Raw genomic sequence first — 140,679 nt, 5'->3', positions numbered from 1 at the left:
GTGCGCTCTGGCCCGACACAGCCGCGCTGTGGCTCAACGTGGCATGGCTGCTCAGACTAGTGGTGACGCGCGGCTTTGTTCCCTCCACACGGCGGCCATGCTCTATTGCCGGTCGGCCACTGAAGACCGAATGGGTTGCCCATCAGAGCCCCGAACCGCGCCTGACGACGCGATTTGAAGCAATTAAATCTCCTAATCCGTAGCTTGTTAGTGCAACAACCTAAATAGAACTCGTAGCCCTAAGTACCAGCTTCGAGTTCTATTTAGAACCCATGCCCTAATTCTCAACCAAACTCGAGTTATTTCCTCCCAAAGTCGAACTTGTCAAACTGTCAGTGCAGCTTACTTAGAAAAATTTTGCTAAGTGTTGAAAACAGTGGATTGATGACTTTTGAGGGCCTAATTCAAGTATGTTAGGAGCTAAACCGGTCTATGACCCAAACATAAAAGTTGTTCCCCTTATCAAATACTACAACTTTGCTTTAGTGACCACCTACATGCAAAGTCTCTATCATGTGGTTCAAACTTGGTCAAACCTCTTACATTCAAATAGTGACTTATACAGGAACTATGACTTAGTGACTCATTTAGCCCTAGCCACGAATACCAAAGTTGTTCATAATGATACTCTAAACATGTTTAAGCTAATTGCAAGGTCACACAATCATTTCATGCATTGGTCACACATAGGGCTATCTAGGTCAACACATGTAACATCACTTAAGTGCTTGATCATGAAAGGTGACCTTCATGAACAAGGTTCCATTTGCTAACCTAAGTGTTGCTAATATGTTTTTGTGACTCATATCAACCAATTAAATGTATACACTCATGATCATATGCATGTACACATGGAAACATGAAATAACAAGCAACGTTGCATATGTTTCAATCAAATATTTCAATTGTAAATGTTTATATATAAATGCTTGATGCTCATGCTCATGCTATGCAAGTCAAATTGTGCAAGGCTAACACCTAGGGTGTTACAGAGATGAGTGGGAGGGCTTTGGCTAAGCTCACAAGGTTGCTATGTCAATGCAAATGGCCAAGAGAGTGAGCTTGAGCCGGCCATGGGGCTTAAATAGAAGCCCCCATGAAATAGAGCCATTGTACCCCTTCACTGGGTACTGCTCGGGGTGACTAGACGCTCTGGTCATATCGACCGGACGCACCCTGCCAGCGTCCAATCAATGGATGGTTGCCACGTCATGCCTCTCTTCAAATACTGAGCGTCCGATCCCAACGGTCAAGTGATGACTGGACGCGCTGCTCGAAGTGACCGGACGCACCAACACCAGTGTCCGGTCATTTCCAGTAAGGTTCTAGAGGTGACCGGACGCGTCCGGTCATGCCCGACCGGTCTCACCCAGCATCCGGCCACACACCCTCTCCTCTGTGCGTTGTCACGTCAGCGGGACCGGACGCACCCATCCAGCATCCAGTCATGAAGTGACCCAGCATCTGGTCGAAGACCAATGCCAACATCTTCACTGCTTCCACTGATCGGACGCTCTGGTCCAGTTGAGGCCAGCGTTCGGTGCACTCTGTGAAATCCTATCTTTTCTGTACAGGGCGCTGGTGGCACCGTCGGACTGTCCGCACTCTACGGGCGGACACTCCACTGGTGAAGTTTCTTATCCTTGCTCAAATGTGTCAACCACCAAGTGTATCACTTTGTGCACATGTGTGTTAGCATATTTTCACAAACATTTTCAAGGGTGTTAACACTCCACTAGATCCTAAATGCATATGCAATGAGTTAGAGCATCTAGTGGCACTTTGATAACTGCATTTCGATACGAGTTTCACCCCTCTTAATAGTACGGTTATCGATCCTAAATGGGATCACACTCTCCAAGTGTCTCGATTACTAAAACAAAATGACTCCTACCACTTATACCTTTGCCTTGACCCTTTTGTTTTTCTCTTTCTTCTTTTCAAGTCCAAGCACTTGATCATTACCATGGCATCACCATCATCATGTCATGATCTTCATTTGCTTCACCACTTGGAATGTGCTACATATCTCATGATCACTTTGATAAACTAGGTTAGCACTTAGGGTTTCATTAATTTACCAAAACCAAACTAGAGCTTTCAATCTCTCCCTTTTTGGTAATTGATGACAACCCTTACATGAAGATATAAATTGAAATTCAATTGAATCCATGTTGCTTGCCCAAGTATATTTACCATGTGAAAAAGGATATAGATAAGTTTCATGAACCCCATATGGTAGCAATTGCTCCCCCTACATATGTGCTAAGAGTTTAGATTGTAGCTTGCACATATGCTTAGATAGAAAATATAGGAGACAATGTCTACTAAATGATGCTAAGTTATAAAAGATGGACCTTTGAAGCGTGATACCAATTGGAGTGCACCAATATACCATCCTTAGCACCATTAGTAACTAGTCATACACAAAACTATAATACCCAGTGAGATCAACATTAGAAGTAAGGGTCTAGTTTTCATAATATGAGCATGAGTCTAGTTACTTAACCTATACATGCTAGTTTTTCATTTCATCATTCAAACCTACAACTAGCATACACCACACAAGCATGGATATTAAAATTTAAAACTTGTGCCATGCAAGCAAACATATGAAATGCACATTCAAATGCACCATACAAGTTCATGAGCTTGCTCCCCCTACTTGTGTGCTCAAAATTTTAATTGATTCCTTTCCTTTGTCATATCTCTCCCCCTATGTCAAATACTCCCCCTATTACTTATATCTTTGTTTCTCTCCCCCTTTGTCATCAATGACTACAAAGACTTAAATTATAGATAGGTTAGGATTATCAATGTTAATCAATGGAGTGAGGATCATTTTCCCAAATTTGGTTCAATCTAGAATACTTGCCAAAGATATTTAACTCGGTTTGATCCAAGTACAAGCTTCTTCACACCTCCAAATAAGGGTTATCTTGTACCATGTTGAGTTAAACATTTAGAGCTCATTTTCTAGATCAAACACTAGGTTTACAAGCCCACAAACATGTCATATGCTACCACTAGACCAAATCAAGCATAGAAGCTAGTGGTACCATATAATCATCAAATTCATTTGATTTTCATGAATGAGCCTATTAAATGTGAAAGATGTCTAGATGCACTAAACATGTCCTTAGCAAGGATGTATGCCATGCCAATCAACTTTTACCTTGGATTGCTCGAAGGAGAGGCATGTCATATAAGTGGGGAGGTGCATCAACACATATTTGAGAAATCCACTATATTCAACTCATTCCTTAGCTTGCAAAACCTTTTCTCATCCAATGGCTTGGTGAATATATCGGGAAGTTGATCTTCGGTGCCTACACTCTCAATGCAAATGTCCCTTTTTTGTTGGTGATCTCTTATGAAATGGTGGCGGACATCAATGTGCTTTGTTCTTGCATGTTGAACCAGATTGTTGGTCAACTTGATTGCACTCTCATTGTCACATAGCAATGGCACTCTCTTGAACTTGATTCCAAAGTCACTCAAAGTGGCCTTCATCCAAAGTATTTGTGCACAACAACTAACGGTGGATATGTATTCGGCTTCGGCGGTTGATAATGCAACACTATTTTGCTTCTTTGACGACCATGAAATAAGTGATCTTCCCAACAATTGGCATGTGCCCGATGTGCTCTTTCTTTCAACCTTGCATCCCGCATAATCCGAGTCGGAGTAACCAACTAGCTCAAACTTTGCTCCTTTGGGATACCACAAATCAATATTTTGTGTATGCTTCAAGTACCTCAATATTCTCTTTGTAGCCTTCAAATGACTTTCTCTTGGTGATGCTTGAAATCTTGCACGCATGCATACACTAAATATGACATCCGGCCTTGATACGGTCACATAGAGTAGGCTTCCAATCATAGACCGATATAATTTTTGATCCACCATATTGCCACTTGTATCACTATCCAAGTTGTTATTTGTTCCTATTGGTGTACTAATGGCTTTGCTATCACTCATGCCAAACTTCTTGATCATGTCCTTGATATAATTGCCTTAACTCACAAATGTACCATTCTTCAATTGCTTAATTTAAAGATCAAGGAAGTAACTTAACTCTCCAATCATGGGCATCTCAAACTCATTATCCATCATCTTTCCAAACTCTTCACGAAAGTCTTGATTGGTTGATCCAAATATGATGTCATCAACGTAGATTTGCAACACACCAAACTAGAGCTTTCAGCTTCTTTGCATGGGAGCATGCAGAGAGGTGGTGGAGTCTTTGAGGTGGTCAACCGACCAACGGGGGCGGGGGGGGGGGGGGGGGGGGGGGGGCTTAATGCCATGTGGGGCCATACCTTCAGGTGTGGGCCCTCTTGGCTTGATCCTTGGTGGGTATATGGAAGTGGGACCTTGTGTTCACGTCGGTTTCTTGAGTTGTGGGCCATCCAATCCATGGGGATGATCTTGAGCCATTGAGAGAAAACACACCTTGGATCCAATGGTTGATATTGTTTGGGGGGGGGTGTTTCATGGATCGTAGAGGCTTGTGGAAGGATTGAGGGGTTGTGGGGCCACAATAGGGTGGTTAGCCGACCCCCTATGTGGGCCCACAACCTTGTGTTTTCTCCATTTTGTCCCTATAAGTAAATACATGACGTGTACAAGTGGAACCATGTTATTTGTACAAAATTCATTACTAGTTTGCTTATTTCCTTTCAAAAGAGATGTTTTGTTGATGGTTCTGATTATGTCAAACCATGACGAAATTACCGTCAACAATAATGCAGAATTAAATTCGCTTAAATTGTCGACTTTGTTGTGTTTGGAAGAGATTTCATCCTTTTTGCTGCTTTGGTCGGGGCCTTCCCGAGCGTCTGGGGTTTCCCGATTTTCCGTGATCTTTAGTCATAGCCAAATTCTCCCAGGACGATCCCAAGCGGCATTTCAAGCATAGGTGTCCACTGGCGCGGATGGTCAGGTTACTACAACCTTTCAGGAGGGGCCTAGTTGGAGTTGAAGGAAGGGGCGCGTGGAGGGATCAAGTGTTTGCTTTGAGGGGTTTGAATGGAAACGGTTAATTAGAACCCCGCAAGCGGCTAAGTGTGTAAGCTTCTGGTGACTTTGATCGGTTTGCGCTGGGCGAAGAGACCCACAAATTGTAGGAGCCCCCGAGCGCTCCATTGTGCTTTGATTGGTCGAGCGTAATGGAGAGCTTAGAGGAAAAGGCGCTCAAAAGGTATGACAAACAGTTTGCGACAACTTAACTTTTATTGAATCGAAAGCCAAAACAGTACAAAACAGGCTTGAAAAGGAGGTTAAGCGAGATAGCTTGCTTAGCATTCCGACGCCGCAGCTTATACCATCGACCGGGCTGCATGACCTACAGGGACCTGAGCGCTACACCCGTTGCTATTCTGCGTGGGCCTTCTCATGTGGGGGCAGCTGGTGCTAGTCTTCGTCGGGTTCTATCCTTCTGCAGATCCTGACGCTGGGGCAGAGAGCTTGGTCGAGCACGCGTTGCTTGAGGTGGTGCCTGGGGTTTGGCTGGAGCTTGCTTGGGCAGGCGACGCCTTCGTCTTGGTTCTATTCGCGTCTGGGGCCGTGCCATCTGCATCCGAGCAACATTTGCGTCATCGGCGGAGTCGATGATCGTTGCCATGAGGGCTACACACGGCTCGCTGGAAGCTTGCACCGACGGTTATGACTCTGTTCGGGTCGGGCATCTTAGTTTGAGGTAGGTATAGTTGGGGGCTGCCCATGAACTTCGCATAGCATGGCAATCGGAGTAAAGCACTGTCTGTTCTAGAGAAGAATACCTGATTGATGTGCCACCAGACTTGAACATATATAATATACGGGTCATATAATGTGTATACTTTCTCCTCTTGTAAAGCCATACGTTTTTCTTATACAAGCCTATGTGATTTTTCTAAGACATATTAATCATATCAAATCATATATTTTTGTACAAAATTAAATGAAGATAATTTTTATACAAACATTGTAGATATTGTCGAGATCTATAATTTTTTAGTTTTTAGTTTTTCCATTTGAGTTCACTAAGATGCCCAAAAAATATTAATTGCATATTCAGACCTGAGGGTATTTTTGACTTTTCACACCCGCGGTTTGACGTTGTTAGAGCCAAATTTAACGGAAGTGGCGTGAAGGCAAAAGAGTTCAAAGGAGTGGCACCTGTAAGAACTCAACTTTTTTAATGGCGTTGTGTAATTACTAACTTTTATAATGGCACACGGGTAAAAGCCTCTACTTTCATTGTCATTTAGAGATCACGGAAGTCTCTTCTCACTGTTAGAGCAAAGCATCTTCTTTATTTTGAAGAACCATATTATTTCATTACCTTGTTAACTTTTCACAAATCCATTTTTTTCCACCGGACTAGTGTGGTTCACTTTTTTATTATTTGTTTGTGAAAGCAAAATAGTGGTTTTAGTGAAATCGAGAAAAATAAATCTTACACTTTATAAATACTCCTATGAGATGTTTGATATTGAGGAATAGATGAAATTGTTGTAGACTACTACTTTATATGCTAGTTTTCTTCTTTATTTAAAAAATCTTTTGTCATATTTACTTCTTTTATTTATATATAACAATCTCGTGAAATTCAGGCTTCTGATCCTTTGAAAAAAATATCTTACAGCATACACATGAACGAAACCTCGATACAGGTCAGGTCGTTCACTTGTCTACAGGTTTTAAACACCTTGTGACCCTTGTTTACTCACTCACTGCTTTCAAAAACCGGCGTCCAAAATAATATAGCTTATATGACATCTATGCATTAACACCTTTGATTAAATATATAATAACCATGCTATTGCAGGTTTATTATTTTCTTCGGTCAATTTTGTCGTGCACTCACAATTTTATAACCCCTCGTCCATAGAATAATATCTATCCAAATAATACTACCACTGAAAGGAAATGATCTGATGGCTAGAGGGGGTAAATAGCCTATAAAATTTTCTTCCACAAAACCATAAACACTAGAACAAAGAGATTAGTACAAAATAAAGACCTAAAAGCTTCTACTTTCTCTGGCTCTAATTCACCCAAGTAAGCCTCCTACACAAGTCTACTAGTTTGGTTTTCTAGTCTATGTCACACAAGCTACAACTAGCAAGAGCAACTAACAAAAGTATGGGTCCAAAGATTCTTTCCCAAAACAATCCATCTTTTTCTAGTTTAACGGTTTTATAATGAAAAGTGAAGGGCCTGGTGACTTCGCCAACAACTTTCCCATTAGATAGGAATTTTTTAGCCTAAGCCTTTATTTGTTGAGAGGAAATTGAGTCCATTTTGAAGTTGTTTATTTTATAGGCGCTATTGCGTTCTTGCCTCCACTTCGACGTTCCGCTGTGATTTTACCCCTGCTTTTGTTGTCGTTGTGATTTTACCCCTGTTTCTTGAGAACGAAGCTTAAGTTTACCCCTATTCCGTGAACAGCAGGTAACGGTGTCAAATGGGTTCGTTAAAGACAAGTTTGCCCATGCGAAATTGGCCCACTTATCTGAATACATTGTGATTTTACCCCTGTTTAAAAAAATGGACCTGGGCCCGCAGCCCAACCGGACTTGGATCTAGGCCTCGCGTCGCCGGATCCGCCGCCACCGCTGGATCTATGCCGCCGCCACCACCGGGGGAGCAAGCCCTGCTCCGCGCGCCGCCGCAGCCGGGAGTGCTCGATCCGCCACCGCCTAGATGCTCGTCGTCGGTTGGAGATGCTCGCCGCCTCCTAGAGGACCTCCACAGCGCTGTCTCCATTGCTACTCGTCGGATCTACGACCGCCACCACCGCGGGTCGCCGGATCCACGCCCGCCGCCACCGGCTGCTCAGAGGTTGGGGGAACGGCCGATGCGGACACCGCAACTGGATCTGACAGCCTGCGAGAGAGAGAGGGTGAGAGATGTAGTGAGAGAAGTGAGAGAGAGGGTGAGAGACATACCGCCAACTCTCAGATCCATGCACGGCCGGCCTCCTACTGGCCGGATCCGGGCGCGGCGGCCGGCCTCCTCACCGGATCTGGTAGCCTGGAGAGGGAGCGGTGGTGAGCGCCGCCGGGAGGGGGGGGGGGGACCGCGCCGCCGGGAAGGGAGGGGAGGGGGCGCGCCGCCGGGAGGGGAGGGTCGTCGAGTTGCCCGGCACGAGGGATAGGGTGGGGCGCCGCCCTGCCTACGCGTCGCGCGCCACGCACTCGGGAGAGGAGGGGGCTGCGCGCGCTCAGGAGAGGAGGGGGCCGACCGCGCGCCGCGCCGTTCGCGAGAGGATAAGGGTATTGTCGTCCCTGCATGTTACTGTGAAGGGGTTTGTTGTTTTTTAATTTTTTTTATTCAAAATACAACTAACAGAGTTAAAAGTAAGGGTAAACTGAGCCTTAGTAGTTACAAAGCAGGGGTAAAATCACAATGATGACAAAAACGAGGGTAAAATCATAATTGGACATCAAAGTAGGAGCAAAAACACAATATTCCCTATTTTATATTGGTCAATCATAAAATAGAAATAAGAAAAAAAATTTATTCCGATCAAACATCCTCCCTGTTAACCACAACTAGTTACAACTAACACTACCACTACTCTAGGCTAGTCGTGCAACTAGCGCACAAACAAGAGTAACTCTGTTGCTACTGCGCTGGTTGAATGGACTTTACGGTTTTGGTTGGTAGCTCTGACTGACTTGCTTTAAAAAAAATTGGTTTGATCTAAATAAAGCCCGTACAAAATATAAAATAAAATAAAATGCAAAAAACACGCAGGGTCCATTTGGCAGCAATCCAGGACAAAATTGTACTCTATTTGTTCCAAATTACAAGACGCTTTGTGGCTTTTCTAAATTTATTGATTTTAAGGTATATCTAGACATAGTGAGTAAGTATCAACGTTCTCATGACTGATTGTATATAGCACTGCGCATCAGCGTAGTTGCAGTGACATACACCAGGCACCAGCAGCAGAGTCTATGTCATCCGCAGTCACATCATAAGATGAGCTCAAGTTTGTGATGCTTTCTCAGAGACGATCACGAGGCGATCGGATCGGCCATTGATCGTAGAAATAAAACACGAGCTGTCCCGGCCTTCATTTTCAGGACGGTCAACAGCCCTTAAAAGTCGACAATAATTTTTTCCGTCGTCGACAAAGATTGTCGTGGAAAAAAAAAGAAAAGATGAGTCCCAAATCCATGAAGGCCGGTGTCTTTTTCATTGTTAGTTACTTGCGCAACTAGTGAACCACATGCTACTCAGTGAGGCCTCCTTCGTTTCCTTCGGAATGGGCCGTTCCACGCTGGAATAGTTCAGGCGTTAATGGTCCCGGTTGGGAACGGTTCATAAGGAACCGAACGGGGTCTCAATCAGAAAGAAAAACATGTCTTTCTAGATTTGAGGAAACGTAAGGGCAGCTCCGACGATTGGCTTTTAAATTAGTTCTATCTATTTTTTCATATTTTAATAGAAGAGAGAGGAAAAATAGCTCTTAATCAAGAGCTAAGTTCTTGCACACATTTAAAGATGGTGTGAGAATGTCATGTGGGATTATCCATGTTAAAAGCTATGTGCTAAAAGTTAGGACTGTCGGACAAGTTGGCTTAGAGCTAGTAACTAGCTCTAACCATTACGGGTACCCTAAGGGAAGTGCCAGTGTGACCAAATTTTGCCATGCCAAAGATTTGGCAAAAAAAAATTACTATAGTTTTGGCAAACCAAATATGAGAGGTTGACAAATTTTGGTAGCAAACCAAATACTAGCTAAAATTATGGCTTGGTAAAATTTTAGAAGTGAACCAAGTAGGCCATTCATGTATCTCCTATTTACTGCTCCATCTGTTCTAAATTATATAGATACATTATTTTAATTGTATACATATTTATATATAGTGTATATCTAAGTGGACATAAAACATAAGATATCTTATAATTTAGAATAGAGGAGTGCTAGATTAGCATCTAGTCAAAGACAAAACCAGCCACCGAAACAGGAAGAAACTTGTTATCTGAAATCACTTCTGCAGTGTATTAGTACCACCCAACGTCCATTAGTGGAAAGTTCTGAAATCCTCTCACCGGAGATTCACGGATAGCACGATTAAGAAAGTCCAAGATCCCGTTCAGAGCACGGGAATAGTCGTATCCGTCGGGGATTCAACATTTTGGCATACGGTTTCGTTGAAGTCAATGATGATTTCTACCGTCGAAAATGATGTCTTTGAAAAAAAAAAAGACTGAGTCCTCAATCAATCAAAGTGCCGTTTCCAGTGTGTTACTTCCGCAGCTAGTGAACCACGCTACGTACATGCTCAGTCAGAAAGAAAAACACATGTTTCTGAATTTGAGGAAACACGGGAGAAGTGTCAAGTTTGGTGCTCACAAACTAACTCAACGTATCTCCCATCTAGTACTACTAGATTACTCCATACTCCGTGAAAGGAAAAGATAATAGCCTGATCCGTGAAAGTCTGATGGCCACACAAACAGGAAGAAACGTGTCCTCTGAAGTTACTCCTGCATCGCCGACCGCAGAGTACCTGTTCGCTTGTCTTTTCGATCGTACTTTTTCAACGAAATAATAGTGTTTTTCTTTCATAATAAATCAGCGAAAGATTATATTGACCTTTCCAAGTATGTGACAGGGCAGACTTATGACAAAAGCATCAACAGGTTGAACATAACATTGATCCCTATTTTCTAGGCAATAACAACCATATATATACTGGAACATATGCCTTGTTTCTCCGTCCTGGTTGAGTTGGGAATAGGGACTTACCAATATGGTAAAAGGGAAACTGTCAGGGGCGTTTCAGCTTGCGTGGACCAAATGACGCAGCTCCTTTAGGACACATTCCAACTCTTCCAGGGGGCAATCAGGAGGGTGAAGCCAGTAATCAAGCCAGGGAAGAGGCATAGATATATTAGGAGCTCATACAGTCATATACTACGTAGTTGAGCCTGTTCTGCTTTCCTACATAAGTTTGTGGGTAAGGATCAGGATCACCTCCTAGCATTACCCCCCCCCCCCCCCCAAAAAAAAAAAAAATCAACATACCGGATCATATGCCCTTGCCAAAATAAATCTTATTATATAAAAAGTAGAAAAATTTGAATGCCCCAGGAACTCACCCAATAACACTAGAACAGATTTTGGTGCTGATATCGTTGACCTTTAGCTTCATCCAGAAAAACGGCTGTCATTGGTGTCGCTGAATGCGCCAGAACCTCCACCATTGTTGTCCCATGTGAAAGTGTGCCTCAAACATCCAAGCCAAGATACCATCATATCTATCTATCATCATCATCACATAACATCATCTCATCACTGTTAGCGAGCACAAGCACGTTCCTTGGCTCCCCTTGTTTGTAGCTATTCTAGTTAGCCCTATGACTGTGTCAATGTTGTACATGTACTCCTCGATCCTGAACTTCCGCTGCCCACGTTCCACCACTCGGTGCCGCCATGAGCTCCTCTTCGTCCTCCTCCTCGGGCTCCGACAGCAACTCCGACGCTGAGTCCTTCCTCCCTCACACCCTCCGCGTCCAAACCGAGCCCGCTGCACCGTCCGTCGTCCACGGCATCAACATCCTCAACCGCGTGCCGATCGTCCTCGACTTCAATGAAGCCAACTACGTCGCCTGGGCTCGCTCCTTCTCCGCCATCTTCGGCCAGTACGGGCTAAGCGATCATGTCGACGGCACCAAGGCCAAAGGCGACAACGACTGGGTGCAGAACGACTGCGCCATTGTCTCGTGGTTCTACAACCGCATTTCTCCCGAGCTCCTCTCCATGGTCTCGGAGGACACCGACACCGCGTACTCCCTCTGGCGCGGCGTCCGCAACCTCTTCCGCGACAACAAGGATACTCGCGCTGTTTATCTCGGCGCCGAGTTCCGGAATTTCTACCAAGGTGATCTCCCTGTTCTCGAGTATTGCTCTCTAATGAAAGTCATGGCAGATCGTCTCGCCGGCCTTGGTGCTCCGGTGAACGACAAGGACCTCATCTACAACATCGTCCGCGGCCTCAACCCTCGACTTCATCATGCGATCCCCCACATCACTCTTCGTCGCCGCCTGCCTTCGTTCCTCAAGACCCGATCCATGCTGCAACTCGAGGAGCATCGAATCGCCGAATCCGAGAAGATGCAAGCTGCGGCGGCCCTCGTCAGCCAGGCCGCGGCCACCGGCACCACACCGTTAGCCTCTTCTTCGACTATGTCCTCGGCTGCCAACCTCCAGGCCGCGGCCGCCCTTGTCGCCCACACCGCTCACGGCGCGTCACTGACCCAGGGCGCCCCCAGGAAACTTTTGGCCACGACGCCTTCTCCTCCAGCACCCAACAACGGCCGCCAGTCTACCTCCTCCTCCTTCAACAAGAAGAAGAAGAAGAAGAAGAAGAAGCAGGAGACACCATCCAACCAGGCGCCTCCTCCAGGCTACTGGCCCACGACCAATCCCTGGGCGGGCATGGTTCAGGCCTGGCCATTCCAGGGGCCACCGCGCGCTCTAGCACCCGGCGTCCTCGGCGCTCGGCCGTCCGCCCCGGCGCCGTAGGCACACGTCGCTGGCGCCTCCAATCAGCTGGATCCCCACCTGCTCGCCACCCTCAACAACATCTCCCTGCACCAACCCCAGTCCACTGGCGAGTGGTTCTTTGATACCGGCGCCTCGTCACATATGTCCCAAGGCTCTGGTAACATGTCCTCTCTCACGCCCAATTCATCTTCTACTAAAATCATTGTTGGTAATGGCACCTCTCTCCCCATTACTCACACTGGTTCCTCCTCCATTAAAACCTCTTCTACTCCACTTACTCTAAATAACGTTTTGGTCTCCCCATCCTTAATGAAGAACCTTGTTTCAGTTCGCACTCTTACTCGTGAAAATCCAATTACCGTTGAATTTGACGATTGTGGTTTCTCTATCAAGGATCGACACACCCGGGAGGTGATACTCCGCAGTGACAGCACGGGCGATCTCTATCCACTACACCCGACGGCCACTATATCCTCACACTGCCTCACCGTCGTCTCTGTAGATCTTTGGCACCAACGACTTGGTCACCCCGGCCATGAGTCTTTCCGTCGTCTTCTTCAGTCATTTTCTTTCACTTGTAATAAAGAGCTTTCACATACATGTCATGCCTGCCGAACAGGCAAACACATTTGTTTTCCTTTTGCTTCTTCTCAAAATAAAACCACTGCTCCCTTTGCATTGGTTCATTGTGATGTTTGGACGTCACCTATTGCAAGCTTCACAGGATTTCAATATTATCTTGTGCTTTTAGATGACTACACACACTTTGTCTGGACATTCCCTCTCCGTCACAAGTCTGATGTTGCCAAACACATAATGTCTTTCCATGCCTACGCCACGACGCAGTTCAGCAGTCCAATTCGCGCATTTCAAACTGATAATGGATGCGAGTTCGACAACTCCGTCCTCCGCAAATTTTACTCTGAACATGGCATCGTGCTTCGTCTTTCATGTCCTTACACCTCCCAACAGAATGGGAAGGCTGAACGTGTTCTGCGCACCTTGAACGAAGGAGTCCGTGCCCTCCTTCTTCATGCCGCTCTTCCACCAATATTCTAGGTCGAAGCCTTGCAAACATCGACTTATCTTCACAATCGAAAACCTTGCAAGCCACGTTCCCTGGCCACCCCCTATTCCCTCCTCTACCACACCGATCCAGACTACAAATCCCTGCGAGTTTTTGGTTGCTTATGCTACCCCAATACCGAGTCCACCAGCCCTAACAAACTGTCACCCAGGTCTGTGGCTTGTATTTTCATTGGATATTCGCAGGATCATCGTGGCTATCGGTGCTACAGCTTGTCGACGCGGAAAGTGATTATTTCGCGACATGTTCACTTCGACGAAGTTGTCTTCCCCTACCGATCCGGACCAGCACCAACCTCGCCAACAAGCTGCGCCTACAACCCCTGGTGCCCGGATCTCAGCGACAACGACTTGGCACCTCCGCCCCCGCCATCGCCGCGCGCATCAAACGTGCCGCGCGATCTAGGCGTGACCATCTCTACGACCGCATCACCACGAACTCCACCAGCTTCAGCAACAAATCAGGACTCGATCGCGGGCTCATCTCGTCCGCCAAACTCGGTCGCCACTCCAGCGCCCCACCCCATGATCACCAGGGCACGTGTGGGCACGTTCAAGCCCAACCCCCGGTATGCCGGCGCTGCGACCACGGCGGACATCTCGCCCATCCCGCGCATCGTCAATCAAGCACTCAAAGATGAGAACTGGCGCAAAGCGATGCAGTCGGAATTCGACGCCTTGCTTGCCAACGACACGTGGGAACTCGTTCCTCGCCCCCACGGCGCCCACGTCGTCAGCGGCAAATGGATCTTTCGTCACAAATTCAAAGAAGATGGAAGCTTCGATCGCTACAAGGCCCGGTGGGTCGTCCGTGGATTCACACAGCGAGCGGGAGTCGACTATGGCGAAACGTACTGCCCGGTTGTCAAACCGGCGACAGTGCGCACGGTGCTCAGTCTCGCCGCCCAACGCCAGTGGCCGGTTCATCAGCTTGACGTCAACAACGCATTCCTCCACGGCATCCTCGACGAACAAGTCTACGCTCGACAACCTGCCGGCTTCACCGACAGTGCCAACCTCGTGTGCCGCCTCTCCAAGAGCCTCTACGGCCTGAAGCAGGCGCCCAGGGCGTGGTACATGCGCCTGGCCACCTTCCTTGGCTCGATGGGATTCCGGCCCACCCGCTCCGACAGTTCCCTCTTCATCCTACGGCAAGGAAAAGAAACTGTGTATCTCCTACTTTACGTCGATGACATCGTGCTCACTGCCTCCTCTAGCGAGCTCCTTCGCTGGGTTGTGAACACTATCAACGCCGAGTTCAAGCTCAAAGACATGGGACCCGTGCACTACTTCCTTGGCATTCAAGTTCAGCGCAACGATCGGGGCTTCTTCCTCCAACAGCAGCAGTACGCCCTCGACTTGCTGGACCGTGCCGGCATGAGCGACTGCCATCCCTGCGACACACCCATCGACACCGCCGGCAAGCTATCCAGTGAAGCTGGTTCTCCTCTGAACACCTCCGATGCCTCGGACTACCGGAGTCTCGTCGGCGCGCTCCAATACTTGACGATGACTCGCCCTGACCTGCAGTATGCCGTTCAGCAAGCATGCTTGCACATGCACGCGCCCACAACGGCACACCAGGCACTCGTCAAGCGAATTCTCCGGTACATCCGCGGCACATCGACGCTCGGCCTTCATCTTCGGCGTAGCAACAACTCGGACATCGTCGCCTATTCGGACGCCGACTGGGCGGGATGCCCAGACACCCGACGCTCAACCTCAGGGTTCTGCGTGTTCATGGGGGACGCTCTTCTCTCGTGGTCGTCGAAGCGACAGACCACCGTCTCTCGTTCAAGCGCCGAAGCCGAATACCGCGGCGTTGCAAACGCTGTGGCCGAGTGCACCTGGATTCGCCAGCTTCTAGGTGAGCTTGACTGCCCAATGTCCAAGGCTACGATCGTCTTCTGCGACAACGTTTCCGCATGCTACATGAGCTCCAACCCCGTGCACCACAAACACACCAAACACATTTAGCTCGATGTGCATTTCGTCCGAGAAAAGGTTGCTGTTGGCCAATGCCAGATTATACAGGTACCAACGACACAACAGCTCGCCGATGTGATGACCAAAGGGCTTCCCACGGCAAGCTTCAAGGAGTTCCGAGACAGTCTATGCGTCGCCGGCAACGACGCTCATACTGCGGGGGGTGTTAGCGAGCACAAGCACGTTCCTTGGCTCTCCTTGTTTGTAGCTATTCTAGTTAGCCCTATGACTATGTCAATGTTGTACATGTATAAAGGCATAAGCCTGAGATCAATACAAGTGAGTTGTTCTTCTCATTCTGTTGTCCCATTACAATCACATCACATCACACTATAAAGAAGCGAGTTTTTTGAGGGGGCACCGTTCGATCTAGACGTCGTGTTATTTGAGCTATCCGTCATCCGAGATCTTACATGTAAGACGTAAGATTTCTCCTAACCATTCGATCTAAGCGTCGTGTTATATGAGCCATCCATTGTCCGAGATCTTAAAGGCGGCGACCATCGTCGACTTCGCCGGAGAACGGGTGGGATCATTGGGTGCACGTGTGCCCGGCTGCCCGCGGATCACAGCGTTCACAACGATCTGATCCAACCACCACCGATGGTAATTAAGCTACTGCAGTTGTCATGGCCATATTGTAGAGATCGCGTCTGCCCCATACACGTGCATGCATGCTTGATGTAATTCCAATAATTATCAGCATGTAGCAACATGCATATATATACGGTCCATATATAAACATGTTCGTGCTTTTGAAAATACTCTAATAACTATATTTTGTCTGCACTAGATTATTCATTCAGAAAAAGGTTGGATGCAATGAGAAATTGACCAGATTCTCAAAGTAAGATTGGTGCATGAGAACGTCTCAACATTTAATTTGTAACCATGAAACACAGGTGTTAATTCTCAAAGTGATTTTTTTTGGAATGCACTGTGTTAATGCATTAACAGAATTGCAGTTGCAAACTATGTTTGTAATGAGATAATTCTCTCCATAGTTGAATACTTAAATTTACCTACTTACATAACGGCTGCCTTAGGTAGCATAATATATAGCTAAGCGACCTTTATTAATGCTACTATTTTTTATTGATTTAAATGACTTACGATTCTATGTATGTTTTAAACAGTTTAAGATTAGGGATAGACCTATAAGATAAATAATACATTTTTTAGAAAATATACTTGTAGTGCGTTGGGTAAACTATGAAATGTCTTTACTTAGGATATATTTTTAATATGGTATATGGAATTAACATGTCAATAATGTCATTAATATGCTCCATTGTATATACAAAATAGGTTTTATAAATACGTGCGTGTTTGCTAGTAGCAAATAAAGGGAAACAAGCCAGAACTTCGTAAAAAAACTAGTGTCACTAGGACCATAGACCTTGCCAAGGAATCCTCATGATCGCATTTACCGTAACGCTGGAGTAAAGCTATTTATGCCTCGTTTGGCAGGGCTTTACTTTACTAGTGAAGCCATTCTTTTTTGCTTCAGCTCTACGAATAGTTTCACCGGTGAAGCTGAAGCGGTTTTGGTAAACCGTTTGGCAAAATAGCTTTTCTGTGAGAGCATATTTTTAGGGGCCTGGAGGAGGAGCCGGGAGAAGCCACTTTTTTTTGGCTCCACCCCACCCCAAATCACTGTGAGAGCATGTTTTTAGGGGCTTCACAAGTGAAGCTATTTTACTTTACCCCGTTTGGTAGAAAACGGATCTAAACGGCTCCTGAAGCCGGTGGAGAAGCCCTGCCAAACAGGGCCTTAGTATTCATCTAGGCCAACACACATGCATTTTATAGTTTTCAAGATGCTATTTTAACGAAGTAAAATATATCTGACACGATTTCCTCTCTATTATATTTTACCAAACACCAGAGTAAACCACAGTGAGCGGCCATCCTTGACTTTCCAAATAGCCAATTAGCTACGCCGTCCAATCAGTTTCAAGTGAAATTTTCTGAACTAGTAGCTGTAAAACTGATCGCATTTTACATACCACGAAACTGTGGCCACAGGAGCAGGTGATTGCTGAACAACCTCCAAACTACGGTGGAAGCCATGGCGCCCCAAAGTTTGCAGAGGATGAAAAGAACAACTCACCATGCCGATTCATTTTTTTAGAAACGACATTCAGCCTGTTCGGTTCGCTGGTTCGTGAAGAAGTACTGCTGGTTTGTTTGTGTGAGAGAAAAATATTATTCCGGCTGAAAATTTACGATCGTTTACGACAAGCCACAGCCAAACGAACAGGCTGATTGTAAGATAGCAATAATACCCCGGCTTTCTATGACAATTCATCAAATTAGACGGTCATAAGCAGTATATCAGCACTCGATCAACTAAGGGTATCCTAATCGTTCAGGTTGAAACGAATCACCACCAGTGTCTCGGCAAATTAGATGGTCACGAGCACTATCAGCAACTGGGTGAGACCTCAGCGTGAGAACTGCTGCAATGGCTTTCCCGCTTCAACGCTTCGGGAGGCGTGGGGCCGTGGGCGGTGAGCGCGCTGGTTCGCTGGAGACGGAATAGGAACCGTGGTGGGCCGGCGGTGTCCTGCCCCGCAACGGAATCAACGGCGCGCGTGAGAGGAGGAAGGAGCGGATCGGAGTCGGAACTCGGAAGGCAGAGTCCGGTGCCGAGAAGGAAAACACCCGATAGCGTCTAGGGTTGCGGGGGTTATATATTGCAGCCCCCACTCCGTCCCTGTACCAACACAGACCGTAGCCAAGGCGAGATCGGCGTCACCAAGGCTGAGCTGGCGAACAAGAAGGCGGCCGGGACTGGCATGGTGAAGGCGGCCTCCTGGAGCGACTTGGGGACCTGCGGTACCAAGCCTGCGGCGGGGAACAAGACGGCACCTGGGAGCGAGCCGGAGCCAAAGGAGGAGCGCAAGGCCGAGCCGGCGGTGGCTATGATCACGAAGGAGACGGTGCCCGACTCCTTCATCGACAGGATCAAGACGCGTCCCTCGCGGAAGCTGCGTCCTCTCTCCCAAGAGCAAATGGACTTCTACAACGAATTCTCCCCCCGCGAGTTCCTAGCATCCGAGCTAGAGAACATCGCCCGTTGGAACTGCTTCGTCGACCTGGAGCAGGACTGCCTGAGGCAGCACGCGGAGAAGGGGTACGCAGAGGTGGGCGTGTTTGGATCGAGCCCTCGCAGGCAGATGCCTGCCAGGCAGCTCATCCTGTCCCCAGGCGTGGGAAATCGGACGCCTGGGACTGACGCACGCTCCAGGCAAGTCTGGCCAGTCTGAAACCAAACAGACCCTAAGTGGGCATCGTGAGGAAAGTGAGTGCATCCTACGAAAGTGAGTGCAGGTTTCGTGTCGGTGGAGCAAGGTTGTCTAATTGTTTTTAGGCGGTGTTGGATCCGGTGAGTAAAAATTAGAAGGTGTTTAGAGGTGTCATGTAAGGGTATCGCATGGGATGTTTAGATACTAATAAAAAAATAAATTACAAAATTTGTCAGGACTCTACGAGATGAATTTATCAAGCCTAATTAATCTGTCATTTAGCATATGTAATGTAGCACTACATTGTCAAATCATGTATTAATTAGGCTTAAAAGATTCGTCTCGTAAATTAGTCGTAAGCTGTGTAATTAGTTTCGTAATTAGTCTATATTTAATACTTCATGCATGTGTCTAAACATCCGATGGCATAGCGACTTCAAACATCCGATGGGACAGCGACTAAAGAGCCTAGGAGGCCAAACACCCGCCTCAGTCTAATTATTTATCATCTTTAGTAATGTGCCGTCGATCTTTAGTATTGTGTTGTTGTCTTTGTTTATCAATATGTGAAGATGTTGGTTGTTAGGCTGTGTTTAGTTCCTAAAAAGTTTCCAAAAAAATGCTACAGTAGTCATCACATCGAATCTTGCGATATGTGCATGGAGCATTAAATGTAGATGAAAAAAAACTAATTGCACAGTTTGGTTGGAAATCGCGAGACGAACGTTTTGAGCCTAATTAGTTCATGATTGAACACTAATTGCCAAATAAAAACGAAAGTACTACAGTGGCCAAATTTCTAAATTTCGCGAACTAACACAGCCTCAATATGTGATGATGTTGGCTACTCGTATATCAGTATGTGATGTTCGTACTATATCTATATCATGGTGTTGAGCTGAACTTGATTAGATATATTGGGCCTGCATTATTGATGGTGATATGATATATTGGGCCTGCCTATCCCTTTTTTTTTTTTGAACATTGCATTCGATTTGCACTGCTGATTTTAGTGTAGAAATTCTATAGAGCAAGCACAGCATAAGATGATTTTAGTGCTAGAAATTCTAGTGAGCAAGCACAGAAATCCAGTTCATCTGTGAAATGTTTGATAGTCGCGAAATTCTACAAAGCAAGCACAACGTAAGATGGTTTTAGTGCTAGAAATTCTAGAGCAAGCACAGAATTCCAGTTCATCTGTGAAATGTTTGTTTAGTAACAGGGCAGATCGAGCGCGATGGGACGCATATGCCGACCAGTGAAATGAGATTCCATAGCTTCGGATCTATGCCGCCTTCGATCTTCCAGGAATGTAGTAACTTTTTGAAATTGAAACAGAATGATAATATGACATTCAAGGATAGATAAAACATGTCCATAGAAATGAGAGATGTATTGTTGTTCAGTGTTGACAACGATTACATAGCAAGGTTCAAACAATCTATTATGAATATTTAACCACCATATGGAACTGGGCTAACTAAGCAAAATCTCTGGAGTTCTGATTCGCAAAGAAATCAGTCTACGCAAAAGCTTAATGTTCTAACAAGACACGCCTTCCCAGGAGCACCCTTAAACAAGGACTATGACACCAAGCAGCTACACAAAGGCCAAAAGAACCCCCAAGCAGCTGCACAAAGGCCAAAAGATGAACCACCAAGCAGCTGCACACAAAGGCCAAAAGATGAACCAGTATTATAAAATAAGATAGACCAGTTATAAACCAAGCCCATAAACCGAAAGGGCATACTCCGTATATTGGAATTACATCAAACAGTACAAAATTATTCAAGATCAGTTCTTCACATGTGAAGCATATGATGCTTAAACAGGGACACAAATAAATGAGTAACTGGAAAACCTTTTCACCTTAGCATTGACACCATCAGGTGTGACCGTGTGAGTGCGATTCTACCCTCGCTCTTGTACTTGAGAGGGTGAACTTGGTGAAGCCACTGAAAAAACAAGGCAATGAACCAAACAAGTTAGACTCAGACCCTACATCAATGCTGTGACATGGGTTCAACATCAAAGCATCTTCATTCCCACATACCACTTTTCTGCTCCGAATGATGTTTTGGCAGCCAGGGAACTTGAACTTGGCACGGCGAAGGGCTTCTTCAGCGTTATTAGCATTGCTTTCCTTGCAGCGCACAGAAAGTAGGACCTGACCAGTGTCCACATGAGCACAGGTACCCTGGGGCTTGCCAACCCCTCATTCCAGTCTGCAGCCGATCAGCTCCGGCACATGGAAGCATCTTGTTGATATGAAGGACATGGAACGGATGACCCTGACCATCAGGAGGAAGGCATCCTTTCTAGCACTCTTGGTCATATACTTGTTGCAAGCAATGTGGGTAGCCTTAAGAGTCTCACTAGAAACATTCTCCCTCTCCCAACTTACCAGGTGACACAGAAGGGGAACTCATCCAATCCATTCTTCATCCCAACATCATAGATCCTGATCTTGGGATCAGGGACACCACGACAGTACCTAGACTTTGGGTATGGCTTGCTCTTGATCTGGCAATAGCTTCTTGCTGGTCTTGGTCAGAGAAATAACAAGGGACCTGGTTATAACCAATGTGCAGAAAATGACATTGAAGCATAGCATATCATTAGAAACACAAGTGCAGACAAGGAAAATAAAGCACACACAGACACCTTACCATCTACATCATTATTTCATTATATAAGTGCAAACTCCACACAAATCATAACCAGAACTTCAACCTCGAAAACCATTTTTTAATGATTCAGTGCAACTAACACATAGTCCTTCCAATTCTATCAAAACAAATCCTGTGGACCATGATACAGATACTCAATCAAGTGGCATCATTGCTCAGGTTTAGGGAGATACAAATTAGTCCATAATTCATACAAGATGGTCACAGATGGGCCGATTCACTGTAAACAGAACCCACACATCACACAAAATGAAAGCCAAGCCAATAAGATATAAATAGACTATTCAGTGCTCTTAACATAATAAAGTTATAGTATTAAACACGTTCTACTCCTTGCTAGATGTCCACAGGGAATTATTTTGCTTGTAATAACAAAGGCATCCACTCAAACAGAATGGAAACAGACCATACGAATCAGAGATCAAGCATTCAATGTTTTAGACAAGAAGATGTAGCTCCGAATCAGCGACCCTACTACAGACAAACAGGCCGCACTAAATCACAGAGCTTTGCAAAATCGGGTACATATTTGTACTAGGATGGCAAGGAAATTGACTCAACCCTGGAGATAGGACAAGATAATATGAAATTCCGCCAACTACAAATACCTCGTATGTCAATAGAAACTAAGATAAACAATACAAGGGGTCACTGCCATTCTTCAAACTCCTGGTGATGAGACTAATTTTAGTACATAATACCAGCCAACAGTTTACTGCAGCAGTAGCAAAATGTGATAAAGGAAGCTGAGGCACAACTCTCTCCTTTCATAGGAGTCGGCTTGATAGGTTCCTACACGTTGAGTCCAGGTTCATCAGGTGTAACTTGAGCGTGAATTGGCTCTCGAACAAGACCTATCGACGATGACTTGTTTTCTAGCTCTTCTGCAGATGAAACAGATGTTGCAATGTCAACTTTCGTTGTTTGCTCTGAAGGCAATTTAGGGAGAGATTTCCGTTGGGGCTTCTTTACTGCATTTGCAGCGGGTACTTTCTTAACACCATTTTGGGAGACCCTTTCATCGAGATTCAGTTGAGCTGAACAAGCTGGAGGATTTGAATTTCCTTTTGTCCCTCCTGAGGATGTGTTCTTGGAGCGACCAAGCTTTGGTGATCTAGCTCTTGTTGTAGGGATCTAAGATCAACAGAAAATAATATTGGGAGCCATAACCTTTATACCTAGTGGCAAGCTGGGTAAGAAAATTTTAAGTGTGACATAGCTGTTATTGGAAATTCAAAAGCAACAATCCAATGAAAACAAGACCAAACTAGGTGTCGGATACCGTGAGAAGGGGTATCCTAAGAAAGAACCAAAAAGCGACTACTTAGACTTCGTAAAGATCGAAACCAGCTAACAACCGCTGGCCTCGGCCGATTCTCCGACTCGCCCGAGGCCCCCTCATCGCTGGCCTCGGGCGACCTCTCGTCACGGGCCTCGGCCGGGTCGCCGACCCTCCGCCTCACGCGAGGCGGGCTCGGCAACACTCCGTTGCCTCTTCCTACACCTGTCCCTCTGACAAAACGTCACGTCGCATTAACTCAGCCAACTGCTGCCACTGACATCGGCCGCATGCTCGGCACAGTACAGCGGAATGGCCGACGGGACAGGAGGCAGGACTAGGCAGGGGTTACCCGCCACTGTGCCCACCGCTATGCACATGGTTGACGCCCATGCCTCACTGTGCTGCCAACTCCTGCTCCGAGAACAACACGGCGTGGGGAGCCACGTCCGGGATACTGTGGCCTCGGAATCAGTACCCAGGACCAATAATTCCCTCCAAAGCCTTGGCAGTTTGCTTCAGGGGCTTGGCAGCCTGAGGATCCATGTCCACCGAGCCCCCCATGATGGCTCGGCCTCGGCATCTGTAGAGCCTCGGCTCCCTACGACATCATCGCACGATGACCGGCACGTCACCCGCCATGTCCTGCCTCAAGCTGTACTGGAGCCCCACGATGCACAAAATCAAGTATGACCAGCGCGTCACTTCTGCACGACAAGGACGGGGCCACTCCATCGACCATGCCACGGCAATGGCCAGCTGCAGGGCTCGGACACGCCATCCCCATTTATAGAACGCTATGTAGCAACATATGTACGTTCCTGGTTCTCCCTTAGAGTATAAAAGGGAGGGACCGGGGCCATTTCTAGGGAGGGAAAACGATGAGCAGAAAGAGGAACTCACCAATAGAACCACACACTTCTACGCTGCTTGAGAACAACGCCTCAAGCAGCCCGCACCACCCCCACCGAGACCTAGGGCTAGCTCCCTCTCTCACCTAGCTTGTAACCCCCTACTACGAGCACTCTGGTGCAAGGAATACAAGATCGAACTCTTAGACTAGATGTAGGGCATTGATTGCCTGAACCAGTATAAACCTTGTGTCTCTTTGCATCACCATCAGGGATTAGGGGCACGCAGCACAAATTCACTCGTTGGTTAAGGACCCCCCCGGTCCGAAACGCCGACAGTTGGCGCGCCAGGTAGGGGCTCGCTGCGTGTTAGCTTCATCGTCCCAGCAAGTTCCGGATGGCAGACCCCGTACGACCGTTGCGTCTCGGCACGGTGGTATGGTTCGGGAGCCTAGAGTTCATGTCTCTAGGATGGGGATACGATATGGTACTCCTCACACCCCGAGCTCCACTGCCCGACGATGTTACCACAGACCCGCAGCCCAGGCGTAGGCAGCGTCTGGGCCGCGGCTCCCGTAGCACTCGCCAGGCGCGACGCGAGCGGGACCGCCCCGACACCACGCAAGCTCGGGGCAACGCGCCACGCTCCGCCGGTATCCCTTGCCCGGCTGATGGTACAGAGTCCCTGGTCGGGGACTTATCCAACCTGAGCTTGGGCAAGGAAAAGATTCCAGCGACGCACGGCGACGCCTCGTCATCGAGTTCTGTCCCGCCACCTCCTGAGGGGCCAGCCCCGGCGGAGCGGCGCCCGGCAATGGCACCATCCTCGTACCCCTTCGGGTTGATAAACACCGCCGCCTCCTTTGCTTCCGCCTACGCTTCCAAGCACGCAGAGCCCTCAGGACTCCACCAACATTTCGCCCTCGACTTCTCCCCCGCAACATCGGCGCACGCCCATGCTGACTCCTCGGAAGAAGACGAGGCATGGGCCGGAGCAGACTTCTCCAGTCTTTGTGACCCCGAAGCCATGCACCGCTTCATGACTGCAAGCGACTACTGCTTCGGCTACTCCGACTCTGATGACGAAGGGACTTACGATCCGTCTCGTGAGTGCTTCCACGTCGGGCTCGGGATGCCAAGGGCGGGCAAAGAGGACGAGAGGACAGGCAACCATTCCCCGCCTCGGGCAAGGGCGGGCGATGCCACACCTCCGCGTCTCGAAGCCCCGGCAGCACGGAATGAGAATCCCATCCGCGGGGAGCATTGATGCCCAGACCTGGAGTAGCTCCGCGAGCTTCAAGCCAAGGTCGAACAAGACCGACTCCTTCTGCAACAGCTTCGGGACACTCTCGAGCAGGAGCAGCAAGGGCGCGGTGAGGGCGGAGGAGCCCGACGGAGGGCCCGCGATGTCCATCACCGCATCAATGACAACGAGGGGGGTGAGCCACCCCCAATCTTTAATCCCGCTAGCCAGAATGTTCCAGCGGCTGCGATGCTGGTCCGAGCAATGCCCGAGCCCTCCACCACCGAGGGGCGACGGGTCCGCGGAGAGCTCCGCGACCTCCTCGAGACCGCTGCGGTGCAGCAGGCCGAAAGTTCCGCCTCCCGCCGGCGCGGAGGCACTTCGGAGCAACCCACGGCGCAACCTCGCTGGGGCCAGGATGCCTCGGTCCGTCCCGAGCCCGCTCGCGCGCCGACGGCCAATAGGGCCCCCTCGGTGCGCGATCGACCTAGAGACCAACGCGAGGCACAAGGCGACCACGAAGTAGTTGGTAGGCGACGGCGCCACGACGACGGAGCCGCCCGGGGCTACCACCCACACCGAGGCGGCCGCTACGATAGTGAAGAGGACCGTAGTCCTTCTCCCGAGCCACCCGGCCCTTGGGTCTTTAGTAGAGCCATCCGCGACGCTCACTTCCCAGCCCAGTTCCGGCAACCTGCCAACCTCACAAAGTATAGCGGCGAGACGAACCCTGAGCTATGGCTAGCCGATTATCGCCTGGCTTGTCAGCTAGGTGGTGCGGACGATGACCTGCTCATCATCCGCAACCTCCCTTTGTTCTTGTCAGACTCAGCGCGAGCCTGGCTCGAACACCTTCCCCTCGCACAGATCCACGACTGGCACGACTTGGTGAGAGTCTTTGTCGGGAATTTCTAGGGCACCTACGTGCGCCCCGGGAACTCCTGGGACCTCAAAGGTTGCCGCTAGAAGCCGGACGAATCTCTTCGAGATTTCATCCGGCGCTTCTCCAAGAAATGCACCGAGTTGCCCCGCGTCGGTGACTCGGAAATCGTCCAAGCATTCCTCTCTGGCACCTCCTGCCGAGACCTGGTCCGAGAATTGGGCCGGAACGTACCAACCACAGCGGCCGCACTCCTCGACATCGCCACCAACTTCGCCTCGGGCGAAGAGGCGGTTGGGGCCATCTTCCCCAACAACGACGCCAAGGGGAAGCAGAAGGACGAGGCCCCCGAGGCCTCGCCCACCCGCGTCCCCAAGAGAAAGAAGAAGGGTCACCCAGGGAAGCAGGAGGTCCTCGAGGTCGGCCATGTCGCCACAGCAGATCGCAGGAATCCCCGAGGCCCCCGGGGCCCCAGGCTATTTGACGACATGCTTAAGAAGCCCTGTCCTTACCATCAAGGTCCGGTGAAGCATGCCCTCGAGGAGTGCACCATGCTCTGGCGTTACTATGCCAGGCTTGGGCTCCCTGACGATGATGACGCCAGGAAAAGGGGCGTCGGCGAGAGGGACGGCGATAAAGATGATGGGTTCCCCGAGGTACGCAACGCCTTCATGATCTTTGGCGGACCCTCGGCATGCCTCACGGCACTCCAGCGAAAGAGGGAACGCCGGGAGGTCTTCTCGGTCAAGGTGGCCACCCCCCGGTACCTCGATTGGTCTCGGGAGGCAATCACCTTTGATTGGGATGACCACCCCGATTATGTTCCGAACCCCGGGCAGTACCCGCTCATCGTCGACCCGATCATCGGCAACACCCGGCTTACCAAAGTGCTCATGGACGGAGGCAGCGGCCTCAACATCCTCTACGTCAACACTCCTGGAGCTCCTGGAGCTCGACCAGTCATGGCTCCGAGGCGGTTCCACGCCCTTCCACGGCGTCGTGCCAGGAAAGCACACACGGCCCCTCGGGCGCATCGACTTACCCATCTGCTTTGGCACTCCCTCCAAGTACCGCAAGGAGGTCCTCACCTTCGAGGTGGTTGGGTTCAAGGGGGCTTACCACGCCATCTTGGGGCACCCATGCTACGCCAAGTTCATGGCGGTCCCCAACTACACCTACCTCAAGCTCAAGATGCCAGGCCCCAACGGCATCATCACCGTCAAGTCCACATACGAACATGCATACGACTGCGACGTCGAGTGCATCGAGTACGCCGAGGCCATTGTGGAGGCCGAGACCCTCATCGCCAATCTCGACCAGCTTGGTAGCGAGGTTCCCGACGCCAAGCGGCACGTCGGGACCTTCGAGCCCGCGAAGGCCGTCAAGCTCATCCCTGTCGATCCCACTGTCCCCAACGGCCGTGGACCGAAGATCAGCGCCACCCTCGACAGCAAATAGGAGGCTATGCTCGTCGACTTTCTCTGTGCGAACGTCGATATGTTCGCATGGAGTCCCTCGGACATGCCGGGCATACCAAGGGAGGTCGCCGAGCACGCCTTAGATATCCGGGCGGGCTCCAGGCCAGCGAAGCAGCGCCTGTGCCGGTTCGACGAGGAGAAGCGCAGGGCCATCGGCGAAGAAGTGCAGAAGCTCATGGCAGCCAGGTTCATCAAGGAAGTATTCCATCCAAAGTGGTTGGCTAACCCTGTATTAGTCAGGAAGAAAAGTGGCACGTGGAGGATGTGCGTGGACTACACTGGTCTAAATAAAGCGTGCCCGAAGGTCCCATTCCCACTACCACGAATTGACCAAATCGTCGACTCCACTGTAGGATGCGAAACCCTCTCCTTCCTTGATGCGTATTCCGGTTACCACCAAATCAAGATGAAAGAGTCCGATCAGCTCGCGACCTCTTTCATCACTCCATTCGGCATGTACTGCTACGTAACCATGCCGTTCAGCCTCAGAAACGCTGGGGCTACTTACCAGCGGTGCATGATCCAAGTCTTTGGCGAACACATCGGGCGAACCATTGAGGCCTACGTGGATGACATTGTAGTCAAGTCCAGGAAGGCCGGTGATCTCGTCGGCGACTTGGAGGTTGCCTTCACATGTCTCAGAGAGAAGGGCATCAAGCTCAACCCCGAGAAGTGTGTCTTCGGGGTTTCCCGAGGCATGCTCTTGGGATTCATAGTCTCGGAACGTGGTATCGAGGCCAACCCGGAGAAGGTCTCGGCCGTGACCAACATGGGCCCGATCCGAGACCTCAAAGGGGTGCAGAGGGTCATGGGATGCCTTGTGGCCCTAAGCCGCTTCATCTCGCGCCTCGGCGAAAAAGGCCTGCCCCTGTACCGCCTCTTGAGAAAGTCCGAGCGCTTTTCTTGGACCACCGAGGCCGAGGAAGCCCTCGCTAGGCTCAAAGCACTGCTCACCAACCCCCCCGTCCTGGTTCCGCCCACCGAGGGCGAGCACCTCTTACTCTATGTCACCGCGACGACCCAAGTGGTCAGCGCGGCCGTAGTAGTCGAGAGGCAGGAGAAGGGACATGCTCTACCCGTCCAACGACCTGTCTACTTCATCAGTGAAGTGCTCTTCGAGACTAAGACGCGTTACCCCCACATCCAGAAGCTGGTTTACGCCATAGTCTTGGCTCGACGCAAGCTGCGTCACTACTTCGAGTCCCACCCGGTGACTGTGGTGTCGTCTTTTCCTCTGGGAGAGATAATCCAAAACCGGGAGGCCTCGGGTAGAATAGCCAAGTGGGCTGTCAAACTTATGGGGGAAACCTTGTCTTTCGCGCCTCGGAAAGCGATCAAATCACAGGTCCTGGCCGACTTTGTAGCCGAGTGGACCGACACACAGCTGCCACCCGCTCAGATCCAATCAGAATGCTGGACCATGTACTTCGATGGGTCTCTGATGAAGACTGGGGCTGGTGCGGGCCTGCTCCTGGTCTCACCCCTCGGAGTACACATGCGCTACATGATCCGTCTTCACTTCACCGCCTCCAACAACGTGGCCGAATACGAGGCCCTCGTCAACGGCCTACAAATCGCCATCGAACTTGGAGTGCGACGTCTCGACATATGGGGTGATTCGCAGCTCGTCGTCGATCAGGTGATGAAAGAGTCAAGCTGCCATGGCCCCAAAATGAAGGCGTACTGCATGATAGTATGTCGCCTAGAGAACAAGTTCGATGGTCTCGAACTCAACCACGTTGCGCAAAAATACAATGAGGCCGCGGACGAACTAGCAAAGATGGCGTCGACGAGGGCCCCGGTCCCCCCGAACATCTTCGCCAGAGACCTCTGCAAACCTTCCATCGACTGCACCTCGGCGGTGGAAGATGGCTCACCGGTCAAGCCCGTCGAAGGGCCCGAGGCCCCCTCTGCCGCCAAGACCCCCGTAGTCGAGCCTGAAGTCATGGAAATCGAAGCAGAGCCTCCCGAGGCCGACTAGGGTACGGACTGGCGAGTCCCGTTCCTTGATTACCTCATCCAGGGAGAGCTCCCTGCAGACAGGACCAACGCCCGACGGCTTGCACGGCGAGCCAAAACTTACGTCCTCTATGACCACGAGTTGTACAGGCAAAGCCCGTCAGGCGTCCTCCAACGATGCATCACTACCGAGGTAGGCCAGGCCCTGCTTTGGGACTTGCACGCGGGAGCCTGCGGGCACCATGCGGCACCTCGAACACTCGTCGGAAATGCCTTTCGCCAAGGATTCTACTGGCCAACGGCAGTTGCCAACGCCACCAAGCTAGTACGCTCCTGCGAGGGATGTCAGTACTATGCACGGCAGACGCACCTCCCGGCCCAAGCCCTCCAAACCATCCCCATCACATGGCCATTCGCCGTGTGGGGTCTGGACATGGCTGGGCCTCTGTAGAAGGCCCCCGAGGGCTACACCCACCTGCTGGTAGCCATCGACAAGTTCTCCAAGTGGATAGAGGCTCGCCCGATCCCGCAAATCAAATCCGAGCAAGCGGTTCTATTCTTCACTGACATCATCCACAGGTTCGGGGTTCCTAACACCATCATCACTGACAATGGGACACAATTCACCGGTCACAAGTTCCTGACGTTCTGCGATGATCACCACATCTAGGTGGCCTGGTCGGCCGTAGGACACCCTAGGACGAATGGCCAAGTATAGCGTGTCAACGGCATGATCCTACAAGGCCTTAAGCCAAGAATATTCAACCGGTTGAAGAAGTTTGGCAAGAAATAGCTTGCCAAACTCCCGTCAGTCGTCTGGAGCCTAAGAAACACCCTAAGCCGAGCCACGGGATTCACACCGTTCTTTCTGGTCTATGGAGCCGAGGCCATCCTCCCCCCACTGACTTAGAATACGGTTCCCCGAGGCTACAGGCGTACAACGAGCAAAGCAACCGCACTGCCCGCGAAGACGCCCTCGACCAACTAGAGAAAGCCCGAGACGTCGCGCTGCTACACTCAGCCAGGTACCAGCAAGCCCTACGACGCTACCAAGCCCGACGCGTCCAAAGCCGAGACCTGAAGGTGGGCGACCTGGTGCTGAGACTGAGGTAGAGCAACAAGGGCCGCCACAAGCTGACCCCACCCTGGGAAGGGCCGTACATCGTCGCTCAAGTGCTGAAGCCCGGGACCTACAAGTTAGCCAACGAGAAGGGCGAAGTCCTCACCAACGCTTGGAACATAGAACAGCTACGTCATTTCTACCCTTAAATTTCCAAGCATTGTATATTTTGTTTCTCGAAATACATTAAAGAAGCATCTTTAGTTGTTCTAATTTTTCGAGAAACCCCCATCAAGGGGAACCTATCCCGTACTAGGACAAGTCGATTACAAAAAAACCTAAGGACCGGAGGTTCGCCTCAAGAGCAAAAGGCTGGCCGAGCTGAGAGATAAGCCTACGCCTCCGGGCTACGGCAACTCCCTCACCACCTTTCACTCGAGAGGCAGCCCAGGCTCCGAGGGGGTTTTTTCAAAGGACTTGTCTAGAAATCAGAACAGAAGGTAAAACGCTTTACGATAACGCTTCAAGGGAGACTCAGCCATGCCTCCACAGGGCCGAGCCTCCCTCGGGGGCTAGAAGGGGGGGAACCCCCCTAAGTCCCGGACACCATTTCTTAATCGATTTTTAGTTAAATTCCTACGCCAAACTCTCTCTAGCGTGCTCTAACAGACCATTTGTAAAGAACCTAAGGACCAAAAGTATGTCTCAAGGCTAAAAGGCCGGCCGAGCCGTGAGAACTTAGGCTCCAAGGGAGTTTTTACAGATGATACGTTCGGAGGCGAGACAGAGGATAGAGGCTCGGAAATACAATAAAACGATTAGAAAAAACGTATATATACAAGCACCTCACAAAGGTCTCGACGGCCACAAATGTCACGACACAGTAATAAATCTAACTTATTACATGGCCCCCTCGGCCCAGGTCAAGGCGCAGGGTCTCCCACGTCGACAGACGGCGAAGGAGGGACCACCTCCTCTTCGAACAGCTTCGCCAACGCCGTGCCGGGGCCCTCGACTGCCGCTTCCAGCCTCGTCAGCTCCTCCTCGGCCTCGACGGCATCCTCGGACAGGAAATAGCCGTCACTGACGCCTTCGACGTCGACGCCGGTGTAGTGCGAAGAGACGACGGCCAGGGCACGTTTGACGCCTGTGTAGCGCCTCTCGCAGTCGCTGACGCGCTTGGCCAATCAACGCAGTCAGGCGGCTCCTAAGGGAGCTACCCGATTGAACCCCCTCCATCTCCAGGGCCTCGCAGATGGCGCGAGCGGCGCTCTGCAGCATGTCGTGCTCCTCGATCTCGCGATCGAGCACTGTCTGCAGCGCGACGGAGGCCTCGGTCAACCACGAGACCTCATCGTCCAACCCTGCGCCAAAACAAGTAGAATGGGATTAAGCGTCAAAGAAAACAAGCCAAACAGGGGCATGAGGCCTGTGGGACTCACCCTTGGCCTTCTCCTTCCAGCGCTGGACCTCGACACGAGAGGCCTCGGCTGCCCTAGAAGCCTCCTTCTCCAGCTCTACGTCGCGACAAGAAGTCAGGTGTCGAACGCATGAAAAAACGAACGAAACAAAGGGAACAGGACTCACCCTCGGCCTTTTCCCTCCATTTTAGGGCCTCGCCTTGGGAAGCCTTGGCCGCCTTGGTAGCCTCTGCCAAGGCACCTTTTGTCAGCTCGTGCGCCCGCTGCTCCGCACCTAGCTGCCCGGCGGTGGCTATGGCGATGGCCCTCACTTCTTCCGCCCGGGAGTTGGAGGCGTCTCGCTCGTCGGCCACACGGGTCAGTTCCTCCTCCAGCTCCTTGACCCATGCTGCCAAAGGGGTGACCTACCCCTGAGCCGTGGCCGCCTCAGCCTCCCGGTTGTCACAGCGAAGACAGAGATCCTCCGCCTCCGCGCTCCGCGCCGACAGAAGCTCGTTGGCATGGGCGAGCAGCTCCCTCTACCGACAGAGCTCGTCCCAGACGCCCCTCTCCCACTGAAGGAACAGCGACTTCTCGAAGGACCAGGCCTCGAGCTCCTGGATAGGTAGAACACAAGTTGAGCACTACAAATAAACCCGGAGAAAGACGACGTCACACGAGAAAAGGGGGATACGTACCTGCGAGACCCCAGGCAGGTCATTGGCCACGACGGACAGCGCTGTCCGCAACGACCGTTCCACCAGGCTATGGTACTACTCGAGGGTGTCCCAGCGACCCCCCTCGGCCACATCCTCAAGTGCAAAGATGGGCTCCCACTCGGGGTCATCCCGGCTCCGCCACCAGACGCGCGGGTGATCCCACCCGTACAGCTCAAGCCGCACTCGCACGAGGGCCGCACTTCCCTCGCCCAAAGCCGAAGCTGGCTGTTCCACGGCGCTGGCCGCCCTAGCATCGGCCACCCCCTTCCCCTAGGAAGCATTGTCGGCAGGGATCGGGCGGACCTCCGCCTCCCGGGTGCTCCCCTGTACCGGAAGCGCGCTCTGAATTGGCGATAGGGTTGAGGCTTGCCTCGCCTCCGTCTCCACCTCCAGGGCCGCCGCCCTCGCCGCGCTCACTCCGGCCTCCACCACTTCGGCCCTGAAGTTCCCGGGCACCGCGATCTCCACCACCTCGGCCCCTAAGGTCCGGAGGGCCTCGGCAACCGTGGGGGCCTCGACCTCGATCTCACCCTCGGTGGCCTCGACAACCGTGGGGGCCTCGACCTCGACCTCGCCCTCGGTGGCCTCCACAGCCGAGGGGGTCTTGGCCGCACCCACAGTGGCCTTGACAGCTGCAGGTGCTACGGCCTCGCGGAGTGTAGGCTCCTCCTCCTCCTCTCACCCCACGGCCGCCTGGGTAGCCCCTACCTGGGCGACCAACTCCTATACCTCCACCGCCCCTGGGGCGATGGAACCCATGCCCACCTTGAGCGCCTTGCGCGGCGCCAAGGCAGGCACTTCCGCCTGACGCTTCCGGCTGAGGGCAAAACACGGTCAGACCCACGACCAAAACAAAAGCAGGAGATGTTAAAAAACTTCACTAGCAAAATACTCACCTCAAGCGGATGCTCAACCGCTTCTTCACCGCATCCCTCCTCTGCAACGGTGGCGGTGGCACGGCCCCCGTATCCACCGAGGCCGGCCGACCTTCGCCGGACTCTGGCGCTCGCTCAACCCCCGATGGAGCCGGTCCCGCAGCCGCCTCCTCCACCTCTGCCATCAAGCCTAGCGGGCTGACGGCACGCTTTCCCAACGCCCTCGTCTCAGGCGTATCGGCCTCGGCCGCGGGGCGGGCGCTCATCTGCCCCGAGTCGCCGTCTCCTCCTCCTCCTTGGGACGCCAGACCGCCCACCGACGCCCCAAGAACCATCTCCCAGACGTCAGGGAGGCGGTCAAGGGGACCCCGCCCCACCTCACCACCATCGTCGCCGCTCGAACCCTCCACCGACGTCGACGGAGACGCCTCCACTGGGAGACCCTCGAGCTTCTGCTTCCGGCGACGCTTTTCCAGAGCGTCGCGCTCAACGATCTTCTTCTTACGCTTTGTCGTCTTAGCGTCCTTCTTCTTCTTCTGGGCCTCCGCGTACGCCCGGTTTACCGCCCGTCGCTGTGCGTCTTCAGGGACGGGCGGTGGGGAGGCTCGTATGTCCCTCATCCCCTGCAAAAAACGACGAATACGAATAAGGGCTCAGGCCAAGGAGAGGAACAAGGAGGCCTCGGAGGCTGCAGCCACACACGACTCACCAGGGAAAGGTACCCCGGCGTCGGGCGCATCGGGAACGGGGATAGGCCGCCGATCTTCTGCCACCCCTCGACCGCCTCGTTCACCCGGCGCAGAACCTCCTCGTCGGAGAAGGGCGCGGCGGACATCTGGATGCCGTCAATCGGCTTGTCCAGCGTCATCTCGAACAAACGTCGCCACCACGCCATCAGCGGCAGCACCCTCCGGCGATGGAAGGCCGCCATCGCCACTGTCGCCGTAAGGCCACGATCGTGCAGCCTTTCCAGCGCCTTCAGCAGTTGCCGCAGCCTGTGTTGCTCCTCGCTCGGGACGCCATACCGCCAGTGCTCCGGCTGAACCTCCACTACCCTCCCAGTATAAGGAGGAAGCCCGCCGTCGTTGTTGCGGAGGTAGAACCAGCTGGAGTACCAGCGACGATTGGACGACGTGAGTTGGGCTGGGATGTAGAGGTTCAGCCGGTCCTGACGCACTTGGAGAGTGCAGCCGCCGGTCCTCGTCGCCTTCCTCGTGCCCGTCATACCCGTTGGCCTGGTGGTATGCGTCGCCCGAAATAGGTGAAGCCACAGCTCCCAATGGGGAGGGATTCCTAGGTACCCCTCGCAGACGGTGACGAAGGTGGCCGCCTGCGCAATGGAGTTGGGGTTGAAGTTGTGGAGCTCCACGCCATAGTAATGTGGGAGCGCCCGCATGAACCGATCCACCGGGAGGCCAAAACCACGCTCGTGGAAGGACACGAAGCTCACGACGTAGCCATCGCGAGGCCTCGGCTCTGGTTCGCCTCCCGGAGCCATCCACTCCGGCCTGCTGGGATCGGTGATCGGGCGGAGGAGACCGTCGTCGACAAGCGACTGCAGCACTCCCATGGTCACATCAGACCGATCCCATGGGTCCGCCAGGAGGACCACGACGTTGGCCATGCGCGCAGTGGAGGTCGCGACTACGGCAGTAAGGCTCGCTTTCTGCCTCTCACTCCCCCCCTCTCTCCCTTCTTCCCGGTGCTCTCTGTTTTTCTTTAGCAACAGCTAGAAGGCAGCAAAGGCAGACACAGGCAAGGTAAGGGGAGAAGGGGCGAGGCTCGTTTTGTATTTATGCAGGGAAGGGAGCAAGTCGTGGGCGACGAAATCAGGGAAGTTTCCCCCAAAAAATCTGCTGCGGTTATCCAGATCCAGTCGTACCGCCCACGTGCCCACTCCCTCCTCATTAATTGCGTGTACGGTTACGTCCCGTCAGCTGACACCACGTCGCATCCAACCACAGCAGCAGCAGGCGCCATTTCACCTCCCTAAAAAAGCCGCCTCAAAAGACGCGCCTACCGTTGTTAGCCGTAGGGAGAGAAATAACCCCCACCCGATTCCTTTCAGGCAAAGGAACTGGGCACCGAGCCCACTACGGTCCAGGGGTTCGAAGGCTGGACCCTTAGGGGTTTCGACAGCCGCCCCTGGACAATAGAGTTAGGGACGACTATGGGCGAGCCTATATGAGGCTGAGGTCCAAGCAAGCGGAACGCTTGGGACGCCCTGTGTCGTGTCCGAGACCAGCAGGGAGGTCTCCGAATGGGATCCCACCGTAGGGAGGCACCGAGCCACCGAGGCCCAGTGAACGGCCTCGGCACCCACTAGAGAAACCCTCCGGTACTCTTGGAGCGCATCTCCGGACCGCTAGCCGACCCCCAGCGAATGGGGTACGGGCCTCCACTCGGACTTACCCGATAATAGCTCACCAGAAATGCCATCGCTCGCACCCACCGAGGGTAGCATGGCACATTCCACCCCTCCTTCCGAGCGAAAAGGAAGCGCGAGGGTCGAACAAAAACTTAGGAGAACCCCTGATGGCCCTCTTGCTCTGCGCAAAGGCTAAGGGACTCTTCCTGCAAAACATTGCCGAGGCCCAGCGACTTAGGCTCGCACACGAGGGGGCTCGGCAAAACAAACCCTCCTTCCGAGCGAAAAGGAAGCGCGAGGGTCGTTCAAAAAGCCAGAAGAACTCCTGACGGCCCTCTTACTCCGTGCAGAGGCTAGGGAGCTCCTTCTACAAAGACACCGAGACCCCGCGACCTAGGCTCGCACCCGAGGGGGGCTCGGCAGACAGACCCTCACGCGCGAGGGGCGAACCAAAAGCTAGGGGGACCTCTGACCGCTCTCTCGCTCCGTGCGAGAGACTCGGGGGCTCCTCCTGCAACTTTGCTGAGACCCAGCGGCTCAGGCTCGCACACGAGTGGGCTCGACAAACAACCCCCCTGTCCGAGCAAAAAGGACGTGCGGGGGACGGACAAAAAAGTCAGGAGGACCCCTGACCGCCCTCTCGCTCCGTGTAGAGGCTCGGGGGCTCTTCCTGCACCCAAGATAAAGACAAGCGACCCAAGCCCGTTACGGTCCAGGGGTTCGAAGGCTGAGCCCCCAAGGGTTTCGACAGCTGCCCCAGGGCAACAGAGTCAGGGATGACTACGGGCGAGCCTGTACGAGGCCGAGGTCCAAGCAAGCGAAATGCTTGGGACGCCTTGAGTCGTGTCCGAGACTGGTAGAGATGTCTCCGAATGGGATCCCACCATAGGGAGGCACCGAGCCACCGAGGCCCAGCGAACGGCCTCAGCACCCACAAGAGAAACCCTCTGGTACTCATGGAGAGCGTCCCTGGACCGCTAGCCTACCCCCAGCGAACGGGGTATGGGCCTCCACTCGGACTTACCCGATAACAGCTCACCGGAGATGTCATCGCTCGCGCCCACCGAGGGTAGCATGGCATCTTCCACCCCTCCTTCCGAGCGAAAAGGAAGCGCGAGGGTCGTACAAAAAGCCAGGGGAACCCCTGATGGCCCTCTCGCTCCAGGCAGAGGCTAAGGGGCTCTTCTCGCAGCATCATCGAGGCCCAGTGATCCGAACTCGCACCCACGGGCTTGGCAAACACAATGAAAACCCCTCACTCGAAAGAGAAAAAAGCCCCTGAAGAAGTGAAATCACTCCTCCAAGGCCTCGGGGGCTACACCCGGTGGGTGCGCTAGCGCGCACCCACCGAAACCTTGAGTACGAAACACCATCCCGAGAGGAACTATCAAGAGCCGATTCTCGTCAGAACCTCAGGGGGAGTGCCTTCACTCCCCACAAGGCTCGAGGGCTACTGTCGGATACCGTGAGAAGGGGTACCCTAAGCATGAACCAAAAAGCGACTGCTTAGACTTCGTAAAGATCGAAACCAGCTAACAACCGCTGGCCTCGGCCGATTCTCCGACTCGCCCGAGGCCCCCTCATCGCTGGCCTCGGGCGACCTCTCGTCACAGGCCTCGGCCGGGTCGCCGACCCTCCGCCTCACGCGAGGCGGGCTCGGCAACACTCCGCTGCCTCTTCCTACACCTGTCCCTCTGACAAAACGTCGCGTCGCATTAACTCAGTCAACTGCTGCCACTGACATCGGCCGCATGCTCGGCACAGTACAGCGGAATGGCCGACGGGACAGGAGGCAGGACTAGGCAGGGGTTACCCGCCACTGTGCCCACCGCTATGCACATGGTTAACGCCCATGCCTCACTGTGCTGCCAACTCCTGCTCTAAGAACAACGCGGCGTGGGGAGCCACGTCCGGGATACTGTGGCCTCGGAATCAGTACCCAGGACCAATAATTCCCTCCAAAGCCTCGGCAGTTTGCTTCAGGGGCTCGGCAGCCTGAGGATCCATGTCCACCGAGCCCCCCACGATGGCTCGGCCTCGGCATCTGCAGAGCCTCGGCTCCCTACGACATCATCGCACGATGACCGGCACGTCACCCGCCATGTCCTGCCTCAAGCTGTACTGGAGCCCCACGACGCACAAAATCAAGTATGACCGGCGCGTCACTTCTGCACGACAAGGACGGGGCCACTCCATCGACCATGCCACGGCAGTGGCCGGCTGCAGGGCTCGGACACGCCATCCCCATTTATAGAACGCTATGTAGCAACATATGTATGTTCCTGGTTCTCCCTTAGAGTATAAAAGGGAGGGACCGGGGCCATTTCTAGGGAGGGAAAACGACGAGCAGAAAGAGGAACTCACCAATAGAACCACACACTTCTACGCTGCTTGAAAACAACGCCTCAAGCAGCCCGCACCACCCCCGCCGAGACCTGGGGCTAGCTCCCTCTCTCGCCTAGCTTGTAACCCCCTACTACGAGCACTCCAGTGCAAGGAATACAAGATCGAACTCTCAGACTGGACGTAGGGCGTTGATTGCCTGAACCAGTATAAACCTTGTGTCTCTTTGCATCACCATCGGGGATTAGGGGCACGCAGCACAAATTCACTCGTTGGTTAAGGACCCCCCGGTCCGAAACGCCGACACTAGGCTTTGGGTGCCTTCAAATTTATTGTTTTCTTATTCATATAGCTGCTAACTCCAGCAAAATATGGATTATGGACTTGCAATGAATTTAGAATAGAACTATTAATTAGATTGCAAACCTAACAATACAACAAATGCCCCAACTAAAGACAAGAATAGCATGACCATGGGGTAATCGTTCATTTTATCTATTATTAAGCTATGAATTAAGAACCTCGTTTACAACTGTACAAGTTACCGAAAATTCAGGTGCACAAAGTGCATGATAAATCTTAAATATTCTATAGGCAAAAGACTGTAATTGGATTTAGCTATTACAAAATGTGATATGTTATATTTGAGTACAAGACTGCAAAGCTCTTTTGCTGTATGACTCAATAGAGTAAAATTTTGTAGCTACAACAAAACAAAAAACTCCTTTTATTAGCTATTTAGCTTGTTAAAAAATATTATACCAAAATTAAGGTTTTCAGTTCAACATGATGGTAAACTGAATTAAAGAACTATTGCATTTTTATAAGTCATGTTAAAACTTAATAGGCAGAAACTCGAAGGATGATTATTTGATTAATATAATCTTTTTTAGTTGAATAGTAATGCAGATAATTTTTTTTGTCTTTAGCAGTAAACTGAGATATTTTGTGATTTAGATATAGCATAGATCTGCAGCCCGCAATTCAATGGAGGAGAATAGGAAGAAGAAACTAAGCCATAAGTAAGGGGGGACAATTACCTTCTTCAACTCAACCTTGGGGGAGGTGGTTCCTTATAAAAGCTAGGCATTGGTGTTGCCTTGAAATTTAAACTCTTTCTCAGCATTTTGAGTTCAGTTTCTTCAGTTTCCTGCACAGAAGTAACAAATGGATAAAGTCAACATTATAATCAATGTCGCAACGAGCAATATCAATTCCATAGTAATATGAAAATAGAATAAGGGCACAAACCTTTGATTTTGCCTGCAAGTTCCTTTTCTCCAGTTCCTGTGCATGAATCTTCTCCTCGAGCGTTGAGTAGAACTATATCATTGCAGAACAGTGTAAGCAAAGGAACGATGCCCATATGTTCTTAAACTAAAACCAGTGCTAAGTTATCTATAATGAGTTACCTCTCTTCTTTTTTCAGTTCTCTCATCATACTTAAAAACTAAATCCATATGATGGAGTGCTGCCAACCCTTTGAGGTTTCACACTTTCATTTGATTCTTCTTCAATATCCTTTTTGACAGAATGCTGGTTGGATGCCTTCTGAGTTTTCTTCTTCTCTCTGGATTGGAATGAAGCACATGATATTGCAAGAAACTCTTTTATATCTAAGTGCGCTAAAAGGGCGTACCCAGTGCAGAGAGCTCTCGCTCTGTGTGAGGTCTGGGGAAGGGTGTCAGTGGCAAGCCTTACCCTCGCCTGTGCAATGCGAGGAGACCGTGACTCGAACCCGGGACCTTCCGGTCATAGGCGGTAAGACTCTACCGCTTGCGCCAGGCCCGCCCTTCCCCAGACCCCTAGGTAAGAGAATAAATTTACGGAGAAAAAAGTATAGTTTATGACTTGGTTGGAAACATATATATATATATATATATATATATATATATATATATATATATATATATATATATATATATATATATATATATATAGCAAGACTTGGTTTCACAGCGCAGTTTCAATTATCACAAGATGGAAGTCAAAGCAAACAGTTGTTTCCAAAATATATATTGTGTAACTATAAAATGTCTGTGGTACATGCACAGACAATAATAAATGTTCAAATAAACAAGATGATCCCAAGGGGGAAAACTCCTTTGCATATTTGACGGAACGGACAATTCAAAAAATTCATTAAATCATGCTATACTCTTATGCTACCAAAAAAATCTAGCAAACATAGTTGTACCAATAATTCATAGCATTTTCACACTCAAGGTAATCTGGGTAATTAAAACACTCAACCAACCTAGGAAAAAACTAGTTGTATTTTTAATTAAGAAATAGGCACCCAAATTCGCCCCGATGAGGACTTGACTTAGGTGGTCTGAGCGTACGTCCACACCAACCAACTGAGCTAGGATCAGTGTTTCAAAGGCGTCGCCTAGGCGTCCAGGCGTACCCAGCTTGCCTTGTGAAACAGTGGCGCCTTGTCGCCTAGGCGTCCAGGCGGACCCAACATTCACCTGGACCCCTAGTCGCCTTTTAAACACTGGCTAGGATTAGTTCCTCACAATCTGAGAAGTTAGTAGAGGTCTGGCTTAATTGGATGCTTAGAGCGCTGATTTTAAGTCCAGAATCCAAATGAGAAACAGAAACCATGAAGCAACACGGAATCACAAAGTGTAAAACGAAGAACCAAACAACTTACTTTGAGTCCTCAAGTGATGGGCTCTCCTTGGAAACTGGACGGAAATTGCTCTTTTTGGCCTTCTAATGAAATCACCACCAACAAAAATGTATAAGGTTCAAACTTCAAACTGCAAGGCACATAAACATTCCTAGAAGTAATATAGTAGCAATCATGCATATCACTATAAGCGCTATAAAAATATAGATGGGCACATCGTAACTCATAAGGTATAACAAAAGTTTAACTTACTTTCTTACTGGCACCAACATCACCATTGCTTGAAGAGCTATCAACTAGATCTGGATCAGAAACCCGTGCAATGGGCGCCTTAGGATAAGGACTGGGAGAGCTTTTTCTAGCTTGACTCTTATCCCCGCCTCGAGGGCTCTATCTCTGAGATTTAGTAACAACCTTCAGTGAATGGCCTAGAACACATGAAAATGCCAGAAAACATGTGACTGTCAGCGGACCACTGACTGAAGTCACCAGAACTGGCAATGTGTAAACGTGAAAACCTTACCTCAGGAACTCGGGGCTTTATGTCCTGGGATTGTGAGGTGGCTTCCATTTCCACTTCTTCAGATGGGTTGATCACCTCGCTCTTGCCCGAATGCGCTCCATCAGCCAGCACGTCGTGTTCTTCTGCGTGGCCCTCTACACTATCACTGGGCGTCAACTTCCCCTTGGCCCCATTGTCAATGCCCACTGCACCAATAGCATCAGTAACCTCCGTATTCGCATCCATGTTACGCTACCGTCTCAGGATTTCTTTAGGACAGATTAAAAAGAGAACTCCCAAGCCACTAGCTTGCACAAGCTATCCGCAATCACAGCAGGATCATGCTATGCCGGTTTACAAATGAATTCGCATCAAACTAGACTGAACGCAGAGAAAGAAACATTTGGTTTCAGCGCTCATGGCAAAGCTGAGATTTGCAGAATAACACGAGCAGTCCATACAAGAAAGCAAGGGTGTCCTCACCTACGAGAGAAGGAATCAGCTCCTCAGCCCCTGGCGGATCCGATCTCCGCTCCACCCCAGCGGCGCCCAGTGGGGACGAGGACGGCAAAGAATCCAACCGGAGGGGTACGGCAGGCGCGGTCTCGGTCAAAGGGCACCTAGATCTGGATCGAGCCATGGCTCTTGAGCGCATGAAAGGAAATGGTAAGGGAAAGGTGAATGCGGGAGAGCAGCGACGGTGGCGAGAGACTCCGGCAGTGGCGGTGGCGGTGGCGGTGGCGGCGGTAGGGCGGGACGGCGGGAGGGATACAGCGGGGGCGTGCGTGGCTCGTGCTTTGTCCTAGGTTTCCGGTTGGTGCTTTACTAATGAGCCACTTTCTGCTATAGCAAGAACGGATAGGTCAGCTCCTATTCCGGATCGATATGCAGAGTGATCTAGGTTCTGAAAAGGGAACTTACTTCAACAGCTCAACCCACCCAACTTTACTTTGCTTTCTTTCAGTGACAATTCGATTTATATGTATACCTCCGGAAGGGAAGAATCAGCGGTTTTCTTCGCCCATATACATTTCATTGATACGGGATGGGATCTAGCTCTGGACAGAATTCTTGAAGTGCCATCGATGAAGGCAAGGCCAATGAGACTACTATACGTGTTTTCGGTGGGCAACCAAAGGTTTATAATGCTCTAATTCTTGGTTTGTCTTTCTCCAGCAGTTTTCTCATGAGTAGATGTTGTTCCGTTGGTTTTACGTAAGCTGTGTTCGAATGAGTTTTGCCTGAGTTTCACTTACTTTGACTTTTGTTTCCATCTGCGTCCGCTCTCGTTTCCCGCGCCCCTCCGCTCTCACACGCATGCACGCGGGCCAAGCAGCTGCAAGTAGGTGTGTATGGCACGTAGGTTCTACTACAATATTCAAACATCAGATCTACTTTTACAACATCTAGATAAAATATTTGCAACATACGACTAAAAGAGATAAACATTTGGGACATATTCCCTCCATCCCTAAATAATTGTCGTCGTTGGTGTGCGTGTAGCAAGTTTGACTCAATTTATGAAAAATACGTGCAACATTTGGATCTCTAAATAAATTTATTAAAAAATTATATTCAAAAATCTTTCCAATAATACTAATTATGTACCACAAATATTAATATTTTAAATATATATTTAGTCAAAGTTGTTTCCGAGAAGCGCAAACGACACATATTTAGGGACAGAAGGAGTACATTTGAAAACACCATTGCAATATGTGCAACATCCCAATTTATTTTTAAAACAACAAGATGCAACACTTATAACGTACAAAAGAAGACAGATGAAACATTTGAGACGTGCGTCTGAAATACTTGCAGCATAACCATTGCAATATATGCAACATCTCGATCTACTTTTAAAACATCCAGATGCAACATATAAGAGAAGACAGATGAAACACTTGAGACATGCATATGAAATACTTGCAATATACGTGTAAAAAAACAGATGAAACATTGGGGATAGATGCTTGCAACATACGTGTACAACTATTAAAACATATGCAACATCTCGATCTACTTTTGCAATAACCGCATGAAATAATTAAAACAAACATCTAAAACAATTAAAACACTTGAAACATGAGCTTACAACGTGGCTGAAAAAACGTCCAGAAACACTTAGAAACATAACGTCGCCGCGCGAGCATGACCAACCTGGTGGGAAACTACAGTGGCGCATGCCTTCCTTTATGCCAACGATGCGAGGTGGATGGGAGAGCAAGTGCATGCCTCCCCTGCTTCCCCTTCCGCGGCGGGAGAGGTGGATCGGCGCGACGCTGGATGGTGGCGTTCCCGATCTCGTGCTAGCGCGAGCTGTCGTCGCTCCAGTGGAGAAAGCCATGGCGGGTCCGACGCGAGCTGTCGCTGCTCCGGTGGAGAAGGCGGCCAGCGAGCTGGAGAAGACCGCGGCGGACGAGAGGCGTGGTGAAGAGAGAGGAAGGCGGGCAGCTGAGAGGTGCGATGGAGAGGGATCACGGTGGACGGCTGCGCTCGGACACGATGGAGACACTGGCCGTCGAGCCCTGGTCACCGTGGAGAACGCCGGGCGGTGCGGCGTAGAGTGGTTGCAGCGGAGCGCGTCCGCTCGGGGTACGTGATTTTTTTTTCGGGGAATGGCTACGGTTATAGACGTGTGAACGAGAGGCTACGACCAGTGCCATTGGGCTGATGTTACGGCTTGCGAACAGCGTCCGGAGGATGCGGTCCGGAGGATGCGACTTCCTCACCGTGGCATTTCCGATTAGATTTTGAGCCAGCTTAATCTTCTTCTTTTTTCTTCTTTTGCCAATTAAAAAAAAGTTGAGAGAGGCCCCAAGGCACTGTTTAGTTCCCTCCCAAAATACCAAATTTTTCAAGATTCTCTATCACATCGAATCTTTAGACGCATGTATGAAGCATTAAATATAAATAAAAAATAAAACTAATTACATAGTTTAGACGAAATTCATGAGACGAATCTTTTAAGCCTAATTAAACTATGATTGAATACTAATAATTAAATAACAACGAGAACGCTACCGTATCGTTTTGCCAAAAATTTCGGCAACCAAACGCAGCCCAAGTCTGAAATCACAAATCAGAGCTGTATAGAGAGTAGGTGAAACTAACATTGGGAAGATGGCGACAAAGAAATGCAAGCCTCTGGTCTACTAGGCGGGCATCGCCATCGGAAAACCGAGGCCACAGGATTAGGCGAAGCTTCTCCGAACTCCCCTCTCGTGCTGCTGCGTCTCCTCCTCGTCCTCTCCAGTGTCCAGGTAACCCCCCTGCCGCCATCTGCTCCTCTTCTTCTTCTCCAAGATTTGCAAGTTCTTGACTGCACACAGCAATCTCCAATCCCCCTGGTTTCTTTCACTCTGAGAATACCACTTCCGGTTTTGGTCGAATTATTCAGCATTAGAAGATAAAGAAGATAAGATATAGTTCCCAATCGCTGACCATGTCTGTGGAATCCATCGTATTGGCGTTGACGTTGCAGCTAGGCCATGGCGTCCACCGTCTCCTTCTCCCCCGCCAACGTTCAGATGCTCCAGGCTAGGAGTGGACATGGCCATGCGACCTTTGGGAGCTGCTCCGCCGTCCCAAGAGCCGGGCCAAGGCTGCGCTCCACGGCCATCAGGGTCAGCAGCGAGCAGGAGGCGGCGGCCGCCGTCAGGGCGCCGTCCGGGAGGACCATCGAGGAGTGCGAGGCTGACGCCGTCGCTGGGAAATTCCCTGCTCCCCCACCGCTGGTTAGGCCAAAGGCCCCTGAAGGAACACCGGAGATCAGGCCCCTTGTATGCACTCGCTGGGTTTCCTCTCTGAATTTTGTGTGCTCTTACTGTGTGTAACTGCAAAATCCTGACTTGTGTGTATTTTTTTTTTTCTCCCCATGTGTTATTTAGGACATGGCAAAGCGCCCTCGTCGCAACCGGAAATCGCCTGCTCTTAGGTCTGCCTTCCAGGAGACGAGCATCTCGCCTGCCAATTTTGTGCTCCCATTGTTTATCCATGAAGGTTGGTAGTGGAATTCACTGACATGAGTGTTCAACACAATTCAGATTTGATATATCGGATTTGCCCTGTGATGATCTGCAGGAGAAGAAGATGCTCCTATTGGAGCTATGCCAGGGTGCTATAGGCTTGGGTGGAGGCACGGGCTGCTTGACGAGGTATTGAAAGCATTGGGGATTATCTCAGATCATGAATGTGTATTTGTAATGTTCCTTTTAATGAATTTACTGGAGACAGAAATATATATGCATTTTGCTGCTTGGTCAATAGTATTAAATAACTCTTCAAAATGATGGTATATGCAGGTTTATAAGGCCCGCGATGTTGGCGTTAACAGTTTTGTGCTCTTTCCTAAAGTTCCTGATGCATTGAAGGTCTATTAACTAATATAACAGATTTCTTGCTTGTTTGTGTCTTATATAGAGAAGCTTACACTCTTCATTTCCTCCAGTCTCCGACAGGAGATGAAGCGTATAACGATAATGGTCTGGTTCCACGTACAATCCGCTTGCTCAAAGACAAGTTCCCTGATATTGTAAGCTTATGTACCCCTCATTCAGTGTCTGGCTTGCATCATAGTTCCTAATATCTTTCCTTAAACTCATATGACCGCTAGGTTATCTACACGGACGTTGCGTTAGACCCTTATTCATCTGATGGTCATGATGGTATTGTGAGGGAGGATGGTAAGAAAGATGGCCCCTTTGTTCTCATCTTGCACATATGGTCTGTGACCATTGGCTGCATATTGATCTTGCTACTCCAAAAAATCCTTAAGGGCCAAAGAAATTTCACAGGCTTATACTGAAAACTTAGTTGCTTAAAACTGTTCACCTTTTCCCTGAAGATGCTGTACACAATATATTTTCAAGTCTCCATACATTGTCTACAGTAGCTTTGTCAGAATTACTTTTTCCAGGAGGCCTTATACCTTAATGCCTGATATTAGTCACTAGAATTTAGTTTGTACTTTGTAACATGTTTTGTGCTTTTTGTTTGCCTAGCTGAAACCACTTCTTGCTGCTCTTATTTTTCAGTCATTGACTTCTGTATTTCTCTTTCATGGAGTAGCTGTTAAGAACCACTAGTAAATATGTCAGTTTGATTTTCTGTATTATATGTTGCATAATGATGCTTGAATTTGAATTTTTGTTACTTAATGATTTTTCTCCTGGATGAGAAAATTAGACAAGTCATAAGAAATCTCCAAAAATGAACTTTATTTTCTCCAGCTAATCATTGACTTGTTTGTGTCCTGCGTCAGGAGTAATTATGAATGATGAAACAGTTTATCAGTTGTGCAAGCAGGCTGTTTCACAGGTTCATCTCATCTCTTGATTTTGTGTTTGGTCACATAAACGTGCTAGTTTTTTCTCACAAAAAATCTCCATATAAATAGGCTCGTGCCGGTGCTGATGTTGTCAGCCCTAGTGACATGATGGATGGCCATATTGGAGCACTTCGCTCTGCTCTGGATGCTGAGGGTTTCCATGATGTCTCCATTATGTCCTACACTGCAAAGTATCTTTCTATGCTCTTCCTGTCACCATACCATTTCCATACCCCCACATTTGCCATCCTATTATATTTCTTTAGTTTGAACCCAAATGATACATCTGTAATGTATGTTTTTGCAGGTATGCCAGTTCCTTTTATGGCCCATTCCGAGAAGCTTTAGATTCAAACCCAAGATTTGGAGATAAGAAGACGTATGGAACTTGCACCAAAGATACCATTTCCATCTAGTGAACAATTTAATTGCTTGGTATTAAATGTTGGCTTTCTCTTTAATCTGAAGTTATCAGATGAACCCAGCCAACTACAGAGAAGCCCTCATAGAAACCGCAGCGGATGAGGCAGAAGGAGCTGACATTCTGCTAGTAATGTTCCTGCTGTATGGTGGCTTGTTATGAAGACAATTTTTATGTGTACATCTATAACCATGGACCTCATTTGACAGGTGAAACCGGGATTACCATACTTGGATATCATCCGACTTCTTCGGGATAATTCAGCCCTACCGATTGCTGCTTACCAGGTCAGTTCATTGGCTCACCCATGCAATTCTGAAGTTCTCCCCTCAATTTGGTCAAAATGTTCATATTCCTTGTTTGAAGTGGAAGTATGGTGCCAACTGCCAATGCTATTGGTCTATCCAATCGTCTATCATTTAGCATTGGCACTGTACTGCATATCAAAATTCAATCTTTCCAATTGCTGGACACCTGACTTGTTAATCTTGGATTCATTGCCTTAGAACCTCTCTGTTATCCTGTCCAGATCAGATTGCACATAAATTATCTGATGCTTACTTTAAGCATCATCAGTTAAGTCATTGTGAGAATGGTCACTTGAACAAAGTTAATTGTAGCTTGCTACTATGTAATACCAGTGCTCTCAGCTCTGCCGCTCTGCTATACATCTGTGCACATGAAAATGGTGATTGAAGTTCGCTTAGTTGTCCAGCAAACATGAACAAGGTTCTTTCTGCTGCTACAAGCAGAACCAGCAAGTCATATGAAGCCTGTCCTTGCTTTGTCTATATCCCATGGATTTCATTTTTCCTGTCCTGTGTCCTGTGTTTTGCGTATCTAATCGCTGTCTGGAAATGCACGTGTTATCAACTCTCTTTTTTTTTAACTTGGCACCAACAAAAGCGTACTTGGTGGGGGGCTTCCAATTACTACTACTACAGACAGAGCAGTTAATGCTGATCATCTGCTAACCGCCACCAATGTTGCATGTGTCAGATTAAATTACCTTCTCCGAAATGCTTTGCTCGCCACTCGCCTACTAATCCTGCCGACCTCTTCCTCTTGCTCGTGCAGGTCTCCGGCGAGTACTCGATGATCAAAGCCGCCGGGGCTCTGGGCATGGTGGACGAGCAGAAGGTGATGATGGAGTCGCTCATGTGCCTCCGGCGAGCCGGCGCCGACGTCATCCTGACCTACTTCGCGCGTCACGCCGCCGCGGTGCTGTGCGGCATGGGGCCCAAGTAGTCAAGTAGAGGCCCGCCATTCCTGCACTGCACGCCATTGTGTAGCTGAGTTGACTAGCAAGCAAGTAGCTTTATCGTGCGAGGGTGTTTTTGGGGCCGGGCCGGGCCTTGGATTGTAGGAGGCCTGGGATTCGAATAATTTGCGCCGGGAGATAGCTGTGCAGAACGTTTTCGAATTGTCATCTGGATTTCGTGCAGAACGTTTTCGAATTGTCATCTGGATTTCATTTACCGGTACTAATCTTGTGCTTGTTGCTGCTAAAAAAATGATGAATTTTGAAGCGAATTTGGACGGCTGGTAGGTCAGCGCCGGCGCACCCCCATCTGGCTACCTGAATGAACGAACAAGAATTGCAGGGGGAAGTGTGCACAGCGGCTCTCTTTTTTTTTTTTTGTCAGAACAGTGTTTTTCTGTCACAAAATTTCAGCTAAAACAGTATTTTTCAATCAATTTCAATCAAGATTTAGCTGGCCGAACGGGCGAGCCAGATGTTGAAGGCGTCGCAGTCCCACATGATCCCACGAGGATGGGTGGACCCATCCTCTTTCCTCGGTTGCCGTAAGAAGCAACGGTGATCTGTCCAGCGCAGGCCCCGACGGCCGAACTCGCCTCACTCACAAATGGATGTGCCAGCGGCACGCAGCTGATCGGATCTCGAGTTGCCTGCACCGGCAACGAGGCAGACGCAGCTACCGCGGCGAGACCGAAAACGGAAGCAGCAGCAGCCATGAGCGGATTAGCCTGAGCTGTGAGCTGGCCTGCCATGGCCAGAAGATGGAGGAAAGGAAATGCAATGAAAGGGACAGTTACTCGTAGCGTCACGTGAAATGCACGGACACCGAAGGATATATAAAAAGTTTTTTCTGTTAAAAAAAATTGGAGCTCGAGCTCTACTGCTCTACTCCCCATGTCATGGCAATGCCACTAGTTAATACTCGTACGATACGATACGATGATCATCGCCCGTTCGTTCGATATGAATATGATGATCCGTTCCTCAAGCCTCGCTGGCCTTGCATGTGACCTTGTCGGGGGCGGTGGCCGCTGGCGGCCTGGCGCCACCGGAACGGAATGCCGCTGCCCTGGTCCTGCTGCCGGTTTGCCAATGGCACTCCAGTGGACTCCACTCTATGTGTACTTCTTCCTCCTCTTCGTCCCCTGCACTGCTTGGTGCATTGCACGCGTGGCCCATGGACTCCGGACCTTTTCGGCTTCGCTTTCCGCCTCTCATTACTCCCAGCACGGAGCGCCGGCACGGCGATGCGGTGCGGCGACGCGTCTGCCAGCCGGCAAAGCTCGTACGGATCACAGTGCTACTTCTACCAATAAACAAACTCGCTTGCAGATGAGACATGAGAGGCACGAACGAGCATGATACGATGATCATGGAGTGACGAGCGAGATCGAGCTAAACAACAAGGGTACTGCTGCTATTACTAGTAGAGAAAGAAGGAGAAGAAAGAATCCGCGGAGCCTTTGAATCCAATCTGATCGATCGATCGATCGAAAGAACCAACAGCTACAGTGCAAGATGTACTGATGCGTCATGGCGATTCGACTCTGTCTGTCTGTCACTGGCGGGTGCGCCGCCGCCGCCGGATCAGCACGCGGCTAGTTGCTCTTGTACGGCGTCGCGGGCGGCGGGGGCGACGAGTAGGACACACCGTAGACGGGCGGGAGCGGCGGCGGGGGCGACGCGTAGGACACGCCGTAGACGGGCGGGAGCGGCGGTGGGGGCGACGAGTAGGACACGCCGTGGACGGGCGGGAACGGCAGGTTCCCCGCTGGGTCGGACGGTGGCGGCGGCGGCGAGGAGTAGGGCATGCCGTGGGCGGGCGGGAATGGGAGGACGCCGCCGCCGCTGCCTGGTGTCGATGGTGGAGTGCCGTGCTGGTTGCCGCCGTGGCCGCCGCCTGGAGAACCACCACCTGGGGAAGGAGGGTGGTAGCCGGGTGTCGTCGGCGGGAACGTTGAACCTGGCGTGCCCGGAGTCGTCGGCGTGGATGGTGACGACCCTGGTGCGCCCGGAGTCGTCGGCGGGTATGTCGAACCCGGCGTGCCTGGAGTCGTCGGGGTGGATGGCGACGACCCTGGTGCACCGGGAGTCGTCGGCGGGTATGTCGAGCCTGGCGTGCCTGGAGTCGTCGGCGGGTATGCCGAACCTGGCGCTCCTGGGGTCGTCGGCGGGAATGCCGAACCTGGCGTGCCCGGAGTCGTCGGTGTGGATGGCGATCCTGGTGTGCCCGGCGGGTACGCTGATCCTGGTGTGCCGGGAGCCGTTGGCGTGTGCGGCGGCCAGACGCCACCGGGATGCTCTGTGGGTGATGGCACGCCCACGGGTTGGCCCGACGGTGCCCACCCGGACGACGGCGGCGGCGGCTGGTAGCCGGACAACGGAGGCGAGCCACCATGGGATGAAGGCCCGGATGAAGGCGGCATTGATGGCTTGGGGCTGCTGCCGTCTGTGGGCGGCGACGGGTACGACGGAGTCGTAGAGCTCCCTGGTGGGGACGGGTGCGACGGCGTGGTGGAGCTCCCTGGCGGGGACGGGTGCGACGGCGTGGTGGAGCTCCCTGGCGGGGACGGGTACGACGGCGTGGTAGAACTCCCTGGCGGCGATGGGTACGACGGCGTGTTGGAGCCTGGCGGAGGAAACGGCTGTGAAGGACCGCCGGGGCCCGACCCAGGCGGGCCAGACGTGGGCGGCGCCTGGCATTGCGCCGTCCTGCAGTCGAACGGTGCTGCCGTGGCGGCGCACTGCGGCGGCGGGCGCTGCGCGGGAGCGCCAGGGATGCAGTTCCACCTGCCGTCCGCCGTGGCGACCGCGCACCCAGGGCGCGAGGTGAAGAAGTTGTCCTCGTAGGTGAAGTTCCTGAGCGTCCCCTGCAGCGCGCACACAGCCGGCGGCACGGCGCCCCTGAGCAGGTTCCCGGCCACATTGAGCTGCTGGATGGCAGCCATCCCACCGACGGTCGCCGGGAGCGGGCCCTGGAGGTGGTTCCCACTGACATCAAACACCGTGACCTTCCTAAGCAACCCGACCTGCGGCGGGACGCAGCCGGTGAGGTCGTCGTCGATGAGCACGATCTCATTGAGCGTGTCCGCCATCCTCCCAATCGACGGCGGGATACATCCTCCGAGACGGTTGTGCGCGAGGACCACGACCGAGGCCGGCGACTTGCCGAGGTTGCCCGGGATGGGGCCACGGAGACGGTTGGAGTTGAGAAGGATGGCGTCGAGCGGGCGGTCGAAGACCGCCGGTGGAATGGGTCCCTCGAAGTCGTTGAACCGGAGGTCGAGGTACCTGAGCGCGGGGAGACCCAGGACGACGGCGGGGAACGCGCCGACGAAGCGGTTGTTGCTGAGGTCGAGCTCGTGGAGGAGCCGCAGGCGGAGGAAGGTGTCGGGCAGCACCCCGCAGAAGCGGTTGGAGTTGAGGTGGAGCAGCGCGAGGTCGGGGAGGCCGAGGGGGAGGTCGGCGGGGATGTGGCCCGCGATGTCGGCGTGGTTCAGGTCGATGCCGGCCACGGCCAGCGCCCCGTCGGAGGGCCGCGGCGCGCAGTAGATGCCGTTGTAGGCGCACACGTTCGGGCCGACCCAGTTGGCTGTGAAGTTGGACGGGTCCGAGAAGATGGCCGTCCGCTTCCACGCTTGCAGCGCCGTGTACGCCGCCTGTAGCGCTGGGCTCGTCGGCGTCGGCTGCGCTGATGCGGGTGGCGCGAGGGTGAGGAGGAGGAGGGCGAGGGCGAGGATGACGCGGCGCCACCTGCTGCCTCCGGCGGTGGAGGCGCGAGGAGCGGGGATCATGGCGGCCGCCGCGGTGGCGGCTCGCGGGTGGCGTGAGGTTTTTGGTAGGGGGCGAGGGAGGGGGAGGTGGAGTGGAGTGGAGTGAAGGAGGCGGGCGGGTGGCAGTGGCAGGGCAGCGCGCGGTGCCTCCCTTGTCAGGGGCGGGACAGGGGGGGTCAGGTCACATGGCAAGGGTAAACGCGGCGCGGAGGCGGGAGGATGCACGGGCTGGCGCCGCTGGCCGGCCTCGCGACGCGGTGCAGCGTGCAGGAGCAGGACGGACGGAGCGCGTGGCGTGCCGCCTGCGTGTCCGTCTCGCTTTGTGTGGCTGCGTCTGCTTGCTGGGCCGCTGGGGACCAGGAACGCAACGGGGTCACCGCGCCGTGGCCGTGCTAGTCCAGTCCAGCGTCGGCGTGCATGGACGGGACGGTCGCGTGTTGGAGACCGACAGAGCTGACGGAAATAATACACTGCAATGCCACGGTGCCACGGTGATGTCTTCACGGCCATTCTCCACACTTCACGCTGCACTACACTGCACTACGGGTGAGCCGGTACTCCAAAGTCAAAACGCAGATTGGCGAGTTCAGAAGTTCCTTGCATCTCGTCATCTTATTCGTCTTCGAACTTTCACTAAAATACTCTCCCTGAACTTCTCCAGCCCGCGTAGTGATTAGTAAGCAGTAATTAATGGCCGGGGCTTTGTAATGTGCACCGCGCCCGCGTGCGCTCGTGAATTTCAAGGCCGCCAGCGCTGGACTACTTGAGTTCAAACTCTCCGAGCCGAAGCTTCTGTGCTCATCACACCACCACTCCTACCATGCACGCATGCAGCTAGCCTGGTCAACAGTTCAGTTTCGTGCGTGTTGCCGCCGACCTCCTTTGGGCTGGTTTCGCTTATCAGAGAAGACTAATAATACAGCCAGCTTGCTGGCTGTAAGGTTATTTGCAGCCTTCTCTCAACCCACTCATATAGTAGTTGGCTCTTTACAGTTAATACATGGTCCACTTGTCTCTCTCACAGACTTTCTTGGTTCTTGTGCCCAAGGCGGCTGTAAGCTTACAGCCCGCTTCTTCTCTCTCTCCTCCCCTCTCTTCTCCACCTCAGCATTTGCTATTATACTTGCTCTAAGCCATGACTAATAGTACTGTTGGCTGTTCGGTGTGAGAGAAAAATAATATTCATCGGCTGGCTTATAAACCCAGCCAACGGGCTAACCTACAAACGCCGGTGGCCATCCGGCGGTAACCGCTGCACGTCTGATCCCTCGTTTCGTTTGGTTTTCGTGAGCTGCGAGACTGGCAGACTGTAGAGTGTAGTAGAACCGTCCGTTTCTGGTTCTTTGACAGCAGCTGCATTTTCGGTGCATTCAATTCAGTAGGAATAGGTGGCCTGAAACGGTAATCAATTTAATTAACCTCTGGTCTGGCGATCTGTAATGTAGCGTTGGCCCGCCCCATGCTCTGACGGCCAATTGCCACTTTGGCGTGTCCTCCGGTGTCAGTCAGTGTGTGTGCCCGTATTCAGACTGAGAGGTGCGGGCCCATGTGTCTGTCGGTCGCAAGCAGTGGAATAGTGGAATGCACTCACAGAAACTTTCTTTTCTGTTTTCTGATGCGACACACTTTTTATTTTGGTAGTAATAAATGAAACAAGAAAAATTGCAAAGTAGGTAGAGTGAGACGATGGGCCCAGCGGCCGCAGGTCAGCCCATACTCTCCATGAGGACTACAGGGGAGGGGCCAATCTGTCACCTAAAGGCCCAGGCCGTGCCAAGCTTCGCTTCCACAGGCTCCCCCCACGCTCTCCCAGTTTTGGAAAGGCCCAGCGGCTGCACACCCTTCCTTTCATTATTTTTGTTTTGTTTTCCTTTTCTCTCATTTCTTTTTTTCTCGATCACGGTCTCCGTGTCTCTGTATTAAGATAGTGAAAAAAGTTTAATACAACAAGTCCTAGCTGCACCCTAGGGGGTCAGAAGAGTTTTACATAGATGCTCAGACCCACCCTAATGTAAAATCTATATTGCTACATTGGACACTAATTAACCCGAATTGCGGCGCCGGCTAGGAGGCCTATGCCCGGGCAGCCGAGCGCGGCGACGCTGCTTGTGCGCACCCATTGACGCCGCCAGGCGGGAACAACTCACAAAGCGCCTGCATATTACCGAGGTCATCGCTGAAGATTTCTTCGTACACCTTCATGGCCAACGCGGACGGGCCTTCATTTCTTTTTAAACACACATATTATTATTAATTGTACTTGTTGTTACTACTACTACTATTTATTTATTTTGTCTTTCTTCACTCATTTTTCTTCTTCCACTAATCAACATTATTTGCACACGGAAAACGAGCTCCACATCACTCTCAAAGCACACGATGAAGATATTTAATTAATAAGTAACACCGGGGTGTTACATATATCTAAGTGCATAACAAAAAAATATATATATCTAAAGTGACAAAACATCTTGTATAATTTAGAATGGAGAGAGTAGGAGCCAAAGCATGTTGGAAAAACATCCACAGACCACCTTATTAGGCAGTCTCAACATTTCTCTGTTTTCAAGACTCTCCGGTGTTACAAACGGTATAAACAGGTTTCATAGGCACGCAATCCATTTAATCTCATAAAAAAATTTATCATCTCTCTTTATTTATACTCTGTCATGTTAAGTTAATTATTTAATGTCTATGAAACTCTAATGAAATATTCATTGAGACTGAACTTATACTACACCGGTGGTTAACACAAATGATGCGGGTCCAGGGATGATTAGATTAATTATATCGAGCGAGGCCAATAAATAACCACTTGTGTAGTTAACTGGAGTTTCTCAGCAACTTCCCATCAAATAAGTCATAACGCGCCTGGCGAAAAAACGTCGGGAATGGTATGCAAAGCGTGTTAGGAAAACCTCCACCTTTTATCTACTACTCGTATACTGATAGCGCTGTGTTACACAAAGGTCCAGATTTTCCGTGTCCCCTCTTCAGTTTCTGTCTAGAACCCGGAAGGCCGGCGGAAGCCAACGCACATCGGCTCAGCATCGATCGGGAGGTTGTTGGCCTTGGCAGATCGCTCTGGTTGCTGCGGCGCCGGCATGGAGGATAACGTTAGCAGCTCCTCAGGTACCATAGTTTCTGGACTCTCAACTGCCTACGCATCTAGCGGCTCTCGCCCCTCCACTATCTCAATGGAGGCGGCGGCCATGCACTTTCTCTTCTTGGGGATCCACGGGGACGTCAACGGCAACAACATGGATGGCTGTGAAGAAGCAGAGGAGGAAGAAGCGGAGGAAGAAGAAACAGAGGAGGAAGAAACGGGCGAGGATCGCATTAGAAGCCTGGTCCAGGAATTCTTCAGTGCGCCGCCGTCAGTGAATTGCAGCATCAAACGCGTTGACATGAGTGTCGTAGAGAGGTGGGTCACGGAGCTTGGCGTCGGTTGGGTTCTCAGCCTCGATGATGGTGCATCTGCACGGGAGGAACTCGATCTTGATGATGCACAGTGCTGGATCTGGGCCCTTGAGGAAATCGCACAAACCATCTGTTTCAAGAGGCTCTTTCCTGATCGTGGCTCCATGGGCCTGCCCAGTGCCAGTATTTGTGATGAAGAAGGAGAACAAGTGGGTGACGGTGAGAGATGCATTCCGGATCAATACCATTTGGTGCTGTTCATCCAAGAAACCATGTTGAAGGTGCTCACTTTTGTTGACGTTGTAGTTGCTTGGGATCCCAATATGGGAGAAGAACTTATTTCTATGGATGGGGTTATGCCGCCACCATACAATAAGATAATTACCCTGCTGGGTGTGCACGACGCTCTGTCTGAAGTTTCATACAAGATCGCAGCGCAATTTTATTGGGCATCCTCTGTGGAAGTTAAAAGGATAGAGAACGAAATGGCCATCCTCCTTTCAGCATATAAGAGCAAGGTGGGTGAGGCAACAATGAGCACAATGGAGGAGATTAGGACGAGGTTGCTAGAGGATGGCAATGACTCGTCGAGTTCTCTAAATCCACAAGAATCATCAGACATTCACAAGGTCACTCGGTCAGTAATGACGTACATCAGGTTCCTGTGGGCTAATTACTCGTCAGTGGATGCAGCTATACGTGGCAAGTATGTGCCTCATATTGAAAACGTACAACATTTGGACAGCATGATCATAGAGATGGTGTCTTGTCTGCAAGAAAAGCTTGCCAAGATATCAGAATCATTTCCAAATCAAGGCCTCAAGTTCTTATTCTTGCTCAACAACTCATACTACATCCAAGAGATACACAGCCATTCTTTGTACTCTCTCCAACGACGTTCCGAGATAGTTGTCAATCTCACTCATAAAATAGAGGGCTATATGGAGAAATATCTACAAGTATCATGGGCACTGCTACTGTCATGCTTGATCAATCCTACGTCTATTTGCTTAGGGAAAAACTACTCCCCGCTGTCCAAGTTTGAGTCTGAATTTCAGAAAATGTACACCACCCAAAAGCAGTGGAAGGTTCCAGATCCTAGGCTCAGGAGAAGGCTACGCAAAGTTATTACCAACAAAATCATTCCAGGCTATACAGAATATATAGAGGATGAAAAAGTAACCAGCCCAAAAATCAGTCCACTCGAGATGGAAGCGATGCTGCAAGAGATATTCGAAGGATGATGAACACAGAGAGTGCAACACACAACAGTCGCCATATGTAGATTTCCAGTTGTGTTGGCTTTCAGATGAAATTTTGTACCTTCAAATGATTTGATCGCAGTTGAACATCTGAAGCGTTGTAATAAGCTAGACATCATCTGGCAACATGTACCTTTCTCACACTCCCTCGGTGCCTCATATACTTGGAACACCTGAGAGTTGCATGTACGTTTTCCCTTGCAGGCTTACTAGCACCACTGGTATTTATGTGCGGTTGTCAATTTCGCCGTTTGGTTCCCAGGAATTGAGAGGAATTGGAAAATAAACTAATAATAAAATAAGAAACACTTTCTTGATATATTGGTTTTAATTCATGGAATCCAAACAGCCCCTAAAATGAATTCGTGTGCAACTAAAAAAAGCTTCTCAATCAAGTCCTGTCATTTTGACGCCATGCTGGAAAAAACATTTGCCCCTCAATCAACACTGGCTTGACCCCCTCTTGCACTACGTGATGCTGTTGCATCAGTGGTGATTGACCAATAATCAAAGGAGGTGATTTTTTTAGAAAAAAAAAACATTGGCTCCCACACCTCAGTAATGCTCGGCAGATTCTCTACAGGAGCCAGGAGCAAATATATAACAGCCAATTCCCTCAATGCCATTAGAAATTTTGTGACTTCTCTGTGTACCACTCAAACTGCTAAATTTTCTTGTCAGCCATTGTAGAAAAATTTAATCCCCTGTATGCCACTTTCGACGTGTTTTGTAAAAATTCTATCCTAAAACATTAAGTTTTTTTTCCCGGAGGGATTAGATTCATGAACCACTCTTCTACCTTCTGTATTTTGTTCCAATTTTGTATGGTATATTCATAAGAGAAAATTCCTTGTATGACACTGGAAACTCACTTATTTCCCCTCTGTCCCTAGAAACTTCAGAATTCCCTATTTGACACTGCCTCTAAATTTCATTCCCTACATGACACTATCGTTACTTTTCAAGGCTAACACAGTTAACTGACATACGAAATGACCAAAAGTATCCCTGATGTAAGAAAATGCACTTATGTCATGTATGGCACTATTCTATGTATACCAATTTATATCTAATATTAAAAAGCCAAAATTTCAGCCTATTTTTTTCGTCTACCTCCCCAAACTAACTCAGTGAATGTGGACATATGCCTGACTTGGACACAGGTTTGAGCTAACCTATAGATAGGAATTCGAATCCTAATCCAAGTAAATCACTTGGATTTTGAGTAAGCTGGATAGGAATCCTAATCCAACTAGAAAAGAGTAAAAGTAAAAACTAGACAAATCTTACTCTAATCTATACTTAATATTATAATTTTTATGCCATATTTTTTTCGTCTAGCTCTAATCCCTTTCGCACTCCAATTTTTTTTGTTCGGTTTTGTGTTCGTCTGGCCCTCTTTATTTATACGGTCTAATAAATAAATAATAATTTTCTTTTCCTCTGTTGGTGCGTGTACGCTTCGGTTTCCGATCCGTTTGATTTTTTTGGGCCTTTCGCCCGATTTCTTTTTATTGTTTTGGATTTTTGGTTTGTCTCCATTCATTCGCTCTGCTGATTTTTTCCAAAAAAAAATAAATAATAACAATAAATGGAATATGGACCTTTGAATATGGGCTCGATTTCGCTGGAGCCATGACGGAGATGGAGTAAAAAACAAAGCGCAACAATAGTAGTCCAAGAACTCGGGCCATGTAGCTGCTGCTGCTGTGGGTCACGAGGAGAATGGCCATTTTTTTTTTTGGGGGGGGGGGGGGGGGGGGGCTCGAAGGGTACAATGATGCGGAGGTGGTCGAAGCAATGGCTTGCCGTGAAGGGCTTGCCTTGGCTAGCAACCCTGCACTCGTTCTTGGTAGCGAGCGACTATGCCAATGCGGTGAGGAGGTTCGGCAGGTACGGAACCATCGTCCCGGAGATCAATGCTAGGAGATGGAGCTTCACAAGAGCAGATTTTGTCTTTGAAGGGCGAAGATCGAATGTTGACGCTAATCTAGTTGCTAGAAGCTCCGTAAATTTATCTATAGGCAGATATGTTTGGTTTTTGGAGCCTCCTGGTGGAGTTTGTAATTCTTATTCTGCTGATTGAATAAAGTTAGAGCTTCCCTAAAAAAAAAACAGTAGTTCAATTGAACACTTGCCATGTTCATCTCCCTCATCTAGTTCCTCTCCCTCTAGTCTCTCTCTAAAACCATCTTCATTTCCCAATTCCAATTTCACCATTTTCTTTAGAACAATCTCCATTTCTCAATTCCAATTTCACCATTTCTCCATCTAATTGCTTTCCAAATTCCAATTTCACCATTTTCCCATCTAATTGCTTGCTAAGCTCGAGATCTTTCTCTTCCTCGTGAGGTCATGTAAATCTAGTTCGTACCCAGATTAAGTATAGGTCGTGTGAATCTAGTTCGTACCCAGATTAAATATTCCTCTCTTCCTCGTGAGGTCGTGTAAATCTAGTTCGTACCCAGATTAAGTAGTTCTATGCCATCGGCGGAGGGATGTGCTAACAGATTGATGTTATCTGGCCCAGTCACACCTTAAGTTATGAAATCAATGGTAGTCATAGGGCTACAAAAATCTGCACTGAAACATTCAGTTTGATGGGCACGAGTCATAACCATATGATAGTTCTGATTGCTCCTTTTCCATCAGTTCCAAACTAAGCATACAAAGACTTAAGGGCCAAGTTTTGAAAGTCGACGACTACGACGCGCCTAGTCGCTAGGCTACGGCCCGGCGCCTGGACTAGGGGGGTAGTCGCCCCTCAAGTCGACGGGAGCGCCTAGGCGGCGCTAGGCGGCGCCTCCGCGCGACTTGGCGGCACCCAGAAGCCCTAGGCGGCGCGGAATCGACTCGAGTCGGCCCGGGTTTCCCAGCACGCGCAAAATATTACGCGGCGGCCGGCGAGCGCGCGCGCGGGAAAGGTTGGCGCCGGGGGGAAATTGCCGCGCGCGCGCAGCGGATAAGGCCGCGTATGGGTACCGAAGCCGCACGCGACACTATTCCGCTGCCAGGCGACGCTCCTCTCCGCCGGGAAGCAGCTTCCGCCGACGCCGACGCTCCTCCCCGCCCGCCAGTCCGTTCCGACCTCGTCCTCCTCCACTCCTCCCCAGTCTCCGCCCAGCTCGTCCTCCTCCCCGCATCAAAGCCTCGAAGGGCCTCCCCGCCGGCCAACTCCCCGCCGCCCAGTACCCTCCCCGGCAGTCATTCTCCCACAGGCGGAGCCCCAGCCCCCAAGGCCGACGCTCGAAGCCGAAGGTATGTCCTCCCCTGCTCTGCTCCGCTCCCTTGAACTGCTCTGCTCTGTTTCCTGCTGCTCTCCTCTCCTCAAATCTGAAGTATGAATCTGTGAATTGCTGTAGTACTGCATGTATATATCATTATATCTGATTGCATGTTCTGAAACTCAGATTGGTTGATTGCTACAGCCTACAGGACCTAAGGTATATCTATCTAAATTATTCATGATTTCTGCTATATAAATATATATATTATGCTATATATTATATATTATACTAAATTGGCAAAACGCCTAGCATCGCCTAGGCTAGCCTAGGCTGGACTAGTCGCTAGGCTAGGGGTCATCGCCTAGATTTTGCCTAGCGCCTAGAAAAACTTGGCTTAAGGGTAAGAAAAGTAGATTAAAAGAGAGAATCAATCAAGACGTTGCTAACCCTAGATTTAACGAATAAGTACATGGAGTTAAAAAGAAAATGAAAAGGAACACTATACTGCAGAGTATGTGATGTCGGATCCAATTTTCTATGTTGCCTAATCAATCTTTCATGTGCATTTTCTGTCCTCCAGTTTGTTATGATGTTATGGCTATAAACCTGCAACATAATTAAATAATGGAATGAAATATGGTGTTAAGATTTTTGTTTTCATATGGAACAAAGCGAACCAAAGAACATGTACCATTAAAATAGTAACTCGACAACATGAAAGGAGACACCAAAGCTGACTTGATACTGGCTCCGCGGCACAAAATATTCCTCCTAAAATACATGACTGATGTGCCTCTGTGGTGGTTCACCCAGCGGGATCTGAAAAACACTTCATGTGAATCAAAAACTATCTATTCCCACTAAATATGATCACTTCATGACTGATGTAGCGATATAAATAAGCAGGTTCCCATCAATAGTCAAACATATAAGTATAACTAATTTCGGGTTTCAATTAACTAAAACAACATGGGTTAATTCTTACTGACATGAATTTATGTCCTAACATAAGTCTCACAATAGTTCAAATTTTAGAGAAAAAAAGAAAAACATGACAAATGTACATCAGTACATCTAACTGGTGCTCAACAAGATTTTTTTTTAAAAATACAGCAAGATACACCTAAAATCTTGCAAACGGCACTGATTCAGAAGCTAGAGGTAATTGCATATCATACACAATTGTACATCACATGCAACAACATGTGGGTGATCTATGATTGTCAACTGAATGGCAGGTCATTTGTAAAACAGGCACAGACATGTGCCATATCAGGAATAGTAATGTCTATCGGCAAACAAGTTTAGAAATAAGACCATCAACAAGGGCCACGAGGAAGTATTCCATACCTCTCCAATTGACCATTTTTCCTTCAACCAGATACTATCATCCTGATTTTCATTTTTATTGTCCCTGTTGAATAAACACAGGGAGAAAATAGATATGAGCAACAAGAAATTTCACATGTCACATACAATACAATAATTCCAAAGTTCACTAATTTAATCAACAAAAGCAAGCATATATACGTGACCATTCAAGTCTGATTGGTTGGTTTCAGAAAGCCCTTTGGGGGCGCAAAAAAGGTCAACCTCTGTGTATTACATACTCAAGTGTGTACATCTTATTGAAGAACTTACTCAACAGCAGCTTGGTTCGTGGCACTTGTAGGAGCCACAATTCCACTAAGTAAATCTTGTGACTGCCTATCAATGTCTCTGTGATGGATAGAGGAGGAAGGGGACTGCTGGTAGCCACCATGAGCCTTTGGGAAATTGCTAAAACTGGATATGCTTGAGGCTTGCAAACTCCCAGATGATTGTTGTGATATCTGGCTTCCAAATCCTAAAAAAGTTGTATATAAGTTAAAAGTATGTGCTTCCTATACAGGATTATCCTCAAATCTTTAAGCATACATTAGCAACTTATCAAATGGTCACTTCTTTACAAATGTATGCCAAAAAGTTAACAAAGAGTCAAGAATCAGAATGATTAAAGACCATCTAGACATGGATAGACACAATCACACAAAATATATTACTCAGAATTGGACTGACCAAGTACCAAGTTGATTGAATAAAGGGTAGCAGTGTAATTGCATGGGTTAATCGATAATGCATACCTGAAACTCCAAATTTCATATCAGAACGGCCAAAAGTAGGTGCAGGAAATGCTGGATGGCTCGTCTGGTTAGATTGACCAAAAATATTATTGACTGGGACTCCAGGTGTAGTTCTGCATGAGATAGCTCCTCGAAATTAATATGGCACATGCACGAAGAAACAGACTGATCAAAATGCATAATAATGTCTGTAGATCATGTTGAAAACCACTGATTTTCCGATGGAATCATCAGTTTATTCAACAAATTAACAGTAACATTACTGCCCATACTCCAAGATGATCATGTAAACATTACCTGGACCCAGGTCCAACATTAGTTGCTACTCCAACTTGACTGAAACTACTAAACACTGGTGGTCCATTATTTTGAGAGACCCCAAATGATGAGTTATTATTTTTTACTTCAGGGAAGGAAGCCACAGTTGGAAAGCTTGGAGTTTGTGTTACTGATAGACGTGGATTGTTCAGAAAGTTATTAAACTCCATCAGCTTTGCATTTTGCAGATTTCTTTCACCCTCGACCTGAAGAAAGGAAACCAATGAATTAGAGTTCATTCTTGATAAAATTCGTCAAGGATCATATTTATGATGACTAAAATATACAGTATATGGGCTTTGGACAAACATAAAGTCCCAACGAAGTACGTCGGGCTCATTAAGGACATGTACAGCAATGTTGTGACTAGAGTTCGAACAAGTGATGGAGACACAGATGACTTCCCGATAAGGATAGGACTACATCAGGGGTCAGCTTTGAGCCCTTATTTGTTTGCTTTAGTGATGGATGAGGTCACAAGGGACATACAAGGGGACATCCCTTGGTGTATGCTTTTCGCGGACGATGTAGTGCTAGTTGATGAAAGCTGGACAGGAGTGAATCAGAAACTGGAGTTATGGCGGGAGACTTTGGAGTCCAAAGGTTTTAGACTTAGTAGAACTAAAACTGAGTATATGAGATGTGACTTCGGCACTACTACTCGGGAGGAGGAAGATGTTAGTTTGGAAGGTCAAGTAGTGCCTAGGAAGGATACCTTTCGATATTTAGGATCAATGCTACAGAGGGACGGGGATATTGATGAAGATGTTAGCCATAGAATCAAAGCAGGGTGGATGAAGTGGCGGCAAGCGTCTGGTGTCCTATATGACAAAAGGGTACCACAGAAGCTAAAAGGCAAGTTTTATAGGACGGCGATTAGACCTGCTATGTTGTATGGTGCAGAATGTTGGCCTACGAAAAGACGACATATTCAACAGCTAAGTGTCGCGGAAATGCGTATGTTGCGTTGGATTTGCAGTCATACAAGAAGGGATCGAGTTCGGAACGATGATATACGTGAGAGATTAGGGGTAGCGCCAATTGAAGAAAAGCTTGTCCAACACCGGTTGAGATGGTTTGGACATGTGCAACGGAGACCTCCAGATGCACCGGTGCGTAGTGGAATCCTAAGTCAGGATAGTAACGTGAAGAGAGGCAGAGGAAGACTGAAGTTGACTTGGGTAGAAGCAATAAAAGGAGACTTGAAAGGATGGAATATACCCAAAGACTTAGCCTTAGATAGGAGTGCTTGGAAGACAGCTATTCACGTGCCTGAATCTTGATTGCTTCTGTTGGGTTTCAACTCTAGCCTACCCCAACTTGTTTGGGACTTAAAGGCTTTGTTGTTGTTGTTGTTGTTGTTGTAAAATATACAGTATATAAGAGAAACTAAAGTAAATAGTGTTGTGTTGCTAAAAAAGGCGCAACTCTAAATGTTTTCTGATAAATACAGGTCACCTTGCTCAGAAAGGTACATTTTGCATTCCTCTACCATTAGAAAACCAAGCAGGAATAAGAGACAGATAGGTACAATATCACATACGATATTCATACAATTAATGATATATGATTTCCATGGCCATCTTGATATCAGGATAGTGCAGGTGAACAGTTGCAGCCTTGTAGGAATGTTTTATCACATATTTCAATGTGCAAGATCACATACTTCAAACTGGAAAATTCCAATCAAATCAAAACAAGATAATGGTAAGAAAGTTGGGAGTGCCAAGCTTACTATTGACTGCAGAGGATGCCCTTGCCTGCCTTCCTCATACGCTTTAGCTCTCAGCTCTTCAAAGCTAATATCCCCAGTGATGTCACAAGGACCACTAATGCAAACATAATACAAAAAGATGAGCGCAACTGCATTGAGGGAGGCAGAGGCCACTGGTTGAAGCACAATGAGTTACTTATTTACCTCCTGAGGTGAGCATAACACGTAAGCTTCCAGAATGGAGTCTCATTCTTAAAATCCTCAGCAATCTGGTGTCTGCAAGACTCAGGATCTGTACAGGAGCTGGCAAAAAAAAAAAATTTGGTGACTCACATATAGCAAGGAGGATCAAAAGTACAGCTCTCCAGAATCGCAGACTCACGTGTGGGCTGCTGGTGGAGGCTGCTCCGCTTCCTGTTGCTTCGTCGGAGCTGAGGGGTCCCTTACCCACTTATTTTGAAATGGCTGATTCGACAAAATCCATCAGTCACACACAAGAACACCCATTACACAAGCTGAATTCCCCACAAGTGAGAACGATTCATTAAAACAGATTACTTATATCAATCAGACAAGACAAACCTTTGCCGGGCCAGGAGCGTTTCTGGACTTCGCAGCCGCACCACCTTGTACTCCAAATCCAAACGGATTGGGCTTCTGCTGCTGCTGCTGGAACTGCGCACCGAACGAAGACTGCTGCTGCTGCTGCTGCCTGCTCCCAGAGCCGAACCCAAACGGGTTGGGATTCGCCTGCTGTTGCTGCTGCTGAGAGCCGAACCCAAACGGGTTGGGCTTCGCCTGCTGCTGCTGCTGAGAGGACGCATGCACGAACCTGCACTGCGCTCCGTACTTGCAGCTGCGCCATCGAGAACGTGAATGAAAACCACAGAACTACGCAAATTCGAGGTACGGGCATACAGAGCGAGCAAAGCGACTGAACTGAAATAAAAGCGGAAGCAATGGCATGCCGCGGCAACGGAGAGGGGAGGAGAAGACCCCGTACCTGCCGCGCTGGAAGTTCCTGCAGAGCTCCTGCCGCCGGCTCATCGCCGGGAACGGGGAGGTGGACCCGAACCGTGCGCTGGAGCTCAAGCTCTAGGGTTTCGTCCCCGCTCGCCGCCGCCACCTCCAACTGCAACCGCCTGCTCCTTCACGCCGCGCACGGAACTCGCGTGGACGCGACGCACGGGACTTGGTAAAACTGGAGCAGAAGGGAAGGGACTCCTCGCTTTTCCTTCCCCGCGGCGGCCGGCGTGGCACGCGACGCGGGCGGACGCCGTGGGAGTCTTGCGCGACGTGGGCCGCGGTGCAATAGTGGTCGGGGACTCGGGGTCCTCCTCTTGGGCCTCGGCCTGAGTGAGATGCAAGCGCTGGGCTGGGTGCCGCAGGCCCGATAAAGATCCGGCCTAGCCCGGGACCAGGTGTCTTCCTTCCCAGTCGCAGGCCCACTGGTGGTGCTGGTGATTCGGCAGCCAGCGAGGCTGATCCGGGTGGCTGGCCGGTGGCCACAGGCCACAGCTCTCTACCTGGACTCCGCGAGGCCACGGTGCGCGCGCTCTTGTCCTGTGCTTGTGCCACCGTCTCCCCGGCGCGTCGCCTGAGCGAGAGCCGAGGCCACACAGCCAGCCATACGGCCCGGGGGATGTCGGCGCAGGCCGTGGTGGCGCTGGCTCTCGCGGCCATCCTGTCGACGCCGGCGCCCCAGGCGGACACCTTCTCCAACGTCCCGCCCACGCTCTCCGGTGCGTTCGTGCAAATACGCTTCCGCTTAGCGAGCGGGCAACCTTTGTGCTGACGAGGAGTTGGTGAGCAGGGGGCGACGGGAAGCAGGAGCGGATCAAGCACCCCAGGTCAGCCAAGGCGCTGCAGTGCACGACCAAGTGCGTCGGCACCTGCATCCGCGGCGGCGGCGGCGCGCCCGGGGAGGGCCCGCTCAACGTCAGGAGGTAAACCAGCCGCCGAACCTGCACCGGCGGGCGGTTACTGCCGGTTTACGTTTCTCTTGAGCTGGTCCTGGTCGTCGTTCACGTTGGGTCTTTGTGTTGTGCCGCGCAGGCCCCTCGTGGTGTTCAAGGACGGCTTCCGCAGCCGGCAGTATTGGTGGGTACATGCAGCTCCCTCTTCTTTCACAAACAGTGAGCTCAAGTCTGATCAGTTTATTGTTCAATTAGCCTGATAGAGTGCTCGGATATCTGCAACCGCATCAAGGATGGGCAGGATGGACCCTGAGGCGACAGAGTAACAACTCAGTAACATGTCAAGTCGAAAGCTCTTGAAGCAACTGTCATGGCTGCAGTGCAGGCTGGACTGAGATCCAGTGTTTCTGCCGGGCCCCCAAAAGCAGAATTTCAGAGGCAACAGAGGTACAGTAAGTTAGTCAGTAACACATGCAGTTGGATCCCGGGACATTTGATAGCTGATACCTTTTTTTCAACAAACTGAGAAAATCTGCTAGGAATGCAGTGTAGTAATCTTGATATATCATTAATGCAAATGGAGGGTATAGGCTATGGAGATTAAATTCTCATGGACTGGACTTGTCTAATATTACATTCTAGCTCATACACGATAATAGGGTCTGTGCGCACAACCCTATGCACGTGGATATACATGTTGTCAGAACCATGATGAACTTAAGTTTTTATCTGGAAGTAGGAGTTATGTACAATTTTTTCATAAAACTCGACAATCTAGGCAGACAAACCAATTCAGACATCCCAACGATATACATCTGGCTTCCAATGACACGGTCCAATCCAGCGACTGCTTTCTCAAATTTGCGACTCCCATGATCCGGCGATATAAACTTACTTTTCCAGACATAATGGTAACTTGAGAGACAGCTGTCTGAAACATCAGGGCTTGGACTTTGTCACTTGTGTTGTTTATGTTCTCCTGTTGGCGGTTAGGCTGTCTGAAACATGCAAATTTCAGCACAAGGCAATCACATACACATTTTGTTGCAACTGAATTCATATATAAAAGGGGGGAAAACACTAAAGGCTAGTACAGTTTACCATTCATGTTATCTGGGCAGGGAAGCATCTGAATCTCGGATGGCAGTTAATTGAAAGATCCCATATCTGGCAGGAAGAGGTAGCGAAACCGAGAATCAAATGGAATGATTCTGAAAGTACGGGTGCCCAGAAGACTTTGACGCCTTTGAGACACACAGTGATCAACAAATGTAGCTTGCTGCTGAGGTAGAAAATGTGAGATCCAAATAGGGAAGCTGTTGTCGTCAACAAAACCACGGGCAAAACAGTGTAGTATCTTAGGGACCAGAAGTTTCCCTTTTCGACTTACTCCTACCGATGCTCTAATGAAATCACGCTGTGCATCTTGAAGTTCTTCCCTCACATTGTTTGCTGTGTATATCTTCACCTACAGTGATAATTAGTCCTTTGTCAACTATTAAATCATTGCGCTAGGGACAATCATGAAAGCCTTTCCAGCTAATCAACTAGTTTGTCAAAAAAAATAGTGCTAATCTTGGTGTCAAATGAATTAAGCCAAAGGAATGCTTTGAGCTTACCCCGGGAGAAGAATACATTCCACAGCTGAGGGCAAACGTCAAAAGTGGCTCGGGTGCCGCAATGCAGAGTTTTTTCTGCTCCTCAGGTACCTTAATCTTCTGAAGGGCAAGAAGCAGAGCCTTCAACCAAAGACAGAAATAACTTTTAGTAGTTTGTGTTGATTATCCGAAGGAAATCGAAATAAGCAGCACTGTCAACTAAATGCCCAGCAAGGTTTTCAGTAAGTGGTATACCATCTGTGGCCTATGACTTGGTGGTTTCATCTTCAGAATTACATATTCAATAAATGCAGCGCTGAATGAATGCCCCCCAATTGTATATGCAGCCTAGAGAGAAAACAAGTACTGTGATATGATTCTCCGGAAAGAAAAGTGTGTTACACAACAAGCATCAGAAAAAAATGGAAATTTTGAATTGCTGACATGCTATTTACTTAAAGTACCAGCTAACATAGGAACAAATCTAATGTACAATAATTAGTTCCTTTAGCAAACCTTTTGCATCAGTGAAAACAGTTTCATGTCACTCCGTGGAACACCATAAGCAAGATAAGCCTGTAAATGGATGATAAAAAATGTCACGAATGTTCAACACGTGCTCTCCTACACATCAGGAAAAAAAGAGAAATATCCCCACACATTCAGCTACCGTAAGAATTAAGGTTTTCGAAATCACGTACGTGCATCATCAACGCATTGTATAAGTTGATCCAAAATGCCAACCTTGCATCATCATTGAGGTGAATAGGGTTTATTTCTGCCAGCTGCTCAATGAACAATCTGCACTCTAATAGGCGATCATTAGTACTGTTGGATCAACCCCAATACCATGAAGGACGCAACAGGTGCTCATCTTTAATGGCATTGAAATAAAAGGCAATGTGGTACTAAAGAGGCAATTACTGAATCGTGGAGCTAAAGCCAGTGGATTATAGTATGATTTGGTACACCAATTGTCATAATTTCAGTTAGTCACAAACAGTAAGGTGCATGTATTACAAATATTGCTTTGACACATTACCTGAATTTGCGAAGTGACTCCGCTGCATATTCAAGTTGTTTTTTCCCAACTGACATCCATGAAACTTCGGCCGCTGCACTGTAGCTGCCTATGTCAGCCCAGCTAAGCTTCTCACGGGCTTTGTAAGGGTCAAAAACAGTCTCTGAAGCTAATAGATTATTGTTGCAGTTCAAATCCACTTGAGGGCTCTGTACCCAAGAAGATATGGACGACGGTTCCGACAACGACCAGAAGGCAGAAATTGAATAATTCCCAGTGGGAGATGGAATGGACTGCTGATTCTCCATGGAGGAATTCCTTGAGGAGTCCCTGCAGGAATCTGATAGCGAAATAAAAATATTCCTCATGCAGCGGACGATGTCTTCAGAAAGCTGATTAGGATCGGCAAAGCCTTTAACAGAGATCTGTCTCTGTAGTTTCACAGCTTGTTCATGCAAGACAGCACGAGGATAAACCTCCTCCCCTTGGCTACTGCATTTTTCGCCTGTGGTATCCTGGTAGCAACATGAAAGTATGTACACAGTGAAGAGACGGACCAAGAAGATAATCACCGAGCTAAATTTGAAACATGGAACTCCTTGTTAATTTAGTCAGGAAATGATGCGTTGAGATCAGAATGGTAGGTGAAGGTATTTGGCATGACTATTTTAGAAGGACATAGCACGTTTTTGGAAAGCAACACAGAATTTCCATCTCTTACAGACAGAACTGAATGCAGTGGCTAATGCTATAGTAGTACAAACTGATTCAGCAAGATGAACTCCGTATGTTATCCTACTCTACACTCTACTATTTGCAGTCTAAATGAATCTTGCGATTATTAAGCAGGAACAGGAATGTCGATGAGCAGAGAAATTCGTACATCTGGTCCGAGTTTCCCGGAGTGGCAGGAGCAAGCGGACGGCGGCGGGGGGAGGTGCTTGAGGCGGTACTCGGCGAGCCTCCTCTCGTTCCTCTCCTGGATGAGCTGGAAGTGCAGGGAGACCATCTCCTCCTCCAGCTTCGTGACCGCGGTCTCGAGGATGCAGATGTTGGAGAGCAGCTCCTGCGCCTGCAGATGAGAGAGAGGAGAGACCGCCCAATGTCAGCGACCGCCGCCGGGGAAGCCAGGCCAGGCCAAACCAACTGCGGGCGTGCGGGCGTACGTTGGTGGGGAGGTAGGCCATGTCGGCGAGCGTGACGGCGGCGCGGCCCAGGGCGCCCTCGAGGACGGCGTGCAGCGCCGTCTCCTCCTGCAGCGCCTTCCGCAGCCTCTTCACCTGCGCGGGCGCGCGTGCATTCCATGTCAGGGCGTGAGTGAGAGTAGGCATGGGCGGAGGGAGAGGGTATCGGTGACTCACGTCCTGCTCCAGCTGCGACCTGCAGGTCGACCGCGCGGGCTCCGGCTGCGGGGACAACCCCCTCCTCGCCTTGGCAAGTGGCAGCGGCATGGTGGCGGCAGCAGGAGCAGGGTGCAGGGAGGCGGCAGCCAGGCGAGGCGACGGGACGGGAGATCTTCGCTTGGTTTGACTGCCTCGTCAGGTCTTCAAATTTTGAAACGCACGGTCGCTTATTGGTCCGGCCGGTGGGCGGGGCGGGGAGCGGGGCTACGGTGGCGTGGAGTGGGTGGCCGAACTCGGCACTCGAGGTGGTCGCGCTCGCGCACTTCCAACCGTCCACGCCCACGGCAGGCAGGCAGACCCAACCGAAGCTACTCTACTCGGTCCACACTTCACTTTCACACCTGGGCTCGGCCGGCCGTCACGATGAATCGATGACATCGATAGCAGTAGCACCATCGCTGTCGCACGCATTGTGCTGAAGCTCGGCAAGCCAGCGTTGGTTGTCAGGTTGTGCCGTGCGTGCCATGGGAACTGGGATGGGCCACACCGCACGCACCTGCCGGTCGGCTGCCGCTACAGAGGAGAGGACGGACAGTCAGTGGATCACCACACGCACCTGCTGGCTAGCTGCTGCATTGCTTACGCGCTCGGTGCGAGAGGCACGGCGGCACGATCGGCGGCCCTATGCGCGTGCCCGTGACCGCGCCGTGCTTGGTCCGGCCGCCGACGCTAGCCCCAGAGGTCGTCACCCGTTCGTTTGGGCTTGTTTGGCTTTGGTTTGTTTTCAGTTATATTTCTCTCTCACACTAAATCAGTCAATCGTACTTTTAGCCATAGCTTATAAGCCAAACACAATCAAGCGAACAGGCTGCGTAGCCCGTAGGAGCAGGCAGCAGGGGAAGGCTGGCTTGATCTTGATCCCGTCCAGCCACGCCACGGCGCCACCGAGGGCCGAGCCCGAGACGCGCGCCAGCCCTTGTCCCGCCCGCCTGTCCGCTTCCTAGGCTTTCGTCTTTTCCTTTTGGGAGGCCACGACCGCCATTGTTTACTGCTCCCGTCGCTAGTGCCCACCAGGCAGCCTTCCGCCCTGCACGCAGCTCCTGCCTGCCTACTGGCATTACGGTTACGGAGCCCAAGGATCGGATCGCAGATCCACAGCCGAGTTCAAACTTGAAAACCTGGTAGTAATCGCGATGATGCTCTCCTGGTCCTCATTCCTTGGGCAGATTGTTTAAGATAGCATGGCACTTGGGCGTCCCATCCCATGGACGCTTGGGCAGATAGCATGGGCAGTGGAAGTAGTTGGGGCACAGGCGCACATCAAATGCAACCAGGACACTCCGGCACTGGCTAGAGCAACTCGCCCACTACTGTGCACGGGTGCAGGTCCTGGCACGATGGCACGACGCAGCATACTGCTGCCATTGTCGCCGCCCGGCCGGCGCAGTAGCAATTCAATTCGTTCCGACGGGAGTAATGGATGCAACAAAAGCCAGAGCTGCGACCTGCGACCTGCGACCTGCGACGATGCTGGGACGAGCGGAGGCAGAGTATATTGAAACGCTAGCAAACAGCAAGCGTGCCCATGCCGTCCAAAGGCAAGGCCGCGTTTAGTTCGGCCACCGAATCGGCGCCGCCGGATTCGGTGCGTAGGTACTGTAGCATTTTGTTTTTATTTGATAATAATTGTCTCAGCGTTGACTAATTAGACTCAAAACGTTCGTCTCGTAAAGTACAACTAAACTGTGCAATTAGTTTTTTATTTTGTCAACATATAGTACTCCATGCATGTACCGCAAGTTTAATGTGACGGAAAATCTTCTTTTTGTATAGTGCCAAATTCTGGAATTTATGGCCACTAAACATGGCCCAAGCACACAAGCTACTGCTCCCTGCTGCTGCGGCCAAGCCATATAACTGCTAGTAACGCGGCTCACTGAACTATGCAGCACTACAGTGTGGTATGCAATTCCACGAGTCAATACGCACAACAAAACTGTCGTCAGGGGGGTGAAAAAACGAGCAATCACCGCTTTTGATTTAAAACAAACACACAAACCGCGGTTAGTCAGCCAAACCATTTCCTTCATGTACTAAATTATATCCAACCTCAGGAGATGAAAACTACTCATCCGGCCCCAAAAAAAATGTCGGGTTTAACAACACACAGGTTTCCCAGGCCTACAAATTGTTGGAAAGGCCCAGCACGGTATGTAAAGACAGACAGCAGCGTCTCGCAGCGCAAACCGGTTCGCGACCAGGGGGTGTGCTATGCCGACACCCAGTCGCTCAGCTGGGCAGTGACCTTGCCATTCTGGCCTGCAAGACCCTCCAGGCGACGCACTGCATTCACGAGGCGAAGGTTGCAGTAGATGTACTCCATGTTGCGGAACCTCTCTTGATCGGCTAAGGACTGCTTCTCGGTGTGCAGCCTCTCTGATAAGCTCTTGTCGAGGTTGTACCTAGTAGCGCCGAAGCATGTCTGGCCTAGGATCCGAGCAGCAAAAGATTGTAGCTCCTTCGTGCCTCTCCCATGTCTCTCCCACCAGACATCTGCGATTCATTTCAGGTTACAGGTAAACTTATAACTCCTTTAACAGAACTATCATCATAACAGTAGGTTTCTATTCTTTTTTCTTTGTAACAGTTCAAAACAAATTCCTGATTCTACACCGTTTAAACCCACACAGGACACAGACCAACTTCTGTTGAACGTGGTAACTTAAGCAAGTTGAAAGATAACTTAGTTGGCAACATGCATTAGTCATTTTCTAAGGAGGGACACAAGGAGTGGGTATCAAAATGCAAATCATGAACTAGAAAAAAAAAACAGATATGGTATTATCATGGGAGCAAAGGCCTCACACCATAGCATATAGAAGCATATATCAAATGTACTTCCTCTGTCCCAAATTATAAGACGCTTTGACATTTCTAGATTCATATCTTCTACTACGTATCTAGACATAACATATATCTAGGTGCGTAACAAAAGCTATGAATATAGAAAAGTCAAAACGTCTTATAATTTGGAACGGAGGAAGTAGCATCCAACTATATGGGGGTATTGCAGAACTACTGGTCTACTGCCTCCAGTCATAAAACACGAGATTTCAGACAAGCAAAACAGTTTTTTTTTCTGCTGTTTCTCCTTGTCTGAACATCATGCTTTAATGACTGTGGATGCGGCATTATTTAAACCTGAGTTATTGTTTACTTAAATTAGCATGGGACTTTCTTTAACCCAAGCATTCATTAACTAATTAACATTAGCGTCTACCTTGGGATTAGTAGACAAGCATGCATGGTATGTTCAATGAAAGCAACTAAGGACATATATCAAGACAAGGCATTAACTTGCCAAAAGGAACAGAGGAGCACTTTAATTGTGGCAGGCAGCGAGGTGAGCCCAGCTGTGGCTGTACAGATTGTTGTGTGAACATGACATTATTCATTAGCGGGAAAGAACCAGGATTTCTGCCATAGGCAATATTGCATGTACATAACAATTTGTACACAGGGAATGGAGTTTACCCCTTTATCTCCGGCACGGGTGAGCCGACCACTCATCGTCTTTGCCGACCACACACTATGGCTAGAGGTAGAAGAAGGGAGGAAGAACAAAGCGCACACGCACAGCACAAGCACCAGCGTTGGCCAAAGCTCTGCAGAGTAGATGACAAAACTAAACTCGTTCTCTTTACTGAATTGCAGTAGGAAACTACATATACAATCCTAGTACACAGACATGTCAGGCTGCCATGCTGCTAGAGTGACTAGATGTGACAGCAGAGTTGACTTTGACGCCTGTCCCTGCTGTGGCTATAGTGCGGCAAGGGAGCCTTTCGACGCCTACCTCTGTCGTGGCTACAGTACCGTGGCAGGGGAGCCCTTTCGGCCCCTGCCCCTGCCGCGCGTTCAGAGAAAAGTAGCAGATTACTTAACAATTCTTTCCATAATAGTGCTGCTAACCCTAGAGCCTCCACTATGCCGATCATCTTCTTCAGTTCCGTGAACCGAAGACGACCGAGCGGCTGGGTGAGGACGTCCACGAGTTGCCGACCAGTTTCGACGAACTCGATGATGATCTGCCCTCCATCGACACTGTCCCTGAGGAAGTAGAACTTGACGTCGATGTGCTTGCTCCGGTCGTGGAGAACCGGATTCTTCACGAGGGCGATGGCGGGCTGGTTGTCCACCATCAGTGCTGGCGGCTGAGCTTTCACACCGGTCAGCTCACCCAACAGCCGGCGCAGCCACACAGCTTGACACATCGCTGTGGCCGCTGCCACGTACTCTGCCTCGCACGTGGACAGCGCCACCACCTTCTGTTTCAGCGACAACCATGAGATTGGAGCCGACCCGAGGAAGACGAGCACGCTAGAGGTGCTCCGCCGTCCGTCGATATCCCCGCCATGTCTGCATCGCTGAACACAGTGAGCTGCAGCCCACTTCCGCCGGTCTTGGGGAAGACGATCACCTGATCCATTGTCCCCATGACGTAGCTCAGCAGCTGCTTCACTGTAACCCAATGATCCTCTCGGGGATCCTCCATAAAGCGGCTAACGTAGCCCACGGCGAACGCAATGTCCGACCTCGTGTGAACTAGGTAGCGCAGACCGCCGACGATGTTCCGGTAAAGTGTTGCATCTACCTTCGCCGCGGTACTGGCCTTCGTCAGCTTTAGCCGCTCCTCCATCGGAGTCACGCACGGCTTGCACTCAACCATGCCGCTCCGCTCCAACAGCTTCGAGGCGTACGCGCTCTAACCGAGGGTGAGCGCCTCCTTCCCCTGTCTCACCTTGATGACGAGGTAGGAGAGCGCGCCGAGATCGCTCATTCGAAAACGAGCCGCCGTCTCGCACTTGAAGCTGTCGATGTCCTCCGCACGCGCGCCGGTGAAGATCAAGTCATCCACATACACGCCGACGATGAGTTCCTCCTTCCCCCATCGCCGCGTGTAGAGCGCGTGCTCGTTTGCGCACCGCGTGAACCCAAGCTCGCTCAACGTGACGTCAAACTTGGCATTCCACTCTCATAGGGCCTACCGTAGCCCGTAGAGCGCATTGCGCAGTCGAAGCACCCTGTGCTCCGCTCCCTTAACGGCGAAACCCGGAGGTTGCCTGACGAAGACCGTCTCCGCCAGCTCGCCGTTGAGGAAGGCCGATTTTACGTCCAGGTGATGGACGCGCCAGTCCTTCACTACTGCCAAAGCCAGCAACAGTCGGATAGACTCCATGCGCGCTACCGGCGCAAAGACTTCCTCGAAGTCGATGCCCTCGCGCTAGACAAAGCCTCGGGCAACGAGGCACGCCTTGTGCCTGACAATGGTGCCGCGCTCGTCCCGCTTGACCTTGTACACCCACTTCAGGCCGATCAGACGACATCCTGGAGGTGGATCGACGAGCTCCCAAGTCTCGTTTTCCTCGATCGCCTTCATCTCCTCCAGCATCGCCCGTCACCAATTTGCATCGCACTCGGCCAGCGCGAACGTGGGTGGTTCATCTGCACTGACGAGACAGCTCTGGGTCATTGAACAGCTGACCCACCAGGCCTAAGGACCTTGTGTCGCCGACGACGTCGTCCAGCCTGCAGAACCGCACCTCCTCACCGTCGTGGAAAGCATCCATGAACTCTGTGATGTCGCTTGGAGGTGAGGCGAACTCGATCGGCGTCGATGGAGTCCCCTGTTCCGCCGGAGTGGTCAGCACAACACCTGGAGTGTTTGGCACCCCCGCCGCAGTGCTCGACACTACTCCTGGACCACTCGTCCCCCACTCCTGGAGTGGTCGACACCCCTCCCGGAGTGCTCGGCACCACTCTTGGAGTGGTTGGCACCACTGCAAGACCACTCGGCTCCGCTACGGTTGCGTTCGGCACCCGTCCTAGAGTGGTCGGCACCACTCCTGGAGTGCTCGGCAGCGCTCCAGGAGTGCTCAGCTTTGTTGCTGGAGTGGTCGGCACCTCTCCAACGTCTCCACCACCGTGGATGACCAAGTGCTTGACAATGAAGGAGTTAGTGAAGCCGCCGGCTTCCCCCATGCCCGGACTGTTCCAATCCTAGGCCACCTTCTCGTCGAACACGACATCACGCGAGACAACCACCTTGCCTCCACGTGGGTCGTAGAGCCGGTACGCTTTGGTACCTTCCTCACAGCCCAGAAGCACCATCGGTGTGCTTCTGTCCTCCAGCTTAGTGAGGACTGGCTTCGTCTTCCTGACGTGGCCGATGCAGGCGAATGTCCGGAGGAAGGACACGCTCAGCTTGCGTCCATACCAAGCTTCGAACGACGTCTTGCCCTTCAGGGCCTCGGTGGGCGCGCAGTTGAGGATGAACACCGCCGTGGTCACCGCCTCACCCTAGAAACTTGTCAGCATGCTCTTGGCCTTCATCATAGATCGAGCCATGCCGACCACCGTCTGGTTCCGCCGCTCCACCACGCCATTCTGCTGTGGCGAGTACGGCGCGGTGTGGTGTCGGCCGACACCCTGATCCGTGCAGTACGCAGCGAACTCCACCGAAGTGAATTTGCCGCCGCGATCAGTCTGTAGCACGCGCAACTTCTTGCTGCTCTCCGCCTCCGTGCCTCGCCTTGAACTTCTTGATCACCGCCGCTGCCTCGTCCTTGCTCGTCAGGAGTTGTAGCCACATATAGCGACTGCAATCATCCACGAGCAGGAGGAAGTACCGCCGACCACCGTTTGTGGCTGGCATGATTGGCCAGTAGAGATTGCCGTGGATGAGCTCGAAAGCGTCCGCCACGCGGTACTTGGCCGCCTTTGGGAACGGCAGCCTCCTCTGCTTCCCGACCAGGCAGCTATCACACAGCTCGCATTCGTGCTTGATGTGGGGCAGCCCTCGGACCATCTTCTCCAGCCGACCGAGCGCGTCGAAGCTGAGATGGCCAAACCGGGCATGCCACAGCCACGGCTCCTCGGTGTGCCGTGCTGCCAGGCACACCGGCTGCTCCACCTTCAAGTTGAGCAGGTATAGCCGGTTCCGAGACCTCTTCACCTTAGCACGAAGCCGCTGCTCCCGGTCCCTGATCTTGAGGACGTCGTCCTTGATCAGTGCCTTGCTACCGCGCTCATCCAGCTGGCCAATGCTGATGATGCTTGAACGCAACTGCGGAATAAAATATACATCCGTTAGCGCGCGGTGCTCATCGTTCTGGCACCTAAAGATGATGGTGCCGCGCCCTCGGGTCACCATCCTTGAGCCGTCACTGAACTTCACCGTGCCGGTCACGTTGCCGTCGAGCTCGGAGAAGGCTTCCTTGGAGCCCGTCATGTGGTTGCTGGCGCCGGAGTCCAAGTACCACTGCTGCTCCTACCCGCCGCCCACATGTCTGAGATGGACTTGGACGCGTGGTTCGTCGAGGTGGACAGCTTTCAGAGTCTTGCCATGCCCTTTCACCGCCATCACCTCTCCTTTCTCCTTGGCCTCAACGTCGTGCAGTGCACAGAATGTCACCATCAGGAGAGTGGCCTCATCATCCTCATCAGCCTGCGCTAAATGAGCCTCGGCCTTCTTCTCCTGCTTGCGATTTGGGCACTCCTTTGCCCAATGGTTCGTCTTCCCGCAGCGCTGGCAAGTGTTGGGGACGACCTTCTTCTTCTTCTTCTCCTCTGAAGCCTTGCCGCGGCGCTTGCCATCGCCACCGCGGCTGGAGGAGGCTTCCCCGGACTTCTTCCGGGCAACCCACTCCTTCTCTATCAGCAGCAGCTTGCCGCTATCTATCGTTGTTGTGGCCTGCTCCATGCGCTCGTCCACCGCCCGCAGACGGCCTGTCACATCCTCAATGATGAGGGTGGACAAGTCCAGCATCGTCTCTATGGAGAGAGCGATCTAGATGTACTTCACCGGCACGGAGAGGAGATACTTGGAGACCGTCTCTTCTTCGTCGATGGTGACACCGTGGCTCCTCAGCTTGCTGATGAGCGACTGCAGGCAGAGGGAGAAGTCTTCCACCAATTCACCATCCTTGAACTTGAGGTTGGCGTACTCCTGCTTCAACAGCTGGGCCGTCGCCTTCTTTGCGCGGTCAGAGCCGACGCGCATTGCTGCAATGGCCTCCCACACCTCCTTAGCAGAGTTCTTCGCCTCCAACGCTCCCTGTACTCCGCTGGCACAGCAGCGAGGATAGCCTCCAACGCTAACATATCATCTTCTTCGTTGTCGGTGCCCTTGTCAATAGCATTCCAGAGCCGTCAGGATCTGAGTTTGACCTTCATGGTCACCGTCCACTCGTCATAGTTGGTGCGAGTCAGCGTCGGCCAACTGGTGTCGCTGACCTCCCGCACCATGCGCACAACGACCTCCTGTCATGGCTGGACAGCCACAGCAGTGCCGCTGTTGTCGCCCATCTCCAAACCGTCCGTCATCACCAGCGGTTAGCCCGACGACGGCGCTTTTACGGCTCTGATACCACTTGTTGGCCCCTGGATCTCTGGCATGGGTGAGCCGACCGCTCACCATCTTTGCTGACCATACACTATGGCTAGAGGTAGAAAAAAGAAGGGAGAACAGAGCGCACACACACATCACAAGCACCAGCGTTGGCCGAAGCTCTGCATAGGAGATGGCAAAACGGAACTCGCTCTCTTTACTGAGTTGCAGTGGAAAACTACATATACAACTATACCTATCTAATCATAGTACACAGACATGTCAGGCTGCCATGCTGCTACAGTGACTAGATGTGACAGCAGGGCTGACTTTGGCGCCTGCCCCTGTTGTGGCTACAATTCGGCAGGGGAGCCTTTCGGCGCCTGCCCGTGCCGCGGCTACAGTGCCGTGGGAGGGGAGCCCTTTCGACGCCTACCCCTGCCACGCGTTCGGAGGAAAGCAGCAGATTACTTAACAAATGGTACTCCTGCTCTATTTAAGTTGGTATGGAGTTCAAGCATCCTAACCAGATATAACATGTTTAATTAAAGTTTGGATAAACCAGAAATAACGGCACTTAGTAGCAACACAAAAGAGCATCACATCAAATAACAGACAGACTATGAAGGTGGGAAACCAGGAGAAAGGTACAAATTAAAATGTCCTGAAATATTTAGATCAAAGGGGTTCACACAGTGAATCAGGAGTGACCTTTACCTTGAGGTGTTCCAGTAGCTTCCTGAATTGCTGAATCTGAATCAAACAAACCTAATCTTCTTTGATATAGATCCATTTGTTCAGCTACATGCAATGCATGATAATGACTTCTAGCCACTCGGATAATGCAGGTCGTGATGCCACTGCTGATTTCAGAATCATGGCGGTACCGGTCAGCGTAAAAGAGTCCTGGATTGAGAATATAACCAGCAGCATGGATTGGGGAATGCAAATAATTGTCCCATATGTGATCAATCATCCGCCAGTAATTACCATGCTCATGACCAACATTTTTTTTATACCTTCTTTTGCACTATCCATGGCATCATACAGGACACTCACTGGACAATTATCATTTTCCAATTTATACAAAACACTGATAAGTGGGCCTGTGACCTTCAAAACATTATCAGCAGCACTCCAAAATGCACTATCCGTTTGTACTACCTCACATATATGCATGGACAGACTTGTACCAGCCAGATCAGAGGAAACTCGGCGAGCTAAACACCTCCATCAGATTTTCCCTCTGAGACACTAGGGTCTCAAGCGTGAGAAACTTAGCCACCGATTTCAAGTTAGAGTTTCTTATGATCTCAGAGTCAAAATAAAAGAACTTTTTCATCAGTTCCATGGGTAATGCATGGCTGTACAAAAACATCGTGGTTTCTCTTGCCTTCGTTAGGACATCTTTCACGTGATCCAGTTCAGCTATATTCTCAAGCAGAAGATTGATGCAATGATCAGCACATACTGTGAATATGAATGACTGGTCATGTTTCTTTAGCACAGCATGCTCTGTAGCTTGCATATGTGGTGAAACATTATTGGTGATGACCTGAACAATGTTGTGGACACCGATATCATCAATCAAACAGCAAACCATTGCTGCAAGCTCATCAACATCATCAAATATTGTGGAGATGTCTATGGACCTGAGAAAAAGCATCCCTTCTCTGCAATGCACGAAAGCACTAATGAAGCTTCTCCCACACCGGCTTTTCCAGCTATCCAATATTAAACTGCAGCCACTTCTCTCCCAGTGTTGCCTCATAGCCTTTTCACGCTTTTGAACTTCACTCAGTTGCACTTGCAGAATATATTCATAAGAAGGCATTGCAATCCAAACCCCACGGGTGAGCAAATCAATCACGCCATTAAAAGACGGCAAGTGAACAAAATCAGGCTCAAGACCAGCCTCAAAGACAAGCCTGCCTATTGAATTTGATACAAGAGAATCCAGGTTATCAGTTGCTCCCATCGTGCGTTCTGATTCAGGCTTATGTGACAAAGAGTGGTCCACAGAGAGGCTGCATGATTTGGTTCCATGGCCTGATGATGATGATGATAGCTCTGCTTGCATATTAGTTACGCAGACATTTTGAGGACCACTAGCTCTTGAAGTTTGGCCTCCCTGCCTAGAAGAACTTGCATTCAAATAAACAGCATTAGCATTTGCTTTTGTGGTTGCCATGGGCAGCTGGCTGCAAAAGTTTGAACTGAAGGTAGAAGCAGTCCACCAAAGACAAATCCCCTTGACCTTTGTAGTATGTAGTTAAGCCGGCTGGCGGCAAAAATGTTTGGTAAAATTGACCCAGGTGGTGAGACAGGATCCTTATCAGAGGAAACTCAGGATATGCCAACAAAAAAAAAACAATTCTAATTGGCCTATCCAAATTCTTGCATTCCTCAAGTGAACTCCTTGACAAAAAGTATTCTTGATGCACAATCCTGAAAAGAAAACATAGGCTGTTAGGAAAATTAGTTTAACAGTGTTTTATTCCCAAAAGACACGTATAAAAAATGGAACATTCCATAAACTAGAGGAGCTAAGGACTTAAGGTGCTTCCTTGTCAAGAATAAATTGTTTTAAAAAGCAATAATTATTTGCTGCAGGATTTTGTTTATTTAAAAAATAACAAGCCTTGTTGTTGTTGTTGTTGTAAAAAATAACAAGCCTATCTTTGCCTGAGCTACAGATATTTGAGAATCAATATAATGAATTAACAGTAACCATGACAAGCAAGCTCAATAATTGGCCATTTTCAACATGCTGCCATGAGGAGAAGTGTACAATTGGATTGTAAACGTTGGATACAATTGTCTATACATCAATCCTACAAATTTGAAGGTTCAATGATTTGCAATGAACCTATTAATGCATTTCCTTATGCCTTGGGATAAAAACTACTAGTGCAGCATGTCTTTATTTCAGCAATAATGATTGATGACGCATATTTAGAGGGCAAAGCGTAATAATGACAAGAGAGATGCCATGCTTTTTCAGATGCTGATTGATGCAGCAGAGTTGATGGGTGAAAAACACAAAACTGCTTGCATCACATGCACATTAAATAAATATGTTAAATAGCTAAATAAACAGACCTCTTTTATATTCTAGATTTGATTCCAATTCTTGATGGATTCATCAAGGAATACAAATGAACTTAGTTAGGACAATGCGATTGCTACGATATCTAATTATAAGGATACCATTGCATGGAACCTCATAGCTTGCTACCATTCCTAAGGACAAAATTATGGATTGAGTACTAAGATATAGATTGGTGTAGAAAAGTTTGGAAAAGGCTCAGGATCAACCAAGGACATGTAAATGAAAGCTTACAATTAGGAAACTAAATACTACAGTACATGCAGTCTTATGATACATTTCAAACCATATCTGATGTGTTGCACAAACAAACCAAATGTCATTGGGAACCTTAAAATTCAGGAAGCCAAATTTAGTATGAAGGTTGACTTCTACCATTGGTCATCCAGCACCAAAAAATATATATATAACAGTAACAACAAAGCCCTTTAGTCTCTATCAAGTTGAGGTGGGCTAGAGTTGAAGCCCAACATGAGCCACCAAGAAAAAAGAGAAAGAAAGAGAAAACAAATTAAATACAAGGCATCAATAGTAACGAAACAGAATTAACCAAGAGAGGAAAAAAAATAAAAACACGTCATTATGATAAGGCCTAGCAGCATTAAAAAATATTCATCCCAACTCAAAAGCTCCTAAGTCTGCTTACTGCAAGTCAATGCAATTAGGCTACTATCTGCATTTACCACATTCAGATCTTGAGGGATGCAAAGCGAATAAAACAGGAACAGTATTCGGTGTAGTAAATCATCTGCATAGCATGTCCATGCCCATGCTCTCCGTAAACATACATAGATCCAAAGAAAGCACTTCCTAGTCTGCTTTTTTTTCAATTAAGAAACCTAGCCATGTGACCATGTTCTGATTAGCTCAACAGCTTTTAAAAATCCACCATGACTACACAGGACAAAAACAACGTTCTTCCGTACACAGCACGGACCCCCTATGTGTTCACAGTGGTGAAGCGTGAGGGGCACGGGCGCATGACGTCTTAGTTTTAAAACCCGCCACGCGGAGGTGGGAACAAACAATTAAAACTTAATCAAACGTTGTCGCGAAGCGGGAAAGAGTCCCCGCGTCCAAGGTTCCCCATCCCAAAGGTTTTGTGAGTCTCCATCCCCATGTTGGAGAATATACCATTTCCACTCTTTACAATCATACGGGGAGCCACAACAGCACCCCACCCCTGGTATATTTCCACTCCTTACAGTCATACAGTGAGCCAAAACAACACCCCACTGTGAGCACGGGGGAAGTTCCTTGCTCGGGAAGAAGAACAAGATAGGAATATTCGATTGGAATACTGAACTGAATGTATGTGAATTAACAGTAAAGTGCTTGGAAAGAAAATAACTACGGCATATTTCCTTCCTTCCCCCTCTCATCCTTGCTCACTCAAGTATTTATACTTCTATGCCTATGCCTTCCATTCTGGGCCAGTTAGCCTAACGTTGGGCCGGCGCTCGCGGACGGGCCTGGCCTGCTTACTTGTGGATGCTTCATCAGAGTGAGACACTGGCACTGTAGAAGACGTGCTGACAATCCCCTCTCCTTTAGAGCCGGCATGACCCCAAGCCGGCGCTCTTGGGAAACGCTGCTGCAGAGGAACCAGCAGCTCCCATGTAGCCAAGGATCGAGGCATCTGGGACCATTGCACCAATACTTCTTCAGCTGGAAAGGCACCTGATGTCCAGCGGCGATCAAGAATAGCTTGTGGCACCTGAAACTGGACAAGCGCATCTGGAATGTCAGCAGTAACCTGTTGCTTACCATGCGATGCCTTGAGTTGGGAAACATGGAACACAGGGTGTATTGAAGAAGTAGCAGGAAGCGCGAGCTTGTAAGCAGCGGCACCAATTTTAGCCACAATTTTGTATGGGCCAAAGAAACGGAATGACAATTTCTGGTTAGCACGAGTGGCCAAGGAAGACTGGACATATGGTTGGAGTTTAAGAAAAACCCAATCGCCCACAGCAAAGTGACGCTCAGAGCGATGCTTATCGGCCTGGCGTTTCATGTGGAGTTGTGCTCGGCTCAAATGTTGTTGGATCAGGGAATGCATAACAGCGCGTTCATCCAGCCAGCTATTCAAGTCAGCTACTGGAGTGGCCTCAGGAGGAGAAACACCGAAGTGCCTGGGAGGAAAACCGTATAAAACTTCGAAGGGGGAACGACCCAAGGAGGTTTGGAATGAAGAATTGTACCAAAATTCTACGAGGGAAACCCACTGAACCCATTTAGAGGGACAAGCATGAGCAAAACAGTGCAAAAAGGTTTCAAGACATTGATTCACCCGCTCGGTTTGGCCATCCGTTTGCGGGTGGTAAGCCGTGCTCATGCGCAAGGAAGTGCCAGAAAGTGTGAAAAGAGATTTCCAGAAGGCACTTGTGAAAATGCGATCACGATCGGATATGATAGCTAGTGGCATACCGTGGAGGCGGTAGACATGATCCATGAATAAGCAAGCCACCGACGCAGCCGTAAATGGATGGTGTAACGGGATGAAGTGCGCATACTTGGACAGCTTGTCAACGACCACCAACAGAGCATTGGCTGACCTAGAGCGAGCAGGCCCTCCACGAAATCCATTGTTATGACCTCCCAAGTGGCTGAGGGAATGGGCAGCAGCTGTAGAAGGCCTAGACTCTTGGCACGGTCCGGCTTAGCACGCTAGCAGATATCACAGCTGCGGACAAACTCATTGGTGACCGAGTACATACCGGGCCAGAAGAAGAGTTGACGGAGCTTCTGGTAAGTAACTGGGACCCCTGAGTGTCCCCCCAGTGGACTAGAATGCAAGGCCTCCAGAACCAAGGATTGCAGCTTGGGATCATGAGCCAACCAAATACGACGCTTGTAGCGAATGACACCATTGACCAGTGAGAAGTGTGGCAGCGAGTTGGGGTTGACAGCTAATTGAGTCAACAGTTTCTCAGCTTCAGGATTCCCAGAGTATGAATTCACCACATCAGACAGCCACTGTGGGGTTGCCGAAGATATAGCCAGCGCGGACTCCTCAATATCGCGGCGGGAAAGTGCATCTGCGACAGTGTTATCGGCGTCTTTCTTGTAGACGAACTTGTAATTCAACCCCAAAAGCTTGGTAAAAACCTTTTGCTGCCAGACAGTATTGAGCCGTTGTTCATTCAGAAGTGTTAAACTCTGATGGTCAGTGTGTATGAAAAATTCTCCGTGAAGCAAATAATGGCGCCAGTGCTTGACTGCCAGGAGGATCGCCAGGTACTCCTTCTCATATGTAGAAAGACCACGGTTGCGCGGGCAGAGAGCCTTACTGATGAATGCAATAGGGTGACCATTCTGATGTAGCACGACGCCTATGCCTACACCGCTGGCATCGGTGTCAATATGGAAGGGTTGAGAGAAATCAGGCAACGCCAAAATTGGAGCAGAACTGAGAGCTTGCTACAGATCAGAGAATGCAGACTGCTGCGAAGGAGAGTGGAACATGGGTTGGTGGATTGGTGGTTTTGGGGGTATGGTGATCGGAGGGGGTGGGGGTGGCGGAGGTGGGCGATATGGAAGGGGAGGTGTTTGGCGAGGCATGGTTGATGGTATGGGGTGAAACTGTAATGAAGGAACGGCAGATGACATGCTATGGAAGGGTAAAGATGGAGCAGGAGGAGGGTTGGGAAGCTTACCCATGGCCGGGACATTGGTCCAAGTCATGGCTGACCCAAACCCAACATCCCGGTGAGGAGGTACAACGCCATGCCCACTGGGCGTTTCGACGGCCGCACCGGCAAGAGCACGAGCAGGCGTCGAGGAAGAAGAAGTGCCAACACTGAACCATTGCGGCGAAGCGTCGAACACCTTGCGGTCAGGCGCCTGGGAGAGCTTCTTCACCTCGACCTTCAGATCGTCCACGAGGGCCTCGATCTCCGGGCGCCAGGCACCGAGATCCGTGGTGGCGACCTCGAGGGTTGTGACGCGGTCGGCGCTGTCGGAGGTGAGCTTGCCGCCGCGCAGAGCTTCCAGATCGGCGACCCGCTTGCCGATGTCGGAGGCGAGTTCGGAGCAGGTGGACTCGAGGGCGTCGAAGCGCTGGTCGACGGCGGCGACGCGGTCGAGGTCAGCGAACCGGCCCTTCCACTGCTCGTCGTGGTTGTCGAAGCGGCGGTTGTAGTCGTCGCGGGACTTCTGGATCTCGTCGAGGATGACCTTGAGCTGTGGATCCATGGTGCCCAGCGTGCAGTGGAGGCGGGTGAAGTGCTCGTGTTGGATCTCGTGGGGTTCCAGCTCGATACAGGAGAATGAATCGGATCAGGATGGAGCGGCGAGGGAGGCGAGCAGGATCGAAAAAAGGCAAATCCGATACCAATTGTGAGCACGGGGGAAGTTCCTTGCTCGGGAAGAAGAACAAGATAGGAATATTCGACTGGAATACTGAACTGAATGTATGTGAATTAACAGTAAAGTGCTTGGAAAGAAAATAACTACGGCATATTTCCTTCCTTCCCCCTCTCATCCTTGCTCACTCAAGTATTTATACTTCTATGCCTATGCCATTCTGGGCCAGTTAGCCTAACGTTGGGCCGGCGCTCGTGGACGGGCCTGACCTGCTTACTTGTGGATGCTTCATCAGAGTGAGACACTGGCACTGTAGAAGACGTGCTGACACCCACCCCTGGTATGTGGTTGACTGGTCCATCATCCATGCAAACAGACCTACGATCCATGGACGGATCTCAAACGCGATGGATCAAAAGGACCTACCCAGACCTCGGGCGGATGGCAGGACAAAATCGCACATCACAGGCGCGGATCGAGTAAAGGCCATTCTTGTACGCATCTACACAGCTAGAACAGGTCATCAGAGTTCGCTTAAGCTAGGGTTTGGGTGCTCGGTTCCGCACGGCATCAAGGGAACAGAAGTGCGGGCATACCCTCGGTGCTCACCGCGGGCAAAGCACCAGTCCAAGACCTGGCGAAGAGGGCCCGACGAAGACCTGGGCACCTCGCGTCAGGCGGCGGCGACGGCTGTAGCGATAGCGAGCGCTGAGCGCAGCTCAGCGGGATCAACCGCCGTGTTTAGTTTCCCCGACTAAAATTTAGTTCTGTCACGTGGAACGTTTGACGCGTATTAAATATAGACTAAAAACATAACTAATTATATAGGTGTGGACTAATTTACTAGATAATTTTTTTTTAAACTAATTAGTCTATGATTTAACAATATAGTGCTACACTAATATATGTTAATGACGAATTAATTAAACTTAACAAATCATCTTGTTGATTATTTACGGAATCTATAACTTATTTTTTATTAGGATCCAACACCTCATGCGAAACATATAACATTGTATGTGACACAACTACGTGAAACAACCCAAAAAGCAAAGAGTGCAGCTGAAGCGGGTCCCAGAGATCCGGACTGAACTACTGTATAGATTTGCATGGGCGTGGACCAGGCCTGGATGCTCTGTGCTTTTGCGTTTTGGGTTCTGGTCGAGGTGTTTCCGTGTCAGTCTAGGCCCACTGGCCCAGGCTCCAAACCACGTCGCTGACCTTGTGTTTATTTTCTGTTTTTCTATTTCTTTTCCTTGTTGGATTAGAGACTGTTTTTATGTGATATATAATTAAAAATATACAGGTGCTCCTTATTGGATTTTTAATTTTCGTAGTACTGATTAGATGAGAGAAATAAAATGATAAATTTTAATAGTTTATATATGGTCATGAAGATATCACCAACCATATTAATATTGTGCATTTTCCTCTCATTATTGGTATTATCCGTCTTAGACACTAGCCAACTAGAAATTCTCCATTATTATCTGACCATGAAATATCTTCGACTTTCTAAGGCCTTGTTTGGATTTGGGGTCCTTATACGTAGTAATTATCTGCTAATAATTATCTCTTTTAGATCCAAACAGGTAGATAATAGACTAGCTAATTGTTAGCTTGTGCTTTAGATAACAACTATCACACTAACTGACCCAAATCAGATAATGAGCTATTAGCCAGATAAATGTTATGAGATAGTGAATCCAAACATGGCCTAAGTAACCGTGCTTTTCTGTCTTGCAGGCTATTTAGGATTCCAACCAAGAAGCCATAAATGGTAAGCATATGTTTAGTTATTTTTACATATTATATATTTGTGACATTGTAACTAGGGGTTAGAGGTTCGGTTTGTAGCGACGGCTCATTCGATCTTTTCGGTCCTGAAATAGCATGGAGAATTGGAGAACCAGGGGTTTGGTCTTGCGTCTCCTTAGTTTGGTCCTTTGTTCTGGTCAAGCGGATTGATGATGCACAATCAAGCATACGGTGTTGGCCCTCCGTGACATCTGGGCATAGCTTTGCCTAGCCAACATAAAAAACATGACACATCCATAGCCTCATCCACCACATCCATGTGACCGAGCTCCACCAACCTATTCTCCCCATTAGGTATTGTTCGTTTGATCCAAATCAAAGAAGTTGGAGGGGATTGAAGGGGGTCATGCCTTGCATAGGGGGAACCTAGCCAATGACGGCCTGGACGCGAGATGTGAGACAAGCTAAGATGGGGAGCCTAAGATGATGTAATATCAGTCTGTTCGCTCGGTCGTATTTGGTTTATAAGTCATGGCTTATCAGCCAACGAACAGTATTTTTCTCTCACACCAAACCAGCTAACAGTACTTTCAGCCATGGCTTATAAGCCAAACAAGCCCAAACGAACATGGCGTATGATCATGACAAACAATTTTCTTTTAAACATGGAGGTATTTGCTAACTTGTAAACTGGCATATGGTTTTCTGAAAGTTCTTACAAAATAAAGTGTAGAAGAAATTAAAATCTGGCCGAACAATATGTCAATCAGAATTTGATGGTAATTTTGTGTGAATCCTGATCACACTACCATATTAGTGGTTAGCTTCTAACATACGGGAATGCCTGACTCGTTACATTCTGAAATTTTTTATATATACAAGGACTTTGTGTTTGCTTCGTTATCTTGCCCGTGCATCTTGGACAAAAATACATCAATATGGAAGGGGTACTTGTACATGTAACCGTGCTTTATTTAAACAGCGACCACTACCATATTAGTGGTTAGCTTCTAACATACGGGAATGCCTGACTCGTTACATTCTGGATTTTTTTATATATACGAGGACTTTGTGTTTGCTTCGTTATCTTGCCCGTGCATCTTCGACAAAAATACATCAATATCAGCGGCGGATCCACAGGGGGGGCTGGGGGGCTCCAGCCCCCCCTAATTTCTTGATTTCAAGCATAATCACTGTAGCAAAAGCTTGATTTCACCATTAAATCTTCATGCAAATCAACATCTTCATTGTTTTAGCCCCCCTATCCCGCATCGTGCATCCGCCACTGATCAATATGGAAGGGGTACTTGTACATGTAACCGTGCTTTATTTAAACAGCGACCACAAATTCGGTTGAAAATTAGACCAGTATACATACCGTCCCAATGTCCCACGGTAACGCGGGCTTGGATTGCAAATTCGCAGTCTATATTTATCAGCCAGCCGGCATCTAGTGATGAACGTTTGAGCAGAGCTGTGTTGGGAATGTCCTGGCTTTCTGGTGATTGACTCACGTTCGGTCACACAAAATGATTTTACACACACACCAAAGCATATATTCCGTATATATCAGCGCCTCTGGCATTGGCAGCAAAGTCGAAGTCAAAACGGAACGGCACTGCAACAGGCTACTTGCGCCAACGAGTTCCAGGGCCCCGCTTGCCATAGGCTCAACAGCCTCGCTCGCGGATCCCCTCGTTGCAAGGCCGGAACTGAGCTGCCGCCGGCGCCATGGCGAGCGGCGGCCTGGCGGCTGCGTCGGAGGTCGCCGTCGTCTTTCTCATCCGCCCCGTCCTCGCCATTGCCTTCGTATTCACTCTCATCCTCCTCGGTACGCCACCCCTCCCCCTCCCTCCCTCCCTCGGTTACCTAGTTGCGTGCGCGGGTTCCCTGATCCACTTCGTTCGTTTCCCCAGGCTGGTACGTGGCGTGGACGACGGTGCTGGTGCACGTGCCGCTGGTGCAGGAGATCGCCGGCCTGCGCCCGAAGAAGCCCTCTAAACCCAAGCCAGCCAACCGCGGCCGCGTCGCCAAGTTCTACCAGAACCAGGCCGAGGCCGCCCAAAGGTGAAAGCTTTACCTCCGCACGACCAAACAACACTTGCGACCTCCTTTTGCTCATCCGAATGTTTAGGTGCTGATTTATGTGGAAACTGACTGGCCAGCTGTTGTTCAATTCGATCCAGGTTGAATGCTTACCATCGTATTCCTGAACCAAACCTGAAATGAATCTTTTGTTCAATTCGATTGCAGTAGGTTGTAGATTAGGATTGTGTCTGCATACCGCATGCCCACCCACTATCTGATCTCGTTAGGTGTATGTTGATGCTGCAGCTCTTCATGTGGGCGTGGTTGCAATTATAGTTAAATCGAAGCAGGGAAAGTTGCTTAAGCTATCTATTTCAGCTTTTCAAACTTGATTCAACTTCATCTGCAGTTTGGTACAATGCCTAAAACACCTGAAGGCATCATCACCTGCATTTTTGTCCCTCTGGATGCCTATCTCAAATTCCTACATTTCTTGTCATGCCTACTATTGGTGCTAAAGTAAAGCTGTTTGTTGCAATTCAAAGAAAAACTTAGACATTTCAAACTTTAGTTCATACAAATCGATATACTGGTACTTAAAAGCTATACTGGAGCTAACTATGTCCATGTTTGTTCCTCATGACAGTTTTTTTTTCACCTTGTATTGCGAATACTAGCAGTCCTATTCTCAGAAACTGTATTTTGCTATTGAATTACTTAGGCATAGTTGGGAACTGGATACTTGGATAGGGATGGAAGAAAAATAAAGCCAATATCTGTAGCAGGATTCAATGTGGTTTATCTAGTAAAAAACGAGTTGTTGTTGAAATAGCTTATGTATCCTTTCTTATTTAAACCACTAGTAATTGCGCTTTGTATATTGTACATCGTGAGCATGTATTCTGGAAACATGACTATCTATAAACTCATATAATTTGATTTATCTTGCTGTCTCCTTAAACCTTGAAGTTTTCATATTTTATCGTGGCCTGCAATGCCACTACTAATATTACTGCAAGAAAGTAGGTGCCACCCTTTAGTTCATCATACATTTCCATTGCTCCTTAATGTCATTCCTTCCTTTCAGTGATCAGCAAGTACATAGAACCTAAGGACGAAAGAACATTGTTAGATGGTACTGTATCTGTTGCTTGTAGTTGTTGGTTACAATAGCTGTTTAAGTTTGCTGTGGCTCCATTTACTACCTACATCATACAGCAGTGGTTGAGAGTGTTTCCAACTTGGCCACGAATGGTTTGATGCTTTCTAGAAGACTAGAACCTTTTTGATTACTCAGAGAGCTGAGCTTGTTTTTTAATCCATCCTATAACTTTACAATATACCACGCTTACTAGCAAATTGTATCATGAGTTCTGTCAAGATGGCTAACAGTAACAGTAATGTATTTTGGGTGCTCAAAAACCTTTGCTATTTAGACTTTTAGGGTGTTGCTTCCGTTTTCAGATATTACCCCAATGTTTTCAATCATAGTGTGCTTACCGCAAAAGTTACACTATGTTTGCAACTACAAATTGTTTTAGTTTCAGGCAGATAGATCATGAAGAAGCAGAAAATGACCGTACTCTTTCACTTGTACACATGGTCACAAATCACTAACCTGTTTTTTGTTGTCTACTAACAGGAACAGCAAATCAGAAGGGACATCTTAAGAGAAAAGAGTCAGCACTTTGTAATAAGTACCAGTTGCACACTGTCGTATGCAAATTCCCTAGTTCTAGTTAGAATGCAATGCTACTGATGATGGCGGTTTTACAACAACAACAACAAAGCCTTTAAGTCCCAAACAAGTTGGGGTAGGCTAGAGTTGAAACCCAACAGAAGCAATCAAGGTTCAGGCACGTGAATAGCTGTCTTCCAAGCACTCCTATCTAAGGCTAAGTCTTTAGGTATATTCCATCCTTTCAAGTCTCCTTTTATTGCCTCTACCCAAGTCAACTTCGGTCTTCCTCTGCCTCTCTTCACGTTACTATCCTGATTTAGGATTCCACTATGCACCGGTGCATCTGGAGGTCTTCGTTGCACATGTCCAAACCATCTCAACCGGTGTTGGACAAGCTTTTCTTCAATTGGCGCTACCCCTAATCTCTCACGTATATCATCGTTCCGAACTCGATCCCTTCTTGTATGACCGCAAATCCAACGCAACATACGCATTTCCGCGACACTTAGCTGTTGAATATGTCGTCTTTTCGTAGGCCAACATTCTGCACCATACAACATAGCAGGTCTAATCGCCGTCCTATAAAACTTGCCTTTTAGCTTCTGTGGTACCCTTTTGTCACATAGGACACCAGACGCTTGCCGCCACTTCATCCACCCTGCTTTGATTCTATGGCTAACATCTTCATCAATATCCCCGTCCCTCTGTAGCATTGATCCTAAATATCGAAAGGTATCCTTCCTAGGCACTACTTGACCTTCCAAACTAACATCTTCCTCCTCCCGAGTAGTAGTGCCGAAGTCACATCTCATATACTCAGTTTTAGTTCTACTAAGTCTAAAACCTTTGGACTCCAAAGTCTCCCGCCATAACTCCAGTTTCTGATTCACTCCTGTCCGGCTTTCATCAACTAGCACTACATCGTCCGCGAAAAGCATACACCAAGGGATGTCCCCTTGTATGTCCCTTGTGACCTCATCCATCACTAAAGCAAACAAATAAGGGCTCAAAGCTGACCCTTGATGTAGTCCTATCCTAATCGAGAAGTCATCCGTGTCTCCATCACTTGTTCGAACTCTAGTCACAACATTGCTGTACATGTCCTTAATGAGCCCGACGTACTTCGTTGGGACTTTATGTTTGTCCAACGCCCACCACATAACATTCCTTGGTATTTTATCATAAGCCTTCTCCAAGTCAATAAAAACCATGTGTAGGTCCTTCTTCTTCTCCCTATACCGCTCCATAACTTGTCTTATTAAGAAAATGGCTTCCATAGTTGACCTTCCGGGCATGAAACCAAATTGGTTCATAGAGACCCGCGTTATTGCTCTCAAGCGATGCTCGATAACTCTCTCCCATAGCTTCATGGTATGGCTCATCAACTTAATTCCTCGGTAATTTGTACAACTTTGAATATCTCCTTTATTCTTGTAGATCGGTACCAATATACTTCTCCTCCACTCATCAGGCATCTTGTTCAATCAAAAATATGGTTGAACAGCTTGGTTAACCATACTACAGCTATGTCCCCGAGGCATCTCCACACCTCGATTGGGATACCATCCGGTCCCATCGCCTTACCTCCTTTCATCCTTTTCAACGCCTCTCTGACCTCAGATTCTTGGATTCTCCGCACAAAGCGTCTATTGGTGTCATCAAAAGAGTCATCCAACTGAAAGGTTGTGTCAATATTCTCACCATTGAACAATTTGTCAAAATACTCTTGCCATCGATGTCGGATCTCATCCTCCTTTACCAAGAGATGCTCACTTTCATCCTTAATGCACTTAACTTGGTTGAAGTCCCGTGTCTTTCTCTCACGAACCCTAGCCATCCTATAAATGTCCTTCTCTCCTTCCTTTGTACTCAAGTGTTGGTAAAGATCCTCGTACGCTCTACCCTTTGCCACACTTACAGCTCGCTTTGCAGTCTTCTTTGCCACCTTATACTTCTCTATGTTGTCCACACTCCTGTCATGGTACAAGCGTCTATAGCATTCTTTTTCTAGAAGAGAATATATATCAGCATTTGATGGGAGCTTCCTGCTTGAGGATACATCAGGCTTATGATACTAGCGTATCTAACTGTATATTGCATGACCTTGTAAAGTAAGGACCTTATAATTTTAGATTGTACATATACCTTACCTGTACAGGAATGAAAAGAACCACTTATCCTTCGGAATATCAATGTACTACCTTCTCTTGTGCAAAGTTTTTCTTTGTTACGTTCAGCTCTAATCATTGGCTTATGATGGCATTTATAAAGATGAAAACTGCTTTATATGATGCCAAGCTGCGGGGATTGTGCCCTGCATTCATTCTTTTCCGCTTTGCTGAACAACGATCATCTATTCAATTAGCCAATAATTTCGTAACTGATCCCTCTGGGAAGGATGAAGATCTTTACTCACCTGGCATCTGGCAAGAGGGAAGCCATACATTCTTTAACTTCAAACAATGCCTAAACCAACAGTGCCTAAACCATGTACTTCAAACAGTGCCATAAACCAGAAGTATATGGTACTCTACGATTGAGGAAGCCAATGTCTTCAAACAGTGCCTAAACCAGAAGTACATGGTACTCTACGATTGACGTAGATAACACCGAGGAAGCCAATGGATTTGAAGAAAAAAAATCCATAGCAACCCAAACCTAAGTGTCCTATGTCGGGGGAAATTTTTTCAAACATAAGCCCTAACTTCCATTTTTCATTCCAAAGTCAAACTATATAATACAACGGCTAAGATCTGAAGTCCATTTCATGCCAAGATATCAACAGATAACTAGAGATACTATGGTTGTTCAGGTTACAAACAATAGCAAATAGCTCCTGAAGTAAAACGGGAGGTGCAAATGTCCGGCACAGCTACGAACATGGGGCCTCGTTCTCAAGATCAACCTGAACCTTTGTCCTCTTGATCCTTGCCGGCGATTTGCATTCTGTGTCTACAAACGGGTTTTTGTTCTTGGATGGCTGCGGAGAAATGGTGCCTACCTCAGATTCGCTTCTCTCATCTGATGTCGATTCAGGTGACACTGTCGCTTGTGGCTTAGTTGGAACTTTTAGTGACACATTGCCGGCCTTCTGTTGCTCTTCCAGTATTTTCTGCACGTATCTTGCATGTTCCTCTATCCGTAGCTGCAACTGCCTTTGTACCTGGTTGTGAAATTCAAATCATCAGAGCTGAAAATATTTGATAATTGAGTGTTTGTTACTACATGTTTCCTGACTATTTCAGGTACCACATGATAATGGGTGTGGATACTAGACCCTGTTTAGATCCACCTTGCTAATAGTTAGCAACTAAGAATTAGCAAGAGTGGATCTAAACAAGCCTATGCTAAAGGCCAAAAGGGTGGTGCTAACTTCTAGCAAGAATTTGAAAGGTAAAGGTTGCTAGACAGTGCTAAAAATTGGCATGCTAATTTAGTGGATCCAGTGCCTAAACCAGAAGTACATGGTACCTGCAATATATTCGATTCTGATTATTGAATTCTAATTTTTATGGTCAAAATTTATAGTATACAATTAATTCTTTTAGGTATTCATTGATTGTATATAAGCTGGCCAGTTAAAGGATAGGATGAACAGAACGCAAGTGGACATATAGAACTGAAACCAAACTCCATACTAATTCCTTGAATGATTTCGGATAAATTTATTTATCAAGCATGTGAGAACTTGTGAGATGGGATAACATAGCCTGCACTCTGGATGTTCTGATACCCACCTCTAATTGTTCATGAAGCTGTTTCTGAACCTCGATTTGCATCCTTAGAGCTTCTGCCACTTGTAAATTCCTAAGAAACATGTTAAGGAAAGGGATGTAAAACTCTAAGGTCGTGCTGCTTATGTGCATGTTTCCCTACTTAAGTGATCAGAGGACTCACTTGTTTTTGCTTGAATCACTGCCGCTCTTTCCTGATTGTGCTTTTTTATCCTCCGAAGAAGCCTTCTTATCTACTCAGAGTAAGCATTTAGAATTTTCGTTCTTTTCAGAAAAAAGGCTGCTATTATAAAGGAGACAGTAAATAGGTAATTTAAGCTTACCTTCTTTAGGCCCAGGAAGATATTTCGCAAGCCGATACTTCTATATGAAGAGTATAGGAGAGAAAATGTAAGTTATAATGAGAACATAGAAGGGAGAATTAATTTTCACTGGAAACAATTGTACACTTGTACCTGCAGATGGCTCTTCACATGATAAATGGTTAGACCTTCTGCCTTCATTAGTTTCAGCACACCCTTAGGAGTTGCTTCTGTAAAGATATGAAAGCAAACTATTTATTAAGGATGGTCTGTCAAATATAGACAACCTGAAAACATGTGAGAGATAAAGCAAAATGGCCAACTTACTTTCAGGTCCTTCAAGTTTTTTTACGGCCTCCAAAAAACGCTCATGAAGCTCAAGTGTCCACCTCAACCTTGACTTGTTAGTTGTTGCAGAGCTAGAAGATGACTGAGATGAGCTAAGCTGGACCTTAACTGGTGATCCTAGATTCTGTATGCTCTGAGTGGAGCAAGATGATACTCGAAGTGATGACAGCTGTGGTGGTGTGCCATATATGTCCTAAAAACAACGTGTCAGAGGAATATCACCATAAAACATCTATAAACTGGAACAGAGGATCTGGTGTGCTGCAAAGCCCAAACTGTTACCGTCAAATTATAGTGGAGCAGTGTTTCTGTAAGGGGCTCGGTTAACTTACACCTAAATGAGGACTCTTCTCATTGTCAGTGATGGCAATTCCTAGCTGCTCAGACAGGAACTGAAATTCCATCTGTTCATCAAAAGCCAAGGCATTGTTTTCTCGGAATCTGCCATCAGAAGCTTCTCCAGAAAGATCGAGGAAGTCTTTCAGATCATCTGACTGTTCAGCTTCATCTAAACCATTGCCAGTATCACCACTTAAGAGCAGAGAGGAGCTTGATGACTGCCCAGCTGAAACATGCTGCTCACACTTTGGGGGGTGAGGCAGGAAAGGTAAAGTGCCCATTTGACGGCATGGCTCTGTTTTTGTCGAAGATGACGAAAACAAGCTTGTGCAGAATGTCGAAGAATTTGAGAACATGGGTTCTGAAAATTTAGGATGTGAGACATGAGACTGCGGGCTATCAGGATCAGATTCAGGGCTTCTTTTCTGAAGGTTAACTGATAGGCTCCTTGACAAGCTTGATGACCGGATCAACTCAGTCTTGATGTTTGATGACTGACTCGTGGATGCCAATGTGTCATCCATCAAGCTGTGGTGATCTAATTTAGCATCGAACAGCTTATGAACTGAAGGTGCAGAGGCATGTCCTGTTTTGTTGGGAGTGGCGATTTGCTCCATCGCAAGAACACTCTGAGAGTTCATTGCTTGCAAATGGTTTCTGGACTCGATAATCACCTGCCTGCACATGACAATCGATGTCGATAGTTATTAGAACACTGCAATGCTGCAAATTTCATTAGCTCCTCTGTTATAGAAAACAAGGAAAGTACATAAGAAATCCTATTGTTTGGAATGTGAATACCAAATGCCACATAAATACACATACAAGAAGAAGCTTGCTTAGCCCATATAGATCTAATTCCATGTTTTAGTAACTTATTGTTCAGATAAGCAGTAGTTCTTACCTCTGTTTCACTAACGGATGATCATTCGTACAGTATTTAGATGAAAACACCTAGGAAACCAAACAGGTGATTTGTTTTTTTTTTGGCATAATTGAGCAAACAGCCACATGGCCAGGAAAAATACAGTAAAGTTTCCACACGGCTGCTCAATGAGAGAAAAAGGAAAGGAGGAAGAACTCTAAAAATCCAGAAAACAATTCTCTGAAAGAAGAAACCTCTAAATACTATTCACGAGTTTCCTGATGTTTTCGCTGCAGTTAAATTCTCACTTACTAACCAAGTAACCAAAGATTTTGTTTCTTTTCCCAAATAAAACGGAAGAAAGGAAAAATAAAATACTGTGGTTTGCAAAAGACTAGATTCGAGGTTCCATGAGCATTCCAGAAAATTAATCCATTTTATGAGGTGAGTACATGCTGTGCTGTCCGTCAGTGAGGCATGCTGTACACGCCCATACTCTGCTCAGGTGCTGCACTCACAGCTTCAGAAGTCAAGTCGAGGAAACCTGGCATGCAGCTGGTGAACAGCCCTAAGAAACTAGACCGGACTCCAGGTCAAATATCAGAAACAGCACAAAAAGGCTCAGCAAAACAAAGGAAGATCTTCGAACTTCGAAGGTTCAAACTTCACTGCAATTGCTAATTCCAATCGGTGTACGGAATGCAAGGGCATAAAGTTCGCCGCAACACATGCTTGATATGCATAGCGCTAGCGCTACCAACCAGAAAAATGGGAGAAGTTAAAGGCAAATCAAGAATGAGGCTTGTTTGCCTTTGGAGATTGATGTGACCAGAAGTTCAGAACAGAAGGAATCGCTAAATCTTGCAAGAAATCGGGGTTAACTGAAACCAACGACCCAAAGGGCCAAACGGGAGGCATCGGCGTGCAGATAGGATAGAAGGATCTTTGTAACCTCGGCTCACCTGAAACTCCAGCGACGAGACGGATTGCAGGAGATTCAGAATCTGGAGGCTGCCAAGTGCCAATCGTCTCTCACTCCACCAGTCTCCACTCCTATCCAAGTGCCTTCTTGGTGTGCGCCATCCTGGTCTGGTTGGTTGGCTGGCTGTTCTGCTTTCGGTCTTCTTCCAGGGGGTTAATAATGGGGAAAATTGGTTCTGCAGCATTGAAAGGTTGCGACCTCTATAAAATACCATTAAAAGAGTTTGGCCTCGTAAAATAGCACTGAAAGTTGTTACCGTAAACTAAAAATAGCACTCCGTCAGGTTTTACACTCGGGAGCGTTAATTTGACCTAGACTCCAAAAGGTAAGTGACATTTTTGCCCTTGCCTTGTCCTCATCCCTGTCCTCATACGGGGACTGCGCCACGCAAGTGAGACAGCCGTGCCGCGCTCGGTTCTGCCTGGGAGCGCCGCCTCCGCCCGTCCGTCGGCCGCCTGGGAGCTCCGAGGGCCTCCTGCGTCGGCCGCCGCGGCTTCCTCTCCTCGCACAGGTCGCTCCCCGTGTGGAGGCCGCGCCGTCCGCCGCGGGCTGGTACTCGCGCGGAGGCCGCGCCGCCTGCACCGTCCGCCGTGGGCCGCTCGTCGTGCGGAGGCCGCGCCGCCTCCGCCCGTCCGCCGGCCGCCTGGGAGCTCCGAGGGCCTCCTACGCCGGCCACCGCGGCTTCCTCTTCGCGCGCAGGCCGCTCCCCGTGTGGAGGCCGCGCCGTCCGCCGCGGGCCGCTTGGAACGCGGAGGCCGCGCCGCCTGCGCCGTCCACCACCTCCTCCTCCTCGACTGCGTGTTGCGCCGGCCGTGACTCCTCCTCCTCCAGTGCGCATGCGGTGGAACAATGCATCGATCTAAGATCCCCGACGGGTAAGAATGAAACCCTAGTTAAGAATTTCAGCTTTTCAGATTGGTGACATCATTCATTCAAGGGACAGATTCTTATAGTATTGCTAATTGAATTGAGGAGGCAGGAACTGGACATTTTGCTTGCTTTGGTTGGTTGAGCATGGGTTGTAGTGTCCAGTCTTCACACTTTTAAAGTAGATAGTTGTTTTTGGTTTTGCTTTGCATTTTTTGTTTGTTGGATTTATGAAATAGTTCATGTTTTAAGTTTTAGTTCTTAGGCTGTTAGGATGAAACACTGCGAACACATTGGTACATGTTGGAACTCTTTATCTTGAACGCTGGAAAATTTTCTTTAAAGAAGAAGTTTTAATGACATTGGACATGATGGTCATGTTGCATGGTCTCAGAAATGCATTGCAGGACCTACTCTTCTCTATCATATGTGTTTATTTTGAGTTATACTTGAAGTTAATAATAAAGTTGTTCCACTAATATTTTGAAAATGCACTTTTATGTCCTCTTAATACATATTTTGTCTCGCCAGTGGCCTTCTTTGGTGGAAGTTGCAGAAACTCGTCAACTCCCTCCTATGTTGATTGAAAGATATAACACAGCTGCTGGTGAAGGAACAGCTCTTTGCGGGTTTTTTGCTGACATACATCGAGCCTGGGCAACAGTTGACAATTCATTTTTCGTCTGGTGTTTTGATAAATGGTAAACCACTGATACTTGTTTTCTTTTTCTTTTTCTTTTTTACATGTGTGATTGGCCTTAAACTGTTAAAAGGGAATACCCTTTATAACGAACTTGATTCTTACTTGGTACTCAGATTTATCTCGTTCTCAGTTCGTTGTTCCATGTTAGTTAGTCACAGCGCTGTTGTTTTGTAAAATTGTTTATACAAGCCCATTATTATATTCCCTTCCATTGTCTATTTTCATATTGGTTTTGAATCAAATGATTGTATGGTCTATAATGTGTTACTTCTGAACTTTTGGCCATGCTAAAATTATACGAGCCCATTATCATTGATTTGAGTTTATTAGATATAAACAGCAGAGTTGGGTTTAATAGCAGTTTTCAAGTGATTCCACTTTCTCGTAAGTGGTCTAATGATACCTTTTCCTCAATGGAGACATGCCATCCTTATTGCTTATATAATTGTTTTTTTTTTCTATTTCCCAGGGATGGGCAGTGCCAAGAGCATAATGTCGATGAGCAAGCAATTTGTGCTGTTGGCCTTGCTAGGGCAAAGCCTGGGATTTTCATTGAAGCCATTCAATACCTTTTAGTTTTAGCAACTACTGTTGAGGTAAGAATGATTATGATTTCCCTTGGAATTGCAACGCACATGCATACCTTGAATGGCACTTGCTAATCCAATTGATATATGAAGACGAGCAAAATCTACAATAATATATATTGCCTGCAAAATTCAATCGTTAAGTTAAAACACACTAAGCATTTGACACAATTTCTGGATAAAATTACTCTTCACAGTATCCATTTTCTGTTTCTTATACCTAGCACACCAGGACTAAAATTTACAGGATGCTGAATCAAATGGTATCCTGGGGCTATATATAGTTTGAGATTTTTGTAGTGATATGACTGGTCAAGTGTTCAACACTGCAAGGAAGAGTGGACCATCGGATCCTTTCAGGGCATGCTTAGTTTCCTTGCCTTGCTTGACCTAGCCTCAGTAGTGGCTGGGTAACGTAAAAAAGAGTCAAGATAATCAAATTTATTTCTTACCTACTAATCTTGCTGGGTAAGGTCTTGGCTAATGCAAGCGCCCACTTTGTCTACTATGACATTGAAGCTGTTCCAGATTTTCTTTCAAAAACCGTCTCTCCCTTGACATGCATTCCCCGGCCTTCCTTGCTGTGCTTCCCTTGTCATAACAGATTGGTGCACCTTGCCATGTCAGGTCGGATCTGATCTGACATACTGTCGTCCGGGACCATAAGCCCAGCTGACTGCCCATGATAGAAGATGTAATTAAATCTCAACACATCAGTGTGTTCGGTTTATCTCATATCATCAAAGGATAAAATGAGATCTATACCACAGAATCGATTTCTTTTTTTTCCTACATGCAAAATGATTTGATTACATTGCTGTTCTGTAGTAAAAGAAAGGGAGGGTGTGGTACTTCAAAATGCAAGAATGCTTCCAAAAAGTCCAAGAAGAATGCTACAGGAACCTCTACTTCTTCTGAGCCCCCTACTGAACTTGCTGTTGAAGCTAGGTAAGTTAAACTTTAAGTTTCATGTTTTAGCTGAATTATCCTACATGCAAAATGACTTGATTACATTGTTGTTATGTAGGAAAAGAAAGGGAGGAGGTGGTACTTCAAAGAATGATATAGGAATAACCTCTACTTCTTTAGTCACTCAATCACCTGGTACAGCTACAGCTAGCCCCTCTACTTCCTTAGCCATCCAAGCACCGGTTAGTCCAGGACCAACAACAAGAAGGATGGCAGCTTCTGTTTCTACACCAACAAGAGTCCAGGGCCAATAACAAGACAAATGGCAGCACAACTGGATACATCACCAGGAGGCATTGCTAAGAGGGTCATCATAAACTAGGCTAGTGTGATCTTGAATCATTTTATTGAACTGTTGATGTATGAAAAAGTCATGTACTAAACCTATTTTGGGCATGTGTTGGACCAGACCAATATGGTTCCTGTACTGTGAATAAGGATGGCAACGGGTATATACCCGTCGGGTATCGCCGGAACGTTCTCTTCCCCGCTACGGAGAATTCATCCCGTCCCCATCCCCATTAACTGTCTCGGGTATAGATTCTTGCCCATCCCCGTACCCCGTCGGGTATCGGTCGGGTAACAGATACCCGACGGGTACTGCATACCCGATAAACAAGGACACTTGGGGTCGCAGCTTTGCAATCGGAGACGTTTCTTCTTCACCCGGGTATAAGTGTCGGAGTCTCGGAGATGTCGAGGAGAAGGAGCGAGGTTGCAAGGAGGACGAGCAAAGGTGGCAGAGAGACCGAACTGAGGAAGCGAGGGGCACGAGCGCTCGTGAGGCAGGCGTGCTTGTGCTGCTGGCGGAGATGGTGAGGAAAAATTGAACGAGGGTTCCTAGAACACACAAATTATATATATGACTGTTCATATTTGGACCAAAATATCTATGTTGAGCTTCTTTGGGCCTAATACTCGCATGACAACTCAAATAGTCGGGTTCCCCAACGGGTAACGGGGACAGGTAAACAGGGAACGTTCCCGTACCCGCTATACCCGTCGGGTATGGATTCTTGCCCATTTAGATGCCCGCGAGTAAAGATATGATCCCATCCCCGTCCCCTAATGGATCAAATACCCGTCGGGTATCGGGTATCGGGTCCCCGTTGCCATCCTTAACTGTGAACTTATCTGGCCATGTGCTTGCAAGATGTGTTGGTCAATATTAGTCCATGTGTTGAACCAGAATATTTTTCATGTGCTTGGTCAATATTTAGTGCATATGGTGACTATGTGTTGAAATGCTGTCAATTCATCTCTGTACTTCGTTCTTATGTTTTTAGAGCTCCTGTACCGGTTTGGGGCTTGATTGTTATATTTTTAGAGCGCTTGTAACGGTTTGGGGGTATTTTGGTCTAAGTTAACAGACCTAACGCTCAAATCTAACAGAATGGTACTTTCAGTTCACGTGTGCACCTTTCAGTGGTATTTTACGGGACCGATGTCTTTCAGTGGCATTTTATGGAAGTCGCGATCTTTCGATGCTACAGAACCAATTTTCCCTTAATAATGAGCAGCCTCCCTCACTGCATTTCTGGTTCGTTTTTCTGATTTGGTTCTCTCTCAAGATTTGTCCACATCTGTTCTCTTCTCTCCATCAGCCGAATTTCTTTTCTTTCTTTTTTACTATATATAAACCCTGAGATTGAAGGCGCACAAGGGCCTTGTTTGGATCACCTCCAAATTTTAAGTTTTTTTACTCTCTCTCCGTCACATTAATTTTTAGCCGTTTGCATGGAGCATTAAATGTAAGTAAAAAAAATAACTAATTACACAGTTTAGTTGGAAATCACGAGATGAATCTTTTGAACTTAGTTGGTCCACGATTAGACAATATTTACCAAATAAAACGAAAGTACTATTTATCGGGTTGCAATTTTTTGCAATCTAAACATGGCCAAGAGACGTCAGTTCCCACCAACCATTTGCAGTAAATTTTCTGCCAGCCCATTTTCGGTATGCGTCAATGCTGTCACCAGCCATGCTTGCTCTGTGTTTTTCTGTAATGATTATGTTGCCATCTTGAAACGATGTGTGTCAACTTGCTATTAATATTTGTTCTATTGCAAATCATGTGCGACAATCCAGGAGTGGCAACCACAAAGTTGGGTGGATTTGCCATGAACTAAACTACTAAAGCCTTCTGAGTTCTGATCCGAGTACGGTAACGCTACCGTTCAGAAAAGCTGTTTTTCTTTCACCCCTTCTAAATCAACGTGGAGACGGTGAAGCCACGGTTTATTGATTCTGATTATCGGAGCGCGGAGTTAGAGTCGGAGCTGTTAGGCCTTAACTTTTGAGTAAGTTTTTTTTAACCTAACTTTTAAGTAAGTTAACCCTGAATGATTAAAAGCTGGCGGTGTGACAAATAAATTTGTTGCAGCCGGTGCCAAAAATAGAAATGATTTAGTTTCTTTTTTAGATTTATTTTGTTACCTTTTTCACCGCATGTTTGATCTAAACTGCCTACCTAAAAGACCAACTAAATTTTAGCTAAGCTTCGCTGTTTCAACCTAGCTAAACTCAGCTAAAGTTTAGTTAAGTCTATTAGTTGAAGGATTTAAACACGTCGGCTAAAGATTAGCCAGGAGAAATTTTAGCTAGCTAAAATTTACCAATAAAATATAGCTAAGACGTTCTACCGAGTACCAAGGCTCTCATTTCATGAACAACATCGCTGACAATAATAAACGTACATCGTCCCTCGGTCCCAGTGGATGCGAACATCTTCAGAGATTAGGTAATGCTAATGCATTGCCCTTTTCAAAAGACATGACATTATTGAACTAATCCTGGTAGTAGTGTGCCTGACATAAGCATTGGAAGATAGTAAACAAATGAGAGATAGATGGAATCTACGCAGCCTCTGATACAACCGAGAGGACAAGCATGGGCACCAAAGAATCATCAATTTTTTTTTAATTGAGGTATATGCATCGTAGGCTCTTGAACTTGTCTCGTGATGCCACTTAGGTCCACAAACTCTCTAATCGTACTTCTGGCACTCTAATATTGTTTAAGTATGCCACTTAGGTCCATAACTCATCGGATCAAGGTTTTTGCCGACGTGGCGGGGATAGAGCGCACGTGAGCCGCGTGTGAGTGGTCATGACGCCTGCTGCATGCGGCGCGGACGTGGTCGCTCTGCTCTGTCACCTCTACTAGGCTGCCTCCTCGTCTTCTCGCTGCTCTGCCTCCGCGTCGTCGTCTGCTGCGCGCAGGAGCCTGGGTCGAGTACGACGGCGCTCGAAGAGACGCCGAAAAGGTGCGGCCTTTTCTAAACTGCATCTTCATGTGCGACGTCGTCCGGCTTGTCCCACCGTTGTCGATCGTGTTGGTAGCAGCAGAGCCCCGGTACCGTCGCCGGCCGGCATGCCGTGTGCGACGCCGTTCTGCGAGTCTTGATACAGCTAGCGCCCTACATGCTCTCGTGCTTCCGGCTGCCGCGGTTGTTCGGCGGCGGCGGTGGCGGGGACGCGGACCAGCAACAGGCCGCGGTGGTGTCTCCCCGTCGGGGCCCGTCGCTGCCGTTCGCGGCGAGCCTGTTCGCGGCGTCCCCGTCGACATCCGGGCGCGGGAAGAGCCCGTGGCCGCCGTCGGAGGCGGACGACATGGAGAAGAAGCGGTGGGACAGCATGGAGTCGTGGTCCATGCTGCTGGACACGGTGATGGGCCCCGGCGGCGAGGACAGCCTCAGCGGGCGGCGAGAGGAGTGGATGGCCGACCTGTCGCATCTCTTCATCGACAACAAGTTCGCGTCGGGCGCCAACAGCCGCATCTACCGCGGCATCTACAAGCAGCGCGCTGTGGCCGTGAAGATGGTGCGCATCCCGGAGCGCGATGAGGCCCGCCGCGCCGAGCTCGAGGAGCAGTTCATCGCGGCGTGCAAGAAGCCACCGGTTTACTGCATCATCACGGAGTACATGTCCCAGGGCACGCTGTGGATGTACCTGAACAAGAAGGACCCTTACTCGCTGTCGTCGGAGACGATCCTAACGCTGGCGCTGGACATCTCGTGGGGCATGGAGTACCTGCACGCGCAGGGCGTGATCCACCGGGACCTCAAGTCCCAGAACCTACTGCTCAACGACGAGATGCGCGTCAAGGTGGCCGACTTCGACACCTCCTGCCTGGAGACCAAGTGCCAGGCCACCAAGGGCAACAAGGGCACCTACCGCTGGATGGCGCCGGAGATGACCAAGGAGAAGCCCTACACCCGCAAGGTGGACGTGTACAGCTTCGGCATCGTGCTCTGGGAGCTCACCACCTGCCTGCTCCCGTTCCATGGCATGACGCCCGTGCAGGCCGCGTACGCTGCCTCAGAGAAGGTTAGGTTGGGTTGCTTCTGTTTCAGTTGATGATGTGTGAAAGAACTGAATCTCTTTGTCTTTTGTGATTGGTTGATTGCTGTTCCTGACTGGGTGTGTCCATCGATCATCAGAACCTGCGCCCGCCGCTGTCGAACTTGTGCCCGCCGGTGCTCAACAACCTAATCAAGAAGTGCTGGTCGGCGAACCCGGCGCGGCGGCCGGAGTTCAGCTACATTGTGTCGGTGCTGGAGAAGTATGACCACTGCATGAAGGAGGGGATGCCGGTGACGGCGCACCAGGAGCTCAGGCTCTGGCGCTCCTTCGCCAAGATCTTCAGGACGGGCTGCATCACCAACAACTTGTCCATACCGGTCCACGTCCACGTCCGTCGCCGCATGCAGCAGGCGCCATGACCACTCACGCGCGGTTCACGTGCGTTCTGTCCCCGCCACGTCGTCAAAAATCTTGATCCGATGAGTTATGGACCTAAGTGGCATACTTAAACAACATTAGGGTGCCAGAAGTACGATTAGAGGGTTTGTGAACCTAAGTGGTACCACGAGACAAGTTCAAGGGCGTACAATGCATATACCTCTTTTTAATTCATGAGCGATAATCCTTTGGAAGAATCGTCATTAGCAAAAGCTCATGGCGGTGACAGGCGAAAAGTGCCTTGTGGAATACTGCATGGTGGATTCAATAATTGGTGATTTTTTAAGGACAATAATTGGTGATTAGTGCAACCATTGCAGGCATTGACTTATAAACTATGACTTATCAGCCAACAAATAGTATTTTTCTTTAACACCAAATCAGCCAACGGTACTTTTAGCCATGGCTTATCTGTCAAACAAGCCCAAACGAACAGGGCGGATAAGAGGGGTCAGTGGGTTCATGACTATTGACTAATACTATTGGCTAGGAGTACTAGATTTGCGTTTGTGTAGGTCTAGGATGACTCACAAATCCCAAATGTGCGGTAAGTGCAAGAAGAAGAGGCCAAAGGAAATGCATACGCAAACTATGAATCCATCAAGGGCAATATTAATTATAGGATGTTGTAGCCTGTAGCCAAAAAAAACAGTCAAACTCTTGGAAAATATCGCAAATTATTGTTATATTTGTGAATTGCATGCACTTGCTTTGTTTCAAATTATATATAGGTCCGTGTAGCTTTGTCTTAAGTCAAATTTCTCTAATTTTGATAGTTTTATGGAAAAAATATGTTAACTTCATGCAAGGTCAAATAAATAGATGCAGCAACAAGAACATTTTCTTGGGGAATTAAATAAAACTAAGTGTCAATTAGTGTATTTTTCTACCGCCTTAGTTAAAGTAAGACAAGTTTGATATAAGACAAAGTTTAATTGGTAAAGTTGGATTTTTTTAATTGTATCCTATCAACACCCCGATAGGGTCCCTCCCATGTAAAAGTGGTTTCTCTTGGCTCAAGCCTCTTCGATTTGTATGTATGCAATCTGACCGTATCCGGTAGAAAATGGATTTCTTTTAATGTGTTTCGGCATTTATGAGCACAACCCTTTTAAGGCCGGTCTCTATAAGGAGTTTCATCACACAGTTATCAAGACTGCCACATCAGCTTTTGTATTGGTAACTGTGACAGCGTGTTTCGTCTAGATGAAACTCTATGAGGGCAGTCCCAATGGTGCATTGATGATGGTTTCTATCCTCATTAAATGACTTGCCACGTAGGCAAAATGCTGATATGGCAACGTAATTAATGAAGAAAGAGAGCAAAAATCATAGAAATTGTTTCTTCATGAAGAAACTAGGTCTACTCTTGACCCAATGCACCAAGAAACCATGAAATCACCATTGGGGAGAAACCACCAATTTCTAGGGAGCTCGTGTCGCACTCCCATTGGAGGAAAAGATAGAGTTGGGAGAGAAAAAGAGAAAATAGTTATTACTCATAGAAACCATGGGTTGAAAAGCAATACTTTTTTGATGCGATATCCTATATTATAAAAACTACTAGTTTCTTTCATTGGGACTGCCCTGAAACTCTCTCTACCTCTCTCTTCATAATTAACCTGCCAACTCGGTAAATTTGCTGACATGTCACATCATTAAATGAGAATGGAACTCATTTGAAAATCTCATTGAGAATAAAATTGGTTTAGGAAAGCTTGGAGATCCGATTTAAAAATTAATGAAGCCTAAATTTTATTGGAGAAGTCTATGCCACGATAGAATGTAGGCCTATTAAGACACACAATCGTCTAAACCAAACTTCTACCTTATTTGTTTTTTCCAAACCCTGTTCGTTGTTCACTCCGTCTGTACAACGACTAGCGCCATCCATTATCCAAGAGTGGCCAAGCCGACATAGGGCACAAGTCCTTTCCGGCACATAGTTTCTCGTGGACTTTTACACTATTTTTTGTGTAAAGGTGCATCCATGCGTCAGCAGCTTCTTGTGCACACTCTTTATTATTTCATTATATTAGGCACTATTTGGTTTCTCCTTGCTAAACCATAAACTAAACTTTAGTCACCGGATGTTTGGTTTGGATGGCTAAAAGAGATCTTTTAATCCCTTTTAGTCAATGTGTTTGACTCTAAAGTGACTAAATGGGACTAAAAGGTGAGGTTTAGTCCCATTTAGCAACATCCTGGTGACTAGTTGACTAAAACTCATTTAGTCCCATTTAGTCATAATGTTTGGGTGAAAAATGACTAAATAAGATTAGATTTAGCTGACTAAAGTTTAGCGGGGAAACCAAACACCCCCTTAGGGCGTCCCCAACATCTAACTATTTGGCTAGCTATTCTGACGTGGATAGAAAAAAAGTAGAAGAGAGAGTAGTCGCTAGCAACGAACAAATAACTAATCTATTTTACGTAGTCCAATAATTTGAGAGAGGGACATGTGGGTCCAATATTACATAGAAAAATAAAAATATATAAAATAACCATTACTTTTATCTCTCAAAACTAGCTACGTAGCTAACATAATTGCGGTCGCCCTTAGTACTACCACAGCTAAATTTCTATTGGATTTTGTCCCGGCCCCATCATGATCGACTGATCCACCTGCTCATTGGTCACAAAAAGAAAGAAAACGACGCGCAGGGGCTCCTCGTCGTCCTACTTGCTGAGTGGTGGATTTCCTACCTCGGCCTAGGATTGGCTGATGCAGATCCAGTAAGGCAGTCCCAATGCTAATTTCACGTCCCAGTTTCTAACACGCTCATATTTTGAAAACAGTGCAGAAGAGTTTTCATCCTTATGAAACTCTCTCTACTCTCATGAAACGTTTATCGTCTCTCTTTATTAACACATGTCATATCAGCGTATTTAATGCCCATAAAATCTCCATTGAAATTGGCCTTAAAGGACAAACCAGTTCAGCAGAACACGCAAAATGACATTTTTGCCATTCGGTTTGTTGTTCTGGTGAAGAAAAGAAGGTGAGAAGTGATGAAGTGCGTGCGTGCGTTCTCTCCTTGGTAATTTGCTCTCGAATAATGGTAACGACTAACGGGGCCAGATTTGGTCACAAAACGTCCGTTCATCACCTGGACTCCTGGAGGCCGCCGGGCCAGGGCCAGGGCCAGGCCAGCTGAGACCGGCAAGTTGGCATTTTTGTTCTCGGTGACGTGACGTCGTCAGGTGAACGCAAATGCAGCCGCGTCCTTGTCGCCGGCCGCCATCTCCTTTCGACGTCACGTCAGGGTCTTTTTACCCTCGTCCGCGGGACCGGGACGGAACGCCGGGAGCTAGGATAGGGAAGATGCAGAATGGAATATGCGGCGGCATATCGCGGGAGCACGTCGAGGTCACTCCTCAGTCACGCTCTACACTGTCACTACGGGCGGCGGCTGAGGCAGGGCGGGGTCGCCGCCGCCGCTGCCAAACCACACCACTCACCAGGCCACCAGGGGCCGGGCCCCGTCCATCGCCGTCGTGTACCGGCCGGGAGACCGTCCAAAATCTGGCCCTGCAAGCGGCCGGGAGGCCGTCCATCGCCTGTCTCAGGAGGCGGGTCTGGTAGCCGCAGCCGCTGGCCTGGAATCGGCAGAGTGGTTGCTGGAGCGAGCGTACGTCGTGGCAAATATTGCGAGCGTGTCGTGTGTGGACGCTGGACAGCGTGCAGGATCACGTGACAGGCGAGTGAACACTAGCATACCTGATCCTGTGAACCATCATCATCCATACACAGAAACAGTGTATTTTATATACTCTAAGTGGCAAGTGCTGACTTTGCATCAGGTCGGGTGGAGTGAGTAGCACTGCACATTACTATACATCCCTCCTATCCTATGGTAGGGTATCTTGGTATATCCAGTGGCATCCAAGCCAATCAATCATGGAGGAGGCGACACGGTCGTGTGTGCCTCCCGAGCCTGATTTCCTGCCTCCAGGTGCTCAGCTCTGGCCATGGCCATGGACGGGGCGCGGACACCAACGGCCAACCAGACGCGATGCCTTGCAGCCGCACGCACACGCTGGTCCCTCCCGCCCGGCGCCGAGCACAGCCCACAGGCAACAGAGCCAAGCTCTTGGCATCCGCGAAGCGTTGCCCCCTCCCCCTCGGACCTCCGCCGCGTCGCGGCCGCACTGCGTGCTGCTCTACCACCACTAGGCTAGTAGGCTAGGCTAGCAGCCGGGCCGAAACTGATGAGAGCAGAAAGCGACCACCACGCCACCAAAGGCAGAGGACAACGACCTCGATCCGACCGGCGCTGCATTTCGTTGGCTCGTTCGGTCGGGGCATTAGGACGCCAGGAATTAATCCTGGCCAGCGAAAGCTTCTGTAAATTGAGTAGAGATACTCATTCCCGGTCAAACGAACGGGGCCTTAGAGATGAGGATGATCACACCGTACAACTGCAATAGTATGATTTTGCAAAAACCATTCACGGTATGGTATATACCGTCTGATGCATCTTCGTCCGACAGGGATGGCTGAAGATGTATATAGAAATATATCCATCCAGTGTGAGAAAGGGATAACTCTATGTTTTGGCATGCATCTATCCGCCTGAGTTTGATTTTATCCGTCAAACTTGTAACGCAAATACGCTCCTTCATAGGCCTACATCCCAGCCTAATAAACCTTCTGCATCCATTTTGTCTGTTGACCCTGCTGCTCGCCTTGCTCCGCAACCTGCCCCGTTCCTCCTGCTCCTATTCTGTGTGCCGCACCTGCCGCTGCTCCTGTTCCGTGTGCCACTCCTGCCGCTGCTCCTGTTCCGCCGCTCAACCTGCAGCTCCTGTTCTTGTTCCGCGCTGCCGCCTTGCCCCCGATGACGCTGACAAGCGCCGTCGACGCAAGGAGAAGCACTGGGCCATGGCGCGGAAGCCCTCTGGCCTTACCTCCTACTAGGACTGCAGTGTGCCGGTGCCCCGATGAAGACGACGGAGAAGGCTACACCGGGATACGTGCATGTTGCAATATACAATTCAAAATATTTCAGAAGTTTGAGAGGGATGTTGTAAGCGTTGTTTATTGATATTATAAAAGTAGATCAAGATGCTGCACATGTTGTAATTGCTATACACGTATGTTTCAAGGGTATATTCCAATTGTTTCATCTGTTCCAGAAGAATGTTGCAAGCGGTTTATCTAGATGTTGCAAAAAGTGGATTTGGATGCTGCATATACATGCATGTTGCAAGCATATGTTTTAAGTGTTTTTAGGTGTTTCATACGTATGTTTGCAAGTGTTTCATATGGTTTTCAAATGTTTTTCGGGTGTTTTCGCAAGTGTTTCATACGCTTGTTTCAAGTGTTTCATCTGTCTTTTTTTATGTTGCAGCAGTTGCATCTGGATATTTTAAAAGTAGATCGGGTATTGTACATGGGATGCGCATGGGAAGCGGTTGGCGGCAGTGACGACGTTCGGGGCGGCGTGGGCGACGTCCGGAGTGGCGCGAGCGCCACTGCTGGTGCACTCGCTCACGATCCCGATGCGCTAGGCGCTCGCTCGCTTCCTATGCGAGCAGCGTTCGTACGCTAGCGCCCGGATCGAGCGTCCGGGCACTAGCAAGTCCGAACTCGTAAACCAGAAAATCTTTGACCACGAGACTATTATTAGAATCTTTCATATTTGGGTGCCTGATCATAGATCAGTTGGTTGGGTTTCTTGTGGTGGAACATGTCCACACGGATTTAAGTCCTCGACTTTGGCACGGGTGCTTGCATTTTTCTGCATTTATTCCAGGATTTAAAGGGCTATGCTTTCAATGGTAGGCGACGTCTCAGTCGACAGCGTGACGTCTGTGGTGACTTCGTGAATCTCAAAATATATCGGCTCAGTTCTTCGGAGGTGCTCATAAGGGCAGTGTTTGCGTATGTGTATTGATAAGGGTGAATGTGCGTGCGTGTTACGGGTGTCAACGTTGTACTGTGTAATTCTAAAAAAAATATTTCCTATTTGACGATTGAGCTACATCTTAAAAAAATATTTCGTATTTGGCGATTGAACTACAGAGTAGTTTCAATGGCGGCTGTAGTAACGCAGAGGCAACTGAAAGTTAAACCCACTCATCAGTCCTCCCTCTTCTCCTCTCCGCGCCATGTCTTTTGGCGCCGCCACTGCCGCCTCCTCCCTCATGTGTTGCACGGTGCCTCCTCTGCCTCCCGCTCCTCGTCCACTTCGCACAAGTAATGAGGAGGGAGGAGACGACAGCTATGATGCCTGTGGAGTGAGAGAGCTTGTTCGGCTGGTAGAAAAAAAAACACTGTTCATACTGATTTGTTATGAGAGAAAAACACTGTCCCGGTTGAAAAAACAAGCCGAATAAACCGTCTTCTTGCTCAGCCGAACGAGCTCAGAGAAGCCGAGAGATGGTGTGGTGATGAGAGAGGAGATAGAGTCCTAATGTCTCATGAATGGGCCGCACTGTCACTTTTGGTGCGTAAGTAAAACCAACATCGAAAACAATCGAATGGCTAAAATATAAACAGTTTAATGGTAAGAGATTTCTAACTTTCAATGGTCAAAAATGGACTTATCCGTCGCTAGCATGCTCGCAGCAGTTCTTTGCGCTGCGGCTGTGACTGTTTGTAGCATTGGCTAATGGCTACAGTAGCCCGTACTTGTTATCTTGCAGCCTAAAAAGCTGATGCAATCGTTGTTCAACTGAAAACGTTGAGCACCAGACAGTACGATCCACTGCTGTATACTCCCGCCGTTGAGAAAAGAGTGCAATTCTCGTTTATCGAGGAGTCAAACTTTGATTAAATTAATATAAAAAATTATTATAATTTATGATACAAAATAAGTATTATTAGATTAGTTATAAAATATATTTTTATAATAAATTTTGTTTTGAGATATAAATGCTAATATTATTTACTATAAATTCGATCAAACTTGAGTCACTTTTATCGGCACGGATCCTATAATTACATTCTTTTCTGGACGGATGGAGCATAATATAAAATATTTTCAAAAGCTTGTACAAGTGCAACAGAATCAATTTCGCGGCGAGCCTGCAACTTGCAGCAGGCAGCCAGGGCATCAGTATCAGCCACGAGTGGCGTGACGGCGACGCGCCGGCCGCCGCGAGCCATCCGTTCCGCCACTCAACTCCGCGCCCCGGCTGACCGTGACATGGGACAGCGATGCATACAATACAGGGAGTTGCTGCTGACGACGATGGCGCTTGCCGATTCCTTTTTCCTACGGCCTACTGATTGGAATTGGAATGGATCAGATTGCTTTTCCTGTTTTGTTTATATGATCTCATCAGATGATGCTGCGTTCCCGCTCCCACTGTCCTTGGATCTCCAACAGTGGCTAGCCACGGATGATGATGCTTGATGGCTCAGTGTCAGTGTAAACCACACCACACACCCTGGCCCAAAGCATCTTTTTACTGTTATTTATTTTGTTTTATCTATATATAAACCTCCTTTCTGTCAGTATGTGCATCTACTAATCATCATGGTGATGAATCATGGTAATGAAAGGTCTCTCTGTCGATTAGTGAATGGACATGGATCTATCATGACCCAGTTCACTCCTGATCATGAGCTAGTAGGACTTCTGTGGCAGTATAATGGGCCAGGCCCAAAAGCCTTACTGGGCCCATGGGCTCTGCTCAATTAATTAACTGCGAATATATAAAAAAAAAAAACTCGACCTGCGAGGGGCAAGCTGCCCCCGGGCATTATACGTAAGAAAATGCCTTCTCACACAGGCCGAGAAAACCCCCGAACCTCGGCCCCGGCCCGACACTGGGAGACGTAACCCGTGAGATGGGCCGTCTCCTTTAAACCAGTGCTTTGGCACCCGGGACAGGCGAGGGCTGAAATTCGCTCTCACTAGTAGAGTCGAACTCAGAACCTGGAGGATGCCGCCGGAGTAACTAGCATATCTCAGTTAACCAACTGGACTAGCCATCCTTTGGCATTAACTGCGAATATAGCATTTCCACACAACTGGGCCTGTTCGCTTGTCTGAATTCTGGAGGAATCTGGATGATTTGGAGGAATGCTGGAGGAATTTGTGAGAGAAAAATACTGTTCTAGATGAAAAAATAAGCGGATCAAGCCGGATTTAATGGCACGCGAACGGGGCCAAACACTTCTGCGCACAAACAAAACCACGCGTAGAATTACAGGGTCTGTTCACACGGGTCCATCAGTCCACGACGTTCAGTTCACATCCCGCAACGCCAAAATCACCCGTTGCTGATCTTGGTATAGGTACTACGTCGAATGCAGCTTAGCAGTAACATGAAGACCTTCTACAATGGCATGTGCAATAACATCACTCTGGTCCTCTGACGACCTCTGCTACCTATCTTTCAGCTCTTGGATAGGCGAAAGGAAGGACTTCATATCCTTGCAGATCTGAGCTTTGTCGTCCGAGGAGAGATCCTTGTCGTCGCTTAACGTTATGTTTACCTGGAACAAAACAAAAACAAGCAAGACAATACCACAAGAACCATCTGTTATAATCCGCAAGTTTCATGAGTACAAGTTTCATGCAAGATGGTGGTTTCACCTCCAAGTCTTCAAGCTCGCCAAATGAAAATTCAGGAATCTCTAGATGACCTTTGACCTTCTTGTTTTCTTCCTTAATTAACCATTCACCTGAAGAACACCACCACAAGTAGTATTTCAGTACAGGAAAGGTAATCTTGATGAAGGGTGTTGACCTTGGAAATTTAACAAAATAAAACTACCTTTAAATTTTAAGCTCAGTTCATAAGTATAGCCTATTCTCTTCGTATTGCAGACTGTGACTAAGAACGCCTGCGAAAAGAACCAAGAGATTGCTTTAGCAACTATGGTTATCGTAGCATAGGAGTTTATCCAACGATACATCGTACTACATCTAGCAATACAGGTTCATAAGGCAGTAGAGACTATTCCTTACTACTGGCTTAATGACCTAACAAAAAAAAAGGTAAAGATAAAACAACATAATTTAGCATTCCATTATCAAAACACAGAAAAGGAAATAGCCCTCCACAAGCCTATACATTTTGTTGTTTCACAAAGAGAAACAAAAAGCTACCATAGACCTAATCTGAATGTCTATCTAATGCCTGATTCGTGGAGTAAAAAGGGGTCACAGAACTTGTGAATCTTAATGGAAGGTAACATTGCTAGCTGTCCAAAAACTAATGCTTGTCCAGCTTTCTGTTTCCTACTTTGCTGAGCCACTATTGATGGAGGCTAACATATGTTTCGGTACTCACCAGTTCCTACTTCTATCCGCATTGTTTCAGCGTGCTGCATGGACATGAGTAATTAAAAGAGTACAAATATGCAAGGACAGTTTAAAACTCAAGCATTCATAGCGCATTAGTAATAGAAGTGCATACTTGTTGATCCTCAAACAAGCAATTATGGTGGAAAATATGAAGAAAATTAACATGAAAAGGGTAAACGTGAGGCATGGCCTAAAAATTATTAAGCTAAGAAATCATGAAATCCTTATGACAATCATGAAATCCAAACTCTTTGAAGGCTATTAACTTTACTATTTTATATCAATTTTGTTGTTCATGTTGATGAACATAGTAGAGAAAATTTATCTGAAAAAATAATAGGAATGATTGTCCAGCATTGAGTGTTTTTGAATAAAATGAAAGAGACTATCTGTCAAAAGAGTCTACTTAGTACTCACATCGCCTGAGCATCTGGATACTTCATAAACAGATGCCTTGCCGCCTTGCCGGTAGAGAACTCCAGAGGATCTAGAGACCGCAGCAAATCCTGTACTCAAAGAAGTATCGAAGACTGCTTAGATGAAATTTCAAATAGAAAACAGTAACATGTGTGTGATGTCTGTGTATTTTTTCAGCAGTTAAATGTCAGCGCCCAAGGGGCCGCTCGTGGCCGCATCTACGTTCATGCTAGGGCCACGCTGCCAAAGGCTTCCGTCCATACCAGGGACAGATCCAATGGTGGGGCGAGCGGCCCTGTTCGTCATTAGCGCCATGCGTAGGCGTCATCTCCCGGTCATGGCGTTCCAATCCGTCCCAGCGGACGTCGTGGTGAACTGACGCGCTTGTCAGCGTTCGTACGAGGGTTAGGCAGAACAACACCAGCACGCCCAACGTTGTTCTTGATGTGAATCCTTAGGTATGGCCCGTCATGGCCATGGGTTACATCGGGGCGTGCCAGTCTCTTCCCTGGTGTCAGAGTTTTGACCCAGGCCCATACGTTTGGATCTGAAGTGGTTAGCAACGGTATGGGTCCCCGTCAGACGAGACGGAGCCCGCGGCCTTGGGTGAGATCCCCGCGTCCTTGGGGTCGGGCGAGACGAAAACCACATCCTTGGGGTCGATCGAGACGGAGCCTGCACCTAAGGGATAGGGCGAGACGGGACCCACACCTAAGGGGTCGGGCGAGACGGAGCCCGCACCCAAGAGGTCAGGCAAGGTGGATCCCGCGACCTTGGGATCGGGCGAGACGGAGCTCGTACCCAAGGGGCCGGACGAGACGGAGCCCGCACCCAAGAGGTCAGACGAGGCGGATCCCGTGACCTTAGGATCGGACGAGACGAAGCCCGTACCCAAGGGGTCAGGCGAGACGGAGCCCGCACCCAAGAGGTCGGGCGAGGCGGATCCCATGACCTTGGGATCAGGTGAGACATAACTCGTACCCAAGGGGTCGGGCGAGACGGAGCCCACGACCTTGGGGTCGGGCGGGATCTTTTAATACGTCTCGGGCCATCCGGGGGGTCAGCATGGACGCTAACCTCCTTGCTTTGGGTATCCCTACTATCGATACCCGACAGTAGCCCCCGAGCCTGTGGAGGAGTAGAATACTCCTTTGGAGGCTTTTCTACACAGGAGGACTCTGAGGGCCTTGGCCTTCTTTTTGTAGCCCGCGGCATGTCCTGGTACGGTGGCGGTTCCCTTTTGTCACGATCGGTCTCCTTGGGGGCACGTAACCATAGGATTTGGGAGGTTGGAAAGATTTTTCTTGATTCCGATCTCCTACAATCCGATCGGTCCGCCATTGTACTATGACCGTGAGTTTGGTCTCCTTGCAAGTCCAACTTTCCTCGAGCCCCCACGCATAGCAGGGGTCCGTTCAAGGGTTGGCTCATCTTTGTGATCGTCGTCCCTCAAGCGTTTTTTTCTTTTTTCGATAAAACGGAGGGGCTAAGCCGTGCCGCATTTTTTCTTGATGGACGAAACATGGTGCTTGGTGGATGAAACAGGCTAGTCCGAGTGGGGCCTAGCCTCCCGTTCATGGGGATCCTGCATGGGTCAGCTGGTGACCGACTCCAGACTCTTAGCGGTCAGTCCATATAGTTCTTGGGTCCGTTTGACCGGTCCCAAGGGCTCGTTGCCTTTCTTTGAAGAAAAATCATGGACTGAGAACCAACCAAGACTCGAACGTGGCTCGGGATGCCCACAGTGCTTGTGCGCCCGGGTACTACCTGCTAGTGGGCCCATCCCTTTCCATCGCTCGCTCTAAGGGTGCCCTGGAGCGACTGTGAACCCGTCGGTGGGCCAGCCATCGAACTTCTGGTCCTAAATGGGCCGTAGGAGCATTTTCAGCTCTGGATCCCTTCTTACCTATGATGGTTCTTGGCCCATTGAACATGCGAACCATCATCCGATGTATCCTTTGGCGGCGCGGCCAGAGATAGCGTGTGTGTGATCTTCGGAGGGAGGTGACGTGACGTAGCGCAGTGGGCATGTGAATCTAGGTGGACAGTTCGCCTTCTTGTCCCACTCCACCCTATAAATAGCGGCCTCCCTTTTTGCGTTCCTACACACCAAAACTATAGCCTTACCTTCTCTATTTCTCCACCACCGCCATTCGGATCTGTCGTGCTTGCTAATCCACTGTTGGAGCCCTAGATCCATAGATTCCGCTCCTCCTCCACCGCCTTTGCTTCTCCATAGCCACTTTCATCCTCCATGGATTTGTGGTACCACTCTGATGTTACCCATGCGCACATGGAGGGTCTTATCAAGCGCGGTCTTCTGCATGGGAGGACCGATTGAAAGCTCTAGTTTGGTTTTGGTTAATTGATGAAACCCTAAGTGCTAACCTAGTTTATTAAGATGATCATAAGATAGGTAGCACTACTCCAAGTGATGAAGCAATGACGAAGATCATGACAATGGTGATGGCATGGTGATGATCAAATGCTTGAACTTGGAAAAGAAGAAAGAGAAAAACAAAAAGCTCAAGGCAAAGGTATAAATAATAGGAGCCATTTTGTTTTAGTGATCAAGACACTTAGTGAATATGATCATATTTAGGATAGATAGCCATACTATTAAGAGGAGTGAAACTCGTATCGAAATGCGGTTATCAAAGTGCCACTAGATGCTCTAATTCTTTGCATATGCATTTAGGATCTAGTGGAAGTGCTAACACCCTTGAAAATATTTGTGAAAATATGCTAACACATGTGCACAAGGTGATACACTTGGTGGTTGGCACATTTGAGCAAGGGTGAAGGAGATAGAGATGAAAGAGGGTCAGTCTCGCTACTTATGCAGTGACCAGACACTGGTCTCTGGTGGACCAGCACGTCCGGTCATGCATGTCAGTGAAGTCCTGGCATTGGTCTTATGACCGGACGCTGGGCCTTAGACTGACCGAACACTGGAAGGCAGCGTCCGGTCATGCTGATGTGGCTGCACAAAAGTCAGGGTAACTGACCGAACGCTAGCTGTGTCCGGTCAAGGGCGACCGGACGCGTCCAGTCGAAGAAATGCGTCTCTAGGAGCTTACTGTAAACGATCGAACACTGGGGCTTCAGCGTCCGGTCACTTGTGCTGGAGCATCTGATCATGTCATGACCATTGAGATCGGGCGGCTTCGGTTGAACTCAGAGGTACACATGGCCATCATCGGGCGACCGGACGCTGAGGTCCAACGTCCGGTCAATATGACCGGAGCGTCCGGTCACCCCGATAAGTGCCCAGTGAAGGGGTACAACAGCTCTATTTCATGGGGGCTTCTATTTAAGCCCCATGGCCGGTTCAAGCTCACTCTCTTGCACATTTTCATCGACATAGCAACCTTGTGAGCTTAACCAAACACCTCCTACTCATCTCCATCATTGATTCATCATCATTGTGAGATTGGGAGAGAATCCAAGTGCATTGCTTGAGTGATTGCATCTAGAGGCACTTGGTATTCGTGTTTTGCTATAGATTTCGCTTGTTGCTCTTGGTGGTTGCCACCACCTAGACGGCTTGGTGCCGCAGTGGAGGATTGGCATGAGTTGGTGATTGTTCGTGGCCATCTCCGGTGATTGTGAGGGGATTTGTACCTTCTCTAGTGGAGTGTCGAAAGGTAACTCTAGTAAATTGCTTATGTCATTGAGTTACCTCACTTGTGGGTAGGTTCTTGCGGTGTCTAATCATGTGGACGAGGTTTGTGAAACACCTTTTAGCCACTGAACCACCAAGTGTTGGTCGACACAACGGGGACGTAGCGTATTGGCAAGCACGTGAACCTCGGGAGAAAATCGGTTGTCTATTGCCATATTGTACTCTCCCAGTGATTGGTTTCATATTCATCTTGTGATTGGTTCATTCCTCTACACGGCGGTATAACCATCCTACTCACTCATTTATATTCTTGCAAAGTAGTTGTAGCAAGCTCTTTAGTGTAATTAGAATTGAGAGCTTGCTTTGCTATTCAAGTACATTTAGTGGAGCTCTTTAGAGTAGCAAGTTTGAGAGCTCTTAGTGAGTAGTATCATAGCAAGTTGTGTGTCTAGTTATCATTGCAACTAGAATTGTTGGATAGGTGGCTTGCAACCCTTGTAGAGCTAGAGCAAGTTTGCATTTCGCTATTTGTCTTACTAATCAAATTGCTCTAATTGATTTGTAGAATTTTAAATAGGCTATTCACCCTCCCTCTAGCCATATTAGGACCTTTCAAGTGGTATCAGAGCCATGGTCACCATTTGATTAAAGGCTTAACAACCTTAGTGTTAAATTATGGCTCAAGTTGTGTTCAACCATGTGGGGGGCAAACCATCGTTCTTTGATGGCACAATCTTTGATTATTGGAAGAGAAAGATGAGAATGTATCTTGGTTCAATCAATGATCAAGTATGGGAAGTAACCGAAAATGACTATGCTATCATTGATCCTGATGATCCCACCAACCAAGACAAGATCAACAAGCAATGCAACACAATGGCTCTCAACACCATATACAATGCCATTGATTCCAAGGTGTTTGAGCAAATCAAAGATTGTGAAAGAGCAAATGAGGTATGGAAGAGATTAGAGGAAACATATGAGGGCACACCAGCAGTGAAGAGTGCCAAGTTGTACATTCTCAAGGACAAGTTGACAAGCTTCAAGATAAAGGAAGATGAGAGCATTCCGGAGATGTTTCATCGATTGCAAGTAATTATCAATAACTTGAAGGCTTTGGGAGAGAAGATCAAGGATGATGACATTTCTCATTGGTTCTTGATGTGCCTACCTCCAAGATTTGAGATGTTGAGATTGCTAATCATAAGAGGAGGATTGATGGATATTACCCCCAACCAAGTACTAGGTGATGTCATGACACAAGAGACATGCCGTGTGGAAAGGGAGGAGGATGACAAGGAGGACAAGAAGGAAGAAGAAGACAAGAAGAAGAAGAGTATAGCATTTAAGGTTAGTTCATCATCGTTTAAGAACAAGGGCAAATCCAAGAAAGAATCAAGTAGTGATGATGATCTTAGTGATATTGATGATGAAGCTATGGCTCTCTTTGTCCGTAAGATGGGAAAATTCATAAAGAAGAAGGGCTATGATGCAAGAAAGAGAAGAGATCACACCAAGAGCAAGAAATATATGAGGAGATGCTACAATTGCAAGAGCCCTGATCATGTTGTAGCAAATTGTCCCTACAATAGTGACAAAGATGAGGATGAGAAGAAAATGCACAAGAAGGATAAGAAAAAAAAGGAGAAGAAGGAGAAGAGGATGACCTTCCAAAAGAAGAAGAAGGGTGGAGGCTATGTGGTCACTTGGGATAGTGATGGCTCCTCGGATAGTGATGACTCTAGTGATGATGACAAGAAATCTATCAAGAGAGCACTAGCAAGCATCGCCATAAAAAACAAGACATCCATCTTTGACACTTCATTGACATGCCTCATGGCAAAGCCTACCAAGGTAAAATATGATGAGAGTGATGATGATGAATGTGAAAGTGATACTTGTAGGGATGATGAGAATGATGATGATGAAGATGAGGAGTATTCCAAGGAGGAACTCTTGGACATGTGTGAGCAAGTGCACGCTTGCAATGAGATGAAGAGAAAGGAGTGCAAAGAATTGCGCAAGCAAATAAAATTTCTTGAGCAATCCTTTGATGAGCTAAATGCTACTCATGAGAGGCTAATGGAAGCCCATGAGAAGCTTGGCAAAGCTCACTCTAAGCTTGAAAAGGCTCACTCCTCTCTCATTGAGCAAGTCAAAGTGGAGGAAGCCAAGAAGGAGCAAGTGATTGTATCATGCGATGTGGGACTAACATGTGATCTTATTGATGATTCTATTTATGAGCTCATTTTAGTTGCTCCCACTAACCTCTCTTGTAGCACTACCACCTCTACTTCATCTTTGAGTGATGGAATCACTTGTGATGCCTCACTAAAAGTGGAAAACGAGACCCTCAAGGAGGTGAATGAGCTCACTTGTGCCTTAGGCAACGCCTATGGTGGAGATGTCTGCTTGCTAAAGTGCTTGAGTAGCCAAAGGTTTTCTCTCAATAAAGAGGGATTAGGCTATACCCCCAAGAAAGGCAAGGCGGCCTTTGTCACTCCCAAAGCTAGCTTTATGAAGGGCAATGGTCGGTTTTGCAATAGATGCAAGCAAGTTGGGCATGTACAGCAATATTGCAAGATTGACAAGAACAAGCTACCTAATGTATCCTCAATTAAATTTGATTCTTGTTATATGCTTTTTAAGGGTGCCAATGGTGTGAAGGTTAAGTTAATTGGTACACCAATTGTGGGCCCAAAGAAGAAGGCCATTTGGGTACCAAAGACCTTGGTAACTAACCTACAAGGACCCAAGCAAGTTTGGGTATCTAAAAAGAATTAATCTTTTTTTGTAGGTTAATTATAAAGCTGGAGAAAGGCATTGGGTACTTGATAGTGGGTGCACACAACACATGACCGGTGACCCAAGAATATTCAATTTAATCAATGAAAATAAGAGTAATGGGATTGATAGTATCACATTTGGTGATAATGGTAAAGGCAAGGTCAAAGGACTTGGTAAGATTGCAATATCCAATGATGTGAGCATATCCAATGTGTTGCTAGTAGAGAGCTTGAACTTCAATTTGCTGTCCATGGCTCAATTGTGTGATCTTGGTTTCAAGTGCATATTTGGTGTGGATGATGTAGAGATCATAAGTGTAGATGGCTCTAACTTGATATTCAAAGGATTTAGATATGAGAATCTATACTTAGTTGATTTCAATGCTAGAGAAGCTCAATTGTCAACATGTTTGATCACTAAGTCTAGCATGAGTTGGTTATGGCATAGAAGGCTTGGTTATGTTGGAATGAAACAATTAAACAAGTTGATCAAGCATGACTTAGTTAGAGGCCTGAAAGATGTCTCTTTTGAGAAAGATAAGCTATGTAGTGCATGTCAAGCCAGAAAACAAGTTGGTAACACACATCCTAAGAAAAGCATGATGAGCACATCTAAGGCATTTGAGTTGATGCACATGGACTTGTTTGGACCAACCACATACACTAGTTGAAAGGATCAAGATGCCCAAGAGGGGGGGTGAATTGGGCTAATTCTAAATTTTCTTGCAATAATCAAATCCTACGGATAGCCCAATTAACCCCTTGTGCCTAGAAAAGTGTTTCTATCAAACCAACACACAAAAGACTTGCAACCTATGTTCCAAACTTACTCTAGCATAGCAATTCTATGAATGTAAAGACAAGTATTGAATTGCTCAAAGTAAATACTTAAAGTAAATGCTCAAAGTAAATGGAGAGAGGAACGCGGCGATGTTTTGCCGAGGTATCGGAGAGTTGTCACTCTCTACTAGTCCTCGTTGGAGCACCCACGCAAGGGTGTAGCTCCCCCTTGATCCGTGCAAGGATCAAGTGCTCTCTACGGGTTGATTCTTCGACACTCCATCACGGCGAATCACCTAAAGCCGCTCACAACTTGAGTTGGGTCACCCACAAGCTCCACTGGGTGATCACCAAGCTCCCAATCACCACCAAGCCGTCTAGGTGATGGCGATCACCAAGAGTAACAAGCACAAACTCTCACTTGACCACGCGAAGCCTAATGAGAAGATGGATGCACACTTGTCTACTCTTGATTCACTAATGAGGTTTCACTCTTGGATTCTCAAATCACAAACACCTTACTAGGACCTTGCTCTTCTTGGCACTCACAAACGTGTTTCTCAGCTGTTGGAATGAGCAAAAGTGACTCCACACACAAGTGGAGCTTATATTTATAAGGCAGCCTGTAAAACGAACCGTTATGAGCTTCTACGGGATGACTGGACGCTCCGATCATTTTGACCAGACGCTCCAGTCAGTTCAACCCGTGCAATAGTTTTCAAGTGATAACCGGATGCAGTCAGGGTCCGGTCAGTACTGACCGAATGCGTTCGGTCGCTCTTGGATGCTTACTGGAATTGACTGGACGCTGGATACTCAGGGTCCGGTCACCACTGACCGGACGTGTCCGGTCACACTTTCTCAAGTCTAGACCCTTACTGGAGTCGACCGGACGTTGGCCCTCAGCGTCCGATCACATTGACCTTCTAGTGTCTGGTCACACAGACTTGTTCTCCTCGGTCAAATAAACTGACCGGACCCTACGGCCAGTGTTCGGTTGCACCAGAGCTAGCGTCCGATCAGTATTTGACCCTCCATTCACTTCCAACTCTCGATCATATATGAATGAAGTTTGCTCCAAAGGATCTTAGGCATTCATAGGAGCTACCTAGAGCTAGTTTTAACAAGTGTGCACCACACCTAACTCACTAGACTCAACTAGGTCAAGCTACCCATTCATACCCTCCTTAATAGTACAGCCAAAGGAAAAACAAAGTCCTAAACTATTCTAGGTGTCTTTCCAACTCCACTTGACACTTAGAACTAGTCATCCTTAACCTTGTCGTCCAATCCTTTGAAAACCGAAACGATTTCCATCGTAGGGGCATGACAACCTTGATTGCCCAATCGATCTCCATTACCATGACCTAACTTTATTTGCCTCTGCAAAACACACGTTAGTCATAGTAATCTTGTATTGTCATTAATCACCGAAATCCAACTAGGAACCTAGATGCTTTCAATCTCCCCCTTTTTGGTGATTGATGACAATACTACCTCGAGTATGTTAATAAGTGAGGTTTTTGATGGGCTTAGTTCATATAAGCTTTTGTCGGTAAGAACAAAAGTGTTAGTCAAGCTTATATGACCCAAGCCAACACAATGTACTCAAAGAATATGAATTAAGCATGAGTATGAGTAACAAAGCTCATTTGCTTCAAAGAATAAATGCGGAAGCAAGGGCAAATGAGCATAACACAAGTGATATGACATTTAAATGATGCAAAGTAGAAATCACACATGTCATTATCATAATCACATAGATAGCACTATCACATATATATAATAGTATGCATGAAAGTAAACACACGAATGCATAAGTAATAGTGTATCACACAAATTAAACTCCAAATGTATATAATAAGCTAATACTAGATAACTAGCTCCCCCTAAATGTAGCTCCCTCTGAGACTACATACTCGAACTCCCTCTCCCCTTTGGCGTCAAACACCAAAACCTAGGGGTCGGTCGGCGGGGCTGCAGCGGACGAGCCGAGCGCTGAAGAACGTGGGGCAAGCTAGAACTGGGCACCATCATCATCTGACCCTGAGCTCTGAACTGACTGATCCTCTATGGCAGGAAGTGTTGCTGAAGCGGTCTAGGTCTGAGCTAGGGCTGGTGCTGCCTATGAAGCTGCTAGTATGTCTGTCGTAGGATCTGACGAGGCGACAGACGAGGGGAGCCTCTGAGTAGTCATAGCAACTAGGGCTGCTATAGATGGACTGGCAGTATGCATGTGAGGTGGAGTAGGCATGCCGGTCAACTCGCTGAAAGATGCTCCAAGACACCTGGAGACTGATGTGTTAGGCATGAATAGCGAGGAAGACTGCTCTGGTGTGAAGCCTGTCTGAAGTGGAGTGAACTGCAGGGCTACCACAGGTGAGGCTAACCACTGGGACACCTATACAAGAGGTGAAGCAAACTGAGCTGGAGGCTGTCCCTGACTCTGGAGCCCACTGGGCTGTACCGCTAGAGTCATCAAAGTGGTGGCAGGCAGAGCAAGCTGGGGCGAAAGCTATGGCTGTGGGGCCCCAAGAGCTGTCACTACATGCTGCATGAAACCCATAAGCTGCTGCTGCAAGAGTATCTGCTGCTGCTGCTGCTGCATGGCCTACTGCTGCCTCTAAAACTCATCCTGTCGAGTCTAAAACTAGGCAAAAGTAGTAGCTATCTCCTATGCCTGTCTATCCTGTGTCTGCTGCATCCACTCAAGAATAGCAATGAGAGCGGGGTCTGTCTGCAGAGCAGGTAGAGCAGAACTAGAGCTACTGGCCTCTGCATCGTGTCTACGTGGAGGCATCTGAGGAATAGGCAGATAGTCATCGTCAGAGCTGTCACTGTACTTGCTCACCTCCTGCTGTGCCTCTAGCTCCTCCTCTTCAGTGACTGCAGTCCCTCTAATGATCTCATCCTACTGAGCTACGGACTCTGGCATGTCGAGACAACGGCTAGGCTATCTAGGTGCCTGAGGAGTGGTGTGTCTAATCCTCTGTGATAGGTTGTAAGCTAGGAACTCTGTGGTGGCACCTGTATACTCATCCATCATACTAGGGGGCTTATCAAGCACTATTCTACGGATGAGGAATGTGATCCAGTGAGCATAGGGAAGCTGCCTGCAACCCTTGAATCCCTCAGTTATAGTATCCTCCATCTCTAAAAGAAGGAGGTCCCAGATATCAAATACTGTCTGCTGCATCAGGGCATTAAGAAGCCAGAGCTATAAGCAAGTCAGGCCCTCTCTATATCCTAACCTGGGAAGTAGTGTCCTCCTGATAACGGCCTCTAGCACTCTCGCTGTAGGAGTCAAGTCACTGGGGTTCCTACTCGACCCCTCTCCAAAAGGCTCCTTGAAGCAATGTCGCACTAAATCTGTAGGAGGCACTAACCCTCCATGAGGACGCCTAGGAGGCTCCTGCTGTCCATAACAAACCTCATGCATCTTGACAGGCTGCTCCTGTAGCCTCAGTATCTCTCTGACCCTACCACTCATCACTCTGTAGTCTTTGCCTCTAAAAGCAAAGTGAATGAATCTGTGATGTGGATCAATGAAGAGTGAAGCATAAAACTGACAAACCCAAGATGGTACATATATCTCCGTCCGTCCAATCAAATCTGTCAGTCCTGGCAAATATGATAAGTAAGGCCGAATGTGCTCTCCGGCTGCTGCCATAATAGACTCTATCCGACAGACTCTCTGAGATCGAAACACTGCCCCACTATTGAGATAAGCATTGTAGAAATCCTCCTGCAGTGGCATGTAGAAACCCTCAGCTGCTCTCTCATCCCTCCTCAGAGGAAACCAAACCTCAAACTCAACAAAACGCAGCTGCTGAACCTGCCTAGCTGTAGCGTCCCTCAAGTCGAGGTGTACCACTGGAGGTGGACCCTATGGTCTAGGTGGAGGACATGATCCCCTCCGCTGTGTCGGCGGCCTCGGTGAGACTGGTACACAGGTCTATCCAGAGCGGCAAAGTTGGGGTGCCGGCTCTATCTCCTCGGCCTGCTGAGTCTGCTAGGCCTGCTCGCCCTCCTGAGTCTGCTGGGCCTGCTCGCCCTCCTGAGTCTACTGAACTGGCTCCTACTCTACTGATGGGCCTTCCTCAATGGCAACACGTCGTCCTACAAATGTGGCAGTCCTAGCTGGACTACCGTGACAACGCTCAACCTCCTTAATCACAACTCTGACTGCTGGTGAAACCGGCTAATCTGTAATGACAACTCCGCTGTGGGCACCACCTCTCTCGGCACACTCTGCAGCCTCTACAACAGCTGCTGCTCTCGCTGTCTCTGTATTGGGGTACTTCTGCTTCTTGGATGTCACCTACTTGGTTGACTTGCCCTTTGATCCGGCTGGCTAGCGAGGCGGGGGCCTCCGATCATCATCACCTGGGCCACCACCAACGTTCTTGGTGTGAGCCATCTGAACTGACAAGATGATGAACTACCACTGATGAAGATCAACTATCAAACTGCCGCTGTCGAGGCTTGGCCTCGGTCCGTACTCGCGAGCTTGGCTCTGAGTTGACTGCCAACTGCCACAAGAACCACAACGAAACCGACTTGCTGACGATCAGCGATCCGAGAAAAGATAAGATGCGACACACGAGGGAATCCTCGGAACCGGTAGGGGCTAGGGTTACAAGGAGCAGTGATGAACTGGTGACCCTAGAATTTTGAAACCAGCACATTGTATTGCAATTTGATCTTAAGCAAGTTGAAATTTTGGAGCATTGATCTGGTCTTACCAAGATGAAGGAGGTAGGGCTAGGTCACACGTCGCTTGATGACACGGTGAGGCTTGGCAGCGGGCTCTCAGGCGGCGTGGTGGCGAGAGGACGGGGTGAGCGCGGTGGCGCGTGGGAAGGCTCGGGCGTAGTGGCGTGGCGAGGCTAGAGCATGGCGGCGTGGGCACGAGGTGGCCGGCGTAGGGTCGCGGTGGCGCGGCAAGGCTGGAGCACGGCGGCGCTCGGCTGGCGAGCTGAGCAGGCGCAGGAGGCGGCGACAAGAGCTAGGGCTAGGTCACGGGGAGTCAAAACGAAAGAATGGCCGATATAAATAGATCCCCCGACGTGACAGAGAAGGAAACGGAAAAGAGTCCTGAACACGCGCGAGATCCACTAACCGGACGCTCCAGTGGTAGTGACCGGACGCTACCACCCAGCGTCTGGTCGATTCTAGAGAGGTCCAAATCCTCTGGAATCGGGACCGGACACGTTCGGTGGTCCATGACCGGACGTAGGCAGGGTCCAGTCAGTACAACTTGGTCTTCCTTCGATCGACCAGACGCTGAACCCTTCCTGACCGGACACACAGACGCAGCGTCCGGTCACTCTTTCACCAGCAGTTCACCTCCTATGAACTGACCGGATGCTGGACAGCAGCGTCTGGTGTAGCGTCCAGTGCACCTTTTCCAGCAAATCTTCAAACTTCCTTCTCGCTGCCTGTTCCCAATCAAGTCCCAACTTGAATAAGATCCAAATAAACACCAATTGGGACTGATGTGAGTGACCTCTCTCAAAACCTCATATTTTTCAAAATATTTTGCCTTAGGCTATAATTCTTTTTAAGAAAATAGGCAACAAGAGGGCAAATGGAACAAAACGACAAAACAACATTCATGCATATGCAATACTTGTAAGTAAAACTAGTTGCTTGTCAAGTTTGATCCAAGTTTAAGCTTCTTCACATGCTTTTCGGCGGTTATCTTAACCATGTTAGACAGGCCCTATATGCATTACCACAAATTAAATATGTTGTATATTACAATGAATGCAAGAGACAACACAAGCTCAATTTTTAGTGAAGTTACTAAAATCAAGTACATTGAGCTCATTCCACAATCTACAAAATGTAGCCTCATCTAGCGGTTTCGTGAAGATATCCGCAAATTGATCTTCGGATCTTACACCTTCTAGTGATATATCATTTTTAGCCACATGATCTCTTAGAAAGTGATGGTGGATATCTATATGCTTGGGCGAGAGTGTTGAACCAGATTATTTGCAAGTTTTACCGCACTTTCATTGTCGCACAAAAGAGGTACTTTGTCTAGAACTACTCCATAGTCTAGCAAAGTTTGTTTCATGTATAATATTTGTGCACAACAAGCACCCGCGGCAATGTATTCTGCTTCGGCGGTGAACAAAGCCACACTATTTTATTTCTTGGAGGACCAAGACACAAGTGATCTACCAAGCAAATGGCACCCTCCGAATGTGCTCTTTCTATCAACTTTGTATCCGGCGTAATCCGAATCGGATAGCCAATTAATTCAAATAAAGCTCCTTTGGGATACCAAAGACCAATGCTTGGTGTGTGCTTAAGATACCTAAGGATTCTTTTTACGGCAATTAAATGAGTTTCCTTAGGACTAGCTTGAAATCTAGCACACATACACACACTAAACATGATGTCGGGCCTAGATGCGGTTAAATATAACAAGCTACCAATCATAGAACGGTAGAGAGTTTGATCAACCGGGTTACCTCCCTTATCTAGGTCGAGATGTCCATTTGTAGGCATTGGTGTCTTGATTGGCTTACATTCATCCATCTTGAATCTCTTGAGAAGATCTTTTGTATATTTCTCTTGAGAGATAAAGATGCCTTCTTTCATTTGCTTGACTTGAAAACCAAGAAAGAATGTAAGCTCACCAATCATTGATATCTCGAACTCCTTCAACATCAATTCACCAAATTCTTTGCATGAGTCTTCATTTGATGATCCAAAGATGATATCATCAACATATACTTGACAAATGAAGATATGCCCATCAAGCTTCTTGGTGAATAGTGTGGTATCGACCTTCCCAATGGTGAAGCCCTTCTCAATAAGGAAGTCCCGAAGGCGCTCATACTAAGCTCTTGGGGCTTGCTTAAGCCCATATAGTGCCTTGGACAACCTATAAACATGATTAGGATATCTAGGGTCTTCAAACTTGGGAGGTTGATCAACATAGACTAGTTCATTAATAAAGTCATTTAAAAAAGCACTTTTCACATCCATTTGATATAGTTTCATTTCATGATGTGATGCATATGCAAGAAGGATACAGATGGCTTCTAATCTTGCAACCGATGCAAAGATCTCTCCAAAATCCAAACCTTCAACTTAAGAGAACCCCTTTGTAACTAGTCTTGCCTTGTTCCTCACAACAACACCTTGATCATCTTGCTTGTTGCAGAACACCTACTTCATTCCAATGACTCTTGTACCTTTTGGTCGCTCTTCAAGAGTCCAAACTTCATTGCGAGTGAAGTTGTTCAACTCTTCATGCATGGCATTGATCCAATCTGGATCTTTAAGAGCTTCTTCTACCTTGGTAGGCTCATAGCAAGAGACAAAAGAGTGATGAGCAATAAATGATGTAAGTTTTTGGGATTGAGTCATTACACCCTTTGATGGACTCCCTATGATGAGATCTTGTGGATGATCTTGTAGGAGAGGTGTATTTTTTCTATTGACCACTTGAGGAGGAGGTTATGGAGCATCAACATCTTGTGCTTGTACCACCATTTGCTCATGGGAGATATGAGTATCTTCATTTTCTACTCTCCCATCTTTTTCACCATCTTGTGGTACATTTAATGAAGAGGGTTGGTTAATGACTTGTACATCATCTTCATTATCTTTTGGCTTGATGTCTCCCACTGGAATATTCTTCATAGCCTCCCTCAATGGTTCATTACCTGCATCATCAAGATTCTCATGTGCTCCTTGGGAGCCGTTAGATTCATCAAATTCCACATCATATGTTTCTTCAACCAAGCCAGTGGCATGATTAAATACTCTATATGCTTTGGACTTTAATGAGTAACCAACAAGAAAACCTATATCACAATGTCTTTGAAACTTCCCTAGGTGTTGCCGCTTCTTGTAGATGTAGCACTTGCAACCAAACACCCTAAAGAAGGAGATGTCCGGCTTCTTCCCATTGAGCAACTCATACGGTGTCTTGACAAGGAACTTTTGAAGAAATAGGTGGTTGGATGCATAACATGCGGTGTTGATTGCTTCCGCCCATAGAGCTTCGGGGGTGTTGTACTCATCTAGCATTGTCCTTACAAGAGTGATCAAGGTCCGGTTCTTCCTCTCAACTACACCATTTTGTTGAGGAGTATAGGTTGCGGAGACTTCATGTTTGATTCCAACTTCATCACAATAAGCTTCTATGTTTGTGTTGTCAAACTCTTTGCCATTGTCACTTCTTATCTTCTTGAGCTTCACTTCAAATTCATTTTGAGCTCTCTTGGCAAACTTCTTGAAACAAGATGCAACTTCGGATTTGTCATGAAGGAAGAACACCCATGTATACCTTGAATAGTCATCCACAATCACAAGACAATAGAGATTTGCTCCCAAACTCTTATATGTTGTTGGTCCAAATAAATCAATGTGTAGGAGTTCTAGCACTCTTGTGGTTGACATGAAAGCTTTGGTTGGATGAGTGTTTACAACTTGCTTGCCGGCTTGATATGCACTACAAAGCTTGTCCTTCTCAAACTTAACATCCTTCAACCCTCTCACCAAATCATTCTTCATAAGCTTCTTGAGTGAGCTCATCCCAACATGAGCAAGTCTTCTATGCCATAGCCACCTAAGTGTTGTTTTGGTGAATAGGCAAGTCTTCAAGTTTGCATCTTCAGAGGTGAAGTCAACTAGATATAAGTTGTTGTATCTAAATCCATTGAATATCACTTGATTGTCATCTACCTTGGATACAACAACCTCCTTCTCAGTGAATAAGCATTGGAAGCCAAGATCACACAATTGCCCAACGGATAGCAAGTTGAAGCTCAATGAAGCAACATAGAGCACATTGGAGATGGAATGATCATTTGATATTGCCACTTTGCCCAATCCTTTAACCTTGCCCTTTGAGTTATCTCCAAATGTTATTTTCTCTTGTCCATCTACCTCTTCATCTAGTGAGGTGAACATACGAGGATCACCGGTCATATGTTGAGTGCAACCACTATCAATAACCCAATGACTTCCACCGGTCTTGTAGTTCACCTACACACAAGAAATTCAAGCTTTAGGGATCCAAACTTGTTGAGGGCCCTTCACCTTCTCAACAAGTGACTTAGCCACCCAAATCTTCTTAGGCCTACTCTTGTTAGGAGGTCCTAAGAACATGACTTTCATTTTTCCACTAAAATCTTTTCTAAGCATGTAGTGAGCATTGAAAGCAAAGGGTCTAGCATGCTTGAGCAAGGGTTGTGGTGGTGGAGTTTGACACTCATGAGCAAAGTGGCCTTCTTGTCCACACTCAAAACATCTCTTTGGCTTTGGCTTTGGCTTTGATTGTTGGTGTTGAGCTTGAGCCTTCTTCTTCTCTACACTTGCCATATATCCAATGCCACTTCTATCCATCTTCATGATGGTATTCATGAGTAGCTCACTTTAGAGATGCTTGCCTCTAGCAAACTTGCTCAATCCCACCTTGAGATGCTCTTTCTCCATCTTGAGCTTCTTGTTCTCTTCCTTGAGAATATCATTGTTCTTTTCTTCCTTGAGTTTCTTGTTTTCTTCTTTGAGCTTCTCATTCTCAAGGATCAACTCTTTGTCATGATCAAGAGTTTCTAGCACAATGGTGTTGTGACTTTTCATCTCTTCAAGATCTTTCATGAGCTTCTCATTGTCACTCTTGAGCTTGACATACTCATCATAGTCATTGCACTCAACCACTTGCTTGCCTTTGCTACTAGATCCATGCTCAATGCTCTTACCAATTAAATCATCACATGAGGTAGCTATATCAATCTAAACAACATGGTTAGTAGCATCATGTGGCTCATTTGGTAAGAATTCTTGTGCAATAACAAGGGTATCATAATTGATCTTTAGAGTTGTATATTCATCTTTTAGCTTGTTGTGGCTAGTGATAAGCTCATTGTGCACCCACTCAAGTTTATCATGTTTATCTTTAAGCTCTTTCTTAGAAGATTTGAGCTCCTTGAGTTTGGATGATATAGAATCATTTGTTTCTTTAAGCTCATCATTAGCCTTTTCTAATGTATCACACTTAGCTAAAAGTGAATCATTTTTAGCATCAAGTTTTTCATTTGTAGCTCTACTCTTTCTAATAATCTTAGTGTATTTTCTTAATATTTTGACAAGATCATCATATGTAGGTGAGTCATCATCGCTATCGCTATCATCATCACTAGCTTGCTCATCATCACTACTATCATCACTCTTAGTTACCTTGCGTTCACCCTTGGCCATAAGGCATAGGTGTGTAGAGGATGATGGTGATGGTGGCGGTGAGAATGCAAGATCAATAGCAATGGCGGCCACCTTCTCATTGTCACTCTCATCATCGGATGATCCACTTGATGAATCAATGTCTGTGAGCCAATCACCGACAATGTAGGCCTTGCCACTCTTCTTCTTCTTGTAGAAGTCCCTCTTTTTGCCATCTCTCTTCTTGTATGGCTTGTTCTTTTTCTTTTCATCTTCATCGCTTGAATCATCTTTCTTGCCCTTGTTCTTGAACTTGTCTTTCTTGGGCTTTGTGCATTGATGAGCTAGGTGGCCAAGTTCGCCACAATTGTAGCAATCCATCTCGAAGATTGGCTTTCTTCTTGAGCTAGTGAAGAACTTCTTCTTCTTGCCGTCAAACTTGATGCCACTCTTGTTTAGCTTCTTTAGCATCTTGGTAGTCTTCTTCACCATGAGAGCAAGACTTTCTTCATCATCTTCATCACTTGAGCTTTCATACTCAAGTCTTGCCTTGCCCTTATCTTGGCTAGCTTTGAATGCTAACTCTTTCTCTTTCTTCTTTGTAGAGGATGAGCCATCTTGTGGTGTGATGTGCATATACATCTCATGAGCATTGATCTTTCCCAAGATTTGTGTCGGTGTAGCGGCAAAAAGATCACCTTGATGTAGCATGGTCACAATGTGCCCATACTTGTCAATGGGGAGGACACTCAAGATCTTTCTCACAACGTCGGATGGTGACATTTGAGTAAGTCCAAGCCCATTGACTTCCTCTACAAAAACATTTAAACGAGAATACATTTCATTAGCACTTTCTTTGGGAAGCATCTCAAAAGAATTTAGCTTTTTAATCACAAGATGATAGCGTTCCTCACGCTCACTCTTGGTTTCCTCATGGAGCGCACAAATGTCCGACCATAGTGCATGGGCATCTTTGTGGTTCCTTACACGATTGAACACATCTTTGCAAAGGCCTCTAAAGATGGTGTTGCGAGCCTTTGCATTCCATTTTTCATAGTTTACTTCATCGCCTTGAAGTTGTGCGGCATTCTTAGGTGTTGGGAACCCTTGAGAGGCGGCTCTAAGAATTCCAACATCTAGAGCTTCTAGGTAAGCCTCCATGCGAATTTTCCAATATGGAAAATCATCCCCCTCGAAGATAGGAGGAGGTCTATCCCTGTGAGACATCTTGCTCTAAGCAGTTAGGCTTAAAAACATGAGCACGAGGCTCTAATACCAATTGAAAGGATCAAGATGCCCAAGAGGGGGGGTGAATTGGGCTAATTCTAAATTTTCTTGCAATAATCAAATCCTACGGATAGCCCAATTAATCCCTTGTGCCTAGAAAAGTGTTTCTATCAAATCAACGCACAAAAGACTTGCAACCTATGTTCCAAACTTACTCTAGCATAGCAATTCTATGAATGTAAAGACAAGTATTGAATTGCTCAAAGTAAATACTTAAAGTAAATGCTCAAAGTAAATGGAGAGAGGAACGCGGCGATGTTTTGCCGAGGTATCGGAGAGTTGCCACTCTCCACTAGTCCTCGTTGGAGCACCCGTGCAAGGGTGTAGCTCCCCCTTGATCCGCGCAAGGATCAAGTGCTCTCTACGGGTTGATTCTTCGAGACTCCGTCGTGGCAAATCACCCAAAGCCGCTCACAACTTGAGTTGGGTCACCCACAAGCTCTGCCGGGTGATCACCAAGCTCCCAATCACCACCAAGCCGTCTAGGTGATGGCGATCACCAAGAGTAATAAGCACGAACTCTCACTTGACCACACGAAGCCTAATGAGAAGATGGATGCACACTTGTCTACTCTTGATTCACTAATGAGGTTTCACTCTTGGATTCTCAAATCACAAACACCTCACTAGGACCTTGCTCTTCTTGGCACTCACAAACATGTTTCTCAGCTGTTGGAATGAGCAAAAGTGACTCCACACACGAGTGGAGCTTCTATTTATAAGGCAGCCTGGAAAACGAACCGTTATGAGCTTCTACGGGATGACCGGACGCTCCGATCGTTTTGACTGGACGCTCCGGTTAGTTCAACCCCGCATAACAGTTTTCAAGTGATGATCGGACGCAGTCAGGGTCCGGTCAGTACTGACCGGACGCGTCTGGTCGCTCTTGGATGCTTACTAGAATCGATCGGACACTGGATACTCAGGGTCTGGTCACCACTGACCGGACGCGTCCGGTCACACTTTCTCAAGTCTGGACCCTTACTGGAGTCGACCGAACGCTGGCCCTCAGCGTCCGGTCACATTGACCTTCCAGCGTTCGGTCACACTAGACTTGTTCTCCTCGGTCAAATAAACTGACCGGACCCTACGGCCAGCGTCCGGTCAGTATTTGACCCTCCATTCACTTCCAACTCTCGATCATATATGAATGAAGTTTGCTCCAAAGGATCTTGGGCATTCATAGGAGCTACCTAGAGCTAGTTTTAACAAGTGTGCACCACACCTAACTCACTAGACTCAACTAGGTCAAGCTACCTGTTCATACCCCCCCCCTTAATAGTACGACCAAAGGAAAAACAAAGTCCTAAACTATTCTAGGTGTCTTTCCAACTTCACTCGACACTTAGAACTAGTCATCCTTAACCTTGTCATCCAATCCTTTGAAAACCAAAACGATTTCCATCGTAGGGGCATGACAACCTCGATTGCCCAATCGATCTCCATTACCATGACCTAACTTTATTTGCCTCTGCAAAACACACATTAGTCATAGTAATCTTGTATTGTCATTAATCACCGAAATCCAACTAGGGACCTAGATGCTTTCACTAGTATTGGTGGAAACAAATATGGATTTGTGATTGTGGATGATTTCACTAGATACACATGGATATTCTTTCTTGTTGACAAGAGTGATGTGTTTGCAATATTCAAATATTTTGTCAAGGGCATTCACAATGAGTTTGAAACTACTATCAAGAAAGTGAGAAGTAACAATGAAAGTGAGTTCAAGAACACAAGAATTGATGAGTTGTGTGATGAATTTGGAATTAGACATCAATTCTTGGCCAAGTACACTCCACAATCAAATGACTTAGTTGAAAGAAAGAATAGAACCTTGATTGACATGGCAAGATCAATGTTAAGTGAGTACAATGTGAGTCATTCATTTTGGGCTGAAGCAATCAACATGGCTTGCTATTATAGCAACCGACTCTATTGTCACCCCATGATGGAGAAGACACCTTATGAGCTTTTGAATGGAAGAAAGCCCAACATAGCATACTTTTGAGTTTTTGGTTGTAAATGCTACATATTGAAGAAAGGCACTAGATTGAGCAAGTTTGAAAAGAAATGCGATGAAGGTTTTTTGCTTGGTTACTCCACTACTAGCAAAGCTTATAGAGTTTGAAATTTGGCTAGTGGTACTCTTGAGGAGGTTCATGATGTGGAGTTTGATGAAACAAATGGTTCCCAAGAGGAAGATGTGAATCTAGATGATGTAAGAGGCACTCAATTGGTCAAAGCAATAAAGAACATGGATATTAGTGATATAAGATCTAGAGAGGTGATTGATGTTAAAGATGACAAGAATCAAGTGCTCTCTAACTTAAATGTGCAAGCTAGTGGTTCTCATGATCAAGTTCAAGCAAGAACTAGTGATGACAAAGTGCAAGATCAACAACAAGTGGCTAGTTCATCATCTCAACCAAGTGATCTATCAAATACAAGCAATCAAGTGCAAGTGCTTCAACCAACCAATATTGCAAGAGATCATCCATTGGATACTATAATTGGTGATATTTCAAGAGATGTACAAACTAGATCAAGATTGGCCTCATTTTGTGAGCATTTCTCTTTTGTGTCATCCATTGAACCTAAGAATATAGATGAAGCTTTGAAGGAGGTTGATTGGGTATGCATGAAGAGCTAAACAACTTCACAAGAAACCAAGTATGAGAGTTAGTTAAGAGGCCTAAGGGTCATAATGTGATTGGAACCAAGTGGGTCTTTTAGAACAAGCAAGATCTAGATGGGATAGTAATAAAGAACAAAGCAAGATTAGTGGCTCAAGGTTACACTCAAGTTGAAGGTCTTGACTTTGGAGAAACATATGCCCCGGTTGCAAGATTGGAAGCAATTATGATCTTGTTAGCCTATGCTTGTGCCCACAACATCAAGTTATATCAAATGGATGTAAAGAGTGCATTTCTCAATGGGTACATCAATGAGCTTATGTATGTTGAGCAACCTCCTGGTTTTGAAGATGGAAAGAAACCCAACCATGTTTACAAGTTGAGAAGGCTTTGTATGAATTGAAACAAGAGCACCTAGAGCATGGTAATGAGAGATTGAGGGGATCTCCTACTCTCTAAGGGATTTAAAGAATGGAAAAGGTGAATACCACTCTACTTCAACCAAAGAAGCTTGGAAATGACTTGTTTGTCAATGCAAATCTATGTTGATGATATCATCTTTGGGTCAACAAATCATAGAGTTGTGGTAGGAGTTTGGCAAGATGAGGGCAAAGTGGGAGTGTTGAGATGCCGAAGCGGAGTAGCGTAGTACATTTCGGCTGGTAGTTGTTGTGCTCAATTACTTTGGATGAAGGCTACTTTGAGTGATTTTGGAATCAAATTCAAGCAAGTACCGTTGCTATGTGACAATGAAGTGTCATCAAGCTCACCAACAACCCGGTTCAACACTCAAGAACAAAGCATATTGATGTCCGCCATCATTTCATAAGAGATCATCAACAAAAGGGGATATTTGCATAGAAAGTGTGGGCACCGATGATCAACTTGCCGATATATTCACCAAGCCACTTGATGAGAAGAGGTTTTGCAAGCTAAGGAATGAATTGAACATACTTGACTTCTCCAATATGTGTTGATGCAACCCCCATTATATGACATGCCTCTCCTTCGAGCAATTCAAGGTAAAAATTGATTAGCATGAATATATCCTTGCTAAGGACATGTTTAGTGCATCTAGACATATTTCATATTCAAATAGGCTCATTCATGAAAATCAAATGAATTTGATGCTTATATGGTACCACTATGGCTTGTATGCTTAAATTGATCTAGTGGTGTCATATAACATGTTTGTGGGCTTGTAAACCTAGTGTTTGATCTAGAAAATGAGCTATAAGTATTTAACTCAACATGGTACAAGATAACCCTTATTAGAGGTGTGAAGAAGGTTGTCCTTGGATCAAACCAAGCTAAATATCTTTTGGAAGTGATCTAGATTGAACCAAATTGGAAAATGATCCTCACTTCACATGGTTTCACCCTAACCTATCTATAATTTGAGCTCACCTTTTATGCTAATTGTTGACATTGATAATCCTAACCTATCTATACTTTAAGCCTTTGTGGTCATTGATGACAAAGGGGGAGAGAAACAAAGATAAGTGATAGGGGGGGGGAATAACAAAGATATTAATACATGGGGAGAAATAGTGTACAAAGATAGTGAAATGACAACAAAAGGGGAGAATTTGATTAGGGGGAGAGATATGACAAAGGAAGGGATATGACAAAGAATGGGAATCAATTAAAATTTTGAGCACACAAGTAGGGGGAGCAAGCTCATAAATTTGTATGTCACATTTGAATGTGCATTTCATATATTTGCTTGCATGACACAAGTTTTAAATTTCAATATCCATGCTTGTGTGGTGTATGTCAGGTATAGGATTGAATGATGAAATGAAAATCTAGCATGTATAGTCTATTAAGTGATTTCATTTCCAAAGTAGTATTTCCAAGTGGTATCAAGCCAAAGTAACTAGACTCATGTTCATTATATGAAAACTAGACCCTTGCTTGTAATATTGATCTCATAGGGTATCCTAGTTTTTATGTATGTCTAGTTACAAATGGTGCTAAGGATGGTATATTGGTGCACTCCGATTGGTATCACGCTTCAAAGGTCCATCTCTTATACCTTAGCATCATTTGATAGAAATTGTCTCCTATATTTCCTATCTAATCATATATGCAAGCTGCAATCCAAACTCTTAGCACATATGTAGGGGGAGCAAATGCTACCATTTAGAGTTCATGAAACTTGTCCATATTCTTTTACACATGGTAAATATGCTTGGGCAAGCAACATGGATTCAATGAACTTAAATTCATATCTTTGTGTAAGGGTTGTCATCAATTACCAAAAAGGGGGAGATTGAAAGCTCTAGTTTGGTTTTGGTTAATTGATGAAACCCTAAGTTCTAACCTAGTTTATCAAGATGATTGTGAGATAGGTAGCACTACTCCAAGTGATGAAGCAATAATGAAGATCATGACAATGGTGATGATCAAATGCTTGAACTTGGAAAAGAAGAAAGAGAAAAATAAAAGGCTCAAGGCAAAGGTATAAATAATAGGAGCCATTTTGTTTTAGTGATCAAAACACTTAGTGAGTGTGATCATATTTAGGATAGATAGCCATACTATTAAGAGGAGTGGAACTCGTATCGAAATGCAGTTATCAAAGTGCCACTAGATGCTCTAATTCTTTGCATATGCATTTAGGATCTAGTGGAACTGCTAACACCCTTGAAAATATTTATGAAAATATGCTAACACATATGCACAAGGTGATACACTTGGTGGTTGGCATATTTGAGCAAGGGTAAAGGAGATAGAGATGAAAGAGGGTCAGTCTCGCTGCTTATGTAGTGACCCGAACGCTGGTCTCTGGTGGACCGGACAGCGTCCTAGTCATGCATGGCAGTGAAGTCCTAGCGTCGGTCTTGTGACTGGACGCTAGGCCCTGAACTGACCGGACGTTGGAAGGCAGCATTCGGTCACGCTGACGTGGCTGCATAAAAGTCAGGGTAACTAACCGACACTGGCTTGTGTCCTAGTCAAGGGCGATCGAACGTGTCCGGTCGAAGAAATGCGTCTCTAGGAGCTTACTGTAAATGATCGGACACTGGGGCTTCAGCGTCCGGTCACTTGTGCCAGAGCATCCGATCATGTCATGACCGTTGAGATCGGGCGGCTTCGGTTGAACACAGAGGGACACATGGCCGTCATCGGGCGACCGGATGCTGAGGTCCAGCGTCTGGTCAATATGACCGGAGCGTTTGGTCACCCCGATCAGTGCCTAGTGAAGAGGTATAATGGCTCTATTTTGTAGGGGCTTCTATTTAAGCCCCATGGCCAGTTCAAGCTCACTCTCTTGCACATTTTCATTGACATAGCAACCTTGTGAGCTTAACCAAACACCTCTCACTCATCTCCATGATTGATTCATCATCATTGTGAGATTGGGAGAGAATCCAAGTGCATTGCTTGAGTGATTGCATCTAGAGGCACTTGATATTCATGTTTTGCTATGGATTTTGCTTGTTGCTCTTGGTGGTTGCCACCACCTAGATGGCTTGGTGCCACGGTGGAGGATTGACATGAGTTGGTGATTGTTCGTGGCCATCTCCAGTGATTATGAGGGGATTTGTACCTTCCCCGGTGGAGTGCCAAAAGGTAACTCTAGTAAATTGCTCGTGTCATTGAGTTACCTCAATTGCGGGTAGGTTCTTGCGGTGTCCAATCATGTGGACGAGGTTTGTGAAACACCTCTTAGCCGCCGAACCACCAAGTGTTGGTTGACACAACAGGGACATAGCGTGTTGGCAAGCACGTGAACCTCGGGAGAAAATTGTTTGTCTATTGCCATATTGTACTCTCCCAGTGACTGGTTTCATATTCATCTTATGATTGGTTCATTCCTCTACACGGCGGTATAACCATCCTACTCACTCATTTATATTCTTGCAAAGTAGTTGTAGCAAGCTCTTTAGTGTAATTAGAATTGAGATCTTGCTTTGCTATTCAAGTACATTTAGTGGAGCTCTTTAGAGTAGCAAGTTTGAGAGCTCTTAGTGAGTAGTATCATAGCAAGTTGTGTGTCTAGCTATCATTGCAACTAGAATTGTTGGATAGGTGGCTTGCAACTCTCATAGAGCTAGAGCAAGTTTGCATTTCGCTATTTGAATTACTAATCAAATTGCTCTAATTGATTTGTAGAATTTTAAAT

At 47.9% G+C, this 140,679-nt stretch overlaps 10 protein-coding genes and 4 pseudogenes across 14 annotated transcripts; 5 read left to right on the top strand and 9 right to left on the bottom strand.

Moving 5' to 3' along the window:
- Positions 1-20,215: 20,215 nt before the first annotated feature.
- Positions 20,216-21,387, bottom strand: LOC136524623 (large ribosomal subunit protein uL16-like; annotated as a pseudogene).
- A 31-nt stretch (positions 21,388-21,418) lies between these two features.
- Positions 21,419-41,368, bottom strand: LOC136524622 (protein WVD2-like 5; annotated as a pseudogene).
- On the bottom strand, positions 31,013-39,008 carry LOC136519745 (uncharacterized). Of its 3 annotated transcripts, XM_066513117.1 has the most exons (3): positions 31,865-39,008; positions 31,720-31,794; positions 31,013-31,641 (listed from the first exon to the last, which is right to left on the bottom strand). In XM_066513117.1, exon 1 carries the CDS (start codon positions 34,893-34,895, stop codon positions 33,888-33,890), a length of 1,008 nt encoding a protein of 335 aa, XP_066369214.1. In that variant the 5' UTR covers positions 34,896-39,008; the 3' UTR covers positions 31,013-31,641; positions 31,720-31,794; positions 31,865-33,887. The 3 variants fall into 3 exon arrangements, with proteins under 3 accessions (XP_066369214.1, XP_066369213.1, XP_066369215.1); XM_066513116.1 differs by having other exon boundaries at positions 31,720-39,008; XM_066513118.1 differs by having other exon boundaries at positions 31,013-32,294; positions 32,376-39,008.
- Positions 41,369-44,227: 2,859 nt separating the features above from the next.
- On the top strand, positions 44,228-48,301 carry LOC136519905 (delta-aminolevulinic acid dehydratase, chloroplastic-like). Of its 2 annotated transcripts, XM_066513285.1 has the most exons (13): positions 44,228-44,385; positions 44,607-44,904; positions 45,013-45,124; positions 45,206-45,279; positions 45,427-45,495; positions 45,573-45,656; positions 45,738-45,807; positions 46,386-46,441; positions 46,521-46,642; positions 46,759-46,830; positions 46,920-47,001; positions 47,082-47,159; positions 47,950-48,301. In XM_066513285.1, exons 2-13 carry the CDS (start codon positions 44,614-44,616, stop codon positions 48,118-48,120), a joined length of 1,281 nt encoding a protein of 426 aa, XP_066369382.1. In that variant the 5' UTR covers positions 44,228-44,385; positions 44,607-44,613; the 3' UTR covers positions 48,121-48,301. The 2 variants fall into 2 exon arrangements, with proteins under 2 accessions (XP_066369382.1, XP_066369383.1); XM_066513286.1 differs by lacking the exon at positions 45,427-45,495 and having other exon boundaries at positions 45,545-45,656.
- A 911-nt stretch (positions 48,302-49,212) lies between these two features.
- LOC136521053 (leucine-rich repeat extensin-like protein 7) lies at positions 49,213-52,016 on the bottom strand. The gene has a single exon (XM_066514768.1). The coding sequence runs from the start codon at positions 51,925-51,927 to the stop codon at positions 49,732-49,734; it is 2,196 nt and encodes a 731-aa protein (XP_066370865.1). The 5' UTR covers positions 51,928-52,016; the 3' UTR covers positions 49,213-49,731.
- A 3,087-nt stretch (positions 52,017-55,103) lies between these two features.
- On the top strand, positions 55,104-56,570 carry LOC136524621 (exocyst complex component EXO70C1-like). The gene has a single exon (XM_066517912.1). The coding sequence runs from the start codon at positions 55,104-55,106 to the stop codon at positions 56,568-56,570; it is 1,467 nt and encodes a 488-aa protein (XP_066374009.1).
- A 3,676-nt stretch (positions 56,571-60,246) lies between these two features.
- On the bottom strand, positions 60,247-65,270 carry LOC136521599 (zinc finger CCCH domain-containing protein 46-like). Its single transcript, XM_066515347.1, has 11 exons — positions 64,974-65,270; positions 64,553-64,826; positions 64,353-64,435; positions 64,175-64,273; positions 63,992-64,085; positions 62,236-62,462; positions 61,939-62,051; positions 61,457-61,661; positions 61,166-61,229; positions 60,507-60,634; positions 60,247-60,421 (listed from the first exon to the last, which is right to left on the bottom strand). Exons 1-10 carry the CDS (start codon positions 65,015-65,017, stop codon positions 60,587-60,589), a joined length of 1,251 nt encoding a protein of 416 aa, XP_066371444.1. The 5' UTR covers positions 65,018-65,270; the 3' UTR covers positions 60,247-60,421; positions 60,507-60,586.
- Positions 65,271-65,460: 190 nt separating this feature from the next.
- On the top strand, positions 65,461-66,497 carry LOC136520888 (uncharacterized). Its single transcript, XM_066514566.1, has 4 exons — positions 65,461-65,712; positions 65,784-65,916; positions 66,026-66,070; positions 66,142-66,497. Exons 1-4 carry the CDS (start codon positions 65,613-65,615, stop codon positions 66,197-66,199), a joined length of 336 nt encoding a protein of 111 aa, XP_066370663.1. The 5' UTR covers positions 65,461-65,612; the 3' UTR covers positions 66,200-66,497.
- Positions 66,498-66,713: 216 nt separating this feature from the next.
- On the bottom strand, positions 66,714-70,119 carry LOC136520887 (uncharacterized). Its single transcript, XM_066514565.1, has 10 exons — positions 69,867-70,119; positions 69,672-69,785; positions 69,389-69,577; positions 68,527-69,020; positions 68,186-68,285; positions 68,001-68,060; positions 67,740-67,832; positions 67,506-67,625; positions 66,988-67,354; positions 66,714-66,884 (listed from the first exon to the last, which is right to left on the bottom strand). The coding sequence occupies exons 1-9, from the start codon at positions 69,954-69,956 to the stop codon at positions 67,034-67,036; spliced, it is 1,581 nt and encodes a 526-aa protein (XP_066370662.1). The 5' UTR covers positions 69,957-70,119; the 3' UTR covers positions 66,714-66,884; positions 66,988-67,033.
- Positions 70,120-71,954: 1,835 nt separating this feature from the next.
- LOC136519586 (uncharacterized) lies at positions 71,955-86,380 on the bottom strand (annotated as a pseudogene).
- A 2,614-nt stretch (positions 86,381-88,994) lies between these two features.
- Positions 88,995-91,239, top strand: LOC136521543 (uncharacterized). Its single transcript, XM_066515289.1, has 3 exons — positions 88,995-89,240; positions 89,326-89,476; positions 91,080-91,239. The coding sequence occupies exons 1-3, from the start codon at positions 89,141-89,143 to the stop codon at positions 91,105-91,107; spliced, it is 279 nt and encodes a 92-aa protein (XP_066371386.1). The 5' UTR covers positions 88,995-89,140; the 3' UTR covers positions 91,108-91,239.
- A 2,573-nt stretch (positions 91,240-93,812) lies between these two features.
- Positions 93,813-97,844, bottom strand: LOC136520576 (protein PHOSPHATE STARVATION RESPONSE 3-like). 2 transcript variants are annotated; one of them, XM_066514128.1, is made up of 8 exons: positions 97,669-97,844; positions 95,835-96,519; positions 95,482-95,695; positions 95,308-95,384; positions 95,176-95,215; positions 95,016-95,085; positions 94,856-94,925; positions 93,813-94,281 (listed from the first exon to the last, which is right to left on the bottom strand). In XM_066514128.1, exons 2-8 carry the CDS (start codon positions 96,480-96,482, stop codon positions 93,991-93,993), a joined length of 1,410 nt encoding a protein of 469 aa, XP_066370225.1. In that variant the 5' UTR covers positions 96,483-96,519; positions 97,669-97,844; the 3' UTR covers positions 93,813-93,990. The 2 variants fall into 2 exon arrangements, with proteins under 2 accessions (XP_066370225.1, XP_066370226.1); XM_066514129.1 differs by having other exon boundaries at positions 95,482-95,671.
- A 6,395-nt stretch (positions 97,845-104,239) lies between these two features.
- On the top strand, positions 104,240-105,598 carry LOC136523125 (serine/threonine/tyrosine-protein kinase HT1-like). The gene is made up of 2 exons (XM_066516906.1): positions 104,240-105,145; positions 105,259-105,598. Exons 1-2 carry the CDS (start codon positions 104,240-104,242, stop codon positions 105,538-105,540), a joined length of 1,188 nt encoding a protein of 395 aa, XP_066373003.1. The 3' UTR covers positions 105,541-105,598.
- Positions 105,599-113,900: 8,302 nt separating this feature from the next.
- Positions 113,901-115,557, bottom strand: LOC136524619 (uncharacterized; annotated as a pseudogene).
- Between the last annotated feature and the right edge of the window lie 25,122 nt (positions 115,558-140,679).

This window comes from Miscanthus floridulus, chromosome 18, assembly GCF_019320115.1.
Source record: "Miscanthus floridulus cultivar M001 chromosome 18, ASM1932011v1, whole genome shotgun sequence".
Taxonomy (NCBI): Eukaryota; Viridiplantae; Streptophyta; class Magnoliopsida; order Poales; family Poaceae; genus Miscanthus; species Miscanthus floridulus.
Note: the sequence above shows the minus strand (reverse complement) of the source record. Positions and strands in the feature narration are given on the sequence as shown.

Excerpts from the sequence above, each read along its gene's own strand:
- LOC136519745 (XM_066513116.1), bottom strand. The coding sequence starts at position 34,895 with ATGGCCAACGTCGTGGTCCTCCTGGCGGACCCATGGGATCGGTCTGAT.
- LOC136519905 (XM_066513285.1), top strand. The coding sequence starts at position 44,614 with ATGGCGTCCACCGTCTCCTTCTCCCCCGCCAACGTTCAGATGCTCCAG. Across the intron at positions 45,125-45,205 it reads CCCATTGTTTATCCATGAAG|GAGAAGAAGATGCTCCTATT; the intron begins GTTGGTAGTGGA and ends GATGATCTGCAG. Across the intron at positions 46,831-46,919 it reads AGATTTGGAGATAAGAAGAC|TTATCAGATGAACCCAGCCA; the intron begins GTATGGAACTTG and ends TTTAATCTGAAG.
- LOC136521053 (XM_066514768.1), bottom strand. The coding sequence starts at position 51,927 with ATGATCCCCGCTCCTCGCGCCTCCACCGCCGGAGGCAGCAGGTGGCGC.
- LOC136524621 (XM_066517912.1), top strand. The coding sequence starts at position 55,104 with ATGGAGGCGGCGGCCATGCACTTTCTCTTCTTGGGGATCCACGGGGAC.
- LOC136521599 (XM_066515347.1), bottom strand. The coding sequence starts at position 65,017 with ATGAGCCGGCGGCAGGAGCTCTGCAGGAACTTCCAGCGCGGCAG. Across the intron at positions 64,436-64,552 it reads ACGCTCCTGGCCCGGCAAAG|CCATTTCAAAATAAGTGGGT; the intron begins GTTTGTCTTGTC and ends TTGTCGAATCAG. Across the intron at positions 60,635-61,165 it reads AAAAATGGTCAATTGGAGAG|ATCCCGCTGGGTGAACCACC; the intron begins GTATGGAATACT and ends AGTGTTTTTCAG.
- LOC136520888 (XM_066514566.1), top strand. The coding sequence starts at position 65,613 with ATGTCGGCGCAGGCCGTGGTGGCGCTGGCTCTCGCGGCCATCCTGTCG. Across the intron at positions 65,713-65,783 it reads CGTCCCGCCCACGCTCTCCG|GGGGCGACGGGAAGCAGGAG; the intron begins GTGCGTTCGTGC and ends GTTGGTGAGCAG. Across the intron at positions 66,071-66,141 it reads TTCCGCAGCCGGCAGTATTG|CCTGATAGAGTGCTCGGATA; the intron begins GTGGGTACATGC and ends TTGTTCAATTAG.
- LOC136520887 (XM_066514565.1), bottom strand. The coding sequence starts at position 69,956 with ATGCCGCTGCCACTTGCCAAGGCGAGGAGGGGGTTGTCCCCGCAGCCG. Across the intron at positions 69,021-69,388 it reads CCGGGAAACTCGGACCAGAT|GATACCACAGGCGAAAAATG; the intron begins GTACGAATTTCT and ends TGTTGCTACCAG. Across the intron at positions 68,061-68,185 it reads ACAATGCGTTGATGATGCAC|GCTTATCTTGCTTATGGTGT; the intron begins GTACGTGATTTC and ends ATCCATTTACAG.
- LOC136521543 (XM_066515289.1), top strand. The coding sequence starts at position 89,141 with ATGGCGAGCGGCGGCCTGGCGGCTGCGTCGGAGGTCGCCGTCGTCTTT. Across the intron at positions 89,241-89,325 it reads ATTCACTCTCATCCTCCTCG|GCTGGTACGTGGCGTGGACG; the intron begins GTACGCCACCCC and ends TCGTTTCCCCAG. Across the intron at positions 89,477-91,079 it reads CAGGCCGAGGCCGCCCAAAG|GAACAGCAAATCAGAAGGGA; the intron begins GTGAAAGCTTTA and ends GTCTACTAACAG.
- LOC136520576 (XM_066514128.1), bottom strand. The coding sequence starts at position 96,482 with ATGAACTCTCAGAGTGTTCTTGCGATGGAGCAAATCGCCACTCCCAAC. Across the intron at positions 95,696-95,834 it reads AGAAGAGTCCTCATTTAGGT|GACATATATGGCACACCACC; the intron begins GTAAGTTAACCG and ends CGTTGTTTTTAG. Across the intron at positions 95,216-95,307 it reads ATGTGAAGAGCCATCTGCAG|AAGTATCGGCTTGCGAAATA; the intron begins GTACAAGTGTAC and ends CTCTTCATATAG.
- LOC136523125 (XM_066516906.1), top strand. The coding sequence starts at position 104,240 with ATGCTCTCGTGCTTCCGGCTGCCGCGGTTGTTCGGCGGCGGCGGTGGC. Across the intron at positions 105,146-105,258 it reads CGTACGCTGCCTCAGAGAAG|AACCTGCGCCCGCCGCTGTC; the intron begins GTTAGGTTGGGT and ends ATCGATCATCAG.